The following is a 128,028-nucleotide window of genomic DNA, read 5'->3' as shown; positions in this document are numbered from 1 at the left end:
AGGTAAGGATTTGAAATACGACAGCCACATGCATTATTTGAAAACGGGGTGATTTTGATCTCACAAGGACGGGGCGACATCAATATCTAGTTTTCATCTCACAGCCAGAATTTGTGTCAGCTGAGGCTACCTTTGATACAAGAGTATGTATCTCACATATGCCTGGTATGGGATTAGTTCGAGAGCAGGTGAAGGGGATAACTGCCAGGAAGAGCATTCCTCCTTGTCTGACTGTCACCGCAAAATCCCAGAAATGGCCCACATCTATTTGGCTCATCTACACTGTGTCATATAGAATTATCTGGAAATCAACCACGGCGTAATGAGCACTGAAACAGCAGTGTGAATCGCATCTGACAGAGAAACAGCTATGGGATGAAATTCACACAAATAGGGTCATGAGGTTAATGGCGGTTGATAATGTTAGCTTTGTGCTGCATTATGGTTCTGCAGAGAAAAACAAAAAGAGCAAGGAGACCACAGTTGGTGGATGGGGAGTCCACAGTGGTTAGCTATCTCCCTCTTCTGGTGAGAGGCTGTTGTACTGAGCTGTTCTCAGAGGCAGCCAAGGAGGATAAATAAAGTCATTACTCAGCTGCCATTTTGTGGTTAAATGTGTTACATGTCATAAAAATGAAATCTTTTGGAGGCTGGTGGGGGTGAATGGAGCCATTTTGGTTCATACATGTGTCAGTTCTTCTATAAAAGAGAAATATTTCAGTGATGCATGCTGCATGTCTGATTGTAGGAGAGCACATCTGTGTTCACAGGGATTTCCTCAGCGCATTTTTTTTTCTTTCATGCACCATTTTCAATCACCATTGCAGTTGTTATTTACTCAACATGTGCTATCAGTTTGTGCATTTTTATTGATAATATATGCACACACACTATGGACATTCCTCCACTTTTTACATTAAAGGAAAGTTGTTAGATTTGATAAAGATTTGAAATGTTAATAAAAATGTTAATAATAAAAGTGGCAGTTTGGCCATAAACACCCTTTCAGATATTATTTAGCAGACATTTACAGTCCTAATATGATTTTTTGTTAATAAAACAGAGGTATGGATATTCTTCCTCTTTTTATGTTGAGGAAAGATAGGATTTAAGGAATAATGGGCTGTTTTTATGTAATATATATATATATATACACACACACACACTCAGGGAATATAGGGCATGGAGGCACAGGGTGGACCCCATTCCTAGTCCCTTTGTCTCTGAGTCAGTTGTGATTCCCCCTTCATGTGCTCTGAATATATTAGCTGGATAAATTCTCCAACTGTGTCCTTTAAATGAAAAATGCCACCTCTGATCCTCTGTGTAGGACGTCCCCACATGAGAGGAGGTGCCTATGGATAATACAGAAATTCAGAAAAAAATAGAGCCATATAGCTCAAGCTTGCGAGCGGCCAGAAATAACCACAAAAACTAAAACTTAAACACTTAATTTAGTTACTTAAGGCACATTCCCTTTCATTTTCAGTTCAGAAATTCACATTTCAAGAGTGTATGGCAAAATGAACCAATGTCACATGACTATCTCAAGACTCCCTCCATTGTCTGTGTTTGCTGAAGCTCATAGAGCACACACACAAACCTGAAATGTTGCCTGATCTCTCCAGTATGACCACAGTGTCAGATCTGTCACCCTGCAAGGCCCGTCACCGACGCTCCAAAGCACGCCACATGCACTGATTCATGTCCAACAGTCTGCGGCTCCGCTGGGAAGGGCCTGGCTGCAGCCAAGTTTGGACCAACATCTATCTGTCCCTGCTCCGAGGGGCTGCTCTCGCCCTGTTTTTTTTTTTTTTTTTTTTTTTTTTTTTTTTGGTGTGTTGAGATTTGATCAGCTTTGCTCTTATCTCAGCCCTTGGTATGTGCGCTTCTGTCACTGTCCAGACCTTGAACATCAGATGCAGCCTCTCATCCCTCTCCGAAATCCCTCAGTTCCGGCAGAACAGCAGAAGGGGCGGGGGTGGTGGTGCTGCTGGTGGTGGTGGTGGTGGTGGGGGCTCTCTTTTCAGGCTTGGGCAGCGTTTGCCAAAACACAGCCCACCATAAAAGGCATTTAGAAAGTGAGTCATTGATGTGCTGTGCCACGGTGAGGACTGTGCCACTGATGCGGTTGGCGGTGGCAGCTCGGAGTGACACCCACAGAATGTGAATGGATGGAGAAGTCACTCCCATTAACGTCTTCGCTTTTCTACAATGGCTGTCATAGAAAGTTTGATGATGTTGTCATGGCAATCGGTGTTGATTTGGCGCATGAGACTCAGACAGCTGATGCGTTACCGCAGCAACCGCGTCATTTTGGGTGAAACATTGCAGTGGCGGTTATGATGCACATCCCAACTTTGTCTCCTCACCTCAGACTCACCTTCTGTCCGCTTATCAAACAATATTCAGCTGCATCACGACAGAATCAAAGCTCTGTAAAACCCACATCAGCTGTACCAAAGGAAATCACTCTGTTGTGTGTGATGTTGCAGAAAGCACAATGAAAGCACTCTGAGAGACTCCCTCTTCCTCACGATTTGATATATTTCCTATAGAAACACATCAGCTCAACAGAGAGTCATCTTTTAAAAGTGGAAACTAGTTGCTGGTTAGGAAGTAAATGGGCAGTTTCATCTGATGGAAGGAGCATGTTGTTCAAAAACGTGATGTTTTTATTGGCTGAAAATTTTTATTCACACACATTGGGTCCATGTGACTTCACCATTGCAGATACACAGCTTTATAAGAAGTAAAAGTCACTGAATTTTGATATGAAAGTGCAGGGACAAAATGGTAAATTCTTTGGCATTAATTGTTAAGTGGGCGAATGTAGAAGAAAATAAGGTCACAAGTTGAAGATGTCATTTTTCATTTCGCTGTGACTTTACATTTCCCAAAGCATGGCTGTGACCGCGGGCCCCTCAGTGTTTCTGTGTATGTGCCTCAGTGCAATCATGGGTCTGGGAAGGAAAGCTGTGAAAAGCTGCCACAGAGTGACGACAAACACTACACATCACATCTGCAAAGACCCACATCCTTTAGGGTAACACGTATGTTGTCTTTACAGGGGATTGCACTGGCAATGCTGGATATTTTACCTTTTATTTTCATGGGTAAAAAGGGGATTTCTATACAGGACAGAAAACCCTCCCAGTTGTGTGTGTCTGGCTTTCCTCTGTGCTTCAATCAGTGTATTCCCTCTCCAGCTGCCTGTGGGCTCTGCCTTCTGTAGAGCCATAAATCCCCAGTGCTCAAGCCATGCCTGCAGTCTGGCATGGAAGGCAGCTGTGGTGTCATACTGCCCTCTTCTGGCAGACTTGGAGATTCTTTTTTTTTAAATTATTATTTATATATTTCTTTTAATCTATTTCATTTAGATGTGTTGCAGATAATCTTCCTGCAAATCAGGAAATTGGATTTTTTGGCACAGTTATTCAGCAATTCAATACCATCTTCAAATACGTTTCAAAATATCGACTTGAGGGTGAGCGTTGGCAGATGTCGACTTTTTTTCCCTCTTCGATGTGTTGGAATGTGTCGTCGTCCCATAATTGCTTTCCATAACTTGCCACACTTTTGATGACTCTATCAAAATTAATCCCTGGTCATCAGTAATTCCTGAGGGGGAAAAAAAGGGTGCACGAATTATTTTATAAAATGGTCAGCATGGCTTACATAGGTTTTATTCTACCTCTGCTGTGCTTAACATGTATCTTAGGGTTGGAATGACATTGTGCAAGGTAATCAGAATACAATACATTTGTGGCAGGCCTAAGCACGACTATGCCCTGATTATATCTGCTAAATGCTATGCAGTTGTGTGTGTATTGGATGTGACAGCATGAATAAATAGCTGTCATGTATGTGTTTGTGTCTTGTCTTGTAGAGGCTAATGATAGCGAGGGTGGGTAAGAGCAGAGCTGCTCCCAACCAGATGGCGGGTAATGTGGTTTGCTTTAGCTGCCCACCATGCTCACTCTAATTAAACAGAGGAGATTACATTAACACTGGCTCCTACTCAATCTGCTCCTCTACAGAGCATGGCCGTGCACTGAGGGAGAGGTTGGGCTGGATTGTCATTTTTTGGCACAGATAGAATTAAATAAGTTGGAAGTGAAGGGAAAAAGTTAGATGGGAATACTCGAGGTAGAACGGTGGCCAATTCAATCCCTGCGAACAATGTGGGAGGTCAATGATAAACCCACTCCCTCCTCCTAATTCAACAGCCACGTTCTTCATGCCCTTGAGCAAGGCACTCAACCCCCAGCTGCTCTGCTAGTGTTGGTAATGGGTGTAGAGCACTTTATCATTAGTGTAACATCACTAAGGTACGGCCACAGAATGCTGCTGAGAGGCTGGTGTGTTTATTCACACACAGCTGTCCTCACTTTTGCTCTGGCCTTGCAAAAAAATCAAATTACACAAAATGCTGCTCTGAAGGTCCTAACCAGGACAAAATTAAGTGGGCACATAACGCCTGTTGTATGTGAGCTACACCGGCTCCCTGTGTCTTTTAGAATTGATTTGAAAGTCGGGCTCTGAACAGATGAGCAGACTGCGTTTCATATTATGTCTCCTCACGCCCTCCTCGGTCCTCCACAGCCTTTAAGATGCTCCTGAGGTAAAGGGAGACGAGCCGCGCTGCTTCCATGTCTTCGCCCCTAAACTTTGGAAATCCCTGAGAGGCCGCCTCACTGGATTTTTCAAAAAGATGCTTGAAAGCCTATCTATTTACAGAGCTACTTAACATACCTATTCCATTTTATTATTGTGATGATGATGATGACGATAATGATGATAATGATGTTTATCACTTCATTTGTTCTGTAAAGCAAATCAAGCACATCCTCTACGAGCAGTTCATTATAATTCAAATTCATTACTATTTTTATTGCTCTTTTTCATTATTAATGTGAAGCTCTGAGGTGCGTGTTTTCTGCACAGCTCCTTATTGCTTGTGTCGTTGCAGCTGCATGAAGAAGTGGAGCTTCTGGGTCAAGTAGTCAAACAAAGTTGACAACATGTGGGATCTGTCATGAGGCGTCAGTGACGACCCCCCCCCCCCCCCCCCCCCCCCCCCCCCACACACACACACACACACACACACACACACACACACACACACACACACACACCCCACCCCACCCATTCCTGCTGAACAACAATGTAAACACTGTGCGCATGAATTTAGCTGATAGGACTGAAGTAATATAGCTTAGATATGATGAAAGTTTAACGACCCCTGTGGCAAAATTGGATAAGCTAGAAAACTCATAAAACCAGAAAAATAGCAAGAGTGTAAATGTTTTTTTTTTGCTGGGAAGAGTGTGAGTGCTGTGAGGCAGCGTGAGGCTGATAGGTTTGAAGTCGTATCGCTAGAAAATAGGTTTACAGGCATTGAGAGCTTGCTCCGTGGCTACTTTGAGGGCACAGGAAGGTGAAATAAAAAAAAAAAAAAAAAAAGAAAAGGCAAAAAGAAGGAACAAACTCCACTGGCACGGTGATCTGTCACATCCATGAAGCTTTTGGAGACGCCTGATGACATGTGGAGAGAAACAAACTGCAAAAAGCAAGAGGTGCTGGTCATAGCAAGTCGTCGCTGTCCTGTGAAAACCACGCATCTCCAGTTGTAGCGGTTTTCATGTTTTACCTCCACTTGGCTGCTCCTCTGGGGCTCAGGAAGTCCTACAGCCCCTGGGATTATGAAACCTTCAAATTCTATAAACTAAAAAAAGACCTTTAGACCAGACTGTTTTTATTAGTTTTTCAGAAAAGCTGACTTCATGGGGATACATGGTTTTCACTGGACAGCAACAAAATCATACTTATACATCAGCAAATGCATCGAGACTGTGTTTGCTGACATTTCAGCGTTGACAAATGCAATCTCCATGTGGAGCTAAGTGTGCCGTCACTCTTTTCTTATTTTTAAACATGAAAACCTGGCAGCACTTTATAATAACTGTTATTACTAAACTGATAGTTAATTAAACTTTTCTTTTATTAAACTAATTATTGACAGAACAAACAGAAATAATTAATAATGTTAACTTATTACAGAGTAAACTACTTACTAAAAGTTTGTTACACACATTATAACAGTTTATATACAGTATATTAAGTATTTATTAATCATTATCAAATGATTTGTAAACCTATAAGAAATTGTTTGTGATACATCTACAAACATTACATAGATTAGATATACTGATGGACCAGATATTTTATAACACTTTGTTAAGGGGTAATGATTGGTGTGTAGATCATCTTTAAACATTATTTGACGGCCTGTATAAAGTTGCTATAGATGGTAATATTAAATAATTAATAGTTCTTAAATAGTTCATAAATACTGTGTAGTGCATCTTTAAACATTATTTGGACAGCCTTTATAAAGCTTGATATTAAATAATTAAGCTGCTGAAGCTTCAAACGGTCTGTGTCGACTTCATTCATCATGAACTGATTATTAGAAATGGAAGTTACAACCTTATAATAGCATCCAAACACTGTTTAAAATGGTTTAGTCTTTATTAACCATTTAACAAGATATTATAATAATCAGTTGAAACTTTATAATAGCCATCAAAATCATGTTTATAGACATAGAGTTTATAGAACAAAGTGCTAAATAATATCTGGTCCATCAATATATCTAATCCATGTAATGTTTGTCGATGTTTAACAATGATTTCTCACAAATCATTTGATAATCATTAACAAAAACTTAATATTGTGTATAAAATGTTATGATGTGTGCAGCAATAAATTGGCAATAAACTGTCTACTGTGTAATAACTAATCCTCATTAATTATCATTTCTTTGTTCATTAACTGTAGAATAACTGAACTACTAACTCGGTTTACTGTTACTAATACTGGTTATAATTATAAAGTGTTACTGAAATCCCAGCCAGCACACTTTATACTTTACCCACTGTAATGCACACAGCTGTAACTCCCAGCAAAAGGAGCTGAATCATGTTTTTGCGAGGCTGCGCGGTCACGTGGGCCTGATCGACTCGTCTCACATCTGGAGTGAAACAGGCCAGCTGTGCCTCTGGAAGAGAGCCATGGAAGGTCACCCGAGAGCTGGGCACGGCTCCAGCTGGGCGCGCACATGACACACAACCTCCACACAACTTGACTGTAAAGGTTTGTGGCACGAGCCAATAAACTCTAAGTGTGCTTGGCAGCGTCGTGGCCCCCGTCCAACCCGGGGACGGGGGCCACTCAGATGCTGTAAGGGTGATCATAGATAGGAAGGCTTTTTTTTTTTTTTTTTTACCCGTTTCAACATCTTATCTCTGAACCCGGACATCAGAGACACTGTGAAAATGAGCCAGAATGCATAAAATAGTAAATTGTTTTATTCTTTTTTCACCATGCCACAGAACACTGACGCGTACAGAGTTGTGCCTGAATCCACACTGAGAAAACACTTCCACACACGGTGTTACAAAGCTGTAATGAAGAGGGATTTTACTGCACACATGGCAAGAAGAACAACCCTGATTGGATGCCAGGTCGAGCTTTGATCTGGTCCTGAGGTAGACAGACATTGACATAATCTAAACAATGCTAATCACATCCTTCTAGAATACACCAAATAAAAGGACATCTGCATTATCACAACATAGAAAGATCAAAGAAAAAAACCCTTTTCAAACAAAAGTGCTCTATTTCTTTTGGTCCACCGAGGAAATCCATTTATAGTGCATGTTCATGTAGAATACAGTGAATGTGTGTTTTTTGTCATGGCACTGAGTGTTGTTGGCTACTTCAGAAGGCATTAGTAATGCCCGCGGGCGCCAAGATTTGCTATACACACTGTTTTCATCCAGAGATCGCCGTCCATTGTCACTTTGAAGGGAACAATTTGAGAGAAGCGTGTAACTTTTACATCAAAATTGCTTGGAACTTGCATCAGAGTATCAGTCACTATCACAGTATGTTGCTTCCAGTTTGCAATGTTCAGACAAGTGGATCTACATGGCAGTCTATCTTTAATTAAGTAACAATAAACAAACACCCAGAAACAACTACCAACAGCACAAACCCATGTACTCAAGCACATCAATGCTCTATTTATAAAAGAGGCACAAGGGAGGGATCTTAATCAAATCAGAGACTTATAAAACACACACAGTAAGATGTTTCTCAAATCATACCAAATGTAAACAGATAGCAAATTACTGTAATACAAAAATACAACATGTTTCAATCTATAAGGCCTGTGTTAGGCTCACATAAAGGAACAACATACCATGACAGTTTGTACATTACAGCTACACTACAACTGACAATAACCTGCTTATAGTGATTCAATGTCAGAATTTTCTTCTCATGTTTTGTAAAAAAACAAACAAACAAAAAAAACTCGTTTTTCACTTTTGCTTCAATTTTCTGCTAGAAAATTCTGATTCTGTGATTTATAAGACATCTACCTATACTCGATGATAAAAAAAAAATATACACGTAAAAGCCATGCTGTGGCTTTTAGTATTTTTTTTTTTTTACACACTATTTAACCATTTAAATTAGGTTTACGTAGGTATGTGTTAGAAAATTAAAACTACTGATGAGTGACTGATGAGAATTTGCAGTAGGTCAAACAAAAAAATATATATATAGTCTGGAGGTAGAGCTTGCTCTACTAGCAGGCAGCTCAAGAGATACAGGCTGGGTGATGAAAATCAACACATATTTGGTAAAAAAAAAAAAAAAATCAACAACATATAAATAGCAAAACCTATTATATTGCAAGACAAACGCAAATCGTGTGAGCCAGCTACCTCAAAATAATAATAACACCCACTGCAAGAAAGACAAGGCAATTAAAGAGATCAAGCTTATGAGGTCAAAACATGGCAGCCGTTCAAGTAAAACATGCAGAAAATAAACAACTCCAAAATAAACCCAACGGCGGAGAACTCTGATAAGTCACAGGAAATTAGGAGAGGAAATGTTGCTAAGTTCAACCAATCAAGCCTTGGTGGAATTATTTTCAGCGTCTGCTCTGCACAATCGTAGACGATGACTCAGGTTGTCTGATAGGTCGGCAGCCGCTCCGAAAAAGCTCCTGACGCTCGGACAAGGTCAGCAGCTGCAGCCACTGTGAGCGTAACCACAGTGGATCCATTAAACATGGAGTTAATATAAAAAAAAAACAAAAAAAAAACACTGCGAGTATGTGTGTGTGTCTGTGTGTGTGTGTGTGCTAGAGAGAGAGAGAGAGAGAGAGAGAGAGAGAGGGAGGGAGATAATGTGTGTATGCATGCTTGCACGTTGCTGTTGCTAGGGCTGAGCAATTCATTGAAATATTACTGAAGTAATGCAGTATGGACGCCAAACGTGTGACAAAATTACTTTCTAAATGAATTATTGTGGTGCCACAGACATGCCCCGGCCCGCAAAACATATTCTCAGGTTTGGTATGGGCCGCTGCAAAAATCACATCATCAACATTTTTAAATTTTTTTTTAGAGAAAATGGAAATTATGATGCAAAAAAAAGCCATTCCCACTAAAATTGTGACTCATATCGCAATCGCAGCTTCTGTCAAAACAACTGCAAAATGACTTTTTTTTTCTATATCGTTCAGCCTTAGCTGTTGTTGGTACTGTATCTCCAGGATGTCAATTTTTCAACTATGAAAAGACATTTTTTTTTGTTGTTGTTTTTAGCTTGATGATGACACATTTTCCAGTTTATCCAGTGGAGTTTACGATCGAGGGTCATGGCATTTTCTCAACACGCAAAGATCCTTCAATTAAAACACAGAGTGTCGTGGTTTCCACCCGACAGCAACAGTGTGTTTACGTGTGCTTGTGTTTGTGCGTTCGCTGTGTGTGTGTGTGCGTGTGTGCGTGTGTGTGTGTTTGACTCTAGGTGCGTGTCAGAGTGTGTGTACGGGTCTAAGTCCTGCTCAGACATAACACACGTAAAGGTAAGTCTTTTCTATCCTCCAGTCTGGGGGCACGTCCTCCGGTTTGTGGCCCTTCATGTGCTTCTGCATGGCGGCCAGGCTGGGGCAGAAGTCCTGGCATATGGTGCACTGGTACGGAGACGCTCCGTTGTGAGTGCGCAGGTGCTTGATCATCGCCGAGTAGTCTCTGGACCGCTGGTGACACAGCTTACACTCAAATGGCTTCTCACCTGAAAAATTAAACGATACAACATTAACCTTGTAGACCCAGAACAGAGACTTGGCAGGTGAAATGGGAATCATCTCTATTTCACTCCACTGCTCCCTGCTGTCCTGTACTGTCCTGTCCTGTTGTGGTGTGTGTGTGTGGAATAATGTCTGCGTGTGGTATAATGTGTGTGTGTATATATCTTAAAGGAATACTCCAACATTTTTGGCAAAATACCCTTTTTTCTGACTTCCCCAGACTGAGACAAGATGTTTGACCTCTGTTCGTCCAGTGGTTTAGTTCCTATTGTGTGTTAGCTTAGCATAAAGACTTGAAGTCTATGGGAGTCATTAGCCTAGCTCTGTCAAAATGAAAAAGCCTCACTGAAGGTGTAGGTAGATCTGGCACAAATTAACTTCTCTCAAATTGATTACATTTTTTTTTTAAATTCCAAGGTGTGTATTTCAAATCCACATGATTCTCTGTGTAAATAAGAGAGCCTTGGTTTTGCTGTAAGGTTTATTTTTTCATTTTGACCGAGCTAGGCTAACGACTCCTATAGACTTCAAGTGTTTATGCTAAGCTAACATGAAATGCTAGCCATAGGAACTGAACCACTGGACGTTCAGAGGTGAAAATGGTATCAAACATCCTGTCTCAGAGAGCTCCTTTAACACGTTATTTAGTCTCAATCTTAAAATTTTTAATTTTCTTAAAACAAGAGAAAAATCTGACAGTGAAATGAGATAATCACACTTGTTTCCAGAATTTTCTCCAGTGAAATGTCATTTTCTTGATACTAGTGATCTGATCTGTCTTATTCTGCCTTGTTTCAACATATTTATACCTGCTCCCAGAAAAAAAGTATATTTATTTAAGACAGGATATGAGAGTAAATAACTTGTTTAGATGGATATTATTTGCGGGCTGTGTTTGTGCTCTAGGTCTAGACTAATATATGAGTTGGCCTTTCATTAAATATTGGATATCAGCCAGTCGTTGTCATCCGCCGCCGGTTTGACGGATGTTCCTCTAACCACAGCTACGTAAAACCTGTCTGCAAAATATGACCTACGATGAAATTTTATTTTGTTTGCACATTGTAATCTTTTCATTTAATCATTCAGTAATATTTCGGGGAAATTAATTCCTCATTTGAAGGCAGTGAGTGACTTTTCCCGACTATTGAAAAAGTGAGGTGGGTCACCCTGTCATTAGGAGCTGCTAATCATAAAAGTATTTTATTAGAGCGGCGTTCAGTGGGATTTTAGTGTCTGATGGTCTCAGAGGCTTCTCCACCTCGGTCAGGATAACGTTCTGTGGAAAACACTGAGTACTGTTACCTTTATGGGCATGGGAACATTCAAATTTAGAGGCAGTGACTTTATAAAGCCATTATCTATGTATGGAGAAGTGAAATCCCTCCGCTTCTGCTGGACTACCATAGGACCTTGTTTCAGAAAAAAATATGTAGCACGTGGGAGAAGTTTGCCTTCAGGGCTTTCTGTCAGAAAGGCTTTCTAACCTAACCCAAACCCTAACCTTAACCCTAACCCCCTGCTGGCAGAATCAGAGAGGAAACAGAGAGACTTTCAGTCAGAAAGCCCTTAAGGCAAACATGTACAGTCGACAACGGTGAGAGACAGCTAATTTTTTTATTTTGATTTGCATTGTGTCATGAATTACACACATGATGTCAGTTTAAAAGATCACTTTGAACATTGAAAAAGTCTCAGTTTGTCCCTAAACTGTTGAAGAGTGAGACTGTGAACATATTTCATTAGAAACACTACACACTGAGAAGATGCACAAGTGACATCACAGCTTTCTCTCTTCACACGCTACCCAGAGCTCATGTTATAACTCATGTTGAGGTGAGAGCGCATGTTAACTTTTAGTGATTTTCACCTGTTTTAGTACCTCGTCCTGAAACGTGCCAAGGTGATGCCCACGTTGGTGTTGAGACGTGTTTCCAAACACTGAATCAAAAGCCTTCAGAGGCCGGGCCTTTTGCTGGGCAGTGGATCACGAGAGCTGCCGGGGATTATGATACTTCTTGAGCTACATTCTGTGGTTTTCCCCATTTAAAAGTTTTTCATTTGGTGACCAAAGACAAATGTGAGTAATAAAGCCAGTGGAACAATCTGACTGTACTACAATTGAAGTGTTGAACCTGCAAACATAAAAGGAGGAAAAACTAAAGGAAAAGCTGTTTGGTCAGTGAAAAACCTTCTGGTAGAGGCATCAGTCTCTTTCAACTGAGGCGCTGCACGTATTCTTAAAACATAACTTTCACTGAGCACTTTCACACAAAACTAAGTGGTACTTTACTACTATACTTAACAACTTATTTTTTCATAACAGGGAACATTTGTGGTGATATAAATTGACAAGTATCATATGTGTAATTCATGGCACAATTCAAACAGGATCAAAAAAAATTATTTGTCTCTTGCACATGTTGTTTAACATACATATTTGATATTATTTTAAGGTCCTGTGGGGGTCAGCGGGATATATTCATATTGTGTGAATGTACTTGACAGTCCTCTTTGTGATCCCATCTCATGTTCTGTTGCTTTCTATTCCAAAAGCCTGTACAGAGAGCGGAAACAAAGGCTTTCATGTATTCTGCACCTTCCACCTGGAATAGGTTGCAGAATGACGAGCAGTTAAAAGAGTTGATCTCACTAGATGTTTTTGTTTTAAATGCAAAATGAAAGACGTGGAGGCAGATTTGATGTTTGCGGTGACATGATACGCTCCTGCGTCGCTGGAAACTTTCCTTTGTAACGCTTGTTCCTTGTGTTTGCTATTTATCAGTGTCTCATTGTCTGTCTGTGTTGTCTGTTTTAATGTGCGCTGCAGCCCGTCTTGGCCAGGTTTATCTCAATTTTTTTTCTTGAAAAAAAAAAAATAATAATAATAAAAATAAAAGAAAAATGAAATAAAACAACACAAACTACCACCTACCAGCAGCTTCGATATGAAAACATCAGTACAAACGTGCATTTGTGCTTTCCTGCATGTGAACTTGTTTAAATAAAGGCAAACAAATAAACATACAGTAAACAAATAAATGAATAAGAAAGTAGGTAAGTAAGCAAACAAACATGCAATAAGTAAATAAGAATGAAATAGTAAAAAAATAAAATAAGAAAATAAATAAATAAAGCACCCAATATCCATATCAGCAGCTTATCAGCAGAACACACAGTATCAGTAAAAACTAAATAAGGTAAACCCTGTCATGTGCGCCGGCCTGTCGGTGCTCCTGTCTGAACTCTGACCTGTGTGTACACGGTAGTGTGTCTCGAGCTGGTGTTTGAGGCTGAATCTCTTCCCGCAGCCGTTGCACTCGTAGGGCTTCTCTCCCGTGTGGATGCGTTTGTGGCCCCTCAGCGTGCCGTCGTCTCTGAAACAGCTCCCGCAGAACTCGCACTCAAAAGGGTGGTCACCTGAAAATGCAGCCGTGTCACAACAAAAGCCACCGCGGCCCGCCTCTGGCCAGCCCATTATCAGGAGCGGCATAAAAGGGTGAGGAAATGTATAGTGCACATGTTGATGCTCGGGTCAAATAGTCACACAGCCCTTTTTGCACATGCATATCATGCAGGGGGATAATGCGCTTTCAGACGTTGCTAATGTTGTGACATGAGGACACTCCTCTTGGCTGTCTGCTAATAGCTAATAAAAGTCCTCCAGGCATGTGCTGCTCTGCTCTCTATACTGTAGTTAATCTATTTCTCTCCTAGGCTGAGGGTTTGACTCATCTCCAATGACCTATGTGCCTCATTATCTCAGTGTCCACAGCAACAGCCAAGTCGGAGGATACATTGCTCTCCTCATTACAGGCTGATTCTCCCCAATCCCCCACCCCACTGTGGAGCAGATGACATTTACAAAATGTTACTTCCAAGCAGAATGGCATACAAACAAGATACGCTGCTATGGCCAAAACTCCCTTCACTTCTGTCTCTTCACATCAATTATGTATTTCTCCTGTCTAGACATCAAGCCGTCCTGACAGCTGGGAGTGTTATTTAAGGTAAAAGAAGAAAGGGGGACATCTTTTCAGTAAATATCTCTCTGTCTCCTGCGGCACTAAGACTCACCCTCGGTAGAACACACAGACAAGTCATTTCCATTTGCTTTTCCTTCAATATTTATTTGGGTTTCCTCTATCATTTTGGGTGAACCACACTAGAACTGACAGCCGTGAATTGCAGAAGCCTAAAGGCTGTCTAAGAACCCAAAATATAAACAGGATGAAATTGCCCAAAATATGTACCGGCCATAACGGTACAGTGCTGTCATCAGAGAGGTGAGTCATCTTATAGAGAAGGAAAAGGGAGGGTGGGAGAGTGTGCATGCAAATTAACTAAAATCTTAAATCCAGTAACTGGAACAAGAAATGAGCCCATATATATATTATGGCCTTATTTGTCTCCTTTTTTTTTTTTTTTAAATATATGCATGCTTCTGACACCACTGATTTATTGATCTTTTGTGACTGTGATGTTGCAGGGAATAACACTGACGATGATGATGGTGATGAACAATGATCCGTCTCTTACCCGTGTGCGAGCGCAAGTGTCTTTTGAGTGTGGTGTGGCTAGGGAAGGGGCGCTCACAGTGGCTGCAGATGTAGCTGTGCATGCCTGCATGGACCTCCATGTGCTGCTGCAGGGCCTTCTGGGTCTGGAAGCGCTTTGCACACAGCAGACAGAACACCGCCATGTCAGTCCCTGGAGAACGTACAAGACACAGACGCACAGTTATTTCAGTACCATACACAGACAGGGCCTTAAGTGGGGAAACTGGGTCACTTCAACTTTGTGTGAGTCCTCTGAGGGAAAAGCTCCTTTCAAAGAGCAAGTGCCTCTACCTAAACTAACTCCCCTAAAAGCCCAGAGGCACTTTCAACTGGAGTCTTTATACACTCTATTTTAAACCCTGAAAGTCATTGTTTTCTTTAAGAATTTTGAACACAATGCACAGCATGCCAATCACACAATCAATGGCTTCTTCCTGGTGTGTTAGATGTGTAATTATTCTCTTCATTCCCCATCAGGAGTCAGCTCCAGCCTGTGAAGTCCTCTGTCTCTGCGCTCAAAGAGCAGCTGATAGTAGCTCCACCCTAAATGATGCCTACACTATGTGCTCCGTGCAGAATGTTAAGTAGTGATATCAAGCCATTAAAGGCAGGACTGCAGGAAAAAACACAATCCAGTTTAATCCTGTGTGTGACCTGGCATCACTTTGGGGCTGCTTTCCTGTTGCACAGAGTGTGGAGAGGAATACAGATAGGGAGTCGCAGGCAGGGTAGTTTAAGTCAGACTGGCTCTGTGAAGAAGATCCATTGGCTGTCATACAGTCAACACTTGATCTACAGGGTTCCTATGCCAGCTCTTAACACCAATCGAGCATCCTTGCTCACATCCGTGCAAATTCATACGTGTGCTAAGACTGAGGGATTGGTTAATCAGCAGCACTGGAAATAATGTGCATGTCCTGGAGAGTGAAGCTTTAATGTGAGATTATGAGGTCCTTATTTCTCTGTCTGCTCAGGTTGCGGATCATTTACAATGCTAGCAGGTCCCATTGCTCCTGACTCAGATTCAATCAGACATCTCCAGCGGAGGATCATTAGTAAACAGAGGGCTATGCCAGCACTTCATTGGAATTCAAGTGGGGTTGCTGTGTCGCATTTAAAATGCAGTCTGATGAGGTCCACTAAATCAAATCATTTGTTACTGTTATTGAAGTGCCTTGAGGCAACTGGCAATTAAATTGGAATTAACGCAGGGAAAGGGATACAGCACTCTCATACTAAGAAGGAAGAGTGTCAGACACTTGCTTAGGTTCAGTCAAGTTAACAGACAAGCCTTTTCAGAGTAAAAAGAAAAATCAAAGCAAATAAATTCACATTTTCGGGGATAAATCAAAAAAACATTCAGCACGTATTGTTCTCTAATCCACATATCACAATTCGCTCAAACAAAGCAAAATGTTTTTTCGCCATGAACATTTTCATGGTTAAGCACATTTTGACATAGACCCACAAAGCTTTTTTTTTTTTTTTTTTTTTTCTTTGTATCTGAAAATATGGTGCTGTTCTTTGAACCTGCTCCCTATGTGGAAGTTTTTGAAACCCCTCCTCCCAAAACGGCGCTAATAGAGCTGATCATTCGTAATCATTAACAGAGAGAAGACAGAGTGAAAGACATTCCCCACCCTTAACAATCCTGCAGGGAGGCGATCCAGTGGAATGAACTGCACCTGTTCAGAGGCTTTAGCCTGTGGCCATTTACACAAAGGACACACAATGAGGTTCAGGCCCTCATTGACCAAGCCCATTAGTCATAGGCTCCTCATGCAACTCCTACAATCCCTGTCTTTATGCTGTCGCCTAATGACCAAGCCGCTTTCTCACCCATGGATCACAATATTTTAGTAGAAGACAAAAGGCCCTCCCTCCTCTACGCCTCCATACCCTTCTCACTCCCTTTATCTGCTGACCATACAGGAAAGCCTTTCACTGTCTAAGTTTTGCTTTCTGTCACTGAGTCATACCTAACTGATGTCAAGTCACTCTGCAATGGGCCGCAGTGAAGTCTGGATAATGATTTATCTAAAAATGGCTAAAACACATTTACGAAACCCAAAATGCATGACCTGTGATGCAGAGCCTGGGTCCATTTCAAGGAGGTGTCAAGCAATTCAACTGCAATCATTTCTGCAACCAGCAGGGGGAGTGCTTTCTGCTTCAAAGTGTTCAGGTTGCTTAGCTGGAGGCAGAGGAGATAGCCTCAACTAACTCACACAGTACCCACCTTGTGTAGATACTTCAAAGCTATTTTAATTATCCTGTCTCCACAGTCTCTTTATTACCTATCACATATTCTAAACACCTGTTTCAATGCGGCCCGCGTACCTCATTCTGCCTGCTAAAAAAAGGTAAACAGCCTGGTTTCTTTCTTTGTGGAGGTAAAGCATTCCTGCACCCTGACAAACTCGCAAACACTCACTGATGTATTCTGATCCTTCTGTCATGAAAAATACTGAAACGTTGAGAAAGGAATATGACAAATATTCTGTCACAAGAATCTCACTCTTGATCTCCGCCTGACATCTGGTGACAACGTCTCAGCAGTCGTTTTCGGTTTATTCTGCTCAACTAATGCTGAAAATAAAAATAACAAACAGTATCCTAAAGTGTAAACAAAACCTTTTTTTTTGCAGGCTGGGAAGCGCTTGCATGCGTTGTCGTCAGGCTGATCACTACCTGCCTCTGTGCACCCTGTTAACTTTTCAGACAAGAAAGAATTTGCTGCTGTAGTGTTTTCCAGTAAGCTTTAGACAAAGTGCAGAGCAGCCTCTCTGTGAGAGAGTTCACTCTAAAGTTGGCTGTCATTGCCCCCTGCTTTCTCACCCTTAACCAGACAATGGGGCTTAGGATTTTGGTCTTAAGGCACAGGATGACCCCCTGACCCTTGGCCCTCAATGGGGTAAATACCATGTAATCAATGGTATTCCTCAAAGCCTGGAGAGTTGACTGAGCATTGTGTCCTGTGGGAGGGAGCCTTTAGGAATTTCCAGTGGGAATGATGACTTTAAGTTAGCCCTCGCAGCACCTAATAAACAGACCGGCTGTGTGCATCCTCAACACTGAGCTGCTTATGTGACACACAGAGAGACACAAGGACAGGGCCGCTTGAGGTAGTCGCGCTGTTTCGACACGTATACAGTAAGAAGATGCGTGTAGTCATGTGACAGAGCACGGTTCGCCTTCATACAGCTGCCACTCATTCAGTCGGACCGAGGTGGGAGCTCGCCAGGCTCTCACGCTGCCTAAGAAACAACACCATGTGTCTAGGCAACCAGATAGGATCATGGTCCTTGTTGGGGTGAAGTGTTCAAGCTAATCCCTTCATTCACAAATAAGCGCAGCCTGTTTCTTTTCAAATGGCAAACAAAAGTTTTCCCACCCTGAGAATCTGGGAGTAAACCCACTGCAAATTGAACAAGAGGCTGCATTCAATGACGACGGCAAATCTGTATAAATTCCACCGTGTGTTCATTTAATACAGCAGATTTACTTTAGTATCAGTGTCCAGTAGCCATCTATATCAGTTACATTATAGGGCTGGATGAATATGTGTCTTTACATTAACTAAAGCAGATAAAAACAAAACATCAACTTGTAATTCCTAATTTACAAAGAAAGTACAAAATATTTTTTGTTATTTTTTTTTCTTTTAGAATAAATTTGTCTAATCGGACAACTATCAGGCATTTCCTGCAGTAAAATGTGAGCTGCAGTTTCAACTCAGAGCTGGAAAAAAAAAAAAAAAAACACAACTGCTACTAGTGAAAGGTCAAGGGATTTCAGACAGATTTCACATTTCAGGACATGGCATCATGAGACAAAACATGTACGCTGAACTTCGAGTGACACCAGTCACACAAGGCGTTTTAAAGGCATGTTAAACTACATCCTGTGGCACAGTGCAGAGTATACAGTGCTCCCTGCCTGCTAGGACACTGATATGACCTAGTTAAACATATGCAGTCACAGAGGCTGCATTATGTGCTAGACCTCATATGACCCGGTGCGTTCATTCAGACAGCTCCCTGTAGATGTGGCGGTGCTGGCTCTGGGGCACTACAGCCACATACACACACATGCACTACAGTACCTTAAACGACCCCAGGCACTCATCAGTAGACGGTTAATCTACCCGAGTGAGGAACAACCAACTCAATAATTAATGCAACAAGAGATACGTTGCTCGTGTTTAACCACCATTCCATGGACCGGCTCATTGAGATCACACATTGTTCCAAATTTCAACTGCCTTGATTCGTGGGAATATTTAACTTGTTTTCCTGATAGTTCCCTATAAATAAAATGCTAGTGATTCGCAAGGTGTGGTGTATCATGACAGTCATAGCAACCACTGAGGGCAAGTAGAACATAGCTCTTTTCAGAGGTCTGTGTGAATCATAGCTGGGTATTAATAGTAGAGGCCAGTATGATGATAGACACAGAGTTAGGTGGAAGATCTGCATTATAAACCCGATGCTTGGTCTGAATGGACTACAGAAGAGTTTAATTAGGCTTGGGACAGAAGGTGATATTATTCACTTGATGACGCAGCCTATAATGTGTGGAAACAGTGCAGCCGCTGTAAGCACACAAAGATAGCACTCTTATGGCCTTTGCCTTGAGGCCAAGGTGGCAAAATGGTTAGCCAGCATGGTTTTGCAGCACATCCAGTCAATTTCTGCATATGCAGAAGATTAGCTACAGTCTTGGGTTTTCCAAAACTCTTAAAGACTATGGTTAAAAGCTTAGTACCCCAGAGCCTTGACTTGCTCTGATGAAACAAACCCCTTTGTTGTGAGAGCAATTCGGAGACAGATCCATTCTTTTATTTTGGGCACTGACAAGTAGGTCAGAGGAGACTATGACAGTGCTGTAGTGAGGAGTAAACAGCAGCACATGATGTTGTTTTCCTCTGAGTCCTGGCATCCAATGCCACCAGCAATCCACTTGCCCTCAGGAAGCCCCAATACTCCCACCCCCTTCTCTACCCATAATCCATCCCGCCCCCAACCCCCTCCTCTCTTTGATCTCAAACTTCAGCAACCCACGGACATTCACCTCTGACATATCAAAATGTTTAGAGACTTTCACTGTAAACTAGCCTAGCAGCCCATGCTGCCAAACTGCTAAAGAGAAAGGTCTCCCTAAAGTAGTGTTATTTTCCCTCCAGAGGAGGTGGACGACAACACTGCAGCTGCTGAGGTCTGACAAGTGTTAATCTGCCAAGAGGAAACTCATTTGGCTCACTAGTTATGCTGCAATGCAAAGCAAAGCTAATGGTATCACAATCAGCACTCAAGCACTGAAAGACCCCATATGTTTGAAGTGAAATACAACTGAAGTTTATTAAATATAAGTTGTCACACGGAGTCGTGGGCAGTATCTGAATTTCAACTTTAAACACCACGAGACTGATTAAATTACCTGCGCCACATTTCAGCGTAGGCTCTGAGGCCTACAGTAAGTGGCAGTAAAAAGGGTCATGCGTCACACCAGACCAAGCTGAGATCATGACAAAATGAGAGAGTAATGCCCTTCTGTACCCTGCATTGGATACACTGCCAAGCTGAAACTGAGCTCTGGATGTTTACAACTTGGGGAGATGAGGGTAGAGACTTCTGGGCATCGTTAACACCCCTCCATGTCCACAGCCATTAACTATTCATACTGTGTGTGCCACCTGGAGTTACAGTTACATGCCAATGCTCCTGAGAGGGTTATCACCTTTCTCTGACAGTGGCAGAAAAGGTGTGGATTCAGACACTGACAGGCATATGCTCTGTTTGCCACAAATGAAGCTTTCTGGGCCGGAGTGGTCTGAAATCTGGGCAATGTGGCAATACTTCAGACCGCTTTGATTTGAACTTGGTTAGAATGGAAAACATGGTGGTAGTAGTACTTATATAACAGTATTGAAATAATGATTTAAATAAAATCTATTAAAATAAAACGCTGCTGCTACTACAACAACTACTACTGCTACTACTACTGCTCCTACTACTACTAATGATAATAATAATAATATACATTGGATACCACTATTACCATTACTACTAATAATAATAACAAAATAAAATTCTATGAAAGTAAATAGTAAGAGTTGATTTAAAACATGAAAATGATGTGGCAGCCTCAGCTCCTCAAGCAGGCCATTCCAAAGCCCAGCTGACAAATTGCCTATCGCCTCTTGTTTTCAGTCTGTGTTTGAAGATGCACCACTGAGGCTCACACAGCCCTTCGGTTGGGAGATTACTTCCAGGGACAGAAGTCTCGAGAAAAATATTTGGACCCATCTGAGTCCTGAGTGCCAATGCCAAACATTTCCCATGCAAGAACAGGGTGTAATGCAAACATTTTCTTAATGTGAGATTACAGCAAATCAAAATGGGCTCGTCTGCGTGTTGAGGGGGAGTGCGTGACTGTAAAGGTAAATAATTCCATGGCCGCTCGCAAGTAGGAGGTGAGGATAGTATATCTGTGAAACTGTAATGCACTCGCTGTAAAGCCAAGGCGGTGGTGAAGTGGCATGCAATGGGTATGCATGCCAAGAGATATTAGTGGGTGATATGTGAGAGGGCCACCCACCTCCCTGTTGATAAATTATGGAGTATCATGACAGGAACAGTTTAACCCAGCCAGCATGACAAGCAGGTTTAGACCCATGATCAAAATTTTCAGCGTCACAGCTTCCTCCACAGCTCGACGCATGCTGTCCAAACTTCACGTTAAACAACGTGTATGTGTGTGTCGGGTGTCTGCGTGTTTGTAAAGTACCTGTGTGTGTTTGCCTGTGCGCTTCCAGAGCATCCTCTGAGGAGAACGTGGCTCCACACTGATCACACACCAGCGCCTCTGCAGGAGCTGTAAAAAATCAGAATTATAAGCATGTGTTTTGACTCGACAGGGAACACAAATGTGTATTTGAGCAAGGAAAACTAATCTCTCATTTTTGAAAATAAAAATAAGAGAGTAGAACAAAGGCGCCCTAGTTCAAAAGTCACTACAAAGCTTTACCAGCCAAACATTTGTGCTTTCAGGTGTTACACAGGGAAGCACACACACACACACAGTACAATGGAGCAGAGGAAACCACCATAAAAACACAACTCAGGACAAACAAAAGCAGCAGACAGCGTGCAATGGCCCCTCTCTTCACAAAGAAGAGCCGAGCTGAAGAGTTTTATTTACCGTGCCCTGTTATCAGTCTCTGAACAGTAAGCAGACTGGCTGCCTGAGAGGCCACAGAAGGACTGGGTGTTCTCTCTACAGCAGACGCTTCCCGCCTGCGGCACATCCCTTTATCAAAAAACACTTCAGAGTCAACACCCCAAATCCCATCGCATGCACTGTAACTACAGTTCCCAGTTCACCTTTGGAATGCCCTTGTCTATTCTGATGAGAACATAAAAGAGACAAGTGTGTATACCGCTCGCAGAAATGTTGAATACTTCTTTTTTGCACTCACACCTGCACAGACAGACACATACACACAGACATGCATGCATGCACACGCACGCACGCACGCATAAAACACACACACAGAGGCACACACACACACACACACACACACACAGCTGTTTGGATGTGGGTTGGCTCTCACAGAGATGTAAATCGGTTGCAGATCCATACTGGCCCAGGGCTCATTCACTGATCTATTTTCTGCTCAGCTGGCTTTAAACGAAGTTAAAATGACTCATTAAAACACCCACAAGCTTTGGGAACTCTGAGCGCTACAGCCTAAATGTGGTCCTCTTTCAACTCTTGCGATACCTCTATATACAGATGCGGTGCCACTGCTCCCAATGCTGCATACAAATAACAACAATAAAAAAATATATATATATATAAAAAAATACCCCATTCGGTTTATTTCTAAAAACAACATTTTTTGAAAACAAACTGTTACTGTTTTGGAACGGCCCTTTTTGTTACATGAAAAAAAAAAATAAAAATAAAACCAGAAAACTTGGGTGAGTATAGTCTTATTGTAGTAACACCACGGCAGTGTTGTAGATCCTGATGTTGTGTGACGCTGTCCAGTGTGGTGTGTTGTGTTGTGTGAGATTGTGTGATTAGGGAGGAAGAGAACATAGTGCATTGTCTTGTGCAGTCAAAGGCACGGAGTGTGCTCTCATCCATAAACCATCAAACTGTCTCCAGACGCGGCTGCAATCGTCCTCCATCAAAACACTTTGTCTGGCATACCAAAATAAGAGCCAGCATCGAGCTGAATACCAAATCAGCCCATTAGAGCAGTGGAGCACTCGCTCCTTAGCAACCAGCGGGATCTAAGGCTGCTATACTGAAATACACAGCGACAAAGAAACAGGATCCACGTTATGGGCTGACATGCTGGGATGGGGAGAGTATGTAGTTGTGCAAAAAATTCAAATTCGGTGAAAGGTGCTGTGAGATTTCACTGTGAATGGGAAATCAAAGTGTTGTGTCGGGGTCTAACAGCAATACAAGAAAACGCGTGTGTTTAGGGTTACGCGGGGGAACGGGAGAACAGCATGGGGTGGCTCAGGCGAAGGACGGCTCAGGTAAAGTCCTTTATAAGCGCTGTTTGGAGAGACGCATTCATCTGTCAGCAGTATGTCAGCCCCCCGAAACAATCAGAGGACAGGGAACCAGCCTTGTCTATCCTCATATTCCAACTGAGGTTTCTGTTTCTGTTTCATTTTTAGTCCCCCCCCTCCCGCCCCCCTCCTCCACCCCGCCTCTACCCTCCCCCCTCCCCACCTCCCAACCCCCTCTGCTCCTCTTTCTCTATTTTGGATAAAGTAGCTGGGAGAGCAGTCAGGTCTGATTAAGTCTGCATTTGGGTACAGTGTGTTCCTGGACACACATCTGCGAGCGAGCCATCACACACGCTTCGGAACACTGGCAGAACACCCAGGCCTGCCGGCAGCTGATGATGTCATCACTCAGAAGGGGCAGAGCTGGCGAGCTGCCAGAGTCTCCAAAAAAAAAAAGAGAAGAAAAAAAAGAAAAAAAAAAAAAAAAAGAAAACACACACCAAAAAGATTCAACAGAACGACTGGGGAAAGAGAGGGAGAGTGAAAGAGAGAAAGAGAGAGAGCTGCGTCGACCTAAACATGGAAACCTGGTGCTGAGAGAGAGTGGGGGAGATTTAAGGAGAGAGAGAGAGAGAGAGAGAGAGAGAGAGGGAGAGAGAGAGGGGTGAGGGGGGGGATTATCCAAACACACTAGGCAGAATCAGCTTTTCTATGGATCCTGTGGTTCCTGTAGTATGAACAGGTGCATGTAAGAGGCCACACTATCAAGAGGCTTCATAGCCACTGAATGGGTTTTACTCCGAGATGAGAGTCTGCGAGTTATAATTACCTGTGTGAGACAGCATGTGCATCCTTAGCCGTACGCTGTCCTGGAAGTGCTTGCCACAGTATTCACAGCCATGGCCCTTCTCCCCATTGTGCAGCCTCCTGCGGAAAGGCAACACTAATATGAGCGTGTAACAGAGAGAACAGACTTATGGTAATAAAAGTATCTCATTTTTTTTTTTTTTTTTTTTTTTGCCTTTTCTGTAAGGTCTCCCAAAGCCAGCAGCACTATTGTCCTCGCAAAAGAGGAGCATGTTTTCATTCCGGCAAGAATCCTTCACTGAATGCAACATCATTAGTGTAAGAGGCCCTTGGAGTTGTGAATCACAACGCATGAATGCTAAAAGAACACAGACAATAGGATATCTGGCTAATTTCAGAGTGCAGACATACACGTGCCTCCACCCACCAGCGCAACACGACACTGAGCGCACACACACAGACGTGCACATACACTACTCCTGTAACTGCTATGAAAAGGAGAGGGAAAAAAAAAAAGAAAAAAGAGATGATTCGCTGAAGCTTTGCCGGCAGCAAAACCCATCATATCATATCATACACATCCAAGCATGCAAGGCATCTGCACTGTTATCCTTATATACCCCCTCTAACAGCAGACCAGATGACCTAGAAGGACTCTGCGGTTAAACACACTGTATGGTCGAAATAAATGAGTCCTAAAATGTCATTTAGCTAACACCAAATCAATGAGCTACACAACCGCACTGAGCTAAAAGGATGAAAAAATGTGCTGCAGCGAATGTGCAACATGCACATTTGCTCGGTATAGACAGCTTTTTTTTTGTCATTTTTTTAAGATTTGGTAATTGAGTGACAGCTTGCATTGTTGCTCATGTGTAGAAAAGGACTGTTAATTTTTGGACAGCCATTTTTTTTTAATCATAATGCCTTGAATGGGCATTAATGTGAGGATAATAAAGCTTTTATTTTAGAGTAGGCAGTTTGGAAATGGGATTTAAAAGGTTTCTGATGACATATAAAATTATGTGTTCCTTTCCAAAATACTAAATATGTGCTTGGAAAAAAAAAGAAAAGAAAACATAACACCTGAGCCTGATTATTTAATGTCTTTAAAATAGAGATGACCTAGTCTGCAGAAGTGTTGGTCACAATTTGTTCTAATTTTATGGCATCTATCATTTTTGCAGGCGCCATTTAAATCTTATTTCAGGTTCCAAAAACAGTTTCCATATTCTTTCTGTTATCTTATTAGGTGTTGGTCATTTTGAGGGACTAAAACAATCAAAAAAAAAAGAAAGAAAAAAATGCATTACTGTTACATTTCTGTAGTTTTCAATTGAACTGTGCCAGGAGAAATTTATTTTAAAACACTAAAAAATGTCAATCTACAAACCAGGTGTATGCTCAGTGACCTGTTTAGAGACCTGGAGCAACTTCATTACATCCTCAAGCAGAGCCACCAATGGGACTCCTTCAACCTGCGGACATCTGCCCGTCTCCATGAGTGAGCAATGAACATCAGCACATATCCCACAGGATGCTCTGTTTCACCGGGCAGTGTTGCCACAACTCTGGAGCGGCACAAGGCTGAAATGTCAGCCACTGGCCTGGACGTGGAAAGGGTAGAGGTTGGCACCGCGATACTAATCATGGCTTGGTTACATCAGCTTGAGGAGTTGCAGATTCTCTTGTTTGTACGGATTAGCGATGACTCAAGAGCTGTCAAGAATGCAAAATTATATAAAAAGTTTATAATAGACTTAAGGAGACTCATCGTAAAGCTAGTTTTTGTGCCCAATGACAAAATAAACTGACAAGCTCAAAAAACACAGAGCAATAAAGAACAACACAGTGAGTCATAAAGCAGAAGTTATCCATCAAGCAGCTGAAACGTCCAGCCTGGTCCCCGTTGAGAGGCTCTTCTCGACTGATGCAAAGGAATGCATATCAAATAGTCTGGGAGACAGCCTCTTGTGTGAGGCACACTTCTGTAGAAATAATCAAACAGAATTTAGAAAAAAAGCGGCTTTGTAAATAGCAGCATTATGCGACACCAAGGCCTCTTTATATTAAATCCCTAACAAAGACCTAATTCAAAACTTGCCGAAAAGTCTCACTGTTAAGACATGAGTGCAGGTGTCTCCGAATAAATTAACATATTTACTGTTGCTCCCTCCAGCTTTTCACTCGGATGGTGTTTTAACATGTTCAGATAAAAAAAAAAACAGAAGTAAAGACTGAAAATCGTGGCCATTCAAATGAAAAGGCGTGTGTCAGTGTGTCAGACTCTTTTCATAACGGCACAAACAGCTACTTAGCTTACATTCATCATACATGCCCATGTGCACTCACACGTCCCTCGCATCTTTTACTAGCCTCAATAGACTTCTGTTACTAACACCGGTGTTGTCTGTCAGAAAATGGTTACTGAGACCGTGTAACAAAAATGTGAGCACATTCCTGGATTTCAGTGCTAGACTTGCCACATTGCAACACTTCAAAGGGCTACGGATAGTTTGACAAATTCCTAGTCAATACAGAATGCACTGGACATCACAGCCTAAGTACATGATAAAGATGGTGAGAAAATGCTGTGGTGTTTGATGGATGTGCAGTCCACACTACCTGTGCTGCTCCATGGCCTGCCTGTTGTGCAGCTGAAGACCACATTCGCCACAACACTGCTGGCCTTGAGCCTGGCCCTCACGCCTCATTCCTGCGGCAAACTGGCCCAGCCGGCTCAGGAGCTCCCTGTGCAGCAAGCCTTGGTGCAGCAGGCCGCTGTAGGCCCTCGGGTCCAGTGGCACGCCCATGGTCGGGGCCACGGAAACGGACACGGGCATCATCCCCTCTCCTGTGTGGTTGGAGGGCACAGAGTACAGGGAGGCCAGGGGCTTCTCGGCCATCCCCGGGAAGCTGTCAAGAGAGTTCCCCATTTGTCCCGCCTCTTCCTGGCCTGAGTGCAGCTCTCGGGCGCTGGTGATGACACTGCCTCGGAGGGGCGTCCCGGGGCCTTCGTCTCTGGGCTGGTCTGACATGCAGATCCCCTCCCCTGCGCTGGACGACCGGCCCTCGCAGCCATTGGCGCTGTCCACCTGCATGCTCTCTGACTTTATGCTACCTGCAGGATCCAGGGACGAGGCCTGGGCCTGCTCTCTGGCCGGGCTGTGGCGCCGGGGGTGCAGAGGACTAACGTTTCCCGTGTCGATCTCTTTGTCCCGCCTGGGGCTCGACATGGGAGCCCCATCGGGCTCCGGGCCGGGAGAACTCCTCTCCGCCATGTGGTACAGTGCAAGTTGATGGAGAGCAGTGGGGGCGGTGCAGTTGGTGCCGTCCTGTATGGAATGCTTCTTGGACATCAACATGTGCCTCCAGTGCCGGGCCCGGCTGTGCTCACTGTGGTCTCCGGAGCTGTGGTTCCTCACCGCCGCGTCCTCGCTCTCTTCTGACTGGATGGTCTCCAGCACCTTCAGGCACTGCTCCTCCAGGTACTCTATCTCCAGGATCTCGGCGGCGTACAGCAGGTCGTCCAGGTCCTCGGCGGTGGCCTGGAGCGAGGCGGTGTAGGCATATTCCAGAATCTGCTGGAAGGTCTTAGGGGACAGGAAGTCCAGGGCGTAGCGCAGGCTGCTGCGGTGGAACAAGATCTCAAACATCTTGCTGGTGCAGGCCAGGACGGTGCGATGCGCTGGAAACTCCTGGCCGTCCACCGTGATGATGACATCACACAGCGTGCCCGCCAGACGCATCTGATTGGCCCGCTGCAGAAGCGTGCTGGGGTGAGTGGGGTTGTAGAGCTGGAGCACACCCATTTTTGTCAGACCCGTATCCACTTGGACCCTCACTGAGGCCACGCATGAGGTGTGGCTGTCCACTTAGCCTTCAGGTTGTTGTAGGTCTGGTGTTTGGGCGGAGGAGGAGGGTAGAGCATTATTACAACCTGTTTCCCCTGAAATGTACATCCACTTAACAAGAGAGAAAACTATAATTCAGCATCCACTTTCATTTATTTGAATTATTCAGAGACTATTTGAGAAGCCTGCGAGTCCTACCACATGAAAATAAATACATTTTCTGAAACACAAAGCCTGCCCTGATCTATAATCAGGCTTTACGTCACCTGGCTCAGAATTATCTATTCATTCATTTGTTTTAATTAAAAATCAACTACAGACAACAGGTCGATATGCACAAGGCAAGACTTCCCGTTGCAGGTGATTAGTCTGAGGTCACGTCGCTGTAATAACGTCTGCATACTGAGAGGTGACGGTTCAATTCATCAAGCTGTGGACGCACGTACATAGTCGATGCCCTCAACAGGTTGGTCTGCTAATAACAAACGCCTTGAGGGGCAGATCAGTACATTTACACGCTGCATTAAAACGGATGAAAAATGCTCCACTTAAATAGTGTAAAGGCAAAATAAGTTACCAAACTATCCAAAATGAGGAAAACCTGAAAACGAAGCGGCGGGTGTCCAAGGGGTGTTCAGACATCCCAAATGTTTCTGGAGACAATCTGAGTGAGGATTAGGCCCCCTGGCATGAACGCTATATAATCTACATATTCTTGGAGCAGTCAGCCGTCAGTCCTCGAGTGATGCTGACAGGCTGCATCCTCGCTCCTCAACTACCCGCAACATCAGAGCGCATCAGGTGCAGACGCGCAATCCACCTTGAGTCCCGCACATCGTGACAAATCCTTACATTGCGCTCGTTTGCCGTCCGCACAGTGTGTGAGCAACACGTTGAAGCAACAAGGACCCCATTTACACATGTATGCGGAGATGACAGCGCGCCCGGAGCGATATAGTCTAGTCTGGGCTTAATCAAGTTTGTAAAAGCCCCGCTATTCACATTGCGAGCAAACTTTCACCATTTCCACATTTCTGCGATCCCTTCGTTTCTTGTAGCAGATGAAATTACAGCAACCCGACACGAAACTGGTATTTATATTAGAAAAAAAATACCCTAATTATTAAAAATAGTCTCAGTCTGAAAAGTAGTTCATGGGATTAGAATAACCTGTTTAAAAGGAGCTGCTCTGGAAACACTGACAAAGCGCAGAAGTAAAGCCGCAGCTGTCACTCTTCTTACCTCTGTTTGCTAACGTCCTCCGCTGATTATCCGGGCAACATCATGGTTAGGCATTTCACAGTACCCGCTCCAAACTCAGTCCTGCTCCAAGTAAGCAAATCATCAGCCAGCCACACGTGTCAAGGCAGCAGCGGTGAGGTCACGCTTCCGGCCGGGAGCTTCAAAATACAAGCCTTCGTGGCAACCACATGTTGCAAACGTTTTTTTGGAGTGGGAAAACCCCCCCCCGGGCTTTATTGTGACTCGGAACAGGCTGCCTGGGATGTTTTCATCACCTCCAGCCAGACAATCTGAATCTGAAATCCTGACATCAGCTGTGAAGATGCTGCTTTTAGGCCCGAACATGAAGAGGTCTGTGGACAAAACTGGCACCTTTACAGCCAAATGTGGGCCACAGCTTCACCATTTGATCAGACACAGACAGGCGCACCAACTCCCACACAGCCACCAGAGTATGAGTACAGCGTTTAGTGATGATGATGATGATGATGATGATGATGATGATGATGGAAAAAGACAAGTAAGATTTGTAGGCTATCTGACACAGGAAAGCTATTTTACATGTATAATATTTTGCTGTTTTGAAACAGGTTGTGTTTTGGGAGGAACGCAAGTATTTATTTATTTATGCATGTATGTATGTATGTATGTATGTATGCATTTTGACAATTTTGACATTTACTTGTCCATAACTCAGAAGTATTTCACACAGTATCTCACTTAGTTTTCATATTAGACCTAAGCCTGGCGTTTTCCTTTTATTTAATTGAATAATCCCACTGGATCCATTTCAGCAATGACAGTTTAATATTCGAAATTAAAACAAATAAATGCATAAACACGTTTTGTATGTCAAAATGATATTAATATTAGATTGTAGAGTAGCACTGTTTTATGCAACTCTTCTCTGAATTCTAATTAAAATATTTTACAAATAATTTTTCACAGACTTGGATGAGGACCCTGATGTTTTTCCATCCCGGGGTTATTTATTTTTTTTAATAGTTCCGTTTACTGATTGTATACATTTATTTTGAAGGTTACTTCGCCCAGCTTCCTGTGTGGTTCCGGCTGCGCGCGTGTGTCTTGACGCGGCTGCAGCTCGTCACCCAGGCGACGTCACAGCTCTGGACGCCTGTCCTCCGCCGCGCGGCGCTGCGGCTGCGAACAGAGACATGTTCAGGGCGGCAGCGCGAGCCGCGCCGGACGGCCGGGCTCACGGGGCCGCTCGGGACCAGTCCGGCGCCCCGAGACAGAGGCATGAGCGGACCTGAGCCGACATGTCGACATGCTGCTATAAAGACAGCACGAGGCTGTGAGCGAGCCGCTGTGAGGAGGAGCGCAGACAGGTGCAGCGGAGGACAGGGCCGGCAGACAGGGTGTCATGACGGGTCACAGCGCTGGACACTCTGATGTTGACACACCGTGTTGATAGTGGATCCTGTTACATAAGCTGGATCACTGTTTACTACTGAGCACTGGTCAAACACACATGTTGTATCTTGTATTCTGGTACATAACAAGTGTTCAACTCATGACACTACTGTTACAGATTAACTTTGCTCTTAAAGTAATAAATAAAATAAAAATGTAAAAACTACACAATGGCATGCGTGATGTGTGAGTATTTACCGCAGAACATTTCTAACCCTGAAACCTGTTTAGAGTGTGACCGTGGTGTAAATAATTCTGTGTGGGTCCATGACATGGCGAAAACAAAGCACCCAGAAAAGGCGCATCCTGCCATCTAGTGCTGAAAATATGTCACTGCATGCACTGAAACGCAGAGGACCAGGGCAGGTTTCAACCCAAAGGAAAAGGCAATCATTGAAGGGTCTGAACAAGAATAGATTCAGAAACCATGTTTTATTTTGTAAATGGGTTAGCACTCAGACTGTACACGGCTGACATTTTCTGAGTTTGACCCGATAAAATCAAAAGGAGCCTCCAGAGATGAGGGAACAGGGTGGTCTGCTGACTGCTGGAGAACACAAGGTCAGGAAAGCCTGTGCTGTCGTTTTGACAGATTGCAAACCCTTCTTTATTTCATGTGGCGTTGCGTCTACTATCCCTGCAACGACTATCTAACACTTTAGAAAAATGTACTCTTTTGTATCAGGGCGACCACCCTGCTCCCAGCTCTTGGTGAGTGATTTTGTACAAAAGACAAAAACTAAAAAAGAAATTCAAAGACCACATTACAGAACACTTGAGTAACAACTGGGGAACAAAAAAAAAAAAACAAACAAACAAAAAAAAAAGTGTAATAATGCCAGAACAAGCCCAAAGGTAACACTCATTGAATCAGTATGAAATCTAGTTAGCCCCAAACAAACACGGGCATGTCTAGCTGTCTTGTAGTTATACGTTATGAAGCACTGACTGAATTCATGCCGAGACTCATAACATTTTCCTTCACTATAGCTGGCAATATATAGTGGTGTGACCAGAGACGGACAGTTTCATACATTACACGTGTTATAATGACCACATTAGTCCATTTATTGTACTTCTCATCTAAAGATACAGTATAAAAAAGAATAGGCTAAATCTCTCACAACAAAGCAATGCATATTATTATAGAAACTGATGACAAGACAATCTATTGACACACAGGCACGGTGCACAAGCTTGCAGGCAGGAATGGAAAATAAATCCTTCTAGCTTTAAATAGTACAAAAATGCTTTTTTAAAGTGTTTTATTATTATTATTTTTTTTTTTATTCATTAGTTTCTTTTATTTATTTTTGCTTTAAAAACTACAACTGAAAGTATGAAGCCAGGCATTTGATCTGCTTTCATGTGGAGAAGATAGCTATCATAGTTGATGTTCAAAACAAAGAAGTGGCGTATATTTAGCTCAGAATTACAAGGCGTCCGCTTGATTCCAGGTTCTCCAAACCCTGGCCGAGGATTAGCAGTTTTGCTGGGACTTTCGGTTTCTCTCTGTGAACGTTTGTGTTCATTGTGTAAAGTAGCTGCTTCACTATTTTATGGTGAGACATATTTATAGTAATTACCTCTGTGGTAAGGCAGGCTGAATACTAGCTGATCCTTCCACCAGATCACTATATGGACAGTCGGGGGAAATCTAATCTTAATAAATCTTCCAGCAGATTCTCTTTCATTCACTTTCCCCCTGCTGCTGGCTGTGGGTTAACAGTGTGCTATTATGGTTGTAACAAACGCAGATATTGTCAAAACAATGAACTTAGGCCTAAGTTTAATCAATGACAGCTTATCTGTGAGAGATAAAACATCCCCATAACAGACGGAGTGAAAAAAAAACAAAAACAAAAACAAAACTTGCAAACAAGCATTATAACCACTTGCAGGTCTGACATGCAGAACAAGCTATTCAATGAGACTAGCCCTCAAATTATAATTTTAAATAAAAATGCAATCAGTTATACATTGGAACAGTTGAACAAGAAAATAAAAAAAATAAACTCTATATAGTCAGTTTTTATTTATATATATTTATATATATATATTCCATAATAATCCAATGGTTTTCTGCAACCACACTCAAAACTCTAAACACATTAGAAACTATAGTCCAATCTCATCTCTTTCCAAAGCAAGCATTATAAGAAGAGTTTGTTCTTATTGTTCTGACTGGTTAAATAAAATAACAATAAAAAAATAAAAATAAATCTCTCATGACCTCAAGCCTAACTTATTCTCCTTGGGTGTAGCAAACATCTCCTATAAATGAAACCAGAAATGACAACACAGTCTAATCAATCTACGAGTGGATGTTGTTCTGGATATGCAGTTAAGGGCACTGGAAATCAAAACTCCTGCAGTGTTTCTCGCCTGGTGGTGCTGCAAATGTTTTGCATGGGCCGGGGTTCCCCTGCCCCATCATGCTTTGCTCTCGGTGATATTTGTCTGTATGATATTGTTGTGTTCTGCAGTGATCTCCGTCAGGGCATTTGATAATTCTGTCTCCTCTGCTTTACCTTTCTCATCAGAAAAAATATTCCTGAAATGGAGAGGGAAAAAGAGCAAAGTTAAAAAATAAAATAATATGCTCAACCCTTGGCAAGAAAACTGAAAAATAAATAAATAAATAAATAAATAAATGAAAATACAGAAAAGGGAAAACAACAAACACTGCTGTTGGAGACAGTTTTAGACATTTCTTCACTATGAAGTCTTTACGAAATATGTAGGAGGACTTCGTGTATTCCAAAGTCTTCTTACATATTTCTTCACCACCTTGACAAACACGGGAGGATAAAATTAAACACACATTAAAATAGATAAGGAGGTACCCATATCGGTCATTCTGTGTCATTAGTATTTTACTCTAAAGTGTTTAGCAAATGCTATCTACTAACGAGTGCAGCCCTAGTTCAAAGAGACTATGATAGGACAGTGGCTGAGCCCTGGGCTGGCGGCTGTGGCAGGAAGTGAAAGTATCCCTACACACATTAAAGCAGTTCAGCACAGTTGCTAGATCCCGCCTGAAGCTCCTCTCCCTTCTAGGCTTCAGAGCAGGGCAAATACCAATATCTGGCCTCCCTTTGATCTCTTTAGTAGAGCTGCAGAATTAGTGAGGATTGAGGCGACACTCAGAGGCGCACATTATAAGTTACTGCCCGTCTGAGGGAAAACAGTGTTGTCATTTAACTAATTAACTACGTTTGAGTGTTAAAAAAAAAATAAAGAGCTGCAGTGGAGAGCTGGCACACACAAGCATAACGAGAGAACCGACATATCTTTCTTCCATCACAATCCACAAGGTTACATTAATTATCACAATATCATTACCATTACAGTATTTCGTATCATGTGATCAATGGCAAGATGCGGTGGTGAATGAATGGGCATACAAGTTACACACACACACACACACACACACACGCACGCACACACACACACTCACACACACACAGATAAACCTCTAGAGGGAGCCGTACTCGTCGTTGACAGGAGGAGCAGCCTTGGCCAGAGTCTCTGATGCCTCCAGAGCTGGGCCTGGGGGGGGGAGGTCTGCTCCGTCTCCGTTGGCCAGAGAGGGGGCAGAGGGGGGGCTGTCCAGGCTAATAAGGTCTGCTGCGGGCAGGGGGGGGATCTCTGGCCCATTTGTCAACTCTAGCTCTAACTCTGCAGTTTGGGGCCTTGTGTGAGGTGTGGTCAGGTCAGGGGTTAGCAGGTCGTATGAGTTGGGTGCTGATGTGAGGAGATCGTTAGAGATGGGTGCCTGAAGGCTAGATGCAGAGGAGGCACGGACAGACAGAGGAGCACTTAGGGCCGCCGGAACCGGAGTGAGGATTTGGGGAACTAGTGGAGCTGGTTCTTCAGTTTCCATGAATTTAACAACATCGTGGCCAACTGGAGGAGAGCTAGTGGCAGTGGGAGCTTTCGGGGTAAAGGTGGCATCTTTGGCAGTAGCTGTGGTGTTGTTGTCAACAGCCTTGTCTTTAGGTTTATCAGCATCAAAGGGAGTCTGAATACGCCCACTGGTCTCAGGGGCAGTAGTGCTGGGACCAGTTTCTGGTTTGGTTATGGCAGTAGCTGCTGGAGTGGAAGCAGTTTGGGCTGGTGTCTCAGTTTCTACGGCTGCAGGAGCTGGCTCAGCGGGACGCTGCGTGACTGGGGGGCTCGGAGCGGCTTTCTTAGTGTCTGGGGTTGGAGAGGCCGATGGGGAGGAAGTGGCGAGTGCAGATATTGGGGGGCTACCTTTAGGAGTATGCGCGGCGAGTCTGGGAGAGTGTCTACGCTTTGGTGGTATTGGAGTCGCAGATTTTTGAAGTTTAGTCCGTTCAGGGGTACAAGGAGGAGTGGAGGTTTTCTCCTCTGCCTCTGGGGCATTATTTCCTCTCTGTTCGACTAATGGGGCCATTTTAGCTGTGACAGCAGACGTGGAGATGAGAGGGTTTGGTGGGGCTGTGTTTGACTCTGGGGTGGGAGCTGGGGCCGGGACAGGGGTGGGTGAGGGGTCATTGGCCGGGGTAGACAAGCTACAAGTGAGGGTAGTGGTCTCGCTACAGGGGCTGTCCTGAGCAGGGTCAAAGGTTGCAGTGGCTGTGTCAGAGTTGGTGGCTACGGAGGAGAGGGTGTCCAGTGCCAGAGCAGCAGTGAAAGCCGCCAGCCTGAGAGAGCAGGGAGAGAACAGAGACACACAGACTAGACACCAGGGTGACTGTGACAGAGGAAGGGTGACCAGGAGAAGCATGCAGAGGGTTTAGTTGGGTTCATAAATTTACACAAACATAAACAAAGTAACCGAAATAACAGCTACTGGGCTTAGTGACAAAAAGAAAAAAAGAAAGACGAAAAAGGGTTCATGCTGTGAGTGGACGTTAAAGGAAACAGCCCATACACACACCAACATGGAGTACACTGAGCTAGAAAAAACTTATGTACTATAAGCACCAGTGTTCCTACACAACACCACAGCACCACGTATCACTACCCGTAAGGACTGAACAGTACCAGTGACAATCTCATAAATTTGTTTTTTCCCCTACATTTCTGATATTAGATATGGCTTACTGAAGTAGTAAAATTACTTCATACAAGTTGACCACACTCAAAGGTCTTTCCGTGTCATTAACTGGTATTGCTTCAACCTTGATACAATGAGACAAACAATCCCCAAAGGCTGGAGAAGAAACACATAAAAAGTGCAATAATCCCTCCCAGTGGGGATAAAAAACAGATCACCTGAACAGAAAGCAACATAAATTCAGTGGACTCCACTCAAGAATCGCCAGCAAATGAGCTTCAGATTTCTTTCACTGTGTAACTCAGTGGATGGGGGTCAAATTATAATCCTGTTGAATAGCGAGAAAATTATTCTTTAAAGTGGAGTGCAATGTGCAACGGCTAAAGACTCGGAAGGTAAAAAGACCGTGCTGTATGTCAACTTTTACTCACTCGGGCTCTGTGAGGGGCGTGGTCTCATTTGGTTCTGTCGGCCCGCCTGCGTTGTGATTGGCTGTGCACTCATCCTCTGTTCTCACTTCCACTATTGGCTCTTTCGACTCATCCTTTCTGTAGGACATAAACACTCTGTGACAAACATCTGGAGGCACTGTCCTGTATTTTTTCACATTATATTTTTTTCTACATTTCTGCCACATTAAGCACTTAGAGGACCCAGCCCCCGACACGTGGCGCAATCTACCATGTGAGCCATCAGGCTTTTTGTGTTGAGCGCATTACTCAAAAAGCCCCGTGTGTTGTCGCTGCATTGCATTATGGTTTCTTGAGGCTACTTTCGGTAGAGAAACTAGTATCCCTGTCACTTCTGCTATTGATTTCTGTGTAATTGTTAGGCACTTGTGCAGTCTAATGAGTCTAGAAAGAAGCATTCACTGTTTAATTCAGAGGCTCAAACAAAAACTGGATGTTACTGCTGGTGTTTGAGATAATTGAACACTGTTCCATTGTAGCTGTACTGAAAGCATTATGTCACATTGTCTGTTTTGATCAGAAAACCCTACAGGCCCGGTAATGTAAAGTACATCACCAATAGCTGTTTTATAGCAGCAGTAAAGTTTTTAAGAGTGGATTTTCCTTTAACACCTTGTTCAGATAAAACAACTTTTGTTCCTCCATCTATTGCACTCTGCACCTACACATAAAATCTGTGACAGATATGCTCAGTTACATTCAGGCACATTCTGGGAAATGAAGAAAATTGCTTACTGAAGTAAAAATGAGAGAGGTAGACTGATGGAAAGTGGGTACAAAAAGGTAAATTACCACACTCCATCACAAATAACTCTAGGAGCGCACTGAACATCACAGATTGATGATACTGTACGTAACAGTGTAGCATCGTGTCCATGGGTGGAGTTTTCCTTTAAATTATTTGAGCAAGTCAGCACTGTGAATTTTCTGCATTGCAGCGTTATTTATTTATTTTTTTTTAAACTGGAATTATTTAACTGGTGACATGAGCAGTTCCTATGTGAGAAAAAAACCCACATCAATGAGTTCAAAAGGGCAAACCAGCTTCTTTAATTGAACCTTAAAAATTCCAACCTGGCTGGGGCTGATTGGAGTTTTCTACTGTGACCGATGTGTTTATGAGGCTGTTGTGTAGCGTGAGGCTCAATCCATCCGTTTGAGAGATTACCGGGCTGCATGTAAACATAGTCTATAATACTCACATGTAGGCAGCCTTGCCTTCTTCACTGTGTCCTTTGGTTCCAGTGCCTGATTTGCCGCAGAGGCACATGATGAGGCCGCATTTGTTCACGAAGAAACAGGTGACATCGACGGCCAGGAGCAGGAGCAGAAATGTTACAACGAGGACCCCAGCCCACAGGACGATGCCCATAGGAAGGGCTCCCTCCTCTCCCAGGTCTGCTTGAGAAGGGACAGAGAGAACAGCACTGAGGACCTGTAGCGTGATGCACTTTAATGGAAAGTGTCACTGAATTGAATGAAGTGCTACTGTAATCATTGATAGTTTCATAAAACAGAAATAACTCACCTGCTGCAAACACTGACATTATTTTCTAGATTGCAGGTCTCAGCATGTAGTTAGATGTACTGCAGTGTGTGTGTGTGTGTGTGTGTGTGTGTGTGTGTGTGTGTAATGCTCTATATCACTTTCATTCAGTTTATTTATATCACATAATTTCAAACATGTGGCACACTTGGGGGTTAAGTTTGCCAGCAGTTATCCTTAAAATGATAAAATATAAAACCATTCAAATATATTAAACCCATTTATTTGGTATTAGACAGAAAAAAAGACCAGAAGAAAGCTTGCAGTATGTTGCTATGTTGCTAGTTACTGGGCAATGCAAGACATTTTGTAAAAAAAATAAAAAATAAAGATGTATGTCAGGCTATTACACATATCCCAAAAGGTTATGATGTATCTTCAATTCTTGTGTCTAAGTCCATTTTATAATCATAGCTGAAGACAGCAGACCTTGAACATGAAGCACTCAAAAAATGTACACTTTATTTAAAAACTGACTCAACTCGGTACCAGTGATCAGTAGATACTCAGGGTCTACTAGAGAATAAAATGCAGCTGAGAAAAAAAAAACAATCAAATTAAAAAGGATGTATAAAAACATATGCAGGTACATTTAATTGAAATTTGATTTGTATTAAATAAATGAGATATATCTGGACATTTTCCTTAGAAATCAACACAAAAGTTGCAATTAATTGCTTTTATCAACACCACCTATGATAGTTCTGTACACAGCTTGTCAAACTGTATATATAATGTTAATATCATAAACAATTGGCATTCTGGTAGTTGTTTGTGTTCTCAATTGTGTAAAAGTTAAAGTTAAAAATCTTTACATACAGTACATATCATTTTGTGAGTGATGAAAACAATATAATACATTGTGTGTGTAAACTGACATGTCCAGCACTCAGCATTCACTCCGTGTTTGATGCATAGTGCTTTTTTTTTTTTTTTTAAATGTACCTTCATTTATTTACGTTATTGTTCATTACTGTAAACTGGGGCGCCTTTCTCTTGTCTAGAACTGGGGGCTAGCTGTGCTATGCTGAGCAGAGTGGATCTGTATGAGACAGAGGAGTCCACTGCCTTTGGTTCAGTACATCCGTCTATTCTGTTCTCTAGCTATTGAGCACCCTTTTTCACCCACTAATAGTGTCTCATCTATCTTGGACCAAGTCTGCTTCAGGAGTGAAAGCGTCCAGAGAGACAGCCAGGCCAGAGAAAGGCAAGTTCTCCTCTACGGTAACCGTGTGAGCTCCCCACAAACTATGAAAGCAGGAATACAGTGATGAGGGACAGGATGAGTGATACCAAAGTGTATGTCACAGATGAGCAGCCCTGAGTGGCTGGGAACAGCACACCCAAACCACACCAAAATACACACAGGCCAGGACGAAAATGTTCACGTGGTCCACCACACCAATGTCCAGGACCAGGCAAGAGTGCAGGAACATTGAGAGAGGGATAAAGAGAAAGGGAAAGAGAATAAAGGAGGGGGGGAAACAAAGGGAAACAAAGAGGAAAAAGGGAGAAGGGTGGGGAAAACGGAGGAAGAGAGAAAAGTGAAAATGTGTCAGGTCTGAAAACCAAAAGTGAAAAAAGAGAAAAAAGAAACTGATTTTTTTTTTCCCACTGAAGGAGAAAATAAGGAAAAAAACAAAACAGTACAGCAAAACATCAAAGCAAAAGCACAGCACAAAGAGGGACTACACCACTATTGACTTGATGGTGACTCAGTGGCGGGTGAGTGGGATATGCTGAAGACTGGAAAATGAGTTAGAAAAGTGAAACAAAATGTGAGGAGGAGATAAAGCTCTGCTGCAATGTTTCTGCAAAGCGCTCTGGATTGTCTACAACTTATTGGGGATCTGACAAGCTGTGTAGTTTTTCTAGTTTGTGAGTTTTATTAAAAACCTGCGGCTGCAGCTAAGACCTCAAGCTACAAGTTAATCAGTGATTATCAGGGGTCAATATCAAGTAAGTAGGTGAGGTTGCTTCTACACTGGGACAAAATATTGAGTCAGTAACTGCTATTCAGTGGTAAATAAAATGGAGAGAAACACTGCAATAGTTCAGAAGAAATGACTTTATCGTTGAGGGAAGTGTCTGGCCCAGTTCTGTGAGAGCAAACTCAAGCTCATTTAGCAAGGGCTGTCGAAGACAACTTTGAAGTGGGTAAATTCAGCCAGAAAATCTTTTCTGGCACACCACAGGCCGGGAAATCTTTTTTTCTGAGGATTTATTTAGTCATAATTCACCTTTGAGTGCCACAGAGTTGAAAATAGGACCTCCTGCTCTGTTCGAGCTTTGAGTTTGACTCCTCAGTTTTCAGTGTGATTAGTGCCGATCTGAGAGGCCTGCGGGAGGCTACCTGGGATGGCAGCGGGCTGCGTGGACGTCCTGAAGGACAGCATTCCTGGCTGGGACTTGCCCTTCTGATTCTCTGCCACCACATAGACATTGTACTCTGTGTCCCACTCCAGCCCACTCAGAAGCACATACTCGCTGACACTGGGCATCCGGAACTCTGGCTTCCACTCTGACGCATGTGTCTGCGCGCGCACACACACACACACACACACACACACACACACACACACACACACACACACACACTTGCATATAAGTGAAGGACTGAACTGTTCCCCTTTATACAGTATATCCAAAAATGCAGCAGCACTACAGAGCCTAGTCAGAAGCCCGATACTCACTGGTTTGTAGCGGACAAGATAATGTATGATGGGTGAGCCGCCGTCATCCTGCTTGATCCAGCTGACTTTGAGGGAGTTGCCTTTGGGCTGAAGCGTCCCTTCGAGCTTAGGGGGATTGGGCTTCCCTACGAGCACACAAGAGCAATATAGGGTTTATTTAAAGGTTTGTTTAAAAAATGTGGAGAACTAGAAGTCAGGTTATTGTATTGGGAGGAACAGAGGCAATTCAGTGATTCCACCAGTACCTTCAAAATTATGTGGGGAAAAAAACACCCTTTGTTAGAAATAAAAGTAAAGTTCAACATTTGAAACTGTTCCCTCTCTTTGTTGTTGTCCTTTTAGGATACTTGCCCTTCTTTTATCACTTGCCTCGAGATAGCATGTCTCAAGTCAGCCTAATAAGCAAATGATACACATGGCATGCTTATCTGATTGAGTCTGTGAGTTGCTGGGTGACATTCAATTGGCATAAAATTGCTGACTGACATTCACCAGTGTCATACAAGGCTTTGGGGAGGGGGTTGTTTGACTCATTGACAGAAATGTTTGTGTAGGATTTGAATTTCAGAGCATAACAAATAGGCTTGCTGGCAAAATAACCTTTGGCGAAATGTTTGTGTAATGCAATCTATTTGAGATGGGCTGCGCTTATGTTTAACATCTTTTCACTTATATGACTGACTGCCAGTCTACCTTACATTAAACAATTTAGGTGGAACACACAATAATTTTACTTTCAGAATTGTTGTGACTGTTAAGTGCCTGCCAAGTGGGTGACATTGTACTAAAAATTAGCTTGCAACATAAATACAGCTGTAGGGCAGCTGTAGGACAACAAACAACAAGGAGCTGTATGGTGGTTAATCATCATGTTGAACTGTCATTGTAACCTTGTCTGATTAGACTGGTCCATGTTAGTTGACTTAATCTGCAATGCATGTAATTCCAGCTAAGGTTAAACACAATAAACAACATGGAAGACGAGGTGGCGAGGGCAAGCTCTCAGCATGAATGCTGTGAGCAACAGATTGAGTGCCAGAGCAAACTAGAGTTTGAGAAGGACGGATACTGACAAGGATCAGAAAATGATACTGATTCTCTTTTTATGATAAATGAAAAAACTATTTATTACACTTTTTAATTACAGTAACACATCCTGTAGGGAGGAGATGTAACATCACACGAGTAGCAGGCATATTATCCGGATGATGCCCTCCTCATTTTCGTACAGCCCTTCTTAATTCACTATAAAGTTGGCTCAGTAAGGCGGTCAGTGAGGCAAGTGTGAATGTGAGTGGTTAATTACAGGAATGTGGTAGACGGGTATTAAACGTTTGCATATATACACAGTGAAGGTGTTGTTTAAAGTGTTAATGCCAGGACTCTCCTATAAAGTTAGGATTCTTCCTTTATACATTTGGAACATTGAGTTACCTTCTGCAGCGTGGAGGGGATCATCAGCACCATGCAAGCCAAAAAACACAGTCACATGAATTGCATGCATGTGATTGGTTGGAAGACAAGTGGAAGAAATGACATAAAAGATACGATAAACGACAAAACATGGTGAGGGAAAACAGCTGAAAGACCAGCAGACAAACTGAAACAGAAAGACATGGCATCACAAATAGGCTCTGGACTCCAGTAAACACAGCAGCACAGACGAGCTCCTGTGTGGGGCCAGCAGGTGGAAAGACCAGCTGACATTTAACAGCTTTATTTTCTCCCATCAAAATGAGGGAAATGTGTAGCATTCATACACATACACATATATGGTATCCAAAACACTAATGTTATAGCACATACTTCATGAACTACAAATCACACAGACAGATACATATCTGGATATCTCTGCTATCAACTCATGAAATCTGGTTAAAATGAAATGCACAGGAAATAGGTAGCACATTTATGATCACACAAAGTAATTTTGTTTCAGCAAGAAATATCCACATTTCCTATACTATGCAGTAAAATAATTACTGATTCAGCTAAACAGGGCGTTCACCTGAGGCTATAAGCAGCTACTTAATAAACTAATCATCTAATATCTCCACTACAGAACAAACCTGTGTCTTCAGTGAAAAAATGAAATATGCCATCTAAAAACATAAAAGAAAAAAGATATAAGGCAATCAAAATGAGTTTCTTTTTTAAATGACTTTCTGTATCTCTATGGTAACACTGCTGAGGTGTTTAAGCTTTCTCTTAAACACTATCTGAGTTAACTCAGCAGAGGATCAGTTGACATTTCTTAAATAAATAAAACAAATTAAATAACTAAAAACCCCTTTGGTTTCATCTGTGTCTGATGTGGTTGTCCTGATACTGCACTAACTGCAACATTAACCATAAGAATATAGCAGAGTATAGCAAATCCATAAAATGTCTTAGACATTGTTATATTGACTTTGTCATTGGTTTAGTTCAATCATGTCAGATATTTTATGTGCTGCCAGTGATCTTCCCTCCAGCCAATGTTTGTCAATAAAAACAGAGAGAAGAGAGGGAAGCGTGTCCATGTTGCTCCAAAGCAACTGTGGGATGGGCAGGATGACACAGTACAACCCTCAGTAACAGCTACATAAATAACCAAGCTGATGCAAGTAAATATCCCCATTATAAAACTGTCAGTCTTGGTGTGGTAAACATAAAACCAGTTGTAAAATTTTCAGTTGACTAGAGACATTTCATAGCATTTGATTCTCTTCCACCTGGCTAGTACATGTGACAAACATTTATTTCTGAAAACCTTTCTGTCAGCAAGTGTGTAGGCCCTGAAAAACATTTTCATACAATGTAATCCTTGTTGTAATTTCAGTTCAAAATTTTGAGCTTCTGTTGTGTCCCAGACTCAGCCGTTTTCTATTTTAAACCTAAAGTTTGAAATCCTACCATGGTTTTTCCATTAGCTATGTTTAGCCTAGCAAAGGCAAGAAAGCACCTATCTCATTTATAGTGATTTGTCAAAGCAATTGAGCCTTAATGGAAGCGAGCTCCACTTCTTCAGAAACCAAGAGCACGTATCCGTGACCAAATCTTAATTTGCTTTAAGAGTGAATTAAGACCAGGGAAAAAGGCAAACTATTATTTTTTGTTTAAATGAAAATTGATGAAATAGCAATTTCAACCACGTCAAAAATAAATAGATTTTTTTTGTGAAACAATCCTTGTTTGAAGTTAAAACAATGATTCAGACAAAGAGAGCTGAAACACTTACTTTTGTAGGAATAGCCTGAGGGATATAACAGAAAGATGGAAAAAAATGGAGAAAAAATGGATGAACAAAATTATTGCAACAAAAATATGAGGAGATGTTCTGCCTACAATCAACCTACAATCCAACAAAGACAATGAGATCAATTTGGAGTCAACATGCACATTCCATGCAAGACCAACAAGGGGCAGTAGGTTCTCGGCCCGAAACACACAAAAACAACCAACAGAGGGGGCTAAAAGCTAAGTTATGCAGTCAAGATTCAACACAAAGTAAAATGATTATTCTTTCTTTCACATTCCAGATCACAGTTTGCAAGTGCATCTCCATTCACTGTGCAATATGGCATGCAATTTTGATCCCACTGATGAAATGAAACCATTAAAATCATGGAAGTGTCTCAAAGTTGCTTCTTTTCCTAAGACTGAATACATAAATAAAATAACATTAGGTAGAAATAGCAGAGGTAATGGGGACAGTGCTGCTTTTCATAACCCCCAGCAGTGGCGCCTACAGCTGAGTGAAACTGACAGACTGAGTGAGACTGAAAGACAAGATATCATTACTTGATGTGTTTGTAACCCCATCAGAAGTGTCTCAGGAACCCTGCAGTAGAGAAACACTACTCTTGATTAGTTTTTATAAATCAATAATGGAACAGACAAACAGCTCTTGTGTTATTACAGGACAGAGAAGTGAAGGATTCAGGTAATATGTTGGTGAGGATAGGTGAAAAAGGTCTGATGTCGGTTTAATGCCGTAAACTGCACACATGCATGTGTGAGTGTGTGTGTGTGTGTGTGCGTGTGTGTGTGCGTGTGTGTGTGTGCGTGCGTGTGTGTGCAACTTACGGACAGGCTCCGTCCTGAAGAATGCAGCGGGGCTGCTTTCACCTTCACCCTTGCCATTAATGGCTGACATCTTCACTTCATAGATGGTCTCTGGTTTCAGGTGTGTGATAGTCACCTCGCTGGGGGAGCCTGCCAGATATTATTAGTCATATAGACAAATAAGTCATAGAAAGGAGAGGTAGATAAATAAAATAAGGGTAAAATGCTGAATATGAATGTCAATGTTGCTGTTTTCTCTTCCCATGATTGGTCATTCCTCTGTTTTTCCAGCTCAGTGAAGACATGATTTGACAAAAGTGCACTACCAGTAGCATGTCATGTACCTTGTTGGACCTCATAGATTCTCTGCGTCCAGCTGCCCCTGTTCTGAACCCTCCACTCAGCTCTGTATCTGAGGACAGGAACACCTCCAGTGGCCTCAGGCTCCTGAAACTGGACCAGTGCTGTGCTGGAGAAGGGCTCCACTTCACTAATGGATGGAGCCGATGGCACGTCTAGTTACAGAGGGAAATGAGGAAATATTACCATAAAAACTGTGAGACTGCAACACACCATAATTGGTAGGCTGTAAGGCTGCATTTTATTTACATTTTACTCTCAAGCTGTAAGTAAAAACACAGGATCAAATGACTTGTTTCCTATCCTGCCTCCACCAGATTCACATACACTACACTGTAACCTCATCCTCTTACTGCTGACTGCCCACTAAGGAAATGTCAATCCAATAACCTTGCTGCTCACAGGATAACACTGATGTCATCAAGTTTGTTTACCCATCATCAGAGTCAAGCAAAAACTTTTCATCTCTGCCCAGAAACTTTTCAAACAACAAAAGTTTGAAAGGATGGAATACCAATAGAGGGAAAAAAAAAACCCAGAGGAGCCTTGTTTTTAAAACTGACCTGTATTGCAGTAAGTGGGAGCAAAGACAGTGCAACAAATACTAAAATACAAATTCAAGATGTACATGTTCTGAAATGGCTAACCGCTGACATTTGAGGAAGGAAACACATAATCATGTCAAGATGAGAAAGAACTTTCACATCATGCTATGTCCATCCACATTTTCTATTTGTTGAAAAGACATAAAACATATTTATATATATTAAAAAAACCTTCAACTTTTTTTTTTTATCAAGCTGAGAAATAGGGTCTATTTAAATGCATAGCAAAAAGACATTACGAGCTGTGAGAACATGATGACTGACCAGCCTGAATGAGAACGAACTCCTTGGACTCTGTTCCCATTTCATTTGAGGCAGTGCAGTTATAGCTCCCAAAGTCGTTTTCAGACTCAGGGGTTATCTGGAGGAGAGAAAAGAGGCAACGACTGTACATGAAGGGTAGTGTACCAAAACAGATGAGTAGATCTCTGTGTCAAACACTCTGAAGGTGACCTTTTTTTTTTGTTTGTCCATTAGAGTAGCCTATTTTTATTCGTGGCTCGGAGCTTTCCTCCTTCTGAATTATTCATCAGATTTTTTTCCACAATCAAGCTGAAAGAAAACCCTTCACTTCAAGTGTATGTTCATGAAATCTTGATGACACAAGGAGTTATGTGTACAGTATGAGTGTGTTTACAGTATGTGTGCCTGTGTGCACCTGAGAGACCTACGGTGTGTGTGTGTGTGTGTGCGCGCATCTATATTAATGTGGATACAACCGCACCTCTAGGTAGCTGGCTGAGGGATTTCTGAAGATCCTGATGTTGGTGGTGTTCGGGTTGGGCAGCTGCAGTCCATCTCTGAGCCACAGAATTGATACTTCACTAGGATGAGCCTGAACTTCACAGCTGATATTAACAGCATTCCCCTCCCAAGTATACACTGCTACTGCACCTTGGATCTTGGGGGCATCTAAGAAACATCACAAAACAAAAAAACAAACAAACAAAACTGATTGATAAAAACACAGACATTATAATCTGACGATGGTGGTTTTAATTCTCTGTAAAAAGAAATTTATGAGCTTAGTATAACAAGGTAATGCCCCTTTGGTTCACTTTGAAGATAGATGATAAACAACGGTTATTTGTAATGTGCCACTGGTCATAATTCTTACAGCGAACTTCCAGGTAGACCGGTTGAGCGTCCTCTCCGATGGCGCTGCGTGCCGTGCAGAGGTACTCGCCAGCATCTGTATACTTGACGTACTTCAGAGTGAGGGAGGAAACACGAGCATCACTCCTCACCACTACATTCCCATCCAGACTCTAGATAGAGCAGAAAATCAAAGCTTTGCTTTTTTTAAAAACAAAAACAAAATCACATTTTACTTTGTAACAGAATTTGATTTTTTTTCCATGTTTTCTTCCATGATCATACCACACATTTACACATACAATGTAGAATTCTGCTGATGAGATCAAAGCTTTGTCGGATCAAGTTCTTTCTGCAGCTCATCTTTCACAGGTAACAAAAAAATAATCTGTGAGATAACTAAGAGGGTGCCCCTGCACCATAAAAACAACAACATTAAACAAAAAACCTCAGAATGCAGCGGGTCTGTTAACAAAAGCACAGACTGCACGGTTCAGCATAAGGGAGTTAACTGGGAACCATCTACAGCTGTTCACAGACCGGGGTCACCAGCTCATGCAATATGCTGATGCATGATGCTGGACAGCAAAGCACAAGCTTGCCATGCTGGCACTTTTACGCTGATGGTACCCAGTGTTCTTGAAAAAAATGACATTTTATAGTAAAATAAGGCTGTATGTTCAACATTGTGGTGGTGATTTATATGTAGCAGGTTACGGTGTTCTCTGAACCCACCTATTAGTATTAGACAGTACAAGCCCCTGGTCTGTTGATGAAAAATAAATACTAAGTCACAAGCTTGTGAAACCAAGAAAATAAGACGACAGCAAGCTACTGAGTAAAAGACCTGGTTAAGAGATAACCAGGCTTCCTCTGCTTGATATGCGGAGCTAGGCTTCCTAGAATTCAGTGACAGGGTCAACAATTCTTTGTTGTTGTTGTGGTTGTTACTGACATGTGATACCAAACTGTCTGGGTCTACATCCCAGCGTCTAAAGTTACAGGCAGGCCAAATGGCTCTTTTCAAAGGGCCATTTCTCCAAACCTTCTGTGGTGTACATGATTCTTGCATCATATTTTTCGATCTGATGTTAAGTTGCATGCTGTACATATTCAGTTGTTATTCTTTGTACTGAGTCAAATTCCTAAAAAAGAGCATTTGTCGTGTGGAATGTCATGTTTTTAAAAAGTGATTTTCCAATAGTAACTCTCACTGAGGCTTTGGGCTATGTTTTTTTTTTTTTTTTTCTTGGTACATTATTTGAGATGCTAATGCCACAGTAAATGTTAAGTGTCTTCTAGATATTATCATTCTGTATTTCTAAAAACCAAATAAAGCAGTACCATCTAAATTTTGAGGAGATATGAGACTGTCATATATAGTCTGTGATAATAAGGTTTTTAAGTTTTTTTTTTTTTTTGGTAAATTGCAATTTGCTGTGGAGCTGAATCTCTAAGTCCCTCACTTGGATAATTTGCATTGGTGGCTGCAGGTGAACCAATGGCAGAAATACTTCTGCACATATTGAATTAGGGCCCAGTCTGGACAGGCATGTAAGAGAAACTCTCATTAGTTTGTATTCAAATTCAATAGACAAAGCATGTCTGGGGCATTCATTATGCATAACGGGTAGGAGGACCAGGGAAACACTTACATAACACAGTACCCTTTCATTCTGACCCCTGCACACAGCCTGCTCCCCCGACTCATGCCCACTGTATTGCTGCTTCTGTTTGCTGCATCTACACAGCAGTCCACATTATGTAAAGTCCAACTTAGTCATTAAGCTTCACTACTGATGTCTTTTTGACAATATAAGGTAAAAGATGACACTAGCTAACTTTGACAACCACAGATGGACAACTTTCTCTCGGGCTGCTGCCCCTCATTGCCTACATGTAACACATAATGAATATCATTCTCTACCAGAGGAAAACTGCCTGTTCATTTGCAATGTGATATTGGTGATTCATTAAAGTTTCATAACAATGGCTTTCAGTACGGAGACAGAATGAATAATGCAACAGGGCTGTGTCTATTAGAAACATCCAGCAATTTCAGTTTTACTTGATTATTATTTGTTGACTTTAGAGCTTATAAAAAAGGAATGAAACCACCCTACATGAGTATGTGAAAGCTGGGCACAAAATAAATGAGGCAGGAGGAAAAACAAATACTGGGAAGCAGAAGACTCTGTGGTAAGCCACCCTAATAAATCAAACTATACTGATAGTGGAACTCTTAAACTGTTTCTACACCTTTGGCAGCAGAGATATTGCAGGAAAGCATAAAATTGAGAGTACACTGAACACATGCCAGATTCAAGTCTCTCCAAATTTGGAATGTCTCAGCATATAACTAGAGTTGGGACCAATCTGTTTCAATATCGATGTTGGGTGCCGATACTGACATAATTCACTCCTACTGTACTGACGTTACAGATCTACACACCGATTCAGACTCTTTAGTCTGATGTTTTTATAAATTTAAATGTTGAAGCACATAATTGGTAATTAAACAGTCCCCGTGTGTTTTTGTCTCCGATATTTATATGAGTTAGATGTACAGGCCGAGCTCAGGCTGCACCATTAAGGGTTTTTTAGACGGGTGACAAAAATTGCATGTGGCTTCCTACTGACGCTCTGCCGTTCTCACTGCATCCCATGTGATGGTACGTGTCCACAGGGGTGTGTATTTGATGACAGGTGTCACGCTGCTTCCCGGCTTTTGACACCTGATGGGTGAGCCACTCCTGATGACTGACAGTTGCTCTCTCTTACAACCACCTTAACACTTCCTAGCTGCACCTGATTGGACCAGCGCTTCACTAGTGGCCTGTCCTCGCATGGATTTCCAACTGGACCAACATGGTGGCTCTTTTGGAAACTTTCTTTTATTTTACGACAGAAGTTAAATGAAATGTTTTGGAAAGCATTTGAGGCAAGAAATAAACCATAGAGTTGGCGAATTCATTTTAGACTGTTAATGGTTAATTTAAAAGTTTCTTGGGAGTTTCCAGAGGTAGAAAGTTGTTCTCTATGAGTGTAAGATGCATAATGTAGCCTAGACCTCAAATTCCTGCCAATGAGTAGACACCAACATGACACAACACTACCAGAATCCATTGCACGGTTGCATACATAGACAAGGAATGGGAAGCATGGAAATTACTGATCCTGTGTACATGTACCATGAAAGGATAAATTACACTGGGCTGAGCTGCGGATCCACATGTTGTAATCATAACAATGACTGCAACACGTGAATAAAAATGTATAAATGTATAGATTTGCCTACTAGCAAAGTTATGGGAGCAGGAGCAACAAGAGAGCAGGGGTACATTGTGTGCTGGCTGCCAGATTTGAGTTTGAGCGAATTTCATCATTTGATGGTAAACCTAGACATAACATAGCGATTTCTGTGTCACGGCGTCAAAAGTTCAGGATGAGTCAACGTTGGTCGAGCAGGCGATCGGGCATGTGCATGTACGACCACAGGTGTGATTTTTTTTCAAGGGCAAGCCTGTGTCCCGCACTGCCTGCCTGTATTACTCGCTTGCTCCTCCACTCGCCTCTCATTGAAAATGAATTAAAGCCAGATGATTTTCGTCACCCACGTAAAAAGCCCTTAAATCTGCAAATGATGGAGCTATTAACAGTTGGCTAAGAAGTGCTGTGTGGTTTACTACATCCTCATGTAACCTTACAGATAATACCACCACCATCCAACAACAACAACAATAATAGTAATAGTGATATTAAAAATAATAATAAGAAGAAGAATACAGAAAAAAGTGCTCTGGTATCAGTATCCATATCAGCAGATGTATAAGTTCAGGTATTGGAATCGGACCAGAGCTAATAAATAAATAAATAAATAAATAAGTAAGTAAATGTGGATCAATGCATCTCTACATACATGTTGAATGTGCCTTCTCTTCCACAGCTCATCAGTCTTCTCTCATTTACAATAACCATGCTCAGCATACCTCACCGTTTCTCTATCGCTGTGTGTTGCCCTTAGAGGGATTTTTTTTTTATATGAATACACTGCAAATGCTGAGCACTGTTCTACTATATAGTCATATGCTGGAAAAAGTGAACATTATTATTTGATCAGTGTGAATCAATCCACACACAAGCTGTGACTACAAATGCCAATATGCTGCTGCAATGTAATTGGTGTTGTTTATTAATGTAAGCCAGGGTTCATAAAAAGCAATAACTTGGCATAATTCCCTTTTATAGGCTACCCATTCTTCCTTTGGGGAGGGAGTGGTGCCTTTGCTTGGAATCATAATTACCCTTTAAAAAGTTACCATGCAGAAACAAAGAAACTTAGGCAACACTGGCTTCCTATACACACTAGATTTGATTTCAAGATTTTACTTTTAACTTGTAAAATATTACACAGACTTGCACCATCCTACTTATGATCTCTAGTCACTCCTCATATACCTGCTGGGGCTCTACGATCACAAAATACCGTCTCCTGACTATTTCAGAAACAAATAAAACATCAGTAGGTTGCAGGGCTTTTCTCCTACCAAGCCCCTCGTCTTTGGAGTTGTCTTCCAAATCTGAGAGCCTCGCTCAGCTGATTCATTCAAACTTAAACTTGAAATGCATCAATTTGAATCATTTAGTCTGATTACTAAGCTACAGTTATCCACCTTACATTCAGTTTTATGTTCACATGGTTACGTGTATGTAATGTATGTTACACATTTTTGCATATGTGTGTTTTCTGTGTGTTGTTGCGTTTACATCAACTTTTTAAATCTATCTTTTTAAATATTTCAAATATTTATTAATATTTTTAAGAGGTTTTATATGTAGTTTATCTCACATTTTTACTTTTTTTTTACACATTTCACTAATGTTGCTCATTACTGTGTTATTATATGCAAAGCCCTTTGAGACATACTTTGTGATACTACATATAAGAAATTCTGACTTTTGACTCTGATTTTTATAATCAAAACTGCTACTTTTTACACAGGCAGTGCCATTTGTGCTGCAAACATTTGGTAAATCAGGAGACTGATAGGAAATCACCAATTCCCTCTTTGAGCTGTGCAGGAAAATGGAAAGACCACTTGATTTCTATTAAAAGAAAAAAAAAGTCTGCAAACTTTGCACTTCTGTCTTGCACATATATTCAGCTATCTTTGGTCAAATGAAGTAAACCGCACATTTGCATTAATGCATGTTCAAACAGAGATACTCAGGATTATAGAAGAGATGGCACACTTTGTCAGTTCAAAATTGTTTTGAAAGTTTTGAAATGCTACTAATGGCAACATGTCAACACAGGACATACTATCAACCAATCACGCTCTCAGTTTGCAGCCTCACAACTTCTATACTTAGGACAGATCCACCAGACACGACTACGAGACCAAACTGGTAAAAAACATAACTGCATGTCTTTGTAAAACAATCTCTATAGCTCGCCACCATGCTTGATATGACTGTTTACAGTGAAGATGGCAACGACATCAGCTGCCACAAGGCTAAATGTAATGAAAAACATAGTTTCTCTGTAGCACTGGGGCACGTACAGCTCAGTGTTGTATACAATTTGGCAGTGTCCCTAAGTATGGATAGCAAGTGACAATTTACGCTCCAGAACAGTGGATACCGACAGCACCCCATTCTAAGAGATAGGGCTCTGGTCTTGTTTGTCACGATTCTTGGCGTTTCAGAGCTAGCGCTGACTGCGCCATCTCCTTTTATAATCCTACGTATCTCTGATTCAAGTCAAAATCAGGATTTGGCAAAGAGCTGAGTCATAGCTGGAGAGGTAGTTGGGAGGACAACAAGACTTTTCTGTACTTGTAAGACAGTGTGAACTTTTTGATGGAGGCTTCTGAATGTTGAATTAATGCAGAAATCAGAAGAAAAAAATACAGTAGTTAGATATGCACTGCCCAATTAGGCTAATACATATTTGTCCAGGTTTATGTCAGTCCTAACTCTTCTTTGATAACAAGTTGATCTGTGTCCATCTGAAATTGAATTTGACTCCCTTGACATGAAAGATGGATGGGTATAGGAAATAATCATGCATTTTCAAGCTATACCTTGTGCTGCTCAGGTCGTGTCCATGATGCCTGTAAAGGACAGAGACACAACAACAAACAAAACAAAAGGCAAAGCCATTCTTAGAAAAGAATCTGTATCCCAGCAAAGCTGGGATGCTGCACACTGCATACGACTAAGTAAGTGTCATTTTATTCATTTATTTCCAGCATATCTACCTTAAGTGAGTGAAATTTGGTTTGTGTTAAAGGTCTACTGACACAGTAAGAGGTATGCTTTGGAATGCCCTGCCTACGGAGTTTACGCTGGTGAAGTTAATGACCCCTTTTAAACCACATCTCAAAGTGTGTTTCTGGACTGCCTTTGAAGAATAATTCCAGTTATTTTCAACCTGGCCCCTATTTATCTAGTTTTTGCCATCATGACTACTACAGGACTTTACATACTTCTAGATCACTGGAAATGTTTCTGTCCAAACCACACAGGTCTAACAGGTCATCTCAAACAGCTGAATACAAAAAGTGATTAAAACTTTCAACACACCTCACTCAAAATGCAATTACTACTTATATATTTAAATATAACAACACATCTAGTATACCACAATACACTAATGATAGACCATTTGACACTTTATCATTGTTTATACGCTCCCTTGTTTACTTTTCTGGCTACTGGTCTTCTGTTGTGTTCAGATCCTGTCAGAGGAAACAGAGTAACAGGATTTTGTTGCTCCAGTCTCAAACCATCTGCCCTGCAATGGCCTAGAGCAGATATTTTTATGAGTGTGGTTGGCTATAATAGTGTGAATAGAACTGATATTCGTGATTTTTCATACCTCCAACTTCAAGATCCATCATTGGTGGTTTCACAGCTATGCTTACTGCTTGCACTTCCACAATTTGTGCTACCGGGTGGAAGATATCACAGCCTATCAGAAAGGTCCACATATCTGACTTGTAATTACCAAAAGCAGGTTGACATGACTGTTTTTTTGTTTGTTTGTTTTACAGTTAGTTCATCTCAGGAACACATTGAACACCGATGTTCCCTGCAGTCAGTCATCTTACGGAAAATACAAGGAAATTAAGGCCCATGTTGAAAATAACCCTCACTGTCCTTCAATGTAATCTGTTCTCACTTTTTTTTTTCTATTGCTGTATTTTTATTTAAAAACTTGTTTTAATTCATGTTAAGATTTTTAATTGCTTGTCTTTTTGACTTTCATCTGTTTTTCATTGCTAATGCACTTTTTTCAAAACGTCCTTTATATTGTTGTTATTCTAAGAAACACTAATAATAATAATAACAATAATACAATCATCATCATTGTAAGACAACAAAGGTTATATGGAAAATTTGGGCGGCTTGCTTATGTGTCAAAATGTCCAGAATTACATTACTAGGAAAGCACTTGCAATTTGAAAGACCTGATGAGTGATGCCCACATGTTTAAGGTGGTTATTGGTTTGTCAGGAAGGTGTGACTCACTGAGGCTGGAAGTATAGAGACATGCTCTCTTATTTACCAATGGTATTCTTGATTTACTGGCACTTGTAATCAGAAGCTGTATTTACAGTAGTGTGTACTATGTAAGCTGAAAATAACAATCAGAATGTAAAACCATTCTTGGACTGCTGAGTTAGATTAGTGCACATAAAGAAGTCTCTCCCAAATGAATAAATAAGAGAAAGTACAAGAGCCTGACTTATGATAAAGTCATTTTTGCTGTGTTTTTCCATATGTTAGTTTGGGTTTAAAACAAGCAATTTTGCTGCAGCTCTTCAAGACCCCATGTGTGATCTGGGAATAAATATTTGCCTTCAGGTAGCCCATGATATTTTAAGTGAACTGTGTGGCTCTGAATGTTAACAACGCTTGCACTGACATTTCAACTGAGGTTTGTTTCACTGATATGCTCCAATTTTATTCCAAGGCTGAATAAGAGCCAAAAATGTTGTTCTGAGTAAATGGTGTGATTTGTGATTGTATCTTTAACTGTGTCAGTAGACCATTTGTTGACTGAATTCATACAATCTTTTGTTGTCTTCCGTTGTTTAATAATCTACAGTTATACCTGATTTGAAGATTCACTAATGAGACAAAACGGTTTTTGGAATGCTGGCAACACAATCGCTGAGCTGAATACAGAATAACTTTGCCTTATGGTGTATGAAAATCAAACCTCTGAATAGTAAGCACATTGTTAAAGCAATAATGTTGGTAATATCTAATATCAAGCTAGACCACAATGACACTGAAAAGCCCAACTCAGTATGACAAGAAGCTCTTTGGAAAGCATGCTTTATGGATTTCATGATGCTGAGAGACATGTGAAGCAGAAATGGATTGTGATGGCTCACAAAGCGACGAACAAAGTGCTGAAGTGTAACAAGCAAAATGGCAAATAGCTTTTTCATTAGATGCAAAATCATGAAAATGCCAGGAAAATGAAAACAAGCAGTTAGAATAACTGCAGGGCAAAGCAGTAGATCAACCCACCAATAAATTCTCATTTAAAATTCCCCCATATTATCCTCTCTTAATCAACGCTAGAAGCATACAGTAGCAAACAGACAAAGGAAATGGGTATACGGACTCTTCTGTCGTCAGAGTCTTATCATACTAAGGCAAACCTGCATAAACTTTTAATATAAAGCTGAGCAGGCTCAGAAATGAGGAGGGTAATAGAATGAGTGGATAAAAAATTTACAAGGCAAATTACATGTTAAGCCTATTGTATAATTCCAACACATTTAATAATAACTCCCCTACTGTCATATACAGTGAGCCCAATGGGTGAGCCAAGACTTTCAATGGAAGGGCACACCCAGCAAAACACACTGTGTGCTCTACATGATCACAAAACAGCAGCTGGCTGCAAACAGTACCACCACAGCGCTGGGAACAATCTGCAGTCCAATTAAACCAGGCAGCCTAACAGCCCGGAACATCACCACCCAATATACACACTGTCTCCCTGCACAGGCTCTGTGGTGACTGAGTTGACAAGTATCATTGTCATATCCATGAAAGGTGTTTGTCTAAGACAATAGGACAATAAACAACAGCCGATACATGCATGGAAATTTGAAAACACCGTAACACAATCGCTTCTGCAAGGAGACAAACAGAACAATATGTTGCTGTTTTCCTCGGAATTAATCATTTTTCTGGCCCAGTCCTATTCCTTTGCATAGAAAATCATCCTCTCTCCTTGCACTGACATGAATTGTAATGTCAGTGTGAAGATGCTGCTGGGACATAAAGGAGACACACTCACACAAAAACCCTCAGCACAAACTGTAAATGTACAGAATTCTTGGAGTGTTTCATTTCATTCATTGGATGAAGCCTGACTGGCACCGATGATTATGCAGTGTCATTGTCCTGTATCATTAACCACTGAGCCCAGAAACTCTTGCCAATACATCACAGAGAACAGACTAGCATTTTAGTAAGAAAACCCCCACATCACCCCACGACTGAACTAGCAGGCACACTGTTATAAATGAGTGGCCTATTGTATTTGTAGAAAACAATGCTCTCTCTGCATTAGCACCCAGTGCTTGGTAAAACATGGCTCTGTTTTAGACCCCCTGCCTGAACCACTGCAGCACAGCATTATTTCCAAATAAACATCTCATTAGCTATAATATAATCATGGTTATCGATCTGTCTTGGTACAATTTTATTGAGGAGGCATATTTTTTTTCTGCCACTGTCCCAATACTTTCCTGGCCAAGGTTCTCTCCTGAATAACTTTATTGTATACATTTCTCTTTTTCACCCACCCTCTGCCCGATTTAGTATAAAAATAAAATATCTCTAGAGTTAGCCACAGTAGGAGAATCCACTGTGCATCAATCTTGCAAAGACTGCTGCAGTGGCAGCTACAGCCTTTATTTACATTTTCAAATGTTATATAGCAGAGCCGAAAGGCCTCAGCAACATAACAATTGTGTCTCTGAAATAGGTGGGCACATGTCTGTTCCATGGTTTTGTCAGGTGGCTGAAAACACAATCAGATTTGCAGTTTGCTAATTATTCTCCTCCAACAGTAGACAACAGTGCTGCAAACACTTGCGGAGCAACATGATCACTGTGAAGGCATGATGTATTTAACGGTCATATAAATCTAAGCAGTGAACAGCTAGTTACCTCAACAGCTCACCGAGCACTACATGTTATTTAAATGTTGCATCAATACTTTAGCTGTCAGCCCAGTTCTAGATCAGGCAGTGAATACATTTTTACATATATAAATAATGCATAAACGCTGCTTAAAGTAAAGCAAATGCACCAAGTAAGTCCATATGTGAAAACTCATGCTTTATGCTTTTTGTCATATATCTGAGAAAACTTTGTCAATGACAGACAGCTACTAAACTCTCCCTTTAAACCCCATGAAGCCTTGTTTTAACCTTGATGTGTATGGTCATATTTAGATCAACGTACAATTGTCCAGTGGCAGACCAGCAACACCCTCCCTGTAAGTGATGGAGATTATTTTGAAACATGCCATCTGGTGCAAATGGTTTGTTTATATAGAAGGACATGATTTCAAGTTTTCTTGAAATTTCTAAAGCAACCTCAACTGACTCTGTCACAGCTGGGATTTAGTACCTGTCAGGCTGATCTGACACCTACAACAGTCTATGTAATATCACACAGTTGGCGATGTACAAAAAATGCAGAAATACTCGGAAACAAAACATAGTGCCATCACCAAATCAACTCTCAGCTGTAGTTTGCTTTTGAAGCTCCTAATTAGTCATAGCTTGCCACTACTTCCCACTGTATGGATCAAACTATTTCCAGATAAATACCGCTTGAAAACTCTGTGCATCAAGCAGAATGTTTAATATGTATTCAAATAAGCAAAACAGTCATTATGTAGATAAAGTACAAAGCATGGATAAATGCTTCATTTACATTTTCAGTTATTAAACAGCCTCACTTATCTAAAACAATTCACCATGAATGCATTCAAACAAGGAGACTGAAAAAGCCAAATACCACAAATAGAGTTAATGAAACTTTAAAAATTAATAAAATAAAATTGCAAAAAAAACAAACAAACAAAAAACTCCAGTAGCAGTAGAAACAAAAACAAAACTATCCCTAGATAAGTACCAATTTTAATTTGAAACATAATTCCGAGCAGGGATGCACCCACGAGTTTACAACCCTTTTATGAATATTCTCTTTCTGTTTCATCTCTTTTTTGTACAGTACCTCTGCTATTGTATTGTACGGTACAGTAAAATCCCTCAATCCTCATGCTGTGTGCCCCTTAGACTCATACATATCTAACAATGTATGTGTCTTCTGGTTCTGCGGATACTGTGTAGGAGGATATTTTGAATAAATTTACTCATTTTTGGTATAAACCTTTAATACCTTGGACCACAGTATACTGAAAAGTCAAGTGGGGGCAGAGCAAAGATTACCTTAAACATTGACAACAATAATGGATGTGTAATTCAACATAGCTTTTCAGCTGTAAGCTTCTCAGGCGAAAGCAACACATCTTGCTCATAAGACTATAACCACTTTTAGCTTGGATGGATTGTCCTGGTTTCCTCCATGATCAAAGAGCAGAATCTACAGCACCCTCTAATCCTGATCTTCTGGTCAAAATTACAATCGTGACAATATCTTGAGCTATAGAGATTATCTCCTCCATCTACAGCATCATGTATCATTGTGCATACAGGGAAGGTGGAGGATGAAAATGCCTCACCGATGTGGACCTTTTCCTCCTTAAAATAATAAGTAGACGATTAAAAACTTGAAACTGACATTCTGTCTTTTCAAAATTCATGTTAAATCAGTATTTAATGTAAAGGAGATTAATAAAATATGTCATTAATACAATGAAATGAAACTGAGCCTGAATATGTGAGGGCTCCCACACATTTTCCTGAGCAGGTCATCACTTTAACATGTCTGTTAAATAACAGAGTGCATGTACCATGATCACATTTGGCAGCAAGTAGCAGATTTGAAAGCATTATTCAGCTTTAACTATCACTTGGAACCAAGGATGGAAAGCAAGTTAGCAAAGTACTGATAACTTTCTGGAATTGTACTTATAAAATTACAGGTTTAAATATCTACCTAAAGATGACCACAACAGTTTTCAGCTAGTTTAACACAGTGGACCACCATATCATGACAAGAAGCTCAGCAAACACACACAACAGAGCACCAGCACACCTGTGACGCGATATCAAAATTTCAAACAACCAGTTGATATTTTTACATGTTATGCTGCAATTATGCACAATTTCCCTCCAATTATGAGATAAATTAGATCATCTGATGTGATAATGGGGAGTAAACAACCACATGAAGTAATTTACTTTATTCAGTTACAAAACGTCATTATTTTAAGTCGGCTGTAAGAATTGAGCAATGAACAAATTCTGTTTGTAGTAACAAATGACACACTTCATAAATGAATAGCAAATAATAAATACTACTACTGCTACTATAATTAATAATAATCAGAATTATAATAACAATAATTTTGTAATGAATTTAGTTAACTAAGTATGTGCAATAGAATGAATAAAAAAATGTACTAAAATGTTTTCTTTTCCAACTTGAGACATTCATGTCAACTTGAAACAGACAAGCCTAACATATAAATGGATTTTGTGATTTCAGAGATGTGTAACTGGGTGTGTCTCCACCAACTAAAGTGGAAAAATACCACAGAACGTGTGCGTACTGTTTATTTGACCTAGTCCGACTAGGCAGGTGTTGGTGGGCACAAATTTGCAATCGTGCATGGCACCAAAATTACAGGGCACTGCTGACAGATAACAACACACCCACTATCATGCCTTGAGTGATATGCCTGTATGAACATAAGGGCCCATATGTCAATTTAATAAAAACTAAAACACTCTCTCTCCTTTTAAACAATTTTGACTTTTTATTGCTGTGATCCTTTTTAAGTTTACTCGGCTCAGAGCTGGGGAACTTTATACCAGGGTGCTGCACCTTATGTATGAATGTATAAATATGCCGTAACTACTGTTAACTAGCAGTTCAGTTGCTAACATTCACTAACAAGCCAAGCAGAAGAACGTTACTATACTGATCAACTGATAAACACTGATCCACCAGGGAGCCCTACAGCTCAAATCATGGTCAAAAAAACTGCTAATTAATTAGTATGGTAGATTAGACATCTACCATGGGACTGCACATCATCAAGCCAAGTCAAGTGAAGACTTTATTGTCATGCACAGATAAAACAAGTTTGTCCATACCATGAAAATCTTGCTGGTTTTATGACTGCTAGAAACGAGAAATATTGCTTTGTGGTTGCCTCCACCAACCAGTCAACATCCAGCAGTTTAGATCCAGGTCTGGCTAGGGTCATTAGTGTATATTATATTGGTGGTTAAGACAATGAGGGAGTTTAACAGAAAGTATTGAGCATATATTTTTTTAGCAAAATGGAAATTACCACAATGAGTCCAGAGAATAATTTCCAGTGAGTTGCATGTTGTGTTCACTTAGAGACTATTTTTACAGGGGAGTACAGGGGACTGATAGAGAGCTTCATCACGTGGTGCAACGATAATCACCTGAAGCTCAGTATCAGCAAAACCAATGAGCTTGTGGTGGACGACCTGAGGAACAAGAGCCTCCCTGTCCTGGTTGTCATCCAGAGAGAAGAAGTCAAGTGAAAATGTTGAGTTATGGTGTGGAATAATGGCCAGAAAAGTGTTGAAATTTGAAGAAATTCTCTCAAGCCATTCCTGAGATATTGCAGACATGAGAATTGAACATACGCATGTATGAAAGGACAGACAAACCGAAAACATACTGCCATCAGCCATGGCTGTCACCAGCGCTAAGGCAAAAAAGCTATTTCAGTACAACACATTACTGTGAAAATGCTAGAAACTGCTGTGCATTGACACCAAAAACAGAGACAGTACTATTATTATCATTATTATTATTATTATCATTATTATTGTCGTTATTTTAATTTACCAACCATACCAAGTGAATGTTTCTTACATTTGTCTCACGCCCACCCCACATGAAACACAGCTATTATGATGATACAGATAGCATGGGAGACAGACTACAGATGAACAAACAAGAAAATTAAACAATTAGCAGCCATTTCCTTATGCATTCATTATAGCCCAATTATGGAAATTATTTCCCTTGCTGATAACCATACCTAAAAAGCAGTTTGCCTTAATTGTTCTTTTATGTCTACTGTGCGGCTACTATCTATATTCTTACTTAATTCCATAGAGATTCAGTGAGGCTGCTAATCGTTTTTTTTGCATACGACTGTGAAGAGATGGCCACAGAACACAGAGCATACTGCAGACTAGGGCTTTTTGTTTTTGGCTTCAGTCTTGACCCAATGATAATGGCATAAATAACAGACAATCTACTATGGAGATGACACAGACAGACTGAGCTGGGCATGGATCCAAGCAGCCTCATGCCTCCATGGACAGTTTGAAATGATCAGGTAATGTCGACACAGAAATGATATCTGGTATCTTTTAACCAAATTTCCATCTGATCTCATGAGACGAGCCAGAGGAAAATACAGATTGTCTATACCCACCACCTCATTTTCTATCACAAGATCAGTGAAATTTGTAAGCTATATTTGGAAAGCATGCAACAGTCGAATCAATTTCATGAACTCTGATAAGATCATTCCTTGGGGTTTTCAAGAAATACTGATTCAAGGGCAGCTGGGAAAAATTCATTGAAAAAAAAAATTGATTACATCAGGGTTTTGCCAAATTGAGATGCATACTTTGCAACACTAGTCTAGTACATTTCTGTGCCACACTGATTTCATACCTGATAGATCCTGTTTAGATGTGCCTGTAAGGGAGAAAATGTAGTGCATGTAATGGACTGGCTCTGGCACTCTTCCATTAACTACAGTGTATACTTTAAGCATTTCCCTCCTCATTAGCTCTCGGTTGTTCTAACAAACTAAGACCACTGAGAACTAGGGCATATAGCCAACAGATACAGGAGAATATAAGGAAGTCAATTAGCAGCTGACTGTATTTGATGTTTTGACTGTGGAATACTGAAGCAGACATTACCAGAAACAGATACTGTCAAGGATGGAAGGGTAAGTAAAGAGCTAGCCTAGTGCCTCTCAACTGTGGTGGTGCCAAAACAAGAAGCAACAAAGAAGTCTTGAAAATGCCACACCAAATGCTGGAGTTGGAGAAGGTATTAATGTAGAGTGTGAAGTCTGATTAAAGTGCTTGTTCATTAAAGTGAATGGCATAAATTTATTTGATGCTGATTTTCTTAACATTTGGGCAGACAAATCAGAGCTCACTCCTCAGTACTGGTTGAGAATGACTGTGGTAATTACAAGTGAGATCCAGTGAGTAAGCACACAGGAAAGCTAATTTAGGGAAAATAATCAGCAGTAGAAAAACCTTCTTGAGGGCGTTTCACAATACTTTGTGAAAGTCCCCCAAATAAATATACTTATTTAAATGTCTTTACATGTTAGTTACTATCATCCAAAGCACCTCAGCCTTTATATTTTACCTGTTCTCCCTCAGTGAAGACATGCACGCCATAGCTCCAGCTGATGGTGGGGGTAGGGTCTCCTGATGCCTCACAAGTCAGAGTTACCTGTTCCTCCATCTCTGATGTGGTTTGGTTTACCAGGTAGGTGATTTTAGGCTTCACTGTAAAACATAAAAACAAAGTCATCTGAACCATACCACTGTAACATAACAAGGCTGACAGGGAGTTTGGTAGTCTGTAAGCACATCAGAAATTTTGTGGATTTGAGTTCAAAGAGAGGATGAGCATCACAGCTGACAGCTGAGGGGGATTTTTACAGTAACAAGACTCCATGTGCATTTTCCTAGTCACAGCAGTGGCAAAGTTGTGATAACTATATGTGAATCCAAACTTGATTCATGTATTCATTTATTTTGCCCATCTCAAAGGACTCTATCTTCACTTTGCTTACATTTGTACAGGCTGTCAAGCTCCACCTGAGCTAACCCGAAGGTACGCCAGGATGCCAACACTATGACATGTTAGTAGAGCAAAGCAAACCGTAATGTTACTCCCCAGGCTTTCGTCTATGCACTGAGCTCTGGCTCTCATCTTCCTCATTCCACTTCACGCCTGAACGAGACTTGACTGCATAGTTTCAAAGCCTATGTGAGAAAGTTGTTTGTTGAATTACTTTAGCCCAGTATACCTGTAGTATATATAGACAACTATGCATGGATAAAGGCACACACTTAATGTAATTCAATACAGTGAATATTTTACAATGTTCAGCACCAAACCTGCAAACAGCAGCAACCCTTGCTTTATATTACAGCAATGTTCAAAGGAACAGTAATAATTTTCTGTAATGTCATGCATCACATTCTTATGCAGTAGTTATACAAATCCACACCTGGGAGCTGCAGAGTATAACTGCAGTTTTCTGCTGTTAGCCACTGAAACATGAACAGGTTAAACACTTTGCTCAAAGGAAACTCAACAAAACTTGTGATGAAATGGGAGGGCATTACTATTAATCCACTTTCCCATTTAACTTTCTGATTCAGTCTGGGGGTTCAAAACAGCAATGTTCTGACCATGAGCCCACTTCTCTAATCTTTAGGCTATCACCAGCTCCATAATGGGTCATCCTTGGTTGCAGCAAAGATGTCAGCTATGCCCTCCTAAAAAAGAAATATCTCCATAAAAGAATATTATGGTCAGTGTGCATGGTTCACAGTTTCTTTCCAATGAGCAAAGTGCTATTCTGTCTATGGTTATGATCTATGATGATATTATGGTAGCCATTAGATGTAATGCAAAGAAAATTACAACATGGAGCTAAAAATAAAGACAAAACTGGACTTGAGAGGCTCCAGCTGAAGCCATGCCACCTGGCCGGTCCGCTAAATCCTTAAGCTCCATCCTTACATGGAACAATCTCAACCCACGCTGCAATGACACTTTGCTTTATGTTATATCCATTACAAAACAAACACATAGCCATGCCTATTGTTCTTCCACCACCTACATATTCTTACCCCTACACACTTGGAATGTTATCATTTTTGTTTTTAAATCAATCCTTTATCCGTTTTCTTAAATACTGTATGTGGAAAGTTTCTGCTTACCAAACACTCTCAGACTAAGTTCATGGTCACTTTCTCCAGCCTTGTTCTTTGCAATGCAGGTGTACTCTCCTTCATCCAGCTTGGCAACATCCATTATTGTCATCTCGGAGCCATCGTCGTTAAAACTGTACTTCTCTCCTGCATCCAGAACTATTCCGTTCCTGCAGACGATGAGATGGCAGCAAGCACTCATGTTGAATGGTGTGACTCCATTCAGCATGTATTATTCTAAAGTTACGGCTTCATAGAAAACAGAAAATGATCAGCTAAAACTATTTTTTTTTAAATCAAACCCTATCTAAACGTGTAAATTACTCCTTCAGATCAGTATGACGCTGGATTTTTACATAGCATCACATTTTCCAACCCAACCTCAAGAGGAAAATTGTTATCCGTGAATGAACCCTAGGTCAAGGAAACGACTGTACTGTAGTTTCTATAGTTTTTGAAGGCTGAGCGAAAAAGAGTAGAGTTAGTAATGAAGGCAAAGCATTGCAGTGAAAGGGAGAGGTGACAGGTAAAAAACTCTGGCCATGTTTTAGAGGTTTTACTTATCACAGAAAATCCTTTTTAGAAAATGAGGGAGATAATTAGCAAAAATATGCTGACATTTGTGGTTACGGCTCATCTTTGCTTACAAAATGGCAAAAGATGACATCTTCACAGTGTGTAGCACAGTAGTGAGGAAAGTGATACTTAAACTGACTGATGCAGACTTCCCTGTGTGAATGGAACAGTGGCTAAATTATTTGTTTACCATGATGCTTTGCCTAGAGCTATGAAATATATATGGCAAAGTCATGTTCACCAACCTTTGTTTATTTATTAATTAACTCTCCTACAAAAAACTGCTTAATATAAAAGGTAAATTGCGCAGAAGTGGAATAACGTATGTAAGAAAGGAAGACAGGTTTGGTAGGCTCTGAATCAGAATACGTGTACACAGGTGAAACAAACACTCTTTAATCATGAAAAGAAAAAGAAAGGTTTAATGATACTATAATATAAACAAACAATATATTCAATATTCAATATTTAATTTATTGTATTTTCCTACCTGTAGCAGCTCCTCTTTTGAAGAATGTTTGGAGAATTGCAAATAACCTCTATAAACACTTCTTGCTGCATGTTTTTCAGATGACGTTTCATTTGTGTTTGTCACTTACCCCCTATGCCAAATGTTTGCTCACAAACATCTGTTTACATAATGTTATCTAATCCATTAAAAAAGACTTTAGTAACTGGCACCATCAACTTAGATGTACAACGGAGTGTCATGTTTCACGCCCTCTCTCTGTTCCTTAGGCCCCAGTTCTTTAAGAGAGTAAGAGCAGCTGGGGCAACAAGCTAAACTTGGAACACGTTTAAAGCGTTTACTTGCACAGAGTAACCCGAGTATTAGCCATGCTTTAGTTAAGGTCTCATTCTGTTTACATGTACTGCTGAGACCTGCAATTAAGTATCTCTGTTATCATGAATAAACAAACAGAATATTCCTATCCACCTGCAGATAGAATGGTCCACTAGCACTATGAATAAGACATTCCTTATTTGACTGTGGTTACTTCTAATACAGAGGATAGAAAGCGTGACCCTCATAGTAATAGATCTAATACATATATATATATATTGGAATAAAATGTTTACATGCCACAATAAATTATTACATACTGGAGTAAGCTACGCATCTTCTACATATACACATCAATTTCCATTATTAATTTACCAAGGATGAACTAGATTTAAAAAGGATCAATTGCACAAAAGAAAGCCATAAATTGTTACTAACCTATCACCTGAACATGCCGGTATCAAACCAGTGACACTGTAAATGTTGAAAGCATTGACCGCTGAGGTTCTTTGCGGTGGCTTACCTTGTCCAGGTCACCATGGGTTCAGGATAGCCATCAACAGCACAAGTCAACATGGCAGACTGCCCAACATCTGCTGTAGCATTCACCTCCGACTGCCATACCCTGATGGTTGGGAGCACTGAGACACACACAGACAGACAGACAGACAGACAAACAGACACAGTGAGAAATATAAATAGAGAGAGTGAGAGAGAAAAAAAAGAGAAAGATAAACAATGAAATAATTTGAACACTTAATTTAGGCACACTCATTTGCTAGGTTTAGAAGTTGCAAGAAATAGACTTCATTAGCAGGGCACCTCTTTAATACACGGTTGCTCTGGGCAACCATTTCTGCACTGATGCTGAGCCTCCAAGGATCTACATATTATCACAGAGTAATGAGATACCTGCCACGCGGAAATATGAAGAAAATGAAGATGAAATAAGGTGAGAGAAAAAGAAGTGCTGACCATTGACGATGACCTTGATGACCCGCAGATCGATCTCGCCGCGAGCCATGAGGCGACCCTCACAGGTGTATGAGCCCTCATCTGTCTTCTTTATGCCACGAATCTGAAGGTGATTGTTGTTCAGTACCTTAAAGCGAACTGAAAGGAAGTAGAAGATGAATGGGCTGTCAGCCGTGTTACATACTTGAAAAGACAAAAATGGGCTGCTGTCACTCACTATTGTACAACACTTGGTCTGTTATTTGGTGAATAACAGCTGTTTTCTGACCAGGAACGTTGCATGGTGACAAAATGGAACACAATAAATATGGAAAGCAGAACAGCGTCAGTCATCCACAGTACAGTCAGTAACATCATTTTGGTATATTTGGTTGACATCTATTTTGTATCACCTCCAATCTTTAAAAAAAAAAAAAAAATCAACATTTACAATTCTGATTGTCTGATTTTGTCACTGACGTCTCCATGTCTGCTCACTACTGACATCTCCGCGTATCATTTTGACACATTTCATGTTACATTTATGCATTTCCAATGGGCTCAGGTTAGAGGAAGTCAGAGGAAAGAAAAAAATAAATAAATAAATAAACTTTAGTTTTTTTTAGTAAAAGTTTTTTAGGGACACAGATGGTGTGTTACTCTCATGACTGTAGGTATTGAATTAATATCTGTGAACATGAACAACCCCCTCCAACCCTCACCCCCCCATCCCTCTGTGCTAACTGCTGCTCAGAAAAGGAAAAAATATCTATGGCGCAGAAAATCTCAGTTCGAGAAGAAATGTGAACCAAATAACTTTAATCACGCAGTGATTCAAAATATTATTACAGCCCACACACAGGTTGTGTGTTATTATTTTGCAGTGAGCAATAACGACAATACCCTACATGTTATGATATTGCTTAGTGTCAAGGGTGTGTGTGGGAGACTTCAATGTTATTTTCAAATTCAAAACTCAATTAATATTTCACTTCAAAGCAAGGGTAAACACAGGAGATGAATGCCATCTGAAGCAGGCTATCACCAGCAGAGAAAATAACACAAGTATTTTAAATTGAGAGATATGTGGGGCTTTTTCTTGTTAAAACTGTTCTAATGTTCTACAATAGTGAATGTCCAAAATCACAATACTAGTGAAACATCATGCATATGTATTAAAAGCTTGTCTCGACTTGCCTGCTGTTGCATTTTGCATGTCAAATCTTCATAATGAAGGACTTTAAGAATTTATCAGAAATAAAAGCACTCATTTTCACATTTAATGGCACATAACACTTCCAACAGTTTGTGTGTGTGTGTGTGTGTGTGTGTGTGTGTGTTGTTGTTGTTGCAGGGCTGGTGTCCTACAAAAATTGAGTTGATGTGCAGTAAATCTGTGAACACAGATGCCACATCCTTATTATTATTTGTCATATTTGGGTGTGTTTTCTTGTTCTAAGTGATTATTCTTATCTTCAGTACTATGAATTTGTTCTGTTCGCACTTAAATCCTTAAAAAGCTACTGCAACACCCAATTCCCCATGAGGACCATTAAAGTTTAATTTAATCTAATCTAAAAGTGAATTTTCAATAACTGAATGGAACTGGGCAGCACTGTGGTGTGGTTAGCACTCTCACAGCAAAAAGGCCCTGAGTTTGATTCCAGGGTCCTTTCTAAGTGGGGTTTACATGTTCTCCCCGTGTCTGCGTGGGTTTCCGCCAGGAGCTCCGGTTTCCTCCCACAGTCCAATGACATGCAAGACACGTGAATTGGAGATATTAAATTGCCCCTAGGTGTGAATGTTTGAGTGAATGTGCTTGTTTGTCTGTCTGCCCTGTGATGGATCAGCGATTTGTCCAGGGTGTTTCCCCTGCTTTCTGCCCAGTGAGCACTGGGATAGGCTCCAGCACCGACTGCGACCCTTAAAGCTGAGCAGTTTGGAAAATGAATGAATCCGGAAAATAAATGCCATTTTCATTAAATAAGTGATATAATCATAATATATGTCGCATTCATTTCTAGCTTTGACATCCTCTTCATGCAAATTGGCTTGAACAGGTACGGCTGCAATTACATAAGTATACTGTTGTGTATTTCAAATTGTACTTGAGGCTATATTTTTGTTTTGAAAATGCTGTTAGAGTGTTTGGTCTCAAGTTTAGCCTCTACCTGTGCATATTATCTTTTGGTCATGTTCTGTGGAAATAACAGTGTTACATACAAGTTGTGTGACTGAATACATCCCCCCAGGATAGAGATTTAAAGACAGGAAACATAGGATTACACAGACATTTCAAAGCATTAAATCATATGATGCATGTTAGCTAAACAGCGATGAAATTGTATTTTAAACTATTCATAGCCATCAGTTCTCATTTGTCAAAGAATTACTGAGATGGAAGAACACCCTCACAGCTCAGAAGGGACTAAGAATGGCTGAGTGAAAACAGATGACAAGGGTTGACACTATAGCAGATGAAATGGAAAACAGTGATGCCCATGCTGCTAAGTGATATCTTACCATCTTTCTCCATCTGGATTCTTGCTCCTTTGTGTTTCCAGAGAACAGTGGGAGGAGGCGAACTGATGACATCGCAGACAATGTTGGCATTGTCTCCTTCGTTAAACTCTTGGGGTGAGGGTGCATTTGTGAAGGTAATTTTTTCTAGAAGATAACAACATGGAAAACATTTCATTTAGTAGTCTATTGATTCTCATCAAAATGTCATTTAGAGCAGTTTCCATTTAGTATCACTGCTGGGCACCAATACAATTTTGTAGTGATATTGGTTTAGGCATAGAAGATGTGGAAAATTAATACTGTGATGTTGGTTTGGCACTGTTTTTTAGTTTGCTTTTCTTTTTATATTTTCTTCCGAATACAACAGGTGTCTTCAGAAAGTCTTCACATAGTTTCTGTTATTTTTATGTTGTTTTTTTTTTGTTTGTTTTTTTACATAGGCAAAAAAGAGTTACAGGCAATACACTGAGGAGGGAGAATAAATACATGCAGCAAAGGGTGTGGGCCAGAACTGAACCTGACTTAGCCTTAAGGACTTAAAGACGACTGTGTGTGTGTGTGTGTGTGTGTGTGTGTGTGTGTGTGTGTGTGTGTGTGTGTGTGTGTGCGTATATGTGAGAAAGAGAGAGAGAGAGAGAGAGAGAGAGAGAGAGAGAGAGAGAGAGAGAGAGAGAGAGAGAGAGAGAGAGAGAACTTAGTACTAATTTTGAATTACACTATTTTAATTCATGCTCTTTTTGAAACCAGTTTCTGTCACTTAACACTTGACTTCTAGTAAAGGGTCACAAATGGCAGGCTACTGTACTGTACTATATTTGAATCACACAGTAATTTAATTTACAATTTGAACAGCGTTTGACAATACATTTGACTGCTGAGTCTCTCCTGAGTTGTGGTCAGCACATAGGGTAGCATATAGCACATAGGACCAGGTAGCTTAAAGTTCAGAAAAGGGGAGACATGCCTGGAGGAGATCTGCACTCTATTGAGGACACTCTTCTAGGGCTCTAGTTTCCCAGCGCAGCGCGGGGTGGCGCAGTGAGGCGAACCCCGCGCAGAGCTAGTTTCGACCGGCGAAGCGGGAGAGGCGGACAGTGTCCAAGTTTCGCAGGCGGAGGTTCGCCGAGATGGGAGTGGCGGCGCAGCGGGGGGAGGTGCCGACAGATTCGGCTTGGCGCAGTGACAGTTTCGTGCTAAAAGGCTTCGCCGAGGTGCGCCAAAAGCTCGCCGTCTGAAACCATGTCTACTTTCAGCGCAAGGCGGAGCGGAGCTGGCGCAGTGGAAGTTTGGCTGGCTGGCGCACATCACCAAAACCTCACGATCAGCACAAACGGTGCTGCTCGCCGGTCTCCGCTCCGCGCCTGTCTCCTGAGCTCCGCTCCGCCCGCGGCAATAGACCTCCATGTCAGCTGTGTAAACTTTCATTACGCCTTCACGCAGCGCATTTTAAAGGCAAGGACAGGGGCTCATTTGATTGGTTACATGTGAATCGGCTGTGTCAAACCCACTCCATGCCTTCTCTCCTCCCCTCCGCCGGTAGGAGGGATGGTGGAGTACTTGCGCCACCGAGAACGGCGTGCCAAACTTGTAAAATCCGCCTGGCCACACCCAGTTGGCGAAGCGCATCTGCGCTACGCCCCCGCCTCGCCTGGTCTGCGAAACTAGAGCCCCTAGAGTTTAATCTATTGTGCACTTTTTTTTTTATCTTGTTGGATATACATGTACACACACACACGAACACACACATGCACACACAAATAATCTAAAGACAAATAAGACACGTACAGTGACAGTTTTTCACTTACAACACTGATGGAACAGAGTGACTGTCTCGCTATATGCACTGAGTGAATTCAGTGGCACTCTTCTTTTCACTGTGACCATTTGAGCAGAAACAACTGCTTCATACAAGAAGTGCAGATGATCACAATTAGTTTGAGAAATGTCCACACCCAGAATGTAGGCTCTGCTCAGAGCCAGAGACCGGGAGATTGTGAGCCTGAAGAATAGCCTCAGACAAGCAGGGCATAAGAGGAGGAATGATGCAGCCTAGTCGGCCTCACAGCTGGGACAGAGAGATGAAAAAGCTGCTCTTTCTCCAAAAAGCTCTGACTGAGACTCAGAACCTGAAAGGATCCTCCTACAGAGCTGAGAAGACATGGAAACAGAGCAGGAGAACATGGAGGAGAAGTTAAAGAATGCAGTGGAGTGGGGAAAGGCGATCTTTGAGGAGAAGAACAGTGAGTTTGCTCTTCTCCACCAGAGCCTTCAGAGGGAGCAGGATTTTGCTACAAAAGTCCCTGCAGGAGATGGAAGAAATGAACAAAGAGTTGAGAGAAAAAGATCACTAGACTGAGACTCTCAGCATGGAGATCCAGACACTGTCCTCCACCTTCACTGCTCTGCAGGCACAGTCCTCCTCTCAGAAGGAGAAGATGGAAAAAACAGTGAGGCAGGCAGGGGTAACGGTAATGCAAAACTGCCAAGATAACAACAGCGTATTCAACTCGCTAAATGCCATCATCAACCGGCTGGTGGAGAAACAAAAGCAATGGGCCCAGGAGAAACTACCACTTGAAGCTGAGATTACCCATGGGCGAGAGACCTGGAGGAACGAGGAAGAGGTACTCAAAGACAGGATGAAGGAGACTGAACAAACTGGCATGAACAAACTAGCGGAGAAAATGGCTGCGCTAAAATCTCTCTGAAGATTGAGTCTGTCACGAAAGAAAAGGCAGAACTGACCGCTACCAGCACTGCTCTGTCCACCCAGCTGAACAAGAGAGAGGAGAGGGAGACAAGAGCAAGAGAGGCGAGATATCGCAAAGCACTGAGACGATTCAACTTTGTTTTCTGGTAGAAGAAAACAGAGAAGAAGGCAAAAAAGGAACTGAGCATAAGTGTTTGGCTATACAAGGAACCAGGCTGCTCTGTATGGAGAGGCATCACTGCCAGCATTTCACTGAAATTACATTCATCTTAATTTGTCATGCTCATGATGAAATGGATTTAATTTAAAATTAATTTGTAAAACAATTCGAAATCAATTCAATGGCTTGAAATTGAAAGTGAGAATTACTGAACTGCAGGAAACAAACAAAATCGCAAATGTGTCAGCTTCCTGACACATTTGGGATTTTTTTTTGCTTCTCTGAGTGTCAGCTGGAACAGTGTGCCCGTGCTGCCTATATTTTAGATTATTCTTAAATGTTCAATTCGTTCCATTCATTTTCAAGCCACTATACTCCATACGCTTTTCAATCTGCTGGCACTGATTTCTCTTCAGACAACTGCTTTAACCTCCATCCACAAAGCTGTCAGTCAACCAGTCAGCCATCTCCTCCAAACAGTCATCCGATCAGTCAGCCATCATCTCCTCCAACCAGTTGACCAGTCAGCCATCATCTCCTCCAATCAGTCATCCAACTAGTCAGCCATCATCTCCTCCAACTAGTCGACCAACCAGTCAGCCATTATCTCCTCCAACCAGTCAACCAACCACTCACCAAGCATCTCTTTGAACCAGTCAGCCAACCAACTGGTCAGCCACGTCATTCATACAGCGCCTCCTTCCATGATGCAAACAGGCAGGCAGTCAGCCAGCAAACCAGTCAGTCAGCTGGTCAACCATTGTCTCCTTCAACCAGTCACATAGCTGGGCAGCCAGTGCCTACTTTTGTGATGTGAAAAGACTGGCATTCAGTCAGCCAACCAGTCAGCCAGTGTCTCCTTCAACTGGTCAGACAGCTGGTCGACTTTCATGATGCAAATTAGGACGGCACTCAACCAGCCAACTGGTCAGCCATGGTCTACTCCAACTGGTCACCCACCAGTCAGTCAATGTCTACTTTTGGGGTGTGAACAAGCTTGCAGACAGTCAGCCAGCCAACCAGTCAGCCAACTGGTCAGACAAATGGTCATATAGTTGGTCAGCCAGTGTCTCCTTTCATGATGCAAACAGGCAGGCATTCAGCCACATATCAGCCAGCCAACTGGTCAGCCAGTGTCTCCTTTTGTGACGTGAACAGGCAGGCACTCAGCCAGCCAACCAGCCAGCAAATCAGCAAACTTAAGTGTCAGCCAGCCAACCTATCAAACAGTGTCTTCTCCAGTCAGCCATCAGTCACTATATCTTGTTTCTTCATTCATAAATGTTTATTGGATTTCTTTGATGTAAAATGAACTGTAAATCAGTAGATCCCATTGTATTTTAATTGCAGTGAATAGTTTGTGAATTAGAATTATTAAAATGATGTTCAGATATCCCATTACCATTCAGTTAAACATTCTGATTAGTTTACATGACTTTGCACACACAAGCCACATTGACATGCATTTCAAACATATCACTGGGCTCTACTGATCTATTGTATCTGCCCTGTGTCATGGTTCACATTCAGTTCATGTTGGGACTTTACCACAGCTCCTGAGAAAATAAAGGCCCAGAATAACTCAACTTCTTTACTGACAAGCAATAAACACTGTATATAAAATGTGTTTTCATCTTGTATACATACATATTATATATACTACTTCAATGAAAACAGTTCCTACTACTAACAGTAATTATGTTAATAATAAGGCAGTGGTCATACACTTGCTTGCCAGAGTAAACACTTATGTTTATATTGATAATTGTAGTGCTTATTAGTATAAAGGTTATATTGTGTTGGATAAATCAAAGTAATCGTTTGACACAAAAACTCACTTGCTCACTCACTCATGATTTCCCATATATTCATTTGGATGGTCCAACCAGTTAAATTAAGAACAGCCTGAACAAACTTTTGTTTTGGATTGATATTATGCGCTGTGATGCAGATGGTGCCCTGAAAGTGTTTTAATGAACTACACCAACCATAATTCATTGTGCCCATCACATAAGGTGCTGGGCAAGAGTACTCAGTGTTCATTGTAGTGGTGCTGACAGGACTGACAGGAAGTAATAGCCATGAAAATATGTCAACTAGTGGTGTCAAATTATCGCGTTAATTGAGATTAATTAATTACAGTCATATTTAGCGCGTTATGTTTTTTAATCGAGTTAATCTAATTATTAATCTCTAACTTTACTTTTTATAAAATCGGTTTGTAGGCGTTGGGCTTCCTGTGCTGGGGGTGGAAAACAATGGTCAGTCACACCCTGAAGTGGACATTGGTTGGCTGTCATTGTGTGTTTTAAGTCAGAGAGACAGGCCAGGCCAATCAGAGGCCAGCAACCTGTGAAGAGGTCAAGACATGATTGGTTTGTTTTGATTAACACCCGCCCCAACAGTCCGAGTCCGTTGTAAACAGGCAGCATGTTGAGGAGGGGGTGTCGCGATTCGTGTGTGTGTGTGTCTGACTGTGGAGGAGAGGAGAGGAGGTGGAAGAAAAGGTTGCGTGATCGAAGTTAATACATTACCGTATTCATCCGAATATAAGACGATATTTTTTCCATTGAAAATGCCCTGAAAAAACGCCCTCGTCTAATATTGGGGGTCTAAGCAAACACACATGTATTGTGCATATGTAAAGCAGTAGGTAGGCTCGCCTGATGCCGCGATTACCGGCGAATGGCCGCATTGCGCAGTCATTGCAGCCGCGTATGAACAAAAATTGATATGGCAGTAGGCTATGTGTGCGCCGCTCACCTGTCAGATCCGGCAGACCAGACCCGGTGCCGCGGCCGGCTCGCCTGATGCCGGCCGTTGGCTTTTTTATTCAAACAAGATTTTGTCCATATAATTTTTTTTTTTCCCCCCAAAAAAAGGGTCTTGAAAAAGAGGGGTCGTCCCCCCGACCCGCATCGGACTGATCTGCTACAATAATGTAATGAATTTAAAGGGAAATACCTCAAGTTGAGGGCTTTTCTCAGCAATTTTAGGTGAGATTAAAAAAGAGATTAATTAGATCAATTAATTACAGATCATAATTAATTAATCTCTCAATTTTTTTAATCTCTTGACACCACTAATGTCAACAAGGTAGATTTTCAATTAACTGTACTGTTGTATTTGTTTTACAAAACTAGCCATAATGAAATGGAAGTAAAATACTCAGCTTATGTGGCATGTTAATATTAGTCTCTTAATTGTGTAAGTAGTAAAAAAAAAAAAAAAAAAAAAAAAAAAAAAGAGAGACTTTAGTGTCTGCACAATGAAAAGAAATGTAAAAACGTCAGCCTATATAAACTCATTAAGCCCACCACTGCAGTAAACTGATGCCCCACCCTACAGCCACCAACTGTCAACTTGTGGGGAACAATGTCAATTATGAAATAAACTGCTGTGTTACTGGCTCAGCAATGTATCTGTAGTATCTGGATCACCACTGATCCAGCTCCCAAACACTCATATTTGAATCAACAAAGTCCTTTACTTGACGTGAAGCTTTCCTGATATCTATACTTTATGTCCATGTGCTTTGGGGCAATACATAATAAAACTTTTATGGTGGGAGGAGACATGTCTCCTGGCAGGTAAAAATGCTGAAATGCTGCCGTTTTAAACGTTTACAGGCACAGTATCAGTTGTTTGCAACACTGAAATGGATTGATAATAAAACTGAATCATTTTACAATTACTAAAATCTATATTTTAAAATACACATTTTAAAAAAAAGAATATTTACAGAATGACATACTTTCAGACACTAAAATATTATTACTTTTTTGCACCAGCAGTATGCAATTGATTTTCATACAGAAAAACTACATGGGTGACCAATTCTTCTAGTAACCCATTTTCAGCTACAAAGGACTGAAAGAACACAACAAAGTTTTTATTTTTGGGGAGGAAATCAGAAAGATTTCATCTCTGACAGACATTTTCTGATGCCTCGGAAACACAGAAATAAAAAGTCATTCCTCAGAAGAAATGCACAACAGACAGGATCATTAAGCACCCCTCTAATGTTCTTCAGAGTGTTTATTGAAGTGATGAGAAATCCATCCTCACTTGAAAAGAAAAAGAATGATGTGCTGCCCTTGAGCAGTCAATAAAATGCAAGTATGCCTTCAATATGCAGGATAATTTTTTTCTTTTCTTTACAGGTCTCAGAGAGTTTCTCAAAATGGTCTATTCTCATGCCACTCAATAATGTGGAGCAGGACATGTATAGAAAGAGGAAAGTACTTACGGAAGATTTTCACTTTGACTGTTGCCTCTGCTTGTAGGTCTCCGTTGGTGGCTACACACTTGTATGTTCCAGCATTGTCAGTCCCAGCTCTGTAGAGTGTGAGTGTTGCAGAGTCATCGCTGCGGGTTACTGTTATGTCTGGTCTGTTTGGTTCTATCCTGTCCCCATTTGGTCCATACCAGTCTATTTGCTTGGCAACGCCCACAACTGTATACATCACAAAAATCAGCAGAGATTAAATTAGGTTTGTAATTGCTTACTGCATTCATTGATTACATAAACATCATAGAAACCTGGCACCTTGAATCCAGACAGCTGATTGGACATACAAATCTAATATTATTATTACAGTATATGAGGAATAAAGCATACACTTTAGATGACCAACTATTTCTTTTCAATGAAAATTATTTTTCTAAAGGTAGATCAGTCAGACAATTCATGTAGGGATATTTACTGATACAATGAAATTGTTGTCTGTATAGTTATTATTATTGAGTCTGGGCTCCGATCCAATCAATCCCTGTGAACATGTACCTGAGGTAGCCAAGAGACGCAGGGAGTGAGAATTGGAAACTTCCCCCCCTTTAAGGGACCTATAATCAGAGCTTGCGGGTGGATGCTGGGGTGGAAGTGGGAATAAAAATTGTAACAGCTGAGTGGCTGACAACGAGCAGCAGCACAGAGGAGCAGAGGGTGAAGTGCACTTTGCCAGTTAAAACTGACCGCCTTATTTGGATGGAGTGCAAATGTTGTAAATGTGGGTCATGTGACTGCAGCGAGACACGACTTGTCCTGGACTAGCTTGTGGGCTTGAATCATAAATGGTTTTAGGAAAATCAATCTCAGGATGGTCTTGACAAGCTTACCCTCACACAGGAAGAATTTGGACTCTCCAACACTGATCTCACCATGGCCAGGGGTGATCTGCACTTCCAGTGAAACTGAAAACAGAAAAACAGACAAAATGCAAACGTATAAACTTTGCAACAACCAGGTAAGCATCACAAAATGAGGCAGCATCACTGCATGATGTACTTTCCTCAGTTAGATGAGATTATAATTCTGTTCAGAAACAAGGTGTAGACAAAATTACTAAAACACTATGAAAAAAGACAGATTTTAACATATATAGACCCAAAATCTGAATCAAACTTAAGTATCTAAATCAAAGTTACCTGCGAAAAATAACAAAGTTTGCAAATCAACAGGAGGTAAATATTTAATGTGGCAATCACAGCAATTACAGCAATTAAAAAAAAGCTATGCCCCTTTTACTCTGGATGAATTCACATTTTCAATCCACATTTCCATGTTTGTTCATTGGTAAACATGATGATTATCTTTACTCGTAGGGCCAGTCATGTGGATCAACAGGTCTGATCATTGCTCTGCGTGGTTATATGTCGGCCAAATACTGGGTTACTTAATGAGACTAGGTGCACCTCATCGTGCAAACACTGTTCCCTCATTATGCGCCAATATTCAAAGATGATAATGACCCCATACACTCTGCTGAACAAATTCAAAAGTGTTTTTATGAACACCAGGGTGAAGCCTAATGCCTACCATGGCAACTCCAATCACCATATCAGAAAAGCATGCTTAAACCTTACTGGGATGTGTTGTGTAAAGTATGCTTCTCAGTCTATCTCTGTCACTGGATGGCTTTATATGGGTAGATTTAAGTTGGATACACAGGTCTGCCACCTGTGGCCTTTGTTTTCAGCCTGGCTCCATTCAGCTGCATTTTATAGCCACTGCTGAAACTGCCTTTATGACTGGGAGTATGCTTTGACTACAAATCTTATTCTCCCTGAGTGAACTGTTGTGGTTACAAATCCACAACTCTCAACTTCATCAGGATGTACTCCAACTTTCCAGCCTTGATGCTCTGCTTCTGACTATGTCAGCGTGTTGCAGCTTCTTCATTTCACATGCGTCATCTACTCTGTCTTCCCATTGCACAGTGAGCACTGGAAAGTCAGCTGACCCCTGTGTATAACGCCGCAATAACAGATATGCTACACGTCACACTGGTTTTGCCATAAACTGACAACTGGGAAAAATCTTCACAACAACCTTCTATGAGGATGAACAGGATATAGCTACTGAATATTTTTGTGGGCACCAATACCTTCTACTTGGCACTGCAAAGTAGGCAAAGATGTTAGCAGGTAATACTATTTTTGTATTTTTTTTTAACCTCACTTTTTAGGCCACTGTTTGCTTTATTTCACAGTTTGGATTAAAAAAGCTAGACTCACAATTCAAGTTCTTTTTTTTTTTTTTTTCCAATTAAAACATATACCAACAATTCAATACAAAAAAGCAGAATAGAGTTTTTGCCAGTGCTCTGATAATGTATCAATAAAGGGCTTTGCATGCAGCTTGTGGTAAAGTGAATTGTTTGGCCTAACACTGTTGTTAATAAAAAAAAAAAAAAAAAAAAAAAAAACAGTGTTGGATTTTATGTGCTTTCTGTAATTTCACACTGTAAAAGGAAAGGAGATCAAGTGCAAGAACTGTGGTGAAAAAAACAACAACAACAACAACAGTTCACCACAAAATAAAATGAGGACGGCATAATCAGACTATTTATGAAAAGAATTAATATGTGCTGCACTTTGCTTTAAGTTGATTTTAAATTCATAAACCCTGACTGTTTTAAATGTTGGCATGCCAACAAGCTCCTACATGATAATGCTGTCAAGTTGTAGCAACAGAATGTCAACCTTCTTCCAATACGATATAAATGCGGCAAAAGACCAACAGCCAGAGGAGTAAACAAGGGAGCATGTGAGCAATGCCAAAAACTATCAAATAGGTTATTATAACTTAAATGCTGTGTGACTGCTGTTCAGTCACAGCTATTAAAAGATGTGTAACTGCAGTGTGAAGGTTAGTGACTGTTTTTCCTTTGCCCTGTTAGATTGTGATGAAGAGGAGCACTCCCTGCAAACACATACACACAAAGTTCTACCGTGAAGAGACAATTTTTTATCATAATCTAAATGTTGTAACACAAAATTAACTACGTTAGCATGGTTTTGATTAGGCAACTAAGATTATTCTTTAAGCAATTCATTTGAGATGCACAAGGCTAACGTGTAGCTAAACATTATAAATCAGCCCAAAGAAATGCTCGAATTTGTGAGCTTAAGATATTTACAGTGTTAAAGTCAGTACAATATCACAAAAAACACAAATTCTCCACCAAAAACCAACAATTGTAAGACAAATGTACCAAAATCATTTTGCACAAACACAGATACCACATTTTATGGACTGTTAATCAACAAAACAACACCTGCTCTACAGACATTGAATCACCAGTCCAAGAGATTTTATGCCATGCTCAGAAGCTTGGCAGATCTGAACAATATTATTTCCTGTCAAAACAAAAACCATTCTAAAAACATGGCATGAGGGCATTCCAGTTCACAAAACCCTGTCTGGATAGACCTACCCTATAGATCATCATCCAGTGCTCCCAACCGGGGAAGACATAGCCTGAGGGTACTTTTAGTCTCATTCACTAGTCATTTTACAGTTCACGTCAAATCTTCCAGACTGGTGTACGGAGCTATGAGACTCGACTGCTCTGAAGCGTTCTCCACCTGCAGGGGACCTGATACTGTGGAGCCTTAATGGCTTTGTCTGTCTATCTATTGATGGATGACTGAAATGAGGTATACTCCTGAAGAAATGGCCTTGGTGATGAATAGAGGGAATAGAGATAAGAAAGAAAGAAAATGGGTTGTCATTTAGCTATATTACAGTGTGCTGACCAATCTAAGTACCTGTAGTATAAATGTCCTTTGAAATTACTTAACTATATTTCCTTGTCAAATCATAGCAAACATAAAACACAAGATAAATATTTATTTTCAAATTGAGCTGGCTTGCTCATTCTGTGCTCTAGGAGGAGAAATTCTCTTCTTGCAGTAGCCCCTTTACAAAGTGAAAGCACAGGTTCTGATGCTCCTAGAACTGGTATGGATGACATGGCACCTGGATGGACAAGATGCATGAAGAGACGTAATAGAAGGAAGAGACAAAATGTCACTGAGCAGAGCGTGAGCCCATACTGTTGTTGAGTCTGGAAAAAAGGGTGCAGCTGTCAGTTAGCAATTTGTCAACTGCTAACTGGCTCATATTTGATATATCGGACTGTACATTTTAAACTTGCATTTGGCCAACAGAGCTGGAGTTCATACTAGGATCGATGCAGCTGCTGGACAAACTCCTGGTGTTTTGTGACCAGTAACAAGGACAACTAATTTGCAAACTGGACAAAAAACACAATCTGCATTAAGTACAGTATGTTTTGTTATATAGATGAATTTCTGTCCTATCAAAATTCAAATGGCACAGGCTGTGATGTAAATAGGCTTTCAATCTGTTGAATCTCCGGGAACCCACGCAGGACCCACTTAGGGAAACTGAGTGGGTCCCTAAACATTTTTTTTTTCCCCAAAAAAAATTGTAGTGCTAAACTCATGTTCAATGTTACATACAGTTTTAATTATCACATAATCGTGACACACTACAAAATTCAAATAAACAAAATAGTGTCTGTAACAACATAAAAGCAGCTGGAACATTTTGCAACGTGACTTGAAGCTTGAAACAACTGTACACCTCGACTAGTTCAAATCTTTGAATGCTGATTATTTTACTCATAATTGTAACTGCTTTTAATTTTGTCCCTGTTTTATTCTGTTTTATTCCCTGTTTTATTCTGTTTTAATCCCTGTTTTATTCTGTTTTAATCCCTGTTTTATTCTGTTTTAATTCCTGTTTTATTCTATTTTTGCTATTTGTATTGTAATTCTGTATTGTTTTTATGGTTGCTGTGCATTTGGCATCATCGTAAATGAGGGCTTGCTCTCAATGATTCCCCGAATCCAAATAAAGGTTGAATGAATGAATGAAAAAAGCAGCAAAATCAATTATCAAATATGGAAGTTGAGCAAAACACATGCAACCAAAATATTATTCAAATAAAAACAAAATTGCGTCTGTAGCACCACAATGAATTATAAGACTGTGCATAAAGCCTTAAAATGAGAATGGAAATTTGCTACAACCAACAACAACATGCAGGTAAATTGTCAATGCTTAATCTGTTTCCTTGGCAAAATAGCACCAAACTCATGTGTGTGCAATATCAAATAAATCAAATGTTATAAGAAAATGAATTGAGTTAATCAATGTGAAACTTCTATCACAAACATGACACTTGACTAAGACAGCAGGGGAAAGTGGTTCTCTCTGAAATTCTGGTGAAATAATAAAATACACAAATATGTTTGTGGTGCATGACAAACATCTCAGTGTATTTCAAGTCTGTAGCACTTATCAATGATTACCTCTACTTCATAGCACCCTCCTGTACACCACCTGTAGAGGGGGCGGCATCAGTGGTAATTTAGATGCAGAAAATGTACCTGCAACAGTCTGTTGGCCAGCCAAATGTTTTGATTTTTTTTCCCTTTTTTTAGGAAACAAGCACAAAAGTAGTAGTATTACATAAGACTAGGCAATATACTGACAATACTGTGTTATAGGACTGCATATGGCATGCCTGTTGTCTTTTCCTGGTTTTAAAGGCTGCATTACAGTAAAGGAATGCAATTTTTCTGGACTTCTTATACTGTTGTAGCTGATCTATTATTTGTGTCTACTTGCTCAGTCATCATATCCACATTACTCATGAATGTTAATCAATTTAGTTATTAGTTATTTAGTCAATATTCATTGTTTGATTTTGTCCGTATCGCCAGTTCCTAGCATTATAATTGCTAATAATATAATTTAATTATCATTAAACTGAAATCAGCGCATAGCAGATAAGCTATATACTGGAAACATATTCCAGTGGCAGGTTGCTACACTTTAATTTCTACCGCCACAGTTTCACATTACTGAGGAAAAAAATGGCATTATCATTAGATAGATCATCAGATTGTTATGATCGTTATAGTGGTCTTTACTATCTTACTGCATTTCCTCTTACATGTACCAGGCTGCAGCTCACACTGCTACTATACACACACATGCACCCACACACAAACCTAGCCCAATGTGCAGTCCATATAGATTACAGAAACTGGTCAGAATCAGTCTCTCACATCATGGTATATTCAATCAGGGAGCAACAGCATTTAAACCACAAACAATAACATCAAGTGAAACTTAGGCTAAAATTCTACAATTTGCTTCAAACTGGCAGGTGTTAGTAACGGTGTTTATAGACAGTAAGTAAATACTTGTTAAATTAACAGAGATCTTTAAAATTGCGCAACATTCCTACAGAGAGTTAAAATAGGTGCAGTGCAAACACTGGCATAGCTCCCTGGTAACAAGTAGGCAATTAGTTTTCAATAGACACAGTGCTACTGCTGTTACTTTATGTAAGGGCAATTAATTCATAAGCCCCGATCATGCTCCCCCATACGCACACCACATTTACTTTGTCAGCCTGTGGAAAACACTGCAAACCTAACATATAACACAAAACTCTCCTGAGGAATATGACAGGATTAGACAGGGTGCAGCAGACAGAATAAAAAAGATAGACTGCTTTAACTGCGGAGCGGTAGATAAAATAAACTTGACAGACCTACAGACAGGGTAGTCTGGTGTCTATGCAGAACAATCTTGAGTTTTGGGTGTTCAGGGTATACTGTATGCACAACTGGAGGGAGTGAAACCATCCTTCAACCTACTACTTCCTGGTTGTGTAGATTCGACACAAGCCTCCACACAGGTGATGTTTGTTTGACATCTCCTATATTGCCTGGTATACCTCCCTTATGCAATGCTCTTGGGCTCTGCACCACCTAAACAGTGCATACTGCGATTCTCTAAGCAGTGGGCAACGCAAAACATGTTACACACAAATTAATGTATGGACAAACAAATGCAAAAGCAATCACCGAACCGAGTCTTACAGAGGTCCCACCCAAAAAGACAGTAATCCCAGATGAATAATAGTATAATTTAATAAATGTAGGAATACTGATTTTAACAAAGGTAATGCATCCACAGCCACCAAATAATCACTGTGCAATCAAAAATCTTGATGTGCCATTCCTTCCTACCAAAGACATTTACTAAAACTGTCTTGCCATGTTTCCAGTAAAAAACAAAACAAAAGGCACAAGTGCATACATTATTGCCAAGACTTAAAAATCCTACTAAACACTGCTCCCACAATTTTGACCAAGTTGGGAGTCACAGGGTCCCAGCATAAACTGGGCTTGCACTGTTGCGTTTCCTTAGGCTGCAGCTATCGACTATTTGATTGAGTGATCGAGTATTTTACCAATTATCGCATAAATTAATCTAGTAATCGAATACTATATTAATATACTAATTGAATACTTTTGTTTCATTAAAGAACAACAGAGAATATACAAAGGAAAAAAAGTAGCCCAGGTTTCTTAAAATGACCAATTAGGCTACTTTATTTTCTTTCAGAAAATTTAGAAATTCTAGAAAATACATTTTTGTTTCATTTAACAATCCTTTCTTTATTTATTTTCTTTATTTATTCATTCATTTTACAAATTTTAAAAATCTTAGCTATCCAACTTAGCATTGCACTATTACTGGGTGTACTCGAGTCGACACAGCATAAAGTTCAGCAGCTACTTAGCATAACTTCATAAGTTTATCTATTTTGAGTGGGTCTTCTCTCTCTTTTTGATTCAGGCTGTGAATGGGCAGCACTTCATGTTCTTCATGGCCCCCTACTGTTCCTCCCCCCTCATCCATGGGGGTGGCTTTTGTCCACAGTGACCAAGATGACACTGACATCCCTGCACCGGATGCTGTACTTGATTCAAGTACAACATCCGAGCCAAGCAAATTTACTGAATTATGTTCATTTTGATTTGGTTCCATTTCATAATCAATTATTAATGTGTAGTATGTATTAAAACACAAACAAACAAATAAACAACATTAAAGTTAATATTTTAGCCATATAACCCAGTTTGAAATAAATAAATAAATGTCCAGCTCTTGGCTGTATCCTTTCAAGTCACTTCAAACATACAGCTTCCACTACCAGTGAAAACACAGTACAGGAAGTCTGGGGGAAACACTTCACATGCACACAACGCAGAAAATCACAACTAGAAGTGAACTATGGCAGTTTGGGCTTTAGCAGTCCTAATTGGGTCAAAAAAGACAGTTATTTTCCAATCCAATTTTTCCTGAAGCTTTTTTCTATCCTGTCTACAGAAATAAGGTCAAGGCAACACTGCAACTATACAGCTGACTTGAAACCAGAGTAACCACCAATGCTGTACTGCCCATATACATTGAGTGAGGACATATGTAAGATGTTTTACACACTTCTGAGAATTCATGCTTGTCAGCCTGAAGAGACAAGAGCAAAGAATCTTGGTAAGTAAAGGGTTGCACTACAAGAAAGACTGGATAAAAAAGAAAAAGCCAGACTTGTATTTTTCAACACCAACAAAGAGGACCTACACTCTGTATTCCTTGACTACAAGACAAATTCAGCTTCATTAGTTGGCTAGGCTGTATACACTAGAGTAAGAGGGAAAAGGGGGTGTCTCTGGTAGTGAGGGACACCTCAGTACCCAGGCAGCTTCTATAGAATAAGCTATGCAGAGTGACGAAGTGACTATCACAGCACTTCTGCCTTTTAGGACCACAGAGGTGGAAGTCTCGTTTCCTTCAGAATCTCACCCACCTTATATTAAACCAGAGGACAGAGGAGATTCAGCGACTTATCAATTTGAAATGCTTGCTGTGCCACATTTAGCTCAAGCCCCTGGGGCAGCAGCAAAGCCTTTAGGGGGTGAGGTTGTGTTGGCGCAGCACAGAGAGGGAGTCAGAGTTGTGTTTCATTTTTGGTTTATAGTTTGGGCAACACTGACTGGTGCAACCTGAACATTGAAATATTAATTTGTCCCCAGTCTTTATCTTGATGGCAGTCCGCTCTTACACAGTCCCAATACTGGTTGTAGATAGTGGCTTTGTGATTACAAATGCTATCGCTGACATTATGGCTACCAGAACTAATATTTCAACAAGAAGAGTGCACTTAGTGGAGTGCAGACCTCCGCCAGGCGAATCTCCTCTTTTCCAAACTATAGGCTACCCTGTGTGCTAAGCAAAATTCAGAAGAGACTCAGAAGCCAATTGTATTGTCAAACACTTTTCAAATTATAAACTGAATCACTGTATAATTCAAATTTAATACCGAGTAGTATAGAAAATTTACTGTAAAACTCCCAAAGTCTCAAGTTTAGTATTTTCTTGCTCTCTCTGTATCTCGTGAGCCAACAGGAACCCGCATTTCAACAAGAGCGCAAATTAAAATAGAAAAATTCCAAATTACCACCAAGATCTATTTCTCTCTTTCTCACACATATGCACACACATAGTCCAATAGAGCTGGACAATTATTTGAAATATTATCAAAATCGTAATATGCCCAAGTACAATATCCAAATTGCAGGTGTTGATTTTTTTTTTCAATGTCAATAAAGATGCCTCAGCCTACAAACAGCAGACCACAGCAAAAATCACACCAAAACTGAATGTTTTTTTTCAGTGAAAATGAAAATGATGATCTAAAAATTAGCCTTCCCACCATTCTTACTAAAATCCTGAATCATATTGCAATTGCATTATCTGTAAAATTAAAAGCAATATGATTTTTTTAACATATCGCTCAGCACTATTAGTAAATATAATCACCAACAACTAAATACAAATAAGACTATCAAGGAACCAGCAAATCAGCACTGACTGGTGGAAGTTAAAGAGGATTTGTCCTGGCATCGATGGATATACAAGTCTCTAGTTTGGCTTGCAACAATTTTCTGCAGATTCAGTGTATTCAGTCCAACAGCACCTTAAAACTTCTGCTATCACAGACTGGGGCAAGGTCAGTACAACAGCAGGGTATTCATTGTAAACCTATAGAGGGCAAGAAAAAACATGATTTTTTGCCTTAAAAACACCTGTATGAAAATGTCTTGAAAACAGTGAACTCTTGTCCAAGAGTCAAATGGCCATAGTGATTTAGCGAAAGTTTGATATTTTGAATTCATAGGCCTGTAGTTAGGCTACATTTCTCATTTTATCCTGCCATTTTCATCTGTCATGCATGCTCACTTATAATTTACCTTGCCGTCATTGTCTGGGGCTGTCAATTGAGCGATCAGCTGTTCGCATCAGCAGTTCACATCTATCCAATGGCACAGTGACACACCTCCACGGTTAGCCTATCATCTTGCTGCTGTCTTTGTGAGTATGTTCTCTCTGCCTTAAGTGCATTCATGTTGCTGCTATACGCACCCCTCCACCTCCCCATCATTTTTTTCATCGGTTTCATCACCTCATCAGCCTCATCAGCCTTATCAGTCGCAGCAGAAGTCATCAGCCACCACCACCGCCGCCACCAGTGTCTGGACTCCATGGGGGGATTTATCTTGCTGCTGCTCAGGGCTGATATCCCTCGATTAAAAATCTAACTGTAGAGTCTAAGATTATGGAGCCAAAGACTTTCTTGACGAGACTTAATTACCACTAGATCATCTGTTATAATGAACAATGTTCTTTACTTCATCCACTATGTCTCTCCTTATTGAAATTACATTAAAGCTGGGTGATATATTATGTTGATGTCATGATATGAAACATGCTATGAGACTAGAGATTTTGGATATTGTAAAATCATGATAAGGAATATTCCGTGTCATTAGTACTCAGTCTTGTACTCACACGCCAAATAAATAAATAACTGGGCTACTTTAATTTGAACTCTCTGTGAGAACAAGAAAATAAAGCATAAACAAAATAAAGGATAAATCCATTAGATTAGTGACAGTCAACTAGCTAGAAGAAATTAGAGAGCATTGTTGCCTCTCTCGTTTGTAATAATCTCCCCTTCTCTATCAGGCTGTTTTTGATGAGCTTCTTAGTAACTATGTGAGCTGATCCTACACATCAGCAAATCCCTCTCCGCTCAACCATTCAAGCCCCATCAAATTGGAACACCCAATATGCAGCTGAGATAATAATCAGACAGGACCAGCAATCAATATAGCGAGATGGTTCTGACAGTGGCCCCTGAGACATCTGTTCAATATATCCACATCTGTATTCATCAACCAATGTTTGCTCTGCCTTTCAGAAATTGATGTTAAATATAGAGGTTGATGTAAACACATTATCCCAATGCAGTTGCAGTGTTAGGTAGACAATTACGTAGACTGTAAACAATTTTAGATTATCGCTGTCAGAGCAATGTGAATCCAACTGTGTAGGGTCATGTCCTGTTATGTACATTACCTTTCAAAAGAACAATGCTCTGGCAATTCCGGGGGATAAGAATTACATAATCGGGCACACAAATTAATGTGGGTAGTAGTCATGTAGGTTGCAAACAAACTCCTGTGAACTAATGGTTCATTTCCCTCTGAATCGTCTACTGTATTACCCGTTTAACACTGACCTAAAACCCTATGACCAACTGGGAGTTGAGTTCACTGAAAACAGGTTAACCTGGGATTTCACTCCCACGTTTTGAACCCTGCAACAGTCCCAGGTAATTAACAACTCCAAACGACACAGGTTTAAACAGGTCATCCACACAGAAGCAACGAGACACTCTACTACTAAGACTCTATTAAGACTCCGACCATTAAGACTACTAAGATTGTTAAGACTCCGACTGATGGACAATTAAGACTCTGACTGATGGAGTTTACTAGCACTCACACACAATCTTGATTTTTTTTTTGTAGATTTTTTTTTGTAGTCAGGTTTGAAAATTTTGATACAAGATAACCCAGAGGTGAAATATGTGGCCTGGGATTTTTTCAAATGTAAATGGTGTCATCAGTTCTTTGCCAAGTTGGCAAGTGGGGCTTAAGGATGGTCATGTCCTTGGGTTTGCCTGTCAGTCCATCCATCTGTGCATCGCTTAACTCCAAGGCATCCATCTTGAATTCTATCAGACTCATGGCCATGAAATCTGGTGAAAGTCTGTGAAATATTTGGCCATTAGTGCCTGACCGATATGAGATTTTTGAGACTGATACAGATATTGATTTTAGAGGGGGAAAATTTACCAGTTTCCAATATGGCAGCTGATATAGTGACTTTTTGCGCTGGATTGAAAATAGACCCTTTCTATGACAACTGTGTACAGATGTGACTATGCAGAGGTACTCAGAATTATTATAGATTGCCAACCTATTCTAGAAATGAACACTGAGAAAAAATGCAAATATATCCATATAAATATAGATAGATACATCCATAGATAGATATACATTTTAACTTGATTAAACCTGAATTAAGAAAAAGGATAAAATAAAACATCTAATAAAGCATCTTTTTCTGCATTATGTTCTGTTAAAAAACAACAACAACAACAACAACAACAAAAACACTTCTGAGTTATTAGCCATTCATTTATTGTGACAGTTATTCCTACACAGAACTAGTCTGCTGGAACAAGTCAAAGACAGCATGGTCAACATTAGTTCAATATATTATTTTTGATGGCTACTTCATTATTTAGTCTTCATAATTCATAATTCTTCTTCATAATTTAGAATATAGCAGATCAAGCAGTACTGAGGCACATGTTTATATTTGTAATGTCTTTCTCATTTGCTAGCACCTTTTTAATCATTCCCGAAGTAAGACGCCATGATTACTGGTTTCAAATCAGGCATTCTGTGTGTGCTACTTAGTATGGTACAGAGTTAGGTAGGCTTATGGGCACTATGAGTATTAGGATCAAACTGCTGCTTTTCAGTACAGACACATACATTTATAATCAAGCACAATCCCAGGCAAACAATGAAATGTTTCCATACACAGTAGATGCCTACTCTACTTGATACAGTTACTGTTTGGTTAACACCGGAAAAAATCTCTTCGACCATATAAACTGGTTACATTCCAGCTCAAGTGCTAAGACTTCACAAGCTTCAATCTGACCAGTGTGAGCTCTCAGCTAATTTCATAAAATCTCACCAGAACCCAGGAAACCAGATTGTCAAAACTGTCAGTATATAGGCAAATACTTTCCTCACATCAGTGCTTTTCATCTATTAAAACCCACAATGCAAAACCATTCTAATATCATCCGAGCAAGTTGACAACACACTGATGAGGCTCCCAATGGAAATTCTATCACTAGATTCTCTCTCTCTCTCTCGCTCTCTCTCTGCCTCTCAGTGTTGCTCCACCACTTCTTCGGAGTGTAACTGATAAAGGCTTTAAGAAAATAAAACAACACACCTCTAAAAGTTAAATAATTCTAAAGCCCAAACACTAATTGGTTGTCTCAGATTGGAGGCAAACTTGTGGCTCATCTTCACAGATAGTTACGAACAAGGCAGGGTAATTGCTCTGCAGCCAACAGCTCACTTTTCATAAATTTAAGAAGTGTCTAACAAGCTTTTGTAGCTGGAGTCCAGTTATCGGGTGTCCTGTGTCCAGAGACACTTTCAAAGCAAAAAAGTGGCCAAACTACAAGAAGCAGTTGGCTTAGAAATGTGATCTTAATGGGGATCCCTATGGCCATTTCAATTTCAAAACCTACACCTGAGCAGGACTGTGGCAGCATGAGGTTCTCCAAATCCCAAGAGAAATTAGAAGGAGTTTGCAGTGATGAAGAGCAGGGGGCATCTTTAGTGTAGTCATTCGTAGTCTTAACGACTATATATTACTAGCATCATTTACTGTTTAGTTTCTGCCTGTGTTAATTAGTCTCAGTGTTTCTCTTCAGAATAAAAACTTGCATTCTTGCCTGCAGCACTCATTTCAACATTTAGCTTGAACAGTCTGATGTCAAGGTTTAATTCATTGTTTAAATACACTTTCTTTGATTCCTTTGATTTTTTCCACTGCCACAATAAACACACCGCATCATGGGGTTGACAGGAGGGGTAAAAAAAACCACATCATAAGCTGCCTACTGACCCCCGAAAAAAAAAAAAAAAAATGAAGGGCCACTGTATAGACTTATTGGCAGAATATGTCAAGATAGTCTTCTAATAGGCCTACTGTGCTGCATACTCAACACAACATTATAGCCTGCTGCAATAGATGATGAGTAGGAGTATCTAGATTAGCCAGCCCCCCAAGCGCAAATGCCAAAGTATGTCTAACAATAAAAGCTTGCATGCTGAATCCCTCTTTTTATTGGCTGTGAATCATCACGTCTGTATAATTTAGAGTGAATTTTATGTAAATTAAATGTAAATGACATATACAGCATATGACACAAACTAAGCTGTGTCATATGTAAATGGCATGTTAATAAGGGCCCGTTGTGGTATGCCCTTCTTTCATGGCTGGCACTGATTTATCAATTAGTGAACATACCACCACTCATTTTGAAGAGGTGCAGCTGTTTTATAAATTGCATGTGGAGGAGCTCTTATGAGTTCTCTGATGCTCAAATCTGCACTCTCCAGAAAACTTTGATAAATGAGGCCCATTGTCATTGAAGTACAGAAATCATTCCACCCCTTATCACAATTAAACACCACTCCTGAAAGCGAAGGCTACTGTACGCCTGCAGGTGAAACAAAATGTACTCCATGGAAAAAAGTTTATCTGAGAGAAAGATAGCCTCAAACACATCAGAAGGTGCTGTGTACTACTTTCTTAATTGGCAAACCTAACCTAGGGCTTTTTACACACAAGCAGGAGTAATATTCCTAAACCTGTGGTGTGCTTCCTGGTGATGTGGTAATGCAGCTCTTGTTAAAGCCCTCAACACTGGCCTGGTTAAGAGACCTACTGTGTAATAAACGATTCAAGGAGATAGAGTGACCTACTTCCGGGAAAACATGCAATCTTCTCTGCAGTAAAACCTGACAGTCTATACTGACATATCTCTACTGACTAGGGCTTTTTTCCCACTCTTTTAGGTCTCTTTTAGGTCCCACACAAACCACTGTAACTTAACAGTAGCTGTGGAAAAGCAACTGTTTTAACAATTTAGTACACAAATTGTGTATACAACAATTAGGTATAATTTCGGTAATCCAGCAAATGGAGGCAGCTCAGGTGATCGTGAAATGGCTTCTTAAAGGAGTTTAAGTGGCAGGGAAATAAGAACAAATGGAATTTCTCTTCATTAAACTTCTGTCAGGGGATTCAAAGAGAATGTAAACATTTAAAAAAGAGGGATGGTGGGTTTACCTCTCACTAGTCCTTGATTTGATTTTGTATCCATTGAAAGACTCAAAGGGACTTTAACCAATCAGCATTGTTATATGTAACAGACATCTGTTACCAACAAACGGATGAAGTTCTGGTCTGTTACAAAATCTGAGTTTCCTCTCACCGTGTTTGCTGACCACTTGACAGATAAATGGAAACTGATAGCTCACAATTTCATGAGCTGTGATTCTAGCCACCGAGTATGTTATTAACTACAGAGTTCTTCAAAGAAAGCAGTCATTAATAACTATTAGTTGGTGGTGTATTATTCTGTCTAGTGCAAGACAAATCCGAATGAAACATGAGAACTTTGGCAGTGACAGTGGCAGTTCATTTGTTATGTAACATTTAGCTGTGGGGAATATCATATGTGGACGCAGCCTGATCATGTCTCCAGGTGACAGCTGGCAGTGTCAATAATTCATGGCTCACTAGGTCTTTGACAAAACCTTGGTGTAAGTAAGTACTTGTACAGTAATCAAATGAAATGCATAGCAATATGGGGTAAAATATTACTTTGTTTTATTTTACTACAGGTTGAGGGACGTTAGTGTAGTTGTGCAATGCTGATTACAGATTTCAACTCTGTTTTCCTAACAGAGGTCACAGCATGATACAGCAAAATGCAAATTGCCCTGTGCCATTTATTTGGCACTCCAACTGTAGTTTAGTTTCAACAAATGACAGAACATATTCCGATGCAAAACACACTGTGTTCTTTTATTCAGTATTTCTACTTAAGCTGGATGTTTCATGAAGCCTGTCTCTGTTAATGTAGCCATAAGGGATTACACTGTTACTTGGTAGCAATATGTGTGTGCATGTGTGTGTGTGTGGAGATGGTGGTGGAGGGGTTCTTTCATGAATGACAGTTCTGTACATTGATGTCCTTGGGCCACACTAATCAGTGGTTGCAGGTGGAGTTTCTTAAATAACTCCTCTACGTAACCCAGCCCCAGTGTTCCCCAGCTTCAGTTGTACCTCTATTTAAACTTCCCTGCAGGAATACACTGACTTTCCCCACACATTCGTGTTGAAAATAACTGATAAGCTATAAAAAAAAAAAAAGAAAGAAAGAAAAACAGGGATACCATATAGATGAGATGCAGGAATTTTATGCAATTAATGCAGAGTTTGGCCTCTTTTTTTCCTCTTGCCTCTGTAGTCATCTTAGAACAACACTTTGGGTGCTGCAGCCTGTGCTATTGGGATTCTGTAGTAAGCTTCCACCCAACCCACGACTCGCTTCACTTGCTGTGTGGGATTATGCTCATTATCTATTCTGTCTGCCTACAAACACACGCACACTCGCACACACACACACACACACACACACACACACACACACACACCCACTTAAACTCTAAGCCTGACAAGCTGACGGTCATGGGTCATATGGTTATGAACCTGTTGGTTGAACCATCTCTAATCTACTAAACTCAACAAAAGAATCAGCTCAGCCCCTAATACTAAAGGTATGGCTAGCGTCGGCTGCCAGTGCCTCACCCACCCAAAACCATTTGTGGTGTCTATTCAAAGCCGCCTAGCTCACCACACAGACAAAACACTGAAATAAACAAACATTCACTAACATCCAACAGTCTGCTGCCCTAGAACGTATCATGTTCACTGTCTGTGTTAAGAAAAAAAAAAAAAAAAGACACACCATATTACACACATAACATCCTCCTGTGTGGATATACCCTAATCCTTTTCTAGGAGTTAGACAGGATTTAATTACATCTTCAAGCAGCATTAGGGTGTTGTACTGTGGTTAGAGGCAGTCTTGATGGTTTGATTCCAAATTGAGTTTTAAAACATTCAGTAAAGTTTTTTGATGGTTTCTGACAATTTCAAGTCCTCTCTTGCACACCAGTCCCCAAGAAAGCTTAAGTCTGCAAACGTACCAAAGTTAAGGATAAATCCCAATGTAAAACTGTTTGTAGTTAGACTTTCTTTTTTCTAAAGATTCTATTTGTCACCATCTCCCTTTGAGCTGTGATGGCTCATACATTTTCAAAGCGTGATAAATTGTGCAGCTGGAAGAGTCACACAATAGAGGTGTTAAGCTATAAACAAAGGCACAAATAAGAACCATGCATAACTTGATATTACACAGGAAGCATTCGGCTCATTTTCTAAAGACCAAATTTTTCAAATACAGTACTGGCATTCTGATCTAAAAACTAATATTGGCCACCAAACTGGAAGCATCTAGGAGCTCAGTTTTCAGGAACAAGTCAGCATTTGCTTGCTGCTCATGCCTCTGAACCAGAGTTATACTCTCTGCTACCAGTTGCTATGGAAACGTGTTTCCTAGTTCCTCTCTCTTCGTATTTTGACATCACTTCTCTCTCTCTCTCTCTCTCTCTCTCTCTCTCTCTCTCTGACCCTCTCTCTGGTGACTCTCCCTCTTTCTCTGGTGACTCTCTCTCTCCCTCTCTCTCCCTGGTGACTTTCTCTCTGATAACTCTCCCTCTCTCTCTCTCTCTCCCTCTCTCTCTCCCACTCCCTCTCTGGTAACTCTCTCTCTCTCTCCCTCTCTCTCTCTCTCTGCCATCTGATTGGATGCACCAGTGCAGCCTCCATGGAGTAGATTTGCATGTTGCATGAGGAGGGTGTCAATGGAGGACACACAACTTCATGCTGATCATCATAATCACCGTCAGTGGCTGGGCTATGGGTGTCATGGTCCATCATTCACACCACTTGACCACAGGGATACAAAGGACTTATGAATTCAACCCTGTGTGCAGTACTACACAGTGAAATTACCTGATGTTCACAAAGCAAAACTGAACAATTCATTCAAGTCTCAGCTGGTGCCTTCTATACTCCAGCGCCAAGCTGAGGCATCAAAATCTGCCAGGCTCAAAGACACTTGGGGCATTTCATTTGTATGGTGCTTTTTATGAAGGCAGGGCTGCATAACAGATGGCCAGAAGCTTACAGTACATATCTGTGCTTGAAGTTTAAAGAAATGGTCCTCTGCCAAACCCAAAAGAACCACCCCAGTTTTCTCAGTACAGAGACTGTCAGGTGGTCCTTCATCATTTTTATTCAAGGTTTTCAATCCTAACTACCTTCATGAACCCAAAAAAATGTAATCTTTGTGACATCTATAATACCCTAATGCAGCTTACGATTTAATTCACATTTATTTAAAACCTAAACGGGTTATGTTTACAAATGAAAATCTTCTAATACATTATGTCTTTTTTCCAACACAGTCAGCAGATATGTTTTCTTTTGTGGCTGCAGAATGTTGCATGGAAGTGAACAAGGGCGTAAATATCACTTGAAACACTGACATAACGGGCATATTTATGGGTTATGTAACAGGGCAGTGCACATTGGAATAAAAAAAGGCCAAAGCTGCCAGAGTGAGGATGATTCAGACTCCTATCTGTTGTTGTGTGTGGTTGTTTGAAATGTGATTTAGCTGTTATACTGCAGTATCCTATACTGTGATATGCCACATTTTTTATGCCATGTTTTGATACTTTGTCATACACCCAAAGGATCATTATTTAATTCCCATGAAGTTCAATTTTCATGAATATATAGAGATTTCACTCCAAAATGGTATAAGTCTGTATTCATTTTGCAAGGCAAGACCAACTTTTTCACCACCATTGTGAGATCGTCCCAAAAACCATAGACGATGGCAATAATTGCTGTCAAATGACTGTTAAACCAATCAACATTAAACACTCATCAAAATATTAGGTGATAAATACTTGGACTTTAAGTGTAAAATGTACAAAAGCTCAAAAACCATTACAAATGTCCTACTTGAAATTATTAAATGTTAAATGTTAAATTCAAAAGCAAGCAAATTATTAGAGGGAGAGACAGATGTATTAATATATCAGTACCGACCAATACTCACTCCTATACTCAGTATCAGCGTCAGGAGTGAGAAAATTGTATCGGGGCATCCCTAATCCTAACATGATTCATAAATTCAACAGCCTTGAAACAATAGCTGTGAATTGTTTTTACCTCACTTTGCAGATTCTTCGCATCCTTGGCATATGTGCTATACCATAAGCCTCTTAAATAACATCATGACCATAAATAGGGACAAAAAAAATTAGTTCAATTAAGCAGTCTCTGAATACTCGGTATCTGACTTGGTATGCTATTTTCCTCCCCGTCTTTGTTAAGGATGAGCTGTGACTCAATGAGCAGCGGTGCACTCCACTCCAGTAGCCAACAGAATTTGCCCTCATTCAGGCAATTTAATGTGAGTGCCCCTCAGCATCTGCCTCAGCTGTGCACCACACAACAAAAGCCCAGGGAGGCAGAGAGCTGAGCGTCTGTGGCCCATCATGCCATGCTGCGCACTCCTGTAATGAGTCAGTATTTAGAAGGCTGAATACAAGGCCAGAAGAGGCAGAAATGCAGATATTGTGCTGGCAGGGGCACTTAGAGAAACAGGGGAGAGAAAGCTTCTGGAAAATCACAAGAAAGACTTTTATTATGTCTCATTACAAAAATCTGTCAGTATCAGGAACATAAACTAAATCTGCCACAATCCAGGTTAAACATGTTTTGTCAGCTATGAGAAACAGATGGGGCATTGGGTGCTCAGAAATAATAATAATTGCGCCAAAACTCCCAGTTCTTTATTTCATCCTGCCTAGTGCTTCAGCACAGTGGTACAACCTCGGCATTTAGTGGAGGAGAGCAGTAAGTCATTCCTTCTAACAGAAACATGGATGCCCAGTGAGATAGCAGGATTCAGGATGGAAACTGAACTGTGGTGTCTGGGCAAGTTTTTTTTTTTTTTTTTTTTTGAGCTTGGATTGTATGAGGCAGCTGCTGCAAGAATAGGGAGTTAGAGTGGCATTAACGATAGGGTAATTGAAAAATTTACATCTTTGGTGTAAACACAATGAATCACCACAGTTTGTGGCAAAACAACGTTCATCCTGATTAATCACTGCGGTGGTTCTCCAGTGGCTTCCCTGCTAGTGCGAGTCACGACGACACAGTCCCATGACAAAACAAAGCCCACATGGTAACTGCCCCTCTTTCTATCAGTGAGACAGCCGTTTAGGTTTTGAAGCATGAAAACACTGAGGCTGTGCAAACTGAGCAGACTTCCATGCACCTCTGATAATGATTGCAACAACAAAGAGCGGAGATGGAGGGAATGAGGGAGGGAGGGAATGAGGGAAGCAGGGAATGAGCGACAATGACCACTCAGCCACAAGCTGCCTGGGACTACACAGAACCCAAAGCCTGGCACATGCACACAGCTCTCTCTGTGTGTCCATTCAGAAGGCAGACAAGCTGGGACGAGCCGGATAAGCCTGCCTGTGACTCCACCAGGAAGAGGATCAATAGGAGGGAATGTACTATTTCAGATGTAGCCAGACAGAGCCAGGGGCAGGGAGGAGAGGCAGAGCAGCACTTGAGTACTCATTATGTTGTGTAGGATGACACAGTGCAGCCACTTCTGGTGTATTCTATGAATGGAGGAACGGGATGTAAACCCACAAGAGGTTAGGCAGACAACACACTTGGAGTAAAGCCTTCATCAGGATTACAGAGCTCAGAATGATAACCATGTGTACACACTGACAGCAAATCCAGAAACCAGTCACTGGATGACCAGACCGGAGAAATGTTGGACAATGTTCACCGTGGTCACCTCGTTTCCCTTGCTGGCCAGTGTGGAGAAGTTGGCTGCAGCTAAACTTTTGGACATCACCCATCAGCAGTCAATCACATACTAATATCTTCGGCCTCACAACTAACATGCTCCGAAAATAACACCTGCCAAGCACCAAATGCCTGTAAAATTCTTTGCCAATAAATTAACCCACCATATTGGCCAGTAAATTTCTGTGATAATAATTAGGGCTGCACAATACTGGCAAAAACTGACATTATGATATACTTTATTTTTTGTGCAATATATATTGCTATGTGAAAAAATACAGTGTATTTATCATGTAGAGATATACAATTAATCATAATTTTGGTAACACCCCCCCCCACCCCCCCCCCCCACCCCCCCACCCCCCCACCCCCACTTCTAGCACACTTTCTTCAGTCCTCTGCCACCCCTCGAAAAAATCAGCTTGGACTCCTCTACTTGGGTTTCACTTATTAAGGGGAGAGAAAACAGGTGACATATTTTGAAAAAAACATATGTTTCTTAATAATCTTTACAAATGGACTGTCACAGCTATGTTACTTAAACATAATTTACCATTTCCAGAGATGTTCAAATGTAAACACCCCATAGTGGTGGATAAACAGGCCTCATGTGGCTGAGGACGTGAACTTTTTAACTTTTTACCAGCACCGCAACAAGGTGCTGGTGATAACAAGAATACACACACTCATGTAGTCTTTATTCTTTATTTGGATTCCCATTAGGTTTCAGAAAGAGGTCACAAATCTTCCTGGGGTCAATGCATAAACAGCAACAATGAGAACAAGCAATAATTAAAATCACACTGACTCATTAACACAATAGACAAAAACAAGCCAGATGTAAAGATCTGTAAAAAAGTACAATGACTCATATTTCACATACGAAACAAAAATAATAACCCATATTGACAACAAAAATGTATTTGTCAAATATTTACAGTGTGACAGAGTGTAACTGAACACCTGCCTCTAGCATCCTCTAGCATCCAGGCCATGTTAACTGTGACAGTAGCCACATCTCATGCATGTTTACTGGCTGGTGATATGGAGGCTCTGCATGCACAGCCATCAGTTTGCTGTGTGCTGTAGTGAATGGGTGCAAAGGATCAGTTTATCAAACATCCAAATCAGGGAGTGTTCATTTTCAGGTCATGGTCAGTGACTAGTGGGATCTGCTGTTTGTTTGATAAACTGATCAAATGCACCCCTTCACCAGAGCACAAAGCGAACTGATTGCTGTGCATGCAGAGATTGCTTGTCACTAGCAACGAACACTGTGTATGCAAGAACCCTTAAATCAGACATACTTATGTTATATCAGAAGGACTTGTCTTATAGATTAGTCATGGAAAATTGAGAACCTTGTGTGTTTTCCTTTTTGTGGCATGACGTGTTTGAATTAATTTCTCTTACTTGACACTGTGCGCCCTGCAGAGTGAGTATTGCACATGCACAGATGATGATGTTGATGTTGAAAGGATCTATTGCGCAGTCCAAATAATGACGCTCACCTATCACCTGTAGTCTCTGGTCTTTGCTTTTCTCACATGTTGACCACCGTACACTCCACACCATACGCTGTAAGCCAATCAAATCAAAGCAAAACATTGGCTGTGTATCAAACCAGCTCTCGTCTGGTTGTATGTCACGCTGGCTTGACACAAATCAACTACACTTTTGTTGTTCTATAGCATGAATGCTCACCTAGCCTGATGTTACTTGGAAATTAATGTTGTACCAGTGACACACAGCAAGTGTGAGGCCACCAGAAAGAAAATATCAACACCAAAAAAACAAGACCCACTGTAGAAGTGAGTGAGCAACATTTATGCCAACAGCTGAATCTCTACATGTCTCTTGACTGAATGTTTCACGCAGTTACCTGAATCTGAAAAGCATTCAGAATGAGTGGAGTGACATGTTTCTATTAAAAATGTACATTCATGGGGCACCCTGGTTGCTCAGTGGTCTAAGGTGCCTGTCATGTAAACACAACATCTTGTGATTAAATCCAACCCGGGACCTTTGCTGCATGTCATCCCCCTCTCTCCAAATTTTCCTTGTCTTTGTCAACTTTGATATTTCTACCTAATTAAGGCAAAATAAAATAATAATTACACATATCTGTCCAGTAAAAATGATTCTTGGCAAGTTAATTTATTTTGCTTACTAGCCTCTAGCAGGTAAGCCAAAGAGTAAACTGCAGGCACTACATACAAATGCCCTGCCTTCCAGTGCAACACTGCTGATGCTATCACTGTGGAGTCACTTCAGATTGGCCATCGGACAGGAGCATAGTGATATGGTTGCCTGCACTCTGAAAAGTAGAGAGTGCAGAGTAAATTGCAAGATCAGTACAACTGATCACACCTATGTAGGTTTGATATTTCCATTTCAGCTTGGGATTTTCTCCTCTGATTTAAGCACATAATGGTGGCACTGAACACTGAAACATCTTTGATGCTCAGTAGTATTCATGACAGTTTGGTTACGTAGCCTAAACATAAAAGACATTGAAATTCAATCTCTTGCTCTATCCAACGGCATTGTTCAAAAGGCTGTGTCTCACTTTAGAAAGGGCTTTGTTTTGCAGACACAAAATTCAAAGAGAAAAATCAATTCTGGAATTGTGCTTCTCAATGAGATCCATTTTATACATGCAGTACTTATCAATTTTCAGTGCTTCTTTACGAAAAGGCTATTTAGTAAAACACAAAAGAGCCCTACCCGTGTATTGACCCTGAGTATTAAATAATCAATTGTAATACCAAAACAAGAACACCAAAACAATAACATAGTGTTACGTGTATGAGAAGCCACCCCCCTACAAGAAATGGATAGCTCAATATAGACCTCAAATGTGATACCAGAGAACAAGCAGTGTGCTGCCCTCTTACAATGTTTCCGCCTTGCAGGTGACGAGGACACGGTGTTGCGAGTACTGGCAAAACTGACCTTAGGCAAAGAATCTCTAGCTATCCACGCAGACAAGTGCCACCTTGACAGCTTGATTTCATTTCTCTGATGTGTGCATCTACAAGCTGTAAAATCTGCTTCTGACTGACTACACTAGAGTGAACCCCTTTGATCATGGCACAGGACTCATCTTCAGTCCTGAGGAAAAGCAGTTCATTTCTTTTATTCCATTTAAAATGACACTGTTAACAAAAAGGCAACACTTAAAATAAGCAGCTGCGAATAAGACTGATAGCTTTTTGATCTGAACGATTTCCGCAGATGTTTAAAGAAAAATCTATGATTAGTAGCACTAAATATACCACTTTAGCAGCAGTGCGCTTTTAATATTTGTGCTCGGGGCCATGCTCTCACTCAATTCTGATCTCAAATGGCATATCAGACTAATGCTAAAGCTTTCAAAAAAGAATTCCGTCATGGTAAGGAAAAGCTGTTCTGGCCTATTGACAATGTCATACTTGATACCTTGGTAGCATGTTATAGGCAGCTGTGTTATTCAAGGCCATCCCTAATATCCCTCATTAATCCATGCCACATCTAATTGTGCTTAACCATAACTGCAGACCACTTGCATTCTTAAGCAACAGAGGCATGCTGTTGCAAAATATTTCCAGGTCCTGACTAATTAGAAGTGGTGCTGGCCTTGATGAAGCTGGATGGCACCAAGCCTTTCAGACAAAGCTGCACTGGCTCAGTCATGCCCTGTGGAGCACTGCAACACTAAATGTTGCCGTGTTACCAGCGACACTTGGGGAATACATTGGCGAGGATCAGATTAGTTGGAAAAGAGTAAGCCATATGTGTACTGTATGCTGTTGAAACTGACAGTGAATGTTCTGATCTCACCACTTTATTTTCATATAAAACAGCAGAATCATGAAACAACTCAGGTCAGCAGAAACAACAGATGGCATACCTCCACCTTGTTTACAGTGTCAATGCTTTTCAAAAGAAAGTTAGGAGAAAGAAAGTTAGGACAGAAAAAATACTGCTTGCATGCATAAATAGATGCTCAAATAGCAATAACGACTATTATAAAAACTAACATTATTACAACTATTACTACTTCTGTTACAACTATTACTACTATTAACAATAACAACAACAATAATAATAATAATAATAATAATAATAAACATAACAATAATGGTAGTAAGAAATAGTAATAATGTGTAATAAAGAGTAACAAATTGGAAAGAATAATAAATAAAAGGCAGCAAAGTTTGAAATATCCTGAAAAACTGACAGCTAACAGGTAACCCAAGTATAATTATATGAATATCTGGGCATGTGATATTATCAAGGACACCCTTTTAATTAAAAAATGTCATTATATCATAGACAAACAGATAAATAGATAGATAGATAGAGTGTGTGTGTGTGTGTGTGTGTGTGTCATCATCTAATATGTCAACAACCAGCTTTTCCTGAAATGATGTAGAAAATATACAACCAGGAACCTCCTTGAATACAAAACAGTGACATTTCATCAGGCTGTATAAAGTGTACTGCGCAAAAGAAGCACGGAAAAGCTATATTGTAGGAATACAAGGCAATAATCTACATCTAACAGCCTTCAGGTAGAACATGTATTTTTTTGTTTTTTTTTAAATGAATAGATCTTAGTATTTCACCTTTGTCTTTTACTGAAATGTTTTAAACAGCCATTATATGCTGTGGCATTGGGGTGATGCTGGGATGCTAAGGAGGGGGAGGTTTGGGTAGCAGGGCAGGGAGGTAAGGGTTATCTTCCCACCTCCAATGTCTACTGCAGTCCTGCTAATACATTTGTTCAGAACAAACAAATCAACAAAGGTAAGTATTTTATGTAATAGTCCAGTCACCTAAGTCTGCTGCAAGCTTTGTAATTCTGCTATAAATTTGGTGCCTATCCACAAAGCAGACTTAAGCTCCACATCCCACCAGTTAGTAAAAATAGAAAAAGCTGTGCCCCATGCACCTGCATTAAGCTACAACCTATCTAAATATAAACCATCTGATATCAATAGAAGAGCTCAAGTATGATAATAAAGCACTTTTGGTGATTCTACAAAATTTATAATATTACCAGACAAATGACTCAACTCTTTTAGAATCTGCTGCTAAATGTGCTAGGCAAAACAATTTAGCCTACTGTTTGAGGGCAATGTAGGTGTTGATATTTTTCTGAAAATCCAACAATGTAAAAGAGGAGGTGAGCAGAATAAATATGTAGATCTATATGTTTAAATTGTATTGCAGCTTCAGTGCACTTAATCATGGCACATCAACAGTGACTCACTTGAAATAAGTAGGCCTATGCAAAAGCAGACTGTCATGCATTCATCAAAAGAAAATTAGTATTTTGCTCTCATGAAAAGCACTACCTAAGGGGCTGAATCACACTGTCTTTTTCCATAATCTTGATGTACTTGTCAGATGCAAAAGGCAAGAAAAGCCCAAAGTTGTGCTTTACATTCTCTGAGACAGACTGACTAGGCGTGGTTTGTCTTCACAATGGCTCCACTGAGGGCGACAGATGGCCCAGAGGCACCTTATGACACAACACAAGCTCCCCCACACACACCTTACTGACCAATCAGACGCTGTACAATAAAAATAGACGTTGGGATGGGGCTGGCCTCCAGAGAGTTGAATACTCTATTCCGCTGGGCTAGAATCTCCGGAGACACCTCCACACAGAAGAAAGACTATCTAATCACAGCACTTACAAAACAAGTCAGTCGGATGCTTTGGGCTCTGATGCATTGGACTTGTCCAATACATCTTTCTGGCTCTCTTTCGCTTTCTGTGTCTCACCCTTTCTGAGTGCTTGCCCATTATACATACAACAGGGTTTGCACTTTTTGAAATTCTTTCCATTTGGCATGACTTGCAAGATATGTAGCTGATGTTTGATAATGACAACCAGTTAGGTTCTAGCCAGTTGATAATTAAAGACTTTTAATCATGATTAACTAAAATTACTCTTAGATAAAGCCAAGACACTACACACAGCAATTTGATTCACAATTTCTATACTTTTCTGTTACAATGTATGCATGCTGCCCTGGAAAAAACTAAATATTAGCAGTGGACCATTCAACTTTTTTTTATCATATTAATTCCAGTGTTTCTTATACCATTGTGGTAATCTTTATGAGGATTTGTGTCTTGTGCCTACATTGCAAGGCACCTAAAACTGGAGCGCCAATTTTTCCTCCAAATACTGATTGCCATGAGGCTGAGAGAGATCTAATTCAATTCATTGGGAAGCCACTTGGGGCAAGCTCTCATTTACACATGCCTCCTGAGCACAAGAGCAGAGAAAGGAGTTCAAAAAGAAAATCTAAATGATAACAAATGAATAAAGGCTCATCAAATCATTTGAGGATACAGTGCAGAACACAGCGTGATAAAACAATGAGGAGTTATAAACAATTATCCAATTAAAAAGCTTAAGTTACATTTCTTTGGATTCATGTTGACAAGGCCTCTGCTGAAACTAGTGTTTGTCACCTAAACTAGCTATAGAAATTATTTCAGTTCATTTCTGAGTGACATTAGCATCAACTCGCAATTAACTGATACAAATGAAAACAAGCAAATTTTATTAATGTCAAATAAGTAAGAGATAATCCACAGTAAAGTGGTCTTCTTCCTCTCCATAAAGGTCATTATTTAAGACCAGCTCAGAGTGGATTATTATTATACAGCTATACCTTAGAAAAGATGTATGTTGACTTTACATGTGGATTTACAGTTCCAGAATTGAATGTTCATATTATGCATCACAAGTCAGCTATACTGACAGAACTCCTTTATGCAGCTTGCTAACATTACCTTACAAAGCAGAGCAAGGCTTCATGAAGCACATCAGCCTGGAATAGAACAAGTCTGGTGAGGAGGCCGTGGCTTGGCAACAGTCTTGACAATGGTCCTCTATTAAGTAACAATCAACTGCAAAATGCCTTAGTTGATGTATCACAATCAGACATTCAACACAGCCGCGTAATAATGCTGATAATCATCATCACTGTTAATACTCACTTGTTAGTGTAGTTCATCTGCACATGGCTACCTTTTTATTTGATAAGTTCAATTACTACAATGCAAACAACTAAAGCATCATGTTTCAAGCTGGGTTGGTCACCAGTTCCAGTGTTTCCACAATCAGCTAGACTAAAGCACATTTATGCCATGGATTTCCATTTCTAGATTCCATTATTGATCATTTTCTTTTTTTCCGCTGAACAAAATGAGTAAATTTCTAGAGCTGCAATGATTAGCTGAATAATTGATTAGTTGGCAATTATTAAATTAATCATCAACTGTTATGATAATCGATTAATCACTATGATTAATTTTTAAGAAGGAAATTTCAAAATTCTCTTAATCCAGCTTCTCAAATGTGAATTAGTCTGCTATGACAGTAAACTAAATATATTTGGGTTGTGGACAGTTGGCTTGGACAAAACAAGTCATTTGAGGACGTCACCTTGGGCTATAGGAAATTGTCATCAGCATTTTTCACCGATTTCTGACATTTTATGGACCAAACAACTGATTGATGAATTGAGAAAATAATCTACAGATTAATCGATACTGCAAATAATTGTTACCTGAGCTGTACAAATTTTAACTCACTACCGAAGTGTTTCACTCTAAATTCTTCCCTTGTTTGCTGTTTGTGTGAGCGAGGAAGTAGAGTGTGTGTGGTTGTACATGACAATGGAGCACCTTCCATGCAGCTAAAGGCTATAGCACCATATCAGGTAAGGCAAACAAAGAAAGAAGAGACTGACAGCAGGGCTGCCTTTCCATAAAGTCTAGTTTGTCTTCCAGTCGTGTCACTGAGCTGCTACAGGCTAAAAGGTAACTGCTTCCAATCTGTGCAGAACTGAAGATAACACTCTGCTCCCTTCCAAGCCTCACTAAATCACGACACAACCTTGCAATCGCTCCTGCTCACACTGTACAGTTGTGTGATGGGTGTCCAGTCTTTAAGTCACAGTTATTTTGAGCAACATAGTAATAAACAGTATGTTTGGAGCAGTTTTATTTATTCTGATTTGATACTGTAGCAGATTAAACAAAAAACAGTTACAGAATTAGTGTTTCTGAATTGCATTCTAGTATCTATAAACACAGTATATATACTGGAAGAAATGGGCCGATAAAGGAATCATTCAGGAATCTGACTCTTAGGAGGAAATTATTGAAGAATCAATATTAATATGATCTCACTGATTCCAAACCCTCTGTGTAACTCTACCCTAAAAGATAATGAGGCACTGGATACATTCTGATGTCAAGAATAAAGCACTGTGAGGGGGGAGTACTTATTACTGTTGGGATCAGCAGTTCTTTCCCATGTATCACAAGTAACCTGCTATTACTCAGTCAAAAGAGGAGGTGGAAGCTAGCGGCTATACCTTTCATATATTTTTGCTGGCCGACCACTCTAGCGGTGGGTGGGACAAACCAGAATATTATTTTAATTGGTTTAGTCATGGAAACAACGACTCAAAGGTGCATGTAATCAGCTTAACTCTGAATAAGACCTTAACTGCAGTATGGCCAATAGTCGGGTGATTCCATGCATGCAAACGTATAGCCAGTGTTTCATCTATGTGCACTTGCAACTTGATTATGATAGCTATTCTCTGGCTCTTTTGCACAAGATTTCCCACACAGCTTGAAAGCAGTGTGGGAAACATATCACTCAATTATTGAACAAATATCCAGGCTTTAGCACAGGAGCCCCACATTGCCAATCACCTTGTTTCAAGATGCAAATTAATTACAGTATACTACATTTATGAGAAAATTAACATGGCATGGAGAGAGAAAAATGTCAACAACACATCATAATGTAATGATTTGGGAAGATGCTGCAGTTTTAATATGTATCTTTGAGTCTTGTTTTTGGATTTTAGTCCACATTACTATTTTATGTGTACTTAAATACATTCATAGGCTTTTATAATTGTAGGTGAAAGTAGGTACAACACAACAATTTCTATCATTCGGCTGTACTTAAAGGAAGGTGGTGGGATAGCTTACTCTCTGGCTGCTGCACTGGTTCTTTGTAATCCTGGTGTCAAAGGCTGTAACAAGGGCAATCTAGAGTGCTGGACACAAGCTTGCTACATGGAAATACAATTACTCTTGCAAGTACATGTTCCTTGACTTCTTTTTTATTGTCTTTTCTCCCATCGCGTGGGGCCCACAGCCACACCCCCCACAAAAAGGTGCAGAAATGCGTTAAACAGCTCTATAATTAATTTATTTGTTTTACCGAATAAACATAACTCATTATGCCAACACTGCTGCCCTACAATAGTCTTTTTCTAAGATCAAGGCTGTCTCCAAGTTTCCGTAAGGGAATATTTCCCTTTCAAAGAGCCATTTAACAATCTGACTCAGCTATTTCCATAATGACCACAATAGGATTAATCTTACAAAGTACATCTCTCTGTAACTGATCATGACTTACTTCTACATCCTTCCCATCAAAACATCCATTTCCAATCTGTAGAGGCAATATTCCAAATCAAATTTGTGCACTTAGTGGCCTTGTTTTCTCAATTGTACAACACATATTTCTCAGTGCAATGTTCATTCTTAATCAAAGAAAACATTCAAAGTTTTGACTTCACCCAAATATAAGAGATCAAATCAACTTCTCAAAACTGGCTATAAAAATAAAGTTGGATTGAGTGATTGCCTGCCTGACTGAACCATATGGAAAACTGCTTTCATTCATTCACTGTTGTTGTAATACCCACAAACTGTAACTGTATGACAAAAGCAAGCAAAGGAGGGATTCAAGAAAAGGACAAATTGTTTCAATATAAAAGTTAGTAGGCTAATACTAAAACATTAAATGGAGAGATGGAGCAGAGATAAGAACAAAAAATCCAAAAGCCAACAGTGTACTGTCTATGCATTGTAGCAGAGAGAATAGTTTCTGTGTTCTTGCTAGTCTCTCCAGGGCCTGAAATAAATTTTTAAAAATGGGGGGTGGATTTCCCCCTTAAATGTTTCACATAGTGGGGATTCCAGACCGGGCCCTTTGCTGCATGTCACTCTCTCTCTCTCTCCCATCTTTTCTGTCTCTATCCACTGTCACTATTAAATAAAGCAGAAATGCCAGAAACAATAATCTTAAAAAATAAATAAATAAATACAGATTTTTTTGCACATAAGGCAACCATAGTTTGGTATCATAAATAATTAAAAGATTTCTCCTTCCAGCTTACTGTAACTAATGCTTCGTAATCATTTCTAGTGGAAAGGTTTGGGGAAAAAAGCCTCAAAACTCCCATGAAAAGGTATGGCTGAGCATTTGTTGTTTATCTGTGGACTGAGATGTGTTTATGTTTGTCCATGACTTTTGCAAACACAAAATAAATATATATTTGACATTTTCAAATATGATACGGTAGCACAGACAGCTGGAATGATATAAATGCCACTACAGTAGATGTCAAATATCTTTCATGCTTTGCCTTGGCCTACATCAGATCACGTCTACTAGTGAAACAGCAAGCTGACCCTGTTCAGTCACTATGTGTTTTAACTATGCATTACTGTGGCCACTGAGGCAGAAGAAGCAGCAATGTGCTGTCTTAGAAAGGGCTGTAGAAACAGCTCTTTACGGGCACATTCCTTGTTGCAAGTCCCTACTCATGGAGTTTGTTGTGAAGGAATCTCCTGTGGCAGTAGATAGACAAGCCACCAGCACGGCATTAAAAGCAAGGCAGACCATTAATGTTTGCTGACAACATATAGGCAATTCACTTATTATAATTCTTCAAATCAAAATAAAACATAGCCTCCATTACTAAGAGATGCAAATAATGTACTATGTTTTTCATACAACCTTCCTATGCCCCAGATTTTCTTCTGTTTGAAAATATCACAAGAAATATTGCCAAAAAACCTAAACCCCACCAAAACCTTTGCTTGGTGTGGCAAATTTTACACTAGGTTTGTACCACTTCATATTGCAGCTTGGTAATGATAGTGTAATATATTTATGTGGTTACTAGGAAGTTACCTGTAATTATCTTTATATATCAATGGCAATAAATACAATATGTTTTACCAGTGTAGCTTGTATTATCTTTCTCAAACTTTTTACGGACCCATGGACTCCCAGTCTCCCCACTGGCCTGGTCACGTTGACTGTTGAGGCTTAGTTTGATTTGCTTCAGATGGCCTGTCATCAGCCTTTGCATTTGGTGGCATCCATGGAAAGGATGCACGATGGGGTTCATGACACATCCGGCTTCAGTTGGCCAAGAGAGCAAGAGGGCTTTCAGGCAGTGGAAGTCAATGAGTCATACTCAGTAGAGACCCTTCAGGGAGGAGGGTGAGAGACATGGCAAAAAGACCAAGAAAAAGAGGATGCCAGACATACAGTGTACACAGAAAAGTAATGATTCCAAAAGCACAGAATGATTTTGTTTTGTTTTAGTTTTGTTTGTTTGTTTGTTCTTTGTTTGGATAAATCAGTTTTACTTTCTGGTCCCTTTAACACAATATTATCAAATGAGGTAGTATCTTGGGATGGCCCACTTGATTTATACCATGTACATGAAACACGATGTGTTTAAGTCTGACTTATTTTCTTTCCCTATTCTTCCCCTCACACCCCTCACTCTCCATTGCAGACTGTCTAATATGTGCATAAAGTCAGTGCAGAAAGACCCACAACTGTTTTCGGGGACGTGATTAGGAACAAAAAAAAGTTCATTTATGCACGAAGTAGAGCCTATTATCATAACTTAATACTAAGTGTAATCGATCTAAAGAAAGCAGTATGTGTGGTGCAAGCCCCCGCTGCTCTCTTTGCCCAGTGCAACACTAATAGCACTCAAAAATTTGAATGAGCATTCAGTAGTTACAAGAGGTCTTTGTAAAACAGATGCCTCGATTTGAATGGTGGAATTTCTTTTTTCTTTGGTTAAAACACGTTCTAGGTATACCCATACTTGCAGAGCTACATGCTAGTGCTGGGTAATATGGCAGAAAATGCTTGGATTAAAATTTTCATACCAAATATTACCGCATTGTGTAAATCATTCTTTGTCCCATTTTAAGGGTTAATTTTGCTCCTAAATAAAAGATGAAGAGTGGAAGCAGACGCCTTTCATATTAAAGACCTCTTCATAAGTGTCTGCATTTCTTTTGCCAGAATAAACTCTCCAGAAGCCTCATCAAGCTATACAGTGAAATGATAAAATTCAAGATGGCAAAAATGATTTGATTTATACAGCTGCCGCTTTTATTTCAAAATTGAGGAAATTGGTTGATATTGTTTTGTCACCTAGCAATACTATGTGGATTCAACTTTAAACAAACTGTTTTTCAAGGCTTAAAATGTTTCTTTGGTATTGCCCCTTGTTGTGATGACCAGATGACTGCGAAATACCAATTTAAGGGTGTCTGAAAGTTACATCACATCTAAGATTTAAGATGTTTTTGATGGCTATCAAGTAAAGATTCAACTCCCACACACCATCTGCACTACAACATTTATTTTATTTATGGTGTGTTTCAGTACAATGACCTTCCTCGGGCTTCAAAAGAGCTACATTAAGAAAATATTTTATGTAGTACAACCCAGGATGGGGTGGACCAATGGGAATCTCAACCAAGATGGAGATGCCCAAAATACACCACATGATAGGTAAATGAAATACAAGAACTGTGTCACTGAAATGAGTGTGAAAATTAAATGTCCGTATGACAGGTCTGATTGCTCACAAGAGCTACAGCACAAGAATCCACAACATTTTAAAGACCACAAAAACTGAATTTCAAACTCAAGAGCTGTAAGTGACAATATTCAAGACATTTTGAGTCCTCAAAGTTAAGGTGATAACATTTTTAAAGATATTCTAAGATTATTTCATTAGTTAGACTACCAGTCTAGTCTAATGAACAGCATGAGCTGATGAGGCCACTTGGATAAGAGGCGAAACGTCTTCTAGACATAAAACTATTCCAGTTGACCTGATTCAATTTCCATGAGATGCCTATGACCTGGACAAATGAGAATTTGCACAGACATATTTCAACCCTGAAAAAAAAAAAAAAAAAAAAAATCAATTTATTGCCACATGCTCTATGGACCAACACAGTTATGTTTTTTCCTCAGTCTGCAAAAGCAGTTTTCCAGTTGTCACCACATATGCCTAAAATTCACTCAAGTCATGATTTTTGTCATTATTTAACAAAATAGGCTAATTATTTTTGCCACAACTATGCAGCCCTATTAAACATTATAAAATACAATGTGAATAGTGAGCTAAACCTAACTTAACATTGAAGAATGAATATGATGATGAGGTAGAATTTTTGTGCTTCCGCATGACTCAAAGAAGTGATCACAGTTCAGTTCCAGCTAGTGATGGGCAAATAATCAAATTTTATTTTCAATTATGATTTTGGCTTCCTACATTTATGAAAACAAGATCACTGAGATAAAACAATTATTGTGCCATATTCTTTTTCACAATGATCCTCTTGGTTTGTCTTGTGTTATAAATCTAGTGCACCACATACTCAGGCTTTGGCATGTTTATATTTAAAGTTCAAGAAATCCACTGTTAAAAAGACCATAAAAAATGAGGTTCAAGAAATGCATGATGTTTCCAAAGTCAATGAGTTAAATTGTGTTAAATATTCATGATCTAAATATTGGCCAAAATAATCGTGATTAGGATTTTTGCCATGATCTAGCAGCCCTAGTTCCAGCCATGACTTTAAGCGTGTGATCATCAAAACAGCAAAAACAACTTGCCATGTGTCACAAATATTATCATTTCTCAGTGATTTTCACAACAGTTATATCAGCACTTACTCATATGTGAGTGCCACATGTTTCAAGAATGGTCAATCAGGATAAATAATACAGCTTTAAACCTATGCTCAAATAACAAGACCACAGAAATGTACAAAACATTTCAGAGAATCAACATGAAATTATTCTCATAATAATGAGATAATAGAGATAGTAATTCATTTGTTACATTCATTTACAGCATACAGCCCTACATCACAAGCAATGTCTCAAAGATAGGAATGTGCATCCCTAGATCTAAACTAATCACCAATCAATCATGTGATGCAAGACAATATACAACAGAAAAAAAACAAAGAAACAAAGCATTGTGTAAAGCAGTAACAGCCCTCCGTAACTGTAGACCCTCAGCACAAGAAAAACATATTATGACAAAAAATGAAAATATGTCAGGCCAACCAAGTCAAAAAGGGCTACCCCAACAGGAAGGCTGATCATGCAATAGTCTACAAGATGATAAAATGAACAATAACTTGGACAATGACAATGCAGCAAGAAAACAGCAAAGAAAATGTGACAAAATGGCTTTGAGACTGTTAAATGGGTTGTCTCATCTGCTGTTCACACGGTAAACTAGCTAGCATATAATATTCCATACAGCATTCCACCTCTGGGAAAGTAAGACCTTCATTTTTATTTATTTATTTTTTTTCTGTATAGAAACCAAGGGCACCAGGCAATACTTCATAATTCATGAGGTTCATGCACCACACAAGACACATGGAAGTTAGTGTATATGGAGCAGAAATATGAAGATGTGACCAGCTTTAAAGTACCATGATTTGGAAATTCAATTTTGAGAAAGGCTACTTTACCTCTTTTAATTTAAAACAGCATATCTTCTTGCACTTTGGCCAGGAACCCAACCTGACTATCAATTAATATCAATTGGGGCTCTTAATTATTGCTTCACTTGGTAGCGCTGGTGCACCCAATATAAAAAAGTAAGGACATGAATTATAAGTGCAAAACGGAGAGAGTACAAAATACAACATTCATTCACACTTTTCCAATAAGAGTCAGCTGCCTACATTAATGCAGAGCTCACAACTAATGCCATCCTGATGTCCCTGAGACTACAAAAAAAAAAAATGATTTGGGAGGTGAGAATTATTCGTGGACACTAGCCAGGCAAACTACACCCTAAACACAAATGTATTGTGTTTTCACAATGTGTCATACAACGTGATTGTTGGACACTTCCAGCACAAGTTAAGCCAGTGAGGCCAATAAAGAGAAACACAACTCGGACACCAACAGGTTACACTCCTTCCTCAGCAAATCTTCCATTCCTTTTTTTCCATTAATAAATATCAAAAATATCTCATGTTTCAGCAAAGCCATGACCGCTGCAGATCAACTGTTTTTAATAGATACAGTTTAAGGCTACAATCTACAGTAAACTTTACTACATTTTTTTTAACCTCGTGACAACTCAAGCTTATCTTCAAGAAACCTTGAGAGAATGACATGATGTATTTCCCACCTAAAAGGAACACAACTGTCATGGCTGCCACTTTTCCTGCCATGATAGCTTGCATAGTCAGCTATCTAAACTGACAGTCACCAGCTTTTAGACTCTGCATGCCCTACTTAGTCAAACAGCCACATCCCTGCTACCACTGCTAGAGAAAATAGTAACAATGCACAATTAAGCCAAATTTCCCTCTAAAACACTGAGGCAGAGCAAAAACATTTATAAGTGATGTTTACATTTTGATAAACATTTAAAGAAAACATTGCTGCTTCTACTGCCAATTGCGCTAGAATGAAATTGGAGCCAAAACTGAAATTACCCCAAGCACCACTGCAGCATTAAATTACAGGGCATCAGCATTTCAATGGTAAAATCCAAACCCCAAACGTATGACGAAGCTAATGGCAAAGGAAATTACTCTGAAAACAGCTACTGGGGGGAAAAATGATTCCTGAGTCCAGACTTTTTAATATACCTCAGAAAAAGTGGAACTGTTTCAAGATAGTTTTATCTGCATATTTAGGGAAGTAAAAGCACTGACAGGATGCAGACACAGCTGCTAGAGGATATAATGCTGAGTTTAGGTAGCAGTTGTTTCCCTTGTAATGCAACTGGAAACTTAGAAAGCATGGACATCCAAAATAGCCACCCTTTGAAGCCCGGTGATTGGAAATCAAAGATATGCTTGCTGACATCTTCAAAACCTTCAAAAACAGCTTTCAGTACGGAGCTCCATTTGGGGAACTATATGGTGCTGTGAAAATGCACTTTGACTCTAAAAATGATAATAGGATCTGCAAGAAGGGCTTTCCAGTGGCATAAACAAGCATAACATGAAGCGTTACCACAACAAAGCAAGCTAGTATTTTCACGACTTATCAATAATAATGCAAAAATTGAAATTCAAATATTTCACATAAATTGAACTATCTGCAGAAACAATTAAGTCATGATCCATCTCTTGATTTGTACAAGAAAGAACTGTCAATTATGTGTCAGCTTTACGCATCTATTTTCAGAGTAGTCAGTTACATAATTTTAAATTAATCTGCAGTGAAATGAGGTTAATTCCAGTCCCTGGTAATATCACTAACTAATTTTTCTTTTCCTTCCAGTATTCTGGAAATCCTCCTTCTTCTTAATAATTATGTGATACTGATACTAATGTGAAATCATAAACTTCACAAGCAAACAGCTGAGTCTGTTGCCTTCAAGCCAAACTATACTCACATGAAGCTGCTTTGTCACTCTATTAAAAGGGTACAAAACCCTCACACTTTTTTTCTTTTTTCATTTTTTCAGCTGTTAACAGATATACACACCATCCTATCATCAGCCACAACTAGGCAGAAGGCAGGGGCAGGCATTTTCTGTCTGTTTCAATACCTTTTATAAAAATTGGGCTGAATGCATCCCTTTGTTAGGCTTAACACTTGAAGATTTAATGTTTAATTCAGTGTTAATGCTTAATGTGCAATACATAGTATAGCTCCTCTGGAGATGGTACCTTATCACCTGTAATTGTGGCATGGACCTTAGCTACTCTAATTAGGGCTAACAAAGAGACGGTGCTTTTTCACTTAATGAGACCATGGCGTCAGTCCATGGTTGTTGGAAGTGCTTTATTTTTGTAATAAAAATAATGATGCATATCATGACTCTGCATGAGGTAGAAGGGTCTCCTAGATCACAGGCAGTGACTAAGTCTGTAAAGCAGTGGTCTATAACGTTAGAAAGGGACACATACCATGGTGACCACATAAAAAGAAAGCCTCAGGCACAGCGATGCTGATTCTCCCTTCTCTATGCAAAGTGATGCATCCTATAGTGTTTCAATAATGAATGTACCATACTGTGCATGGAAGCATGAAAGAAAGAAACTCTGCTTCTTTATACCACATAAAAGATGTACAGAGCTCATCAGACTAGCAAACAGCCTATTGGTTTATGGCAGCAAGATGAGGCATGCAATACTCTAAGGACTGTTTTGAGAGTGTGAGTTGAAGAGACTTCCCCTGTATCTCTTGTTACTTGGTACAAGGGCCCTCAAGCATGGATATCGCCATCATCGTGAGCTCTTCTCCTCCTGCAGTGGCTGCCTGGGCCACAGGAAGGAAGGTTGTGATGAGCTTGTCTGGGTCACAGGACTGCCTTCTTGTCCATGCCTCTCTCATCCCCAATTAAGACCTGGGAATGCTCACAGACGGCCAGAAGATGTTCTCAGCTTATAAAAGCCTTAGCAAAGGGGAAAGTCGTTTTTTTTTTTCCTTTTTTTTTTTTTTTTATTCCAGACAAGAAATAGTGTAACTGGAATTTATACAGACAAAGGAAAAAGGTCAAACCTTAAAGAAAACCAGAAACAAAAAAGGAAAATGAACTGGCCGTGCTGAAATGGCTTGAAGTTGCTTTCACTATTGTTAAGGTAGCCTGGCAGTCTGAACACTATCGGATAACAGTTTAGAAAAGGGGTGGCAACAATAGGCGTTTACAAAACTACACAGCAGGTGACTGGATCAACCATCTGGCAATTATTAACTGTCCAATCAAACATCATATATCACAACACCATTAACAGTTTACAACTGTTAATGGTGAAAGTGACCAAGCATAATGGTAAGCATATCATGTTGGTCGTTCTTATGTTTTCAGTTTAGCGCACTGTAGTTCCTTGTGCCTTCAACACCTAAACTATGCCTCTAGTCCCTCAAAGGGTGCTGATTTGTCTGACCAAATGGTCAGTTGGAAAGTGCCAGAATGGTTTTGCGAGTCAAACTAATTTGGTCTCACAAGACCAGCTGGCAGTACCAGGCTATTGTTAAGGTTAATTGATAGCTTGAACATGGGTCAAATTTCTTGTTAATTACAGGTAAACTCAACTGCTCAAAAACAGGTCCTCACAACATTTGTTAAAATGTCTAAAATGTTATCCTGGGTGCTCCCCAGATCAGAAACATAAGCTGTGTCTCAAATAGACTGGCCTATTTCCAGCAGAGCACTGCTTTCTTAACAAAACATTGACAAAGTCAGCAAATCCCCATCACTGGATTCCCTTTGTCCCAGACCTGAAGAGCAAATGCTACAAAGTGGAGGGAAGCCATACAACACCTACAAGTATGCCAATCTAACATTACATGTCCACAGGAGACCTCTGTTCACAGTGCTGGCCTCTTTTATTCATTATTTTGAATGGAAGGGACACGCTGTTCTACATTCCCAATAGCGCTGTCTTCACTTGTTTAAATACTCAGAGCAGCATGCCTACTTAAAGTTCCAAACATTTTAACTTTCAGCAAAAAAAAAAAAAGCCAAGTGCTTGAAACAGCTTTTCACTAGCCTTAGAGAAAAAACAGACATGATCAGCTCTTCTACCAAGACTGTTGGGTGTTGCTTGCTAAAACAAAGGTGTTCAGTGGACATGGGGAACATAGAACCTGATTTGTATATTTTTAAACAAATACCTGATTACAATTCCTACCATGACAGCTCAAACTTGGCTCATTGGAATTAAATAATGCAACCACCACAGCGGCTCATTACTGTATAATCAACAACAAAGTCCACAGTCAGCGAGTCTTCTCTGAGCAAACCCTTAGGAAAGGAATTGTGTATGTCCCCGACAGTGCTTAACAGGGTCACGTGCATGTGTAATGGCATGTTTTAGCTCCCAAAGGCGACGCATCTCCTCTCATCTCTCTCAGGCCTGGATCTGTCTAATCCACTCTCCATCACAAAAGAGTCAGGCAGTCCTGGCTAGAACAAAAACACTGCCTCCATTGCTTCTCCTTCCTAATACTAAATTAAAACTCAAAGCATCAGTGTTAAATGATAAGTCTGAGAGATTCCCCATCATTTTTATGAGGGTTGGGGATTTCACTGACAGGTAAAATGACACATACAAATCTGTCTAGATGACTACTCTAAATAAAAAATAAATAGACAAAAAATAAATAATCAAACTGAAGCATGCATGGCCGACAGCTGTTTCTCACACATTTCTCACTGACCAATATAGCTGTTGTTTTTTTTTTCTCATCATCACCTGAAAGAAACTACAGCTCTGTAAATATCCCCTAAAGCTTAGTGGCAGCATGTCACTACATATCACATTGCTGACAAGTTCAGTTATTCGATAAGATTGTGAAAAAAAATCACAGAAAATTGAAGTGAAAAGATGTGAGCTGCACCATTTGCATTCTGTGGCTGGCTTTCTGAAAGTGCATTTCCAGTATGTCTGAATTTTAAATTACACAGGTAGATTTGGTTGAAGGCCAGTTTGGCAAAATCTAGAAACAATGCAGTATGAAACAGCATCACTGATGCTTTCACTAATGTAATATTGTTCTGAGTACCTGAACCTAGAACTTTCCCTGCCTTGATGGAAAAACCTTGCAGTTGGCTGGTGTGTTCTGCTTAGTGACATGTAGGTCATACCACTACTACATGTTGCATTAATATCACACAAGACTAAAGTCAGTTTAAGATCACTTAAAGGCAAAGGGTCTGGCTCTGATACAGACATAGAGCAACACCATCTATTGGTACTTCAAGGGTTTAGATTAGATCTGACAACTTCACTGACCACCAAATTGGAAAATTATCTTCGGCTCATCTGGCAGTTAGTTTAAAAAATTCAACATCAAAACATCCAAAATATCAGTTCATGCATCCAAAATATCAGTTAACGGCTATAAAACATAAGGCACCTCCTAGGTATGAAACATAAGGCATCAATACACATCACAGAAATCACGACATCACAGCATCACAAGATCTCGCATCATCAACAGAGGAGCAGCTCGACACCATGCTCTCTGCAGAAGATAGAAGCATATCAAAGGAGCACCTGAGTCAGAACAAGAGAAAAATCTAGGCACTGAGTAGTCTAATTGCATGTGGAATAAATGACCTTTTGTAAACATTCTTTTTTGCCCAAGGCATCCAATACAGTCTTCCTGAGTTCAATTTCACAAACTTGGAAAAGAGGGGGTGTGAGGGTCTGTGATACACAGAGCTTTCCTCCTCACCCTGTGTTCCCATAGAGCTCCTAATTATTGTACTGGCTACATCTACCATAAAAGATGCCACAAGTCATTTGTTTACAGTTGTGGATAACATCATGAATACTGACTGATGAGATGAAGAGGTTAAGCTTAGAGAAGTACTCAAAATAATCTCATTTATTACTGTGCAGTTGAGATGGAGTGATTACAGAAAGTAGATTTAATGAACATGTGGTGTGGAGAGAAACAAACAGGCAACAGCGCATAAACATCTCTTTGAAAGTAAGCTTCATAAATACTTGTGAGGGCAGCATCGTTCAGTAGAGTGGTCGTCTAGTAACTGTACAGTTGCTGGTTTGATCCCCAGCTCCTCCAAGTAGCATGTCGAAGTGTCAAACTGAGCGAGACACTGAACCTATAGCCACTCTGATGAACAGGCTGGTCCACTGCACACTGTAGTCAGTAGACTAGAAAACTAAAAGCAGTCATTTAACCTTAAAGGGTCTGGTCAGACTTTATTCATCTGCCACAGCTCATGAACCAAAAAAGTCACTGGCCACCGTTAAAAATCGCATGCAATTGGCAGTGACAGGTGTTCATTTGCCACCCTACAGAAAGCAAGTGTCCAATTTTCCATGTAAGAGTGACATTTTTGGGTTGGGTTTGAGGCAAATATAGGTATTAGAAAAAAGTGCAAGGCAAAGAGCATTCTTCATTTACATGGTGTCTTCTAGACTCAGTCTAGACTCAGCCTACATGTATTTATTCTTCAAGCTGACTGGAGAATTATTTATTGGATTTATAAACATTTAACTGAACTTACATAGGAGAACAAATACAGCAGCAAATGCAAATATGGCAAAGTCCATGGTTACAGCTATACATTATCATCTGAACATACCATGAAAGTAATTCCTCTACAGGAAAGGGTCAGAAAAACTGACTAAGTTCATCCTCTGGGGAGCATAAATGTGTTCTCCAAATTTCATGGCCACTGCCCAGGAGATTTAAAGATGTATTTCCTTGCAGTAAAGTATGGAATTGGCAGACAAAAGGATGGAAAAAATCCCTAGAAAACCTTACCCGGTGCATCTCTAGTTGATTCAAATTCCAGTTCAACATAAACAATGTACTGATTACATAAAAATTAGACCAAAATACAATATCAATATTTGAGAGGGAAAAAGGACATACTGGCTTACACAGCACATTTGTGGCAAGAATTCTACAAGTTTGGTAATCATATAGTTGTAATAAGGATATACTGCAGGCTTGATATTTTACAGTTGAACAATAAACTTCTTAACTTCTTAACACAATCTGCACCACCATCTGTTCAGCTGTCAAACTCAAAACTCACAAGCTAACAACATATTGTAAACAATGGAGTCTGCTAGATAAAGTAATTAATGATGACATGATAACACTTTTTTCAAATTGTACTTTTCACCTCAGTATGGGCTTTTTTAAAAAGCTGTTTCTGCATACGAGCCAACATACAGTATACATTGATCCCCATACTGTACATCTGTGATAAGCCAATGTTCGATATCCTCAATATACTGCTCAAGTTCTAATAACAATAAATATCAATATCAATATCAATAATCTTTGCCTCATACCCAAGAATCAATCCCTTACCAAACATTATCACTGCTTACTGAATTTTCCTTAGTGCTCTCATTTTCAGTTTTCCACAATAAGTGGAAAATTAAATGAAACTGTGCTCTGGTTTTGTGAGGGCTAACACCTCTAGGAATTTATGAGTTTTAACATCTTAAAAATATGCACATATGAAATATATTTAATCATACTTATCTTATAGTGTAAGCTCACAGTAATAGTCCTTAGTAGGAATAATGGGATTTCTCACTGGTCTATGTATCCAGGCTGTTCATTCTACCAGGGAACAGACCGCATTCAAGCATAAGGAAAAAACTGGAAGCCTACAGTGCACTGAGATGACATTTTCTGAAATCTCATCAAAAGTAAACACTTAATCAAGTTGAAGCAGCTCGACAGACCTTTGCAAAGCTAAGTAAAAGACGAAGACAAGGAACTCTGGAGCCTGTGTAAGTCAGTCTGCAGTCAGCCATTCAGTCAGCTCTGCTTCCATTTTGCTTTGTAAATGGAGCAGCATGGAGCTAGGCTATGTCATCAACACATTCTGCATGATGTAACTGATGATGTAACTCGAGCTAAGCAAAACAATCCTACTGTAAGCTAGAGAGCTACATTATACTGCTCAACAGAGCCATATGATTATGCACATTTGCAAGGCATTTCTTCTATCAACATGACTCTGAATCACACTCAACTTTGAATCCTGTTTTTCACTTTTTTTCTCATTTTGTCCGCTGGAGGCCATAATTATTTCATTTGTGAGAAAACCAATCTTGCAACTATTTCATTGTTAGTCAATTACCATGTACAATAGGTACATCAAAAGGCTCAACATAACAGGCCCAATGATGACACGGCACGGAGAAATAGGAAAAAGAGAAAAGACAAAGAAACAGGAATAGATAGAAAGATCAGTTAATCTCTCACCAATGTTGGTTGAGCAATAAATATTGCAACCATGCCATGGTATCATTTATAAATAGATGAGGATTTTCTCTGATCCACATTTAACTTGCATATGACTTAAGAAACCATGCACAACAAATATTGTTCCTGACTGAAGTTCTGCTAAGCTAATAGAGAGGTTGTGCTAAAAAGGCTTAAAAGTGACATTCAAAAAAAAAGTTGTTGTCACATTTGCAAAGCATATCAAGAATAGGCTTACAGACCAAAACAAGCACAACATTACATAAATACAAACAAATTGCATAAGATTCTAATTCCAGCTTGAGTGATAGTCCCTGAGGTGTGTGAGAACATGACCAGACTGTTAAGGCAGTATTTGTCAGACTGTCCTTTTCAGTTGAGGGGCAAACCAAACCTCCATATTATATACTGAAACTGGTTTGTAAATGTAGCGATAAAATATTCCACATGGAGAAACTCGGGTGTAACCCTAGCAATGGCACACACTTTTCTCATCATTGTTCACGTTTTTCTAATTTATTTCAGCTGTTTAAAATACATAGTTACTGTATCACCATGCAGAAGAGACAGACTAAGAACGATATTGCACGATATTGGAAAAACGGACATCGTGGTATCATTCTTTTCTACAATATTCCAATATAAAAAAAATATAGGAGATTTTCACCAGATACATGTAGTGTTTATTCATGTACAAATATACAACTAACAGTTTTATTGTTGGTACCAGCTGGTATTATTGTGCCATTTTTTGAAGAATGCTTTCACTGCAATTAAAATTTCAAACAAATGTGAAACCATAACCATATCGTATATCATGCCGCAACTGGAATATTTGACATAAACATCGAGGTATGAAAATTTTTCCATACTGTGCAGCCCTATTTCCGAGTACAGCAACAGATTTTTTTTTTTTTTTTTTTACATTTTGGATGGTCACTTTGGCTTATTGGTTAAGGCGAGGGTTAAGGTTAGGATTAGGTATAAATTGGTTATGGCTAACATCAGGGAAAGGCTGTAGAAAATGAATGGGAATTATGTGTCTCAGCTATGTTATTTACATGTAATCTACCATTTCTGACGATGTTCAAATGTATGCTTAATCTGTGTGGTGGAGGATAAACAGGCCTCCCGGCATGACTAAGGATGATAAGTCTCTCAAATACAAGCAACAAACAGATTTATCTGTAAGTACAGACAGATTTGGATACTGCAAGTTTGCTGTGTCTGTTAAGCGTTTCTTACATTAGGATTAGCACCAGGCCTGTAACAGCAACTTTTAACTTTTAACCAGCACCGGGTCGAGGTGCTAGTTAAAAGCACCTCTGCCCATTTCAGATGATTTGCCTTACTTGACACTGCACGTCCTGCAGAGTGGCTATTGCACATACGCACATCATGATGTCGATGCTGCAACGATATATCATGCAGCCCATCTCAGAACACCTTGAAGAACAATGTTTTCTCAAACAGCATAGCAAAATTTGAGAAGTTATAGCTTCCCCTTTTAGGCTATTCTCTGATCAGCCTTTATGTAAGAGTCATCTTTTTGCAAATCTCATGGGAAAAAAAAACTCTCAGGTCCACAAGAGTAATTTTCTAAGCCATATTATACATTCTCAAGTCTATTGAGTTCTAATTTATGTAAATAATTTTACAAAGGCACTATCAAATAAACCTGATAATCACAACCTATGAAAGTGTCTTCATATCAAATCACGCCTCCAGGTCTGAATCTGAATGAAATCATGAGACCCTTGCAAATTTACACCTCTGCTACGTGATGCTTTAATTTCACTGATAAGCATGAGAGAAACTGCACTGACATCATGATGCTGCGAGGTTTTCCAGTCCCTTTGCTCTTCCCTCTCTCCCTGAGGAATACCCTCTCGCCCATACTGGATTATAAGATATCCCATGAAGCCCTGTGCCTGTGGTCCAACCATATGTTCCTCACATATTAACTCATCCAGTTTAACAGGAAAAAAAAAATAGGGGCAGCATAAGATCCAAAACCAAACCCTATATCATCCCACCAGGAGATTACATCACAGATGATTCACACAGTAGAACTTGTGTGACATACGCATCATGCTGTGAAGATGACAGCAAATAAATCAGCACTGTGATGGGAAAGACCCTTGGTGCAATGCAAACACCAGTTTCAACTATTAGAGGGTAGGGGGTTGCAAGAGACAGGGTTAGAAGGAGCACCAATTTCATTTTGCACAGTATACCTTTAACTGGAAAATCGTGACTCAAGCCAGAGCACTGTGTGTCTTGTGTGCGTGTGCGTGCGTGCGTGCGTGCGTGCATGTGTGTGTGTGTGTGTGTGTGTGTCTACAAATATGGGCAGCAGTGCATCCTTCTAGATTCAACAACAAACACGTCCCACCCGAGCAAGCGACCAATGGCCATCATCAGTTCAATTATGAATGGGGGTGGAAAAAAAATACATGAAAATGAAATTAAAAAAAAAAAATGCACGGCAAATAAATGGATCTCTCATTTATCTCCAAACACACACGGGCCAAAATCTCTCCTGGTACAATTAGAAAAGGCTGCCCTGCTTGAACGTCATGTTTCTTTCTGATTACAGTAGCGTCAGGTCAGTGAGCAGGGAACAGAATGTGTTGGTGCACGCTGATGTGTGCACACTGAAGCAGGACAATGGCATCCTATGTTGTTCAGCAAAGTGTTAAGCTGCTTCACTTTAAACAAACACATCATACAGGCACCTCAGCTCTTCGGTAAGCTAATTAGCAGCGACGTGCAATTGCAGTAATGTTAACGTTAGCGCCTGCTAACCGAGTGCGTGCGGGCGGAGGGAGAGGGAAGAGCTGGGGGCGCATAACTGCCTGCGGTCCTGTCTGTCCACTAACGGACAGCGACAAATACATTATGCATAGCAATACACAGAAGAATAAAAACATGAGCTACAAAGCGCGAAGGCGTAATAAAGCAGTCGAATAATAGATGTCCTTACCTGTGGAGCTCACAAGAAGCAAGGCTAAAAAGATATCCCTTGACTGGACCATTGCAACTTCCGAATAACGGTAACGTTAGACCACGTAGCTAACGTCTAATCTCTGGTCTGTCCCTGTGATATGGCTCTCGGGTTTCCTGCCTCTTAGGAACTGTTCATCTTCATCTGTGATTTTGGAGCAAGTCGGTGGAAAGTGTCAGTACCGACGTCGTTACCGACGAGCAGCAGCCGGGGAGGACCAGTGATGAGCGCCAGCGGACTGTTCAAAGTCTGACTGACAAGCACTGCTTTGGCGAATTAATCCGCGAAGGCGGAATAATAGACCTCCTGTTAAATAGTGCGCTGCTCTCAAGGAAGCCAGTGTCATGGGAAAGCCCTGTTAACCTTTAAACTGTATCTAACGCCTCACCCCAACACCTTCACACACAAAAAAAATATATTATCGTGGTTAGCGTCATCATTATTATCACCATTTATATCTGAATCACTGTTAATGCTGGAAAAATACAGTTCTTTAGATATATACTTCAGGATAGGCCTTTGTTTACGCATCTGTTTTCACAATTTGCAAAATTACAGAAAAAAATGTAGAAGTAGATGGCATTTTGGATATGCATACATGAGTATTTTCTTAAGTAGTAGTCAGCATAAGTGCAGTTTCTTGTCAGGTTGTTTTGGTTCCAGAATTAACAATATTTAGCCTACTATTTCGCTGCTGAGGAGCAAAGTACAAAGAACAAATTACTGGTTTCGCAGCCTATAGTTACCATTTTGTGTACTTAAACTTCTACAGTGCCTCTACAAGTATTGTTATTAAACAGCTTGTGGTGGATACAGTAAAACTGGTTGTAGCTGTTAATAGGCCTATAATCTGAATTTGAAATTCTTGTATTTCATTTCATATTTCAAGGGAGTGGTTGAAACATACAATCGCTTTCTTCTCTTTTGTGTGTGTGTTTGTGTGTGTGTGTGTGTGTGGGGGGGGGGGGGGGGGGGGGGGGGGGCGTTTTAAAATATCATAAAATATTATTTTTTGTTCAAAATTAGCTAAGAAAGCACTTAACTACTTCAGCACTTAAGTGTTTTCCAAGGTATTCTTCAACTCTTACTTATGTTTTTTACATGTTTATGCTTATGCTTTGTTTTGTTTTGTTTGTTTTGTTTGTTTTGTTTTGTTTTGTTTTTGGTAGACTATAAATCTAAATCAAAATTAATTCACAAAGCCATTAGAATTTTGCAAAATGTGCCATAAAAATAATCATAGTAATCATTGCTTCTACACACTTCGGTATGGGTGAAACACTCAATCCTGCAATGGCATGGGACAACCTTATTTTTATATAAGCTGTACATTGAAATGTACCAGAGAGGGAGAGGCAGTATAGGAGAAGGCAGAAAAGATGGTGTTTGTTTGTTTGGCTTGGTTGCACAGCAGGCAGAGAGCACTGACACCCTGAGAGAGGGGGATTTGATTTGAATTGTGGACCAGCGCAGTGATACAATGGGCCAAAATGCAGGCCATCTGAAAATGCATTAGTCGAATCTTGCACGTTAGGAGTGTTTCAAGTCTGACACTGTGGTGCCTCAGACAAAGCTGAATAAGAGCCTGCTGCTGTAGCTTCACTGACCAGAAACGTAACATTTTGCTGACTAGCTTCTTGCTAGCCTTCAACACAATCCACAATGGCAATTGTTTTCAGCCTCTCAATAGCTATTATAAATGCAAAATGGGTAAGTCCGACTAAAATTGCATGTGTGTATTTGATTTATTTATTCACAGCAATTTTTAAAAGCATGTTCACGACTGTGTTTGTTACTACTTTTTTTGTAACTACAACAAACTGCAGTCCATCGGTCAACATCCACAGAGAGCAGCTTGAAAAGTTGCAGGTTCTGTAACTAGCAGAGTTTTGTAAGGCAGTGTGCCGCTGTAAATGTTAGGAAGCATGGTCTGCAAAGCTTTTTTTTTTTTTTTTTTTCAGGAAACAATTTCTAGACATATTTGGCTGTTCTGTCGGCCTCTAATTATCAAAAAGAAATATTTATAATGGTTTTGTAAAGTTCCAATTAATCAGAATAGACTGGATAAAGAAAAAGAAATCGACAATGAGAATTCTTGAATAGATTGATATGTGTTATTAGATGTGAAAAGCTTGGGGAAAATTAGTCTTTGAGCACTTAGACCCTGGCAGGAAATTGAAGTAGACACCGGTGGTGGTGATAGTGAGGGCTGGGGAGCTGGTGCAGCAGGAGGCTTCTTTAGTGCAGATAACTTCTAATCCACAGGACTGGACTGGCAGTCCCAAGGCTGAATAAAGAGGTGGTGAAATGGTGGAGGTGAGCTGCAAAAACACAGCATTGAAATGACAGCTGATTAGCTAAAAGAAACTCTGTCAAGCTGTGACTGGTTGGGAGGCAGGGAGTTTGGAAAGTAAAAGGACAGTGGGGGAATCTGTGCATGCGACTGAAGAGAGCATGTACAACAAACAGCCTCCCTGATTGAACTTTTGCTATAGCGGCGAGGTTGTGCTAAATTGATAAACTTGGTAAACCTGATAAACTTGAGCTTTTCAAACTCTACAACTCGAATGCCCCCCCTCTGAACCAAAACACTGATGCCATTCCAGTATTTTAGCACCTTATGTCCTCTTCTATTTCTATCTAAATGATGGGTATCAATATTTTAATACTATCTGGGTTGGAAAATACCAAACTTATCCTTTAAAACAGGGGGAGAAAGAGGGTAAAAGTTCTTGTGTGTGTGTGTGTGTGTGTGTGTACACCCAGTGTGTGTGCGTGGTGGGAGGATGGGTGCGTGGGTGGGGCAGGGTTCACTAGAATCTCTGCTTCAGCATCTTAGATGGGATGAGCATGAGTCAGCTGATGAGTCATACCTATAAATGCACTCTAAATATAGCTTTTATTTAGTGTGTGCTCGTGCGTATTGAAGTTAAAAAAAAAAAAGTTGACATTGCTTGATTTTTTCTTGTTTTCTTGTTAATCACCATCAATTATAATCTATGTATCTATGTATTTATGCATGTATGTATGTATCTATTTTTCTGTATTTTTCTGGAACAGATACACTTAAACATGCTCCACTGAAGGGGAGCTGAAAGATGCTTTCACATTACTTCTCTTGGCTGCTGCACTACAGAGACAGTAGGCAGCATATTGCTATGAACTTTGGTTTCCAGGTCACGGAAGAAAAGAGTGGGTAATTTAGGAAAAGAGTCTTGGTATGCATCCACAGGGCGCCCATGAGCATGAATGAAAATAAAAAGTGAGGACCGAGAGCTGTAAAGATTGGTTAGACGGGTAAGCCACATAACATTTTTCAAGAGGGAAGTGGTGAGGCCTTCTACTACTTACTGAGTCTTGCTCAGTGTGTATAATCAATTGCTGTCCACAGTCCAATTCAAACAAAGACATAATGTGGTGTTCTTGCGGCTCAGCAGGCTGGGAGGCATACCGCAGGCTCGCAATATTATGGGTTTGAATCAAGCTCATAACCTCTGTCAGATCATCTCATCTCCCATTTTCTTCCTCTCTCTATTGGTCACAATTTATTTCTTTAGAAAACTAATAATGATATTAACTGCGTATGAGCTGAAAGAGAAAGCTTTAAGCATATCACCTTTACAGCAGGGAAAACAGATACGACCAGAGCACTGAACTCCCTTTAATCTCAGGACTACGGGGCACGTATCAGTTTGCTTGAGTAGGAGATGGTGTTGTCAGACAGTGGATTCATTGTCCTGCGAGTCTGTCCTGCAAGGCACAGAGGACTCCTTTGTGAACCGCTGATATTAATCTGGGTAGGCAGGGATCTGGAGGAGTCTGACTGAGCTCACATACATCCACACACATCATTGCACGCACAAAGATGAATGAACACATGCTCATTAGCAACAAGAGAAAGGCAGAAAAATACCACATCCAATCCTTTTAGGCCTTCCTGAGGAGAGTTTGCATCTACTATCCTGTCATTAATGTTAAGGTTTATCCATAAAATTTTACGCTTTTGAGACCTTATTGCACAATGCATTCACACTACAGCTTCAGTGTCGTCACCACTGCAGACATGAGATGTCATCGTTGCATGGCAGTGCGATGTTCCAACCAACTTCCATCATCACCCAATACAGAGAGGGCTTAGTTTCCTTCGTAGTTCAGGGGTTGACAGGCATGCCAGAGTGACATCATGCATGTCCTCTTCTCTGCCTCATCAGCATAAAAAAGCACGCTGGAGAATTAACTGTCTAAGCTATTCTGTGATGACAGGTTAACACAGCCTTTAGACAAAGACTTTAATTGAATTCAGAAGTTAGTGTGCACTTCATGGACACTGTGTGAAAGTGGATCCCTGAATGGATTTTGTCAAGTGATGAAAATGTTCCTTGGTGAGAGGAAAGCCATCCCTGCCCAGGTTTAAGACTGAACTACATCTGCAGTATGTTGCAAAAACATTAATAAATTAAAAATATCAATATTAAATATAATATAAAAAAAAATGTCAGAAAGATGTTCACTTTTGAAGGTTTCCATTTCTGTTTCAGCTTATTTATTTTGAATTATTAATTGTGTAACACCAAGTGCATAGGAATATGGACCAGAGGCCGCAATTTGAACCAAACAAAGGGAACAAAAAGCTTATGCTTTCTTGGACGTCTACTGCCACCTAGTGACTGAAAAACATCACAAGCTGAAAACGGAGGGTAGGCAGAGACAGCAGTCAGCACATCACATGCAATGTGCTCTTTCTGATGAGTGGAGGCAGCAAAACTCTACTTTTAAAAAACGAGATAGTCTCAGTAGGGTTTCATCTGGCTTCACAATTCATGCATGGGCAGTGTACAAATGCAATGAAGAATTAATTAGAGCTAATTTGGCTGCTGATTTTCTACTGTAAATGTGACAGGATTTTCAAAACATTTGCTTGCTTTCATCAGGGGCCCGCGGTGCCCGGTCCAAGCCACGCTCTTTGACACTGTGACTCTTTGACCCAGCAGCACAACAGCTGGAGCGCAGGTCTTGCTTACCAGGCTAGGGCCCGTGGACCGGAAGTGACATCTTCTGAATTTAGTATGGCTGGGCATTTGGTTGTTTTCTTTTCACTTCGTTTGGAGGCAAGATGTTTTTTTTTTCTGTTTCCCCAGGGTTTGTTTTGAATCTCACCTGCACAGTGTAGTAATTTTCATCTTGACTTTTTGTGTTTTTACTGGCATATTTTATCACATTTTTCTAAACATCACTTTGCCTCAATATTTTATCACTGCACAAATTAATTAAATGAAATAAACTACACTGGAAAGGTTGATGCATCAGGTGTTTTACATTAGTATGGTACTGGTAGACAAGACTAGATAAAATAAGGGCTGCTGTCGAATTCCTATCAGTTTAATCTTCTCATAAGAAGTTGTCATGCTCTAAAATATTTTACAACAGTTTTTTATTTTTCTGTTATCTTTCGTGTCCATCTCCAAGCTTTTAATGACTTTATCCTCCTTAATTAAAGTTGCTCTCCCCAGGAACATCTTTGCAGTCCAATTTGGTGTTTGGTGAACAGTATGCAATAAATCATAATAGCAAAAAATATTGAAAGACACTTCTTAATGTACATCATTATTATGACATTTGATACAGAACATGA

At 40.3% G+C, this 128,028-nt stretch overlaps 2 protein-coding genes across 6 annotated transcripts; both read right to left on the bottom strand.

The window, feature by feature from the left end:
• Positions 1-7,355: 7,355 nt before the first annotated feature.
• Positions 7,356-29,248, bottom strand: zbtb16b (zinc finger and BTB domain containing 16b). 2 transcript variants are annotated; one of them, XM_030067715.1, is made up of 7 exons: positions 29,174-29,248; positions 26,703-27,975; positions 24,100-24,197; positions 21,526-21,612; positions 14,717-14,887; positions 13,430-13,597; positions 7,356-10,161 (listed from the first exon to the last, which is right to left on the bottom strand). In XM_030067715.1, exons 2-7 carry the CDS (start codon positions 27,887-27,889, stop codon positions 9,932-9,934), a joined length of 1,941 nt encoding a protein of 646 aa, XP_029923575.1. In that variant the 5' UTR covers positions 27,890-27,975; positions 29,174-29,248; the 3' UTR covers positions 7,356-9,931. The 2 variants fall into 2 exon arrangements, with proteins under 2 accessions (XP_029923575.1, XP_029923576.1); XM_030067716.1 differs by lacking the exon at positions 29,174-29,248 and adding an exon at positions 29,102-29,170.
• Positions 29,249-31,020: 1,772 nt separating this feature from the next.
• On the bottom strand, positions 31,021-122,657 carry ncam1b (neural cell adhesion molecule 1b). 4 transcript variants are annotated; one of them, XM_030067478.1, is made up of 21 exons: positions 122,376-122,657; positions 76,482-76,556; positions 75,613-75,819; positions 68,494-68,637; positions 65,992-66,129; positions 65,540-65,657; positions 63,666-63,826; positions 62,074-62,216; positions 61,357-61,380; positions 52,536-52,565; positions 46,472-46,622; positions 46,079-46,266; positions 45,619-45,715; positions 44,734-44,904; positions 44,411-44,539; positions 43,563-43,577; positions 42,412-42,444; positions 41,777-41,779; positions 40,343-40,467; positions 40,003-40,183; positions 37,857-38,977 (listed from the first exon to the last, which is right to left on the bottom strand). In XM_030067478.1, the coding sequence occupies exons 1-21, from the start codon at positions 122,425-122,427 to the stop codon at positions 38,898-38,900; spliced, it is 2,265 nt and encodes a 754-aa protein (XP_029923338.1). In that variant the 5' UTR covers positions 122,428-122,657; the 3' UTR covers positions 37,857-38,897. The 4 variants fall into 4 exon arrangements, with proteins under 4 accessions (XP_029923341.1, XP_029923338.1, XP_029923339.1 ...); XM_030067481.1 differs by lacking the exons at positions 37,857-38,977; positions 41,777-41,779; positions 42,412-42,444; ... (1 more) ...; positions 52,536-52,565; positions 61,357-61,380 and adding exons at positions 31,021-33,161; positions 34,102-35,277; positions 36,065-36,181; positions 37,306-37,501; XM_030067479.1 differs by lacking the exons at positions 52,536-52,565; positions 61,357-61,380.
• Positions 122,658-128,028: the final 5,371 nt, after the last annotated feature.

Source organism: Myripristis murdjan, chromosome 13 (assembly GCF_902150065.1).
Source record: "Myripristis murdjan chromosome 13, fMyrMur1.1, whole genome shotgun sequence".
Taxonomy (NCBI): Eukaryota; Metazoa; Chordata; class Actinopteri; order Holocentriformes; family Holocentridae; genus Myripristis; species Myripristis murdjan.
Note: the sequence above shows the minus strand (reverse complement) of the source record. Positions and strands in the feature narration are given on the sequence as shown.

Excerpts from the sequence above, each read along its gene's own strand:
- zbtb16b (XM_030067715.1), bottom strand. The coding sequence starts at position 27,889 with ATGGGTGTGCTCCAGCTCTACAACCCCACTCACCCCAGCACGCTTCTG. Across the intron at positions 24,198-26,702 it reads CAGGCCATGGAGCAGCACAG|GAGGCTGCACAATGGGGAGA; the intron begins GTAGTGTGGACT and ends GCCTTTCCGCAG. Across the intron at positions 21,613-24,099 it reads GCACATGCTGTCTCACACAG|CTCCTGCAGAGGCGCTGGTG; the intron begins GTAATTATAACT and ends GATTTTTTACAG.
- ncam1b (XM_030067481.1), bottom strand. The coding sequence starts at position 122,427 with ATGGTCCAGTCAAGGGATATCTTTTTAGCCTTGCTTCTTGTGAGCTCC. Across the intron at positions 66,130-68,493 it reads AATCCAGATGGAGAAAGATG|TTCGCTTTAAGGTACTGAAC; the intron begins GTAAGATATCAC and ends ACTTCCTTTCAG. Across the intron at positions 40,468-44,410 it reads CTTCAGGACGGAGCCTGTCC|GGAAGCCCAATCCCCCTAAG; the intron begins GTAAGTTGCACA and ends GTGTGCTCGTAG.